Source organism: Microtus oregoni, unplaced genomic scaffold, assembly GCF_018167655.1.
Source record: "Microtus oregoni isolate MIOR12 unplaced genomic scaffold, Mior012 000000F_ref0000247, whole genome shotgun sequence".
Classification (NCBI taxonomy): domain Eukaryota; kingdom Metazoa; phylum Chordata; class Mammalia; order Rodentia; family Cricetidae; genus Microtus; species Microtus oregoni.
Window position 1 is genome coordinate 94340812 of NW_024543059.1, and position 144179 is coordinate 94484990.

The 144179-nt window shown below is 40.0% G+C and overlaps 3 protein-coding genes and 1 long non-coding RNA gene across 11 annotated transcripts; 2 read left to right on the forward strand and 2 right to left on the reverse strand.

Moving 5' to 3' along the window:
- Window positions 1–14355: 14355 nt before the first annotated feature.
- LOC121443768 (DNA damage-regulated autophagy modulator protein 2) lies at window positions 14356–35802 on the reverse strand. 5 transcript variants are annotated; one of them, XM_041645622.1, is made up of 12 exons: window positions 35667–35802; window positions 35025–35123; window positions 34648–34769; window positions 33804–33874; window positions 31444–31575; window positions 26398–26542; window positions 23236–23303; window positions 21558–21697; window positions 18774–18951; window positions 17930–18012; window positions 16674–16766; window positions 14356–16169 (listed from the first exon to the last, which is right to left on the reverse strand). In XM_041645622.1, the coding sequence occupies exons 6-12, from the start codon at window positions 26526–26528 to the stop codon at window positions 16062–16064; spliced, it is 801 nt and encodes a 266-aa protein (XP_041501556.1). In that variant the 5' UTR covers window positions 26529–26542; window positions 31444–31575; window positions 33804–33874; window positions 34648–34769; window positions 35025–35123; window positions 35667–35802; the 3' UTR covers window positions 14356–16061. The 5 variants fall into 5 exon arrangements, with proteins under 5 accessions (XP_041501556.1, XP_041501517.1, XP_041501626.1 ...); XM_041645583.1 differs by having other exon boundaries at window positions 34608–34769; XM_041645692.1 differs by lacking the exon at window positions 34648–34769.
- Window positions 35342–76646, forward strand: LOC121443507 (choline/ethanolaminephosphotransferase 1). Of its 4 annotated transcripts, none has more exons than XM_041645506.1 (9): window positions 35342–35533; window positions 43357–43763; window positions 49935–50082; window positions 52522–52663; window positions 66208–66292; window positions 73806–73937; window positions 74353–74511; window positions 75004–75129; window positions 75876–76646. In XM_041645506.1, the coding sequence occupies exons 2-9, from the start codon at window positions 43425–43427 to the stop codon at window positions 75993–75995; spliced, it is 1251 nt and encodes a 416-aa protein (XP_041501440.1). In that variant the 5' UTR covers window positions 35342–35533; window positions 43357–43424; the 3' UTR covers window positions 75996–76646. The 4 variants fall into 4 exon arrangements, with proteins under 4 accessions (XP_041501440.1, XP_041501316.1, XP_041501230.1 ...); XM_041645382.1 differs by lacking the exons at window positions 35342–35533; window positions 66208–66292 and adding exons at window positions 35798–35913; window positions 59462–59546; XM_041645296.1 differs by lacking the exon at window positions 35342–35533 and adding an exon at window positions 35798–35913.
- A 2223-nt stretch (window positions 76647–78869) lies between these two features.
- On the reverse strand, window positions 78870–97297 carry LOC121448768 (DENN domain-containing protein 2D). Its single transcript, XM_041652979.1, has 12 exons — window positions 97152–97297; window positions 92712–92887; window positions 91823–91935; window positions 91141–91210; window positions 89370–89447; window positions 88370–88510; window positions 86818–86966; window positions 84368–84545; window positions 81081–81122; window positions 80611–80695; window positions 79940–80179; window positions 78870–79351 (listed from the first exon to the last, which is right to left on the reverse strand). The coding sequence occupies exons 1-12, from the start codon at window positions 97207–97209 to the stop codon at window positions 79275–79277; spliced, it is 1407 nt and encodes a 468-aa protein (XP_041508913.1). The 5' UTR covers window positions 97210–97297; the 3' UTR covers window positions 78870–79274.
- Window positions 97298–97669: 372 nt separating this feature from the next.
- Window positions 97670–99012, forward strand: LOC121448778. The gene is made up of 2 exons (XR_005974391.1): window positions 97670–97741; window positions 98776–99012. It is a non-coding gene; the product is annotated as an uncharacterized LOC121448778 (long non-coding RNA).
- The last annotated feature ends 45167 nt before the right edge of the window (window positions 99013–144179 follow it).

Genomic DNA, 144179 nt, shown 5'->3' on the forward strand with positions numbered 1-144179 from the left:
TCTATGACAAACTAGTGTGACTACTGGGATTAAAGGTATGAGTCACCACTGTCTGGTCTGTAAGGCTGATCAGTGTAGCTGTTTTATTCTCTGAACTTCAGGCAAGTTTATTGATTAAAAAACAAATGAAATATCACTATATTTGGGCTTTTCACCAATTTGATTATATGGGAGGCCAGTTCAGGCATCCTCTCCACTATTGCTAGGAGTGTTAGCACAGGTTATTCTTACAGATTCTTTGGATTTTCCCTAGCACCAGGTTTTTCCTCTAATCCCATAGTGACTCTCTCCATCAAGATCTCTCTTTCAGAGCACGAGCAAAAAACTCAGGACTGCAAGGGGTGCACCCACACACTGAGAGAATGGGGATGTTCTATTGGGAACTCACCAAGGCCAGCTGGCCTGGGTCTGAAAAAGCATGGGATAAAACCAGACTCACTGAACATAGCGGACAATGAGGACTACTGAAAACTCAAGAAAATGGCAATGGGTTTTTGATCCTACTGCACATACTGGCTTTGTGGGAGCCTAGGCAGTTTGGATGCTCACCTTACTAGACCTGGATGGAGGTGGGTGGTCCTTGGACTTCCCACAGGGCAGGGACCCTGATTGATCTTTGGGCTGACGAGGGAGGTGGACTTGATTGGGGGAGGGGGAGGGAAATGGGAGGCGGTGGCGGGGAAGAGACAGACATCTTTAATAAATAAATAAATTAAAAAATCAGAAAAAATCTCTTTAATTGCTCTCCCACTACATTGATATCCCCCCTCTACCATCCCATTCTCTCATATTCTAATCTTCCATATCCTCCCCTTTACTGTCCCCCCTTGATCCTAGTTTACCTAGGATCTCATCTAATTCCCCTGCCCAGGGCAATACAAGTGTTGCTCTTTGGGTCTTCTTTGTTAAGTAGTTCTTTGGAGCTAAGGATTGCAGTCTGGTTTGCCTTTGCTTTACATCTAATTTCCATTTACAAGTGAGTACATACCATGTTTGTCTTTCTGAGTCTCAGTAACCTCACACATGGTAGTTTTTTTCTAGCTGCATCAATTTGCCTGAAAATTTTATGTCATTGTATGAAGTAATATGAGGTGGGACTGTGTCCCCAGGACCCCGGCTGCCTGCTCGGCCAGCTTATGCCCCGAAATAACAACACACAAACTGTATTCATTTAAACACTGCTTGGCCCATTCTCTTCTAGGCTAATTCTCACATATTAATTTAGCCCATTTCTAATCATCTGTGTGTAGCACCCCAAGGTGCGCTTACCAGGAAGATTCTAGCCTATGTCCATCCTGGGTCGGAGCTTCATCCCGGGAGCAGGGCATGGCGTCTCTCTCAGGCGTCTGCTCCCGAGAGAAGAGCTGCTGAGTCTGAGTTCACTTCCTCTTCCTCCCAGCGTTCTGTTCTGTTTACTCCTTCCACCTATCCTCTAACCAATAAAATGGGCCAAGGCAGTTCCTTTATTAGCCAATGACCTTCCTCCATCAATTGTATTTTTACAGCTGAGTAGTACTCCACTGTTTACATATACCACATTTTCCTTATCTATTCTTCAATTGAGGAGCATCTAGGTTATTTCCAGGTTATGGCTATTATGAATAATGCTGTTATGAACATTGAAGAGCAAGTGTTTTTGTGGTATGATTGAGGATACTTTGGGTATATGCCCAGAAGTGGTATCGCTAGGTCTTGAAGTGGATTGATTCTTAATTTTCTGAGAAACTGTAATACTGATTTCCAAAGTGGTTACACAAGCTTGCACTCCCACGACCAATGGAGGAGTGTTCCCCTGACTCTACATCCATTCCATCATAAGCTGTCCTCAGTATTTTTATCTTAGTCATTCTGACAGGTGTAAGATGGCATCTCAGAGTCATTTTGATTTGCATTTCTTTGACAATTAAAGATGTTGAGTAAACCCTTAAGTGTCTTTCAGCCATTTGAGATTCTTCTGTTGAGAATTCACTGTTTAGCTCTTTACCACATTTTTAATTGGATTATTTTGTATTTTGAAGTCTAGTTTCTTGAGTTTGTTAAATATTTTGGAGATTACCCCTCTGTCCGATGTGGGGTTTGTGAACTTTTCCCATTCTGTAGACTACCATTTTGTCTAATTTACCATGTCCTTTGTCTCAGAGAAAATTTGTTCCTCTCAGTGTCCCTTTGTCAGTGCTTTCAAGGCTACTTCCTACTTTCTCTTCTATCAGATTCAATGTAAGTAGATTTATGTTGAGTTTTGTGTATGGTGATAGATAAGGATCTATTTGCAATCTTCTACATGTTGACATCCAGTTATGCCAGCACTATTAGTTAAAGATGCTTTACTTTTTCCATTGTAAACATTTTGGAGACTTTGTTAAAAATCAGGTGTTCATAGGTGTGTGGATTAATGTCATGGTCTTGAATTGTATTCCATTGGTCAGCATTTCTGTTTTTATTCCAATACCAAGTTTTTTTTTTCTTCTGTAGCTCTAGAGTAGAGTTTAAAGTCAGGGATAGTGAGGCCTTTAGAAGTTTCTTTATTGTACAGGATTGTTTTAGCTATTCTGGGGGTTGTTTCATTTGTTTTTTTTTTTTTCCATATGAAGTTGAGTACTGTTCTTTCAAGGTCTGTGAAAAACTGTGTTAAAATTTTGATGGGGATTGTAGTGAATCTGTAGCTTACTTTTGGTAAGATTGCTATTTGTACTACGTTGATCCTACCTGTCCAAGAGTAGGGGAGATCTTTCCATTTTTTGATATCCTCTTCAATTTCTTTCTTTCTTTCTTTTTTTTTAGATGTGGCATAGTTATCTTTTTTTTATTAATTTTTCTTTTATTGAGAAAAGGAAAAAAAAAGTATCTGCCTCCTCCCAACCTCCAATTTCCCTCCCCCTCCTCCCACCCAGGTCAAAGGCACAGAAAATAATTTCAACAAAATCACAGAAAAAAAAAATGTTCCTAACCTAAAGAAGGTGTCCAGTAGGGTACAAGAAACATACAGGACACCAAATATCCTGAATCAGAAATGAAATTCTCCATGGCACATAAATCTATAGAAGGAAAATTAAAAGCTGCAAAGGAATAAGAGCAAATAGCATATAAAAAACAGACCATGTAGAATAAAGCCTCACTTTTCATTGAAGACTCCAAAAGCTGCAAGGGACTAGACAGATGTTCTACAAACTCTAAGATACCAGAGATGCCAGTCCAAGCTACTATAGCCAGCAAAATCTTCAATTATAATGGAGAAAGAATAACATTCCATAATAAAACCAAATTGAAGGGGCATCTATCTACAAGTGAGCCCTACAAAAGGCACTAGATGGAAAACTTCAGCCAGAAGAGGTTAACCATACCCAAGGAAATACAAGAAATAATATCAGACCAGTAAATTAAAAGGGGGACAACACCACAACAAAATAATGGAAATCAACAAACACTGCTGATTGGTTACTCTCAACATCAATGATCTCAATTACCCAATAAAAAGACCCAACAATACCACTTTTGGGTATATACCCAAAGGATTCTCAATTATACCACAAGGACATGTGCTCAACTATGTTCATAGTAGCCTTTTTGGTATAGCCAGAACCTGGAAACATCATTTTGAGTGAGGTAACCCAGACCCTTATCACATATACTCACTCATAAGTGGTTTTTTTTATTGCGAAAAGAAGAAAAGAAAAAAAAACATAAACAAAAAACAAGTTTCCACCTCCTCCCAGCCTCCCATTTCCCTTCCCCTCCTCCCACCCTTCTCCCCCTCCTCCCACCCTTCTCCCCCTCCTCCCACCCTTCTCCCCTCCCCCCACTCCTCTCCCCCTCCCTCTCCAGTCCACAGAGCAGTCCGAGTTCCCTGCCCTGTGTTAAGTCCTAGGTCCTCCCCCCTCCGTCCATATCTAGGAAGGTGAACATCCAAACTGGCTAGGCTCCCACAAAGCCAGCACATTAAGTAGGATCAAAACCCCCTGCCATTGTCCTTGGTGTCTCATCAGCCCTCATTGTTCGCCATGTTCAGAGAGTCCGGTTTTATCCCATGCTTTTTCGGTCACAGTCCAGCTGGCCTTGGTGAGCTCCCAGTAGATCAGCTCCACTGTCTCAGTGGGTGGATGCACGCCTCGTGGTCCCGAATTCTTTGCTCATGTTCTCCCTCCTTCTGCTCCTCCTTGGGACCTTGGGAGCTCAGTCCAGTGCTCCTGTGTGGGTCTCTGTCTCTATCTCTATCCATCACCAGATGAAGAATGACCCTATCATAAGTGGTTTTTAAACATAAAGCAAAGAAAACCAGCCTGCAAATCACAATCCCAGAGAACCTAGACAACAATGAGGACCCTAAGAGAGACTTACATAGATCTAATCATGGGAAGTAGAGAAAGACAAGATCTCCTGAGGAAATTGGGAGCATGGGAACCTTGGGAGAGGATTGAAGGGGAAGAGAGAGGAGGGAGGCGAGCAGAGAAAAATGTAGAGCACAATAAAGTAAAAAAAAAAAAAAGGAGAAAGCAAAAAAAAAATGAAGTTGAGCAATCCATGCTAAGCAAGATAGTAGGGAGCATCCCTCCATGGCCTCTGTATCAGGCCCTGCCTCCAGGTTCCTGCTGTGCTTGAGTTTCTGTTCAGATTTCCTTCAGTGACGAGCTATGATGTGGAAATATAAGACAAACTCTTTCCTTCCCAACTTGGTTTGGGTAATGGTGTTTATCATTATCATAACAATAGTAACCCTAACTAGGACACTATACTTGTCAAGTTATGTATTGGAATTTTGATAAAAATTGCATTGAATCTGTAGACTGTGTTTGGTAGGATAGTGATTTGTACTATATTCATCCTACTGATCACTAAGCATGAGAGATATTTCCATCTTCTGATATCTTCAATTTCTGTCTTCAGTATTTTAATGTGTTTGTCAAATTATGTAAGTCTTTCACTTGCTTTGTTAAGAGCTAACTCAAGATTATGTATTTTTTCATAGGCAATCATGAATGGTACAGTCCAAGATTTGTGATTTTTTTCTGTATTGATTTTGTATCCTGCTAATTTGCTGAAAGTGTTTATCATTTGTAGATTTCTAGAGAAATTTTTATGACACAAGTATACAATCATATCTGCAACTGACGATAGTTTGACTTTTTCCATTTCAATTTGTGCCCTTGATATCTTTGTCTTAATGCTCTAGTTAAGACATCCAGTACTGTGTTGAATAGATAATGAACAACCCTGTCATGTTCCTGATTTTTGTGGAAAAGCTTTGACATTATCAGCATTTTGGTTGATGTTTTCTTTGGGCTTATTGCTAAGTGTCACTCTTGTATTGAGCTATCTCCCCTGTATTACTAGTCTCCCCAATGCTTTTATCTTGAATGGGTGTTGGATTTTGTGAAATAGGGCTTTTCTGCATACAATGAGTTTATCACATGGTTTTTGTCTTTCAGTCTATTGACACGAAGTGTTATTTTTATCAATAAATACCTTGAACCATCCCTGCATCTCTGGGATAAAATCTACTTGATTATGATGGATTGTCATTGCTCTAGAGGTGATGGAACTTGCAAGCATGAAGCTGATAAACGAAGATGTAATAGCTAGCTTTATTCAGAGCCTCAAATAATTTATATTTTGAGAAATAAGAAAGGTCACATGAGTAAAATTCTCATGAGTTCAGGCTGTATACAATCACAAGGACAAGTCTCATGTGGCAAAAACATGTTTTTCATAGAAACAAATAAAGGATAATTCAAACATTTGATTGAATAATAACAGTGAGTAATGATGAGTTATCTGAGGTAAACTCACTCCTACCTGCTACACCTGGGAGGAGCACAAAACACATTCCAAGAACAATTAAGAATTTTGAAGGAAATTAGGTCACAAGACTCTTGTCTTCTAGGAGTCTTTTCATAAGCATTCAGAATTCTCCTCACATGACTCCATTTCTGGACTGTGTTCTGACAATGGAAGATCTTTTTTTTTAAATGTGTTCTTGTATTTGGCTTATAAGTATTTTATTGAGAAGAGTTGCATCTTATCCAGCTTTAATGAGTTGTGGTCAGACAGGACACAGGATGTTATTTCAATGTTCATTTATTTGTTAAGACTTGCTTTTTGTGCAAGCATATGTTTAAATTTGAAGAATGTCCATGAACTGCTGAGAAGGTATATTCTTTTGTCATTGGGAGAACTGTTCTATATTAGGTCCATTTGATTTATATCATTAAGCTCCAGCATTTCTGTTTAGTTTTTGTCTGGATGACATATCCTTGGAGTGCAGTATTTAAGTCAACACCTCACTATGTGAGGGCCAATGTGATTTAGCTGTAGTAGTGTTTATGAAGTAGATGCCTTTGTGCTTGGTCAACAGATGTTTAAATTTCCAATATCCCCAAAGTGGATATTTGCTTGGACGATTATGTTGTAACCTTTCCTATCTCTTCTGATTAGTTTTGGTTTGAAGTCTATTTTGTTACATATTGAAGTGGTTACAATGGCTTCCTTATTTGAAACATATTTTCCAACAGTTTTACCTTCAGGTGATGGCCATCCTTGGTTTCTTGGATACAACAGCAGGATTGGTTGTTTTTGAAACCATTTTGTTAGTCTGTGTCTTTTTATTGGGTAATTGAGATCATTGATGTTGAGAGTAACCAATCAGCAGTGTTTGTTGATTTCCATTATTTTGTTGTGGTGTTGTCCCCCTTTTAATTTACTGGTCTGATATTATTTCTTGTATTTCCTTGGGTATGGTTAACCTCTTCTGGCTGAAGTTTTCCATCTAGTGCCTTTTGTAGGGCTCACTTGTAGATAGATGCCCCTTCAATTTGGTTTTATTATGGAATGTTATTCTTTCTCCATTATAATTGAAGATTTTGCTGGCTATAGTAGCTTGGACTGGCATCTCTAGTATCTTAGAGTTTGTAGAACATCTGTCTAGTCCCTTGCAGCTTTTGGAGTCTTCAATGAAAAGTGAGGCTTTATTCTACATGGTCTGTTTTTATATGCTATTTGCTCTTATTCCTTTGCAGCTTTTAATTTTCCTTCTATAGATTTATGTGCCATGGAGAATTTCATTTCTGATTCAGGATATTTGGTGTCCTGTATGTTTCTTGTACCCTACTGGACACCTTCTTTAGGTTAGGAACATTTTTTTTTTCTGTGATTTTGTTGAAATTATTTTCTGTGCCTTTGACCTGGGTTTCTTTTCCTTCCTCTATTCCTACTATTGATAGGTTCGGTCTTTTTATAGTGTCCCAGATTTCATGGATGTTTTGTGCCTGGATACTTTTATATTTACATTTTCATTGATGATAGAATCCATTTCTTCTATCTTGTCTTCACTCCCTGAGATTCTCTCCTCCATTTCTTGTATTCTGTTGATGAGGATTGCCTCTGATGTTCCTGTTTGAGTTCCTGAATTTCTCATTTTCAGTTTTCCCTGACTTTGCATTTTCTTTATTGAATCAACTGCCACTTTTGTGCTTTGATCCATTGTGCAGGACAATTGTGTATTCTGTCAATTATGTTTTAAATAAAAGCTGATTGGAGATCAACCAGATAGGAAGTAGAGGTGGGGCAATGAGAACAGGAGTATTCTGGGAAGGATCAAGGAAGACCACCTGAGAAATCTCTGGTAGGAACAGATGGCCCAGATGTCTGAGTTCTACATCCACAACAGATTCAAGATGCTTCCTGAGATGATCAATTCTCACAGGATACTCCAGTTAGGACTCGATCATAATTCTAAATTTTCTTTAGGTCTCCATAAGATTATCAGTACCCCCAACCAGCAGGAAGTAGCCTGGAATACTATGCTCATATTTCCAAAAAATGGACTATGGATATTTTCCTTTGCTTAAAAAAAAGAGGGCGGAAATGGTACAGGACAATTTTATTCTGTAAATTATGTTTTAAATAAACACTGATTGGCCAGTAGCCAGGCAGGAAGTATAGGCAGGACAACCAGACAGGAAGTAGAGGAGGAAAATGAGAACAGGAGTATTCTAGGAAGAAGGAAGCTCCCTCTGCAGTCCTGTCTAGACACCAAAGAAGTAGGATATGACCTTCCCCACTGAAAAAGGTACCAAGCCATGTGGCTAACAGAGATAAGAATAATGGGTTAATATAAGTTATAAGAGCTAATACGAAGCCCGAGCTAATAGGCCAATCAGCGTTTATCTAAAGCATAACTGACAGAATACAATTGTCCCGCACCAATCCATTTTCTTCATTTCATTCCACTATTTGTGTTTTCATAGATTCGTTGGTGAATTTATTCATATCCTCTTTAAGCATCTCTAACATATCCATAAAGGCTATTTTCAAGTTCTAATCTTGTTCTTTAGCTATACTGCATTTCTCAGGGCCTACTGTTTGAAACATGTTGCACTGGTTGTTATTGTGTTGCTGTCTAAGCATCTGGGCTGTGAAGGATTGTATTTCCAGGTGCTAATATCTGTCTTGTGGGTTTTTTCTCTTCAGTGGGTATTCTGTTCTTTGACTTCTTTTGCCTTCTCTGGTTCTTAAGAGAGTTTGGTGGCTATGGGTTGCCTAGTAGAGCATGAGATCCTGCCAAGTGTGCCCATTGGTGGTCTAGTAGAATGTGTTTCTGGGTATTGGAAAATGACATTAATAATGGGGATGAGTTAGAAGGGGGGGGGTTGAGAAGGTTGACAGGATAGAGAAACATCTGGATATGCCATAGAATCTGTATAGACCCCTGGGAATAGAGTAGTGATGAAGGAGAGACCACATGTGGTCTGCTACAATGTTGTAAAACTGGGGAGAGCAAATACTGCCTTTCTGATTCCTTGGCTATAGTGGCCTGCATATTCTCAGGAGTGACTGTGAGAATTGGCAGTTAAGACAAATAGGTGGTGGGAGGGAGTGAGTCCTTGGCAGCCATGTCAAAGCTGTTTTGATTTACATTTCCTTCATTGCTAGAGAGGATGAACATTTTTTTGAGATATGTGTTGGGTATTCCTTTTCTTTTGAGAACTGTCTCATTAAGCCATTGGAAAACATTTTTATGGAATTGGTAGGCTCTTGGTCTTTCATATTGTTGGTATTTTTATTTTTTGTGATGAGATCTAAGAAAGTGAATTTTTTTTTTGTGTGGGCAAGTTGGGCCTAGAGGTTGGAAATGGCATGGGCAGAATGAAGGTAGGTAGATGGCAGGGATTGGCCTGGTGCTCAGGATATGCCTTCTGGTCGAATCCTGGAGTATGTGGGTGTATCTGGCTGGATGGAATGGTAGGGTGTAATATGGGAGGAGACTGTAGATTAGGGAATAGGTAAGGAGTTTTCTGGCAGCAGGCTGTGACATAAGGAGTGCAGACTTGGCTAGTGCAGATACTAGCTATGGGACCTGGGCTAGATATGGTATGTTGGGGAGCATGAGGGAGATTCATGGGGCTAGGCCATAAAGGATCATGTGAAACATTTAACTGAACAGAGGAGTTAGGTGTAGGGTAAAAAAGATCTGTGGGTAATAGCAGGTAGTGCAGGTCTTGGTAGATACCTACTTAGAGGTATGTGGTGCAGGCAGGTTATGGCAAGATTAGGTCAAGACATTATATGTAGGGACACCCAGGGTAGATCTGTTGGGCTGGGGAGAAGACATGGATGGGCAATGTCAGGAAAATTCACAGGGCTAAACCTTGAAGGAAGTGGGGGAAGGGTTAGTTAGGTGAAGAGGTCAGGAACAGTGCCTCATTTTAAAAGTCAGCAAATCCTTAAGATGTCAATAAAATGGCATAAATTTAGAAAAATTGAGAAAATGTTAAGTTTACACCTCAGGGGCTTATTATAAATAGTGCCTGATGTACAAGCATAAAGAGCCTTGGCACCCTTGTAAAAGCTGTTCATGGTCACTATAGTGCTGGAAGAGGGGTGGTCAGCATAGGATACACTGAGTTACAGGCAACACATAAACAACAAGATCCTGTCTCAAAACTACTAAATATAAAAACAAAAGTGAAAACAAATAGAAGTAGTCATGGTGGAGACACAACTGAAATCCTAGCTCTTTTTGCTGTTTTTGTTGGTAATTGTAATTTTTTTTTCCTATCAAGACAAGATCTTGCTACGTAGACCAGGCTGGCCTGGACCACAGTGAGATCTGTCTACCATTACCAACATAAATATTAAAGATATATGACATAAAGAAAGACAATATGGCTTTTGATTAAGCAAAGAAACAGAACAGAGAGTATAAATAGGTCCAGTCATTGAAGATAATTGTTTTGTTTGTTTGTTTTGTCTTGTTTTTCGAGACAGGGTTTCTCTGTGGCTTTGGAGCCTGTCCTGGAACTAACTCTTGTAGACCAAGTTGGCCTCAAACTCACAGAGATCTGCCTGCCTCTACCTCCTGAGTGCTGGGATTAAAGGTGTGCACCACCACTGTTTGGCATCATTGTAGATAATTGCAAATCTCAATAGAAAGAGTAAAATCCAAATACAAACCTCAGTCAGCATTCAACTGAAGAATAGATAGAGAAAAGTGTAACACATTTATACATTAAAGTACTACCCAACAGTATAAAACCAATGACATCTTGCATTTTGCAAGCAAACTGATGGAATTAGAAAACACTATCCTGAGTGAGGTAACCCAGACCCCCCAAATGAATATGGTATGTACTCATTCATAAGTGGATACTAACTATAAACAAAGGACATTGAGCTTGTATTTTATAATCCTAGAGAACCTAAGTAATAAGGTGAACCCAAAGAAAAACGTATACAGAATCACCTGGAAACTGGAAACAGACAAGATCACGTGACAAAATTGGGAGCATCAGGTGCGGGGTAGAAGGAAGGGTAGAAGAGGAAGAGTAGGGGAGAAAGAGAGGTGAAGAGAACTTGAAGGAATGGAAGAGTCAAGATGAAGGAAGGACAGATATGAGAGCAAAGAAAGAGATATCTTGATTGAGGGAGCCATTATAGGGTTAGCAAGAAATCTGGCTCTAGAAAAATTCCTAGGAATCCAAAAGGATGACCCCAGCTAAGACCCTAAGCAATAAAGGAGTGGGTGCCTGAAATGGCCTTGCCCTGTAGTCAGACTGATGATTATCTTAAATATCACCATAGAACCTTTATTCAAAAACAGATGGAAACAGAAGCAGAGACCCACACTGGAGCACTGGACTGAGCTCCCAACGTCCAGTTGAAGAGTGGAAGGAATGAGAATATGAGCAAAGCAGTCAAGACCATAAAGGGTTCATCCATTCAAACAGTTTACCTGAGCTAATGGGAGCTCACCAATTCCAGCTGGACCAGGAAGGAACAAGTATAGGACCACACTTGTCTTTCTCAATGTGGTTGACAGTTGTATGGCTGGGGCAGACTAAGGGACAACTGGCAGTGGCACTGGAATTTATCTCTACTGCATGTTCTGGCTTTTGGGGATCCAATTCTCTTTGGATGTATACCTTGCTCAGCCTAGATACGGTAGGGAGGGTCTTGGACCGGCCACAAAGCAAAGCACTTTACCCTCTCTTAGGATTAGATGGGGTGGAGTGGGAGGGAATTTGGAGGAAATGGGAGGGAAGAAAATGGGTATTTGGATTGGTATTTTTTTTTAAATCTAATAAATTAAAAAAATTACAACTGGGAAAAAATTAGGTAAAAGTAAATGGGATTTTACACTGCTTGGCAACTTTCTACAGGGTACATAATTATTTGAAAACAAAAGTTTAAAATAAAGGAAAACACAAAAGAATAAAATAAAAGCCACCTTTGCCTTTTAATTAGTAACTATTCTCATTTTTTAGGGATATATTCCAAGATCTCCACTGGATATCTGAAAATAATTCTGAACCTTATATATACTGTTATATAGTATGTACACAAATTTACAGCCTCGTCTACTTTTTACTTTAGCTACTGAAGTAAAAGCAAAACTAGCAAGATTTCTTTTACAATATTGTGACTAGACTTATTCCTACTAACCTCACCATATCATTTTTTCTTTCTGCATTAAGTCATGAACATTCATGTTGTTACATAAAGGACTTAATTTGTGGCTTTTCCTTAACATATCTAAATTGATATCACTACTGCACTTGTGGTTTTGAGCCACATCCAGTAAAGAAAGGGCACCTCAATCACAAGGTTTGCATTTGACAAACAGGACATCCACTAAAGGTAAAATATACAATATGATTCAGGAACAAGGGGATGATTTATATGCCAGGTGAGATGATACAAAACTTCATCAAGTGACTCATACTAGTAAAACAAAACTTACCAACTGTGGAATTCGGTTCTAGAACTGCACTTGAATTTTCCAAGTCTTTACTACAATTTTGAGTCTTCATATTTACTTCCCTCAACATTTTACCACAGTTATTAGTCTCTAATAGTTTGCTTCTACTCAGATTCCTCTTTAGATCAATGTTTTCTGTTCTTTTACGCCTTGCATTCTTTTTTAAACGTTGTGTCAGATATTTTCTACAAATGACAGAAGTATAAAAAAGACCAATTCCATTGTCAGGCTTCAATGTGTGGGATCAGAAGCAATCTGACTGCAGTTGCAGAGGAGTTGGCCTCCTGCTAGAGATGGACTCACCTTATTCCGTGATGACTACTATGGGCTTCTATGACTACCATTTTATTCCTATGGGCTCTCTTTGTGCACTGGGGAGACTCTGGAATCTTTGTGGTTTTCAGGTGACCTGTCAGTTTTCTAAACAAGAGATTTCTCTGTGCATTATATCATGACTGCAAAATTTAGGATACCTGGGGGGTTTTCTTTGTATTCCATTGGTGTCTTTAGCTTTAAGTACCTCAGGACATTTTTGTTTTCATTTTCTCTTTTCTTCTTAAGTCAATTAACAAGCCTTAGGTTTGAAACAGGTGCTTAAAAAACCTTAACAGACAAGCATGGTAGTACAAGCCAATAACCCTATCACTTGGGAGACTAAGGAAACCCTGGGTCTGAGTCTAGCCTAGGCTACACCATGAGTTAAGAACAAGCTGGAACACACACAGACTCTGTCTCAAAAAAGTCTCAGGTTTTTTTTCTTTGTTTTAGCTCTGCTCTATATTATGTCCTTCATAATAAACCAGGATATCCTGCAAAGTGGCAAAATGTACATGATAAAAGTTCCATGGTACTTTATAAGGCAATATTTCCTGACCTTTCAGTTTGCAGTAAGCCTGTACTGGTCACTGTAGAAGAGATAAGAAAAGTATCTATTTATACATTGATGAAATATCTATATGACACTATTCCAGAAATATACAAGGCCTTATTATAAATATTAATGTACTAAATATCAAGTTTGATCAAAAGGAAATTTGCTGAGAAAGGGAAAAATGGTCTTCCCTAGAGAAGAGCACATTTACTGGCTATCCAATACCAAATGGTCAGCCCTGAAAAGACACATAAAAATAATATTATACAAACAGAGCAAGTTATACTTACAGATTTATACCTATCCACACACACATACACATTTACAAGTGCACACACTCGGGCTTATAAAACAATGGGCAAAAGAGGTCATGAACTTGAAAGAAAGCATGGAAGGGTATATGGCATGGTCTGGAATGATGAAAGGGAAGGGAGAAATGATGCAATTACATAACATAAGAAAGTTTTTTAAAAAAGTAAAGCAGCTTAGGCTACTTCTACCTTTTGATTCTGTCATATTTTACAGTGTTCCCAACAATATTCAACAGACACAAAACACAAGGAAAGAGAATCCCAGATTTTTAAATTCTAAATATAAAATACATTAACATTTCTATAGTACAATCCCATGCCTACATAAAATTGAGGTAGCTACAGAATATAGTTTGTGTATCTAAGACAAAAAGGAAATAAGAGTTTTCACTCTCAATACCTGCCAAGTTTATTACTTTAAGATTTCCTAATTGGAAAGCTAAACACCTGAAATCCCCCACAAACAAAAAAAGGGGGGATAAAAGAAAAATACCTTTCTTATCTGTTAATCCATACTTGTATTTGGCAGTACTAGCAGGGATGATATACTGAGGAAGAGAGCCACTGCCTATCATCACTTCAGCCTTAAGGTTAGGGGACAATACCCCACATCTCTTGGTTCATAATTCCTTTTTTAAACCTATTCATGTTTTCAGTCTTTGTTACTTCAAAGGGTAAATGTTAACTAGTAGAATTTAAATACTATCAAACTAGTAACAATTCACCTTAGAACAATTTCTTTCTTGCCTGAACTGTCTCTCTAAGGGTAATGCTAACAAGCCTGTTTTTCTCTTTGCCTTCCCCACATTTACCACATTTACCCTCACGAATTTTCACTCCATCACTCTCCGGCTCAACATACCAAGGAAACTTCATAAACTGACTTGGTAGTAGAGAGATACCACAGGAAAAGACACTTTCCATGTGTGGTTACAGTATGGTTTTTTATTAATAGCTTTTCATGATTTGTGTGCAATTTGTTCTAGTAGTAGCAACGGTCAATCAATCAATGTTTACTGAAATGTCTCCCTTGTTCACTGTTGCATGGCACAGGCAAATACTCCATTTCTCCATTAGTCTAAGAAATTTCTTCAAAAATAGTTACTCATTTTTGTACTTAACAACTTATAATTGAAGTCTACAGTTCCACCACATAAACAGTTTCCTTGATACATTTAAAACTTTTCCTACAAGAGCTAGTTCCAGGACAGGAACCAAAAGCTACGGAGAAACCCTGTCTCGAAAAATCAAAAAAAAAAAAAAAAAAAAAAAAAAAACTTTTCCTCACCATCTTTTCTTCTGGTCTCAGTACCATCTCTTCTAAAAATATAAACCATGTGATTTTTTTACAAACCAGATAGACTACAAGCATTTTCTAGGTCAACTATTTTCTCCCTTTTAATCTTAATGGGGATCTAGAAACTGTCCTTTACCTATAGAGAAATCTAAGTAAAAACTTTACAATCATTTGCATGACAGGAGAAAAAAAGTTCGAATATTACTATTATTTTATAGTTAGGTTTTAATTTTGGAGTTTGGTCTCTTCTTCAGATCTATATTCTAAAAAGATCAAATTCCAGTAAAAAGGTTAATTATCTACTCAAAACTACTTTTACAAGTAATGAAATTTTCTATAAATAAAAAGCAAAGAAGCTCCTAACTGTAGTGTAGAGTAACTTTTATTTGTTATTAATCCTATCTACTTTTGTCTACAGACATTACAATCTTATTTAGGAACATCAATAATTTGTTATCTATTTTCACATTTATGTATTGTGCATGTGCATACACATATGGAGGTCAGAGAATAATTGGTAGGAGTCTTTTCTTTCCATTATGTGGGTCCCACATATAAAATTCAGGTTGTCATCAGTTGTTAACCTTTACTTTTATAAAGAACAAGATGGTAGCATACTTGTAACAAATATCTCTTTCACTATTAAAAGTATAATCTCAGAGACCAGATCTATGAAATTATTGCAAGCATGTATGATAGATCTGTTAGTACTCATGTATCCAGAATCAAATAAATATCCACTGATTTTTTTTTTGTGTGTGCAAAATTTAAGCCATCTTAGAACTCAGAAGAACTCAGGCCATCTCCTATTCCCAGGCGGGGATTCCACAACAATGATAACACATTTTTAAGCACTCTAAGAAATGTGTTAATAAATTAAATACAATCAGTTTCAAACCCTGATTCTAAATGTCTGCTAATCAATGCTGATTATTATGGGTCATAGAAAATGTCTCTCATAAAAGTGCTCCTAACAAAAGATGGTTTTAAAATGACTTACAAAATATTTAAGGCCAGTGATACAAACAAGTTGGTGTATTTCAATCTGTTTTTCTTCAATAAAGTAGCAAACACTACTATGGTATTATCCTTTGGTTTTATTTTCTGAGATTAAAAAGTCTAGGCATAAATATTTTTAGATAATCTAAATGACATCCTTTAAGAAAACTGATCAGTTGGCTCATTACACATCTCTTGATTATTATCGTTCATTAATGTCACTGTCAGCCTTGATTAACTGATTCAAATTTTCAGAGTATAATAAGCAACTTTTCTGCGTCTTTCTCAAATCCCTGAGAATCATAATTATCACAGAAGTATTTTACCCCTTCATTAAAAGTCTCTGGAAAGCAGTGGTGTTCTTTCATTGGTAACAGGACAAGGAGCAGTGTCATAGAGGGTTAATCCATGTAAATTGGCTTCCACCCGTAAAGTAATTTTCTGAAACAGAAAAAAAAAAATTATATAGAGAAGTTTGGTCCTTATCAGTATCATTTTGTGCTTCAAAGACTCCCTCATGCAGTGAGATAAAAACTAATCTAATGGGGAACAGAAATCACTGCCACAGGCATCATCATCCTGAGCACCAAGAGAAACGGGAAAATCACTTTCTGGCCTCAGTAAGTTTCTTGTTTTGCTTTCATAGTGTTTTGTAAAACTATGTGTTAGGCCTGGGCCTATGTGAATGCACACAGATTATAGAAGTCTATCAAAAATTTCTTCAGATATGCGTTGTAATTCCATTATCAAGGCTGAAATCTGCTTGCAATACACTACTTCCTCGAACCCAGAAATAATTTCACCACAAGTTACTCTTCATGTATCACTGTCTTTCAAGCCAAGTTTTAAACAGCTAATTTTCAAAAAGGACAGGGAATCTGCCAATGAAATATTCTGGCATTCCACATGAAGTCTTACTGAATGAAATTGAAACTATTTTCTTACCTGGAAATCACGAATGTAAGTCAGGAAAAATCCAAAGAAGGAAAATGACATAGACCATTCTGCTGCAGTGGTGACCATGTGAAGCACATAACCCTGAGTCAAAGGGGGAAAGCAGGGCAGTTCTGTGATGTTTCATTCAAAGACTCTATAGTATTTCTCAAATTAAGCAACATCAAATTCTTATAGCCCAATCTTCCGTCGATAATCAACCTTTGAGTTTTGAGAACTGCAGTACCTATTTGGAATACACCTCCTAAACCATGCTAGATGTCTGAGTTTCACTGAGAACAAATGTTAGTTTCCACTCAGTAACCAAGACAAAACAGAGTCCACACTGTACAACTGAGGAGTTACTTCTTTCCCTTGAGCCATAAGACTCATAAGTCAATATATGCAATCCTTACACTTAGGAGGCTAAAGGAAGATCACAAATTTATAGTCAGCCAGACCAGAGAGTGAAATTAAAATATATCCCTCAAAAACAAGAAAACAAGTTGTGCCTAGTTTGTACAAGACCCTTGTTTGACCTCCAACACTATAAATCCTTTAAAAGTATACATGGAGGGAGCCTGGGGAAATGCTCAGTTGGTAGTGCTTGTTGTGCCAACATGAGGATCTTCATTCTCTCTCCAGAACCACACAAAAAAGTCAGCGTAATGGTCCATGCTTCTGACCCTAGAACTGGGAGGTGGAACTAGGCAGCTTGCTGGAGCATGGTAGCCAAACAGCATGGCAACATCAGCAAACTCTAGGCCAGTGAGAGATTCTGTCCCAAAAAACAAGTTGGATAGCACCCGAGGAATGACACCCAAGATTATCCTCTCGCTTTCAGGAGTACGCGTCATACACACACAGGCACATTCAGAGTGTGCAGGAGTATACATGAGTGTACCTGTATCTTTATAAAACTCATAAACTCACACTAGGAAAATTTCAAGAATACTTACTATAAACTTTCGTAAGATCTTATTTTAGAGTTTGTACACTAACTTTAACATATATGATATAGTGTTGAGAGGGCTCAACAGTTAAGAGTGCTTGCTGCTCTTCCAGAGGAACCAAGTTTGGTTCCCAGCTCCCATGTTGGGCAGTTCATATTTGCATGAAATATAGCTCCAAGGAATCCAATGCAGGCATCCATGCATACATGACATACAGATACACATAAATATAAATTTAAAATTAATCCTTAAAAAAAATTACACACACACACTTTCTATATTATTTTATATTAACATTTTATATTAAGCTCTTACTTTGTCCTCAGGGTTCCAGTGTAGTTTCTGTACTATATCAGCACCAAAATCACTACTGTACAAAATTGATGAGCAAGTCAGCACTATAAAAAAGTCAAGGAAGAATCTCAGAGGGCCGAAGGTTTAAATTTGTAAATCCTAACCATAAACAGAACAAAACAAAAACCACATTAAAGGCTAGCTGACACATTTGTTGCTATGGTCTAATCCTATTTCTTTAAAGATTTAGTGTCACATGGCAGTATTAAAAATAAAGATCTACTCACTGGGCCCTCAGAAAATAGTTTACATCATCATAGCCTTTCCTTTCTGATCAAAAACTAGCAGCTCCACCATAAATTTTCACTGAATAATTTTCTGTAGTGAGCATACTAACTCTTCCTTGATTTCTCTCAAGTATGACTATACCAAACAATATTTTTGTTCCTGGTCAATTACTTAATTTCAGTCTGAATTTCATGTACAACTGCACAACATTCTTTAGCTTAGAGTGACTTTAAATGGACGGGGTGGAGGTGCCGGAGTAAGTACTGTCTCACCAGTTAAAAGCACATGTTGCTCTTGCAGAGGACCAAGATTTGACTCCCAGCACCCACATTAGTATGTCGCAAACATCCATCCATATGTTCAACTCCACAGTATCTGACACGCTCTTCTGATACTAGAGACTACTAGGTATGCACATGGTGCGCATGCATATATGAAGGCAAAACACCCATCCACATAAAATAATCTAAAAATATTAAAATTAACAAACTTGTACTTACATTGTACCTATCTTACTCCCTTGTTCTGTCCTCCTATTCTCTTTGAACAGTAAACCACACTTTATAACAAAGGATACTGCTTAGTGCACTTACTCCACACCAGATAACCAACAGGAGTCTGATCCAGAAGACTTGTTTGCTGTGGATTTTAGGTTGCATTTGGTAGGAAAGGATGGTTTGAACAAACATGTACAATGAACCCATACTAAAGGCAAGCACAGCTCCACATACATGTACAACAAATAGTGTTGATTTCTGAGAAGCAGAAAAAAATTCGTCAGTCAACCAGAGGAACTCAGACACATCAACAATATATCCTTTTAAAGCACAAGCCAGATAATTCAATAGAGCGTTCACTGGGTGGAGAAGCTCTGCGGATTCCAAAATCACTTCCCCGAAGTACTGGAAGATTATAGTGAAACCTGATGACTTTACTTACCAACAATGAAAATGGCAACAAGTATCCATGTTTTCTTTTTATAACTTATTTAACATTTTTATTAGGTTCTATTAAGTGTCAAATATTTTTAAAAGTCATTAATATGACCGGTGAGGCTGTAGGGATTTTAAGATACCACTCCATTTTCATGTTAGACACAATGGAGCTGAGCCATTTGACATAATTTGTATGAAAATCCTTTAAACTCTGACTGCCTAGAGATTAAAGGGACACAGAATGGACATAATACATACTAAATACAAATATAATCCATACGTTTCCACTCTTCACAGCAACCTTAGCAATCTATACAGGCAGTTGATTAGTAACAGAAGAGTGGATTTTTTTTCTGGGTCATATGTGTATGTGTGTTTCAAAATAAATGTATTTTACCTTAATTAAGAATTAAATATACACAATTTATTCTAAAAAAAAAAGTCATTAATATGTAAATGAATGAAAAAGACACTCAGCCCTCCCAGTTTATTCTATTCTAGTGAAGGTACACAAAAATAAACTTCAGAAATAAAGGCATTCCACAGTAAGGTATAAAATGGTAATAATAGAAAAAAGCAAATAGGTTAAAAGCAAAGAGCTAGGGATATCAGGCTAAGAGAGTTTAAATTCAAATGTAATTTAAGGCCTTCATGGCACGAGTTTGTTACTGATTATGCCACAGGGATTATTATTAGTTTGTACTGATTATTCCATAGGGATTATTATAAATTATAATGTCTTCCCCTTATTTACTTACATTCAATTTCTAACATCGTATTTTCCATCTGTTTAAAAGTGACAATTGTCAATATCAAATTTCTACAATCAAATTTTAAATCAAATTTTGGTTGAATCACTGTTTTTTGGGTTTTTTAGTTGGCTGTGCTTGTACTTCCTTTGGTAGAAAAGGCACAGAGGGAGCATAATGACTAAGAAAACAGGAGGGACAGGGTTCAGCTGAATATTATATACACCCTGTTCAAAGGCATTCAATTTATATGAAATTGTATTTTCAAATACAACATTCTAATAATTATTGGGCTTCCCCTTGAATACAAGCTATCAAATGATAAAAGATCTTTCCCCCAACCTTTTTAGTACCTTCAGGGTTTCTCAAAAAGTTCCAAAATAATTAAAGAGAGCTGGCATGCACGAAGCAGTGTGCTAGGTGCTGGAGTCAGATGGGGCGCGAAAACCACTGCACTAATAATTAAAGAGAAATATACTAGCAAATAAATAGGGAACTATTTCAACTGCCAATGAAAAAGAAATTAGACCCCAGTAAGAAGTTTAAAGGATGAGCTTTCCAAGACTAGAGGATACAAAGAGAAAACCCAGAATATTTGCAGTAGGATCCAACAAAACGACTTCCTAGGAAAGTGGGATCCACACTGAGGCCTAGACTTACTTAGGTCAAATACTTATGTAAAGGAGTTAAATAAACCTGCTTTATTCAAGGAACAACAAAATGGGATAGCATGATATACAGTGGCAACGTTAAGAACACAGCGATACAAAAATGAGGCTAGAGAACCTGATTAGAGTGGACCTTGGATCAGATTAAATATCTGAGTTTATTAAATTATTTTTTCTTAATGTAAATTCTTTGGAGCTTTAAGCAAGACAACAGAAAACTTTTTTTTTTTAAATGGAGATTGAGTAATGTAAGAGTGAATACAGATGAGCAATTCTTTCAAAGGGAACTGGCAGGAAAGGAAGGAAAAATGAAAATAACGAGAAGCAGGAGCATTTAAAAAATATTTAGAGGGAAATCAGTAAGTCATCATTCAAAATAACGCTAAACTCTCCTCCAAGCACCCCCTTCCTAAAAGAAATTATAAGGGTGATAAAAGGTGGGTGATAATGTTCACCACTTTAAGTGGCAAACCTTACATCAGGAAGAAGAGGAACATGGGGATATTTGGGTGATGCTAGGTCTGTGGATAAAGGGGTCAGAAAGGAAGCCAGGAGTAAAAGTCAGAATGTTCAAGGTGTCTCTAGTTGAAGGAGGAGGTATAAGCAAAAGAGAGTAATCTGATTCAAAATGACGAAGCCAAGAGGACTGGCACGGGGACCTGAATGAGAGTGAACGCAGAAAACAAAACACCAAGTTTAGATCTGCAATACATAAGGCCCATCAGTTCCGTCTGATCTTGAGGTGACCTCCTGCGAAGTATAACGATGTCTGTCTCGTAACTATCATGATTGTACTGACGAACAGTTCTAAGAATTTGTTTGTCTAGATTACTAAATGTGGATTCCTCTAATACTGAAAGTAGCTGCTTCTAAAACAGCTTAATTCTGTTAGGCGAAGAGGCAGGAGCAGCATGCGAGTAAAGAGCTCAGCCTTTCATTTTACCAAAGACACCCAAGCATTCTGGGAAAACACCCAAATTTTTTTTTGGTTTTGTTAAAAAAAACATACCTGGAAATTTGCCACAAGACAGAGTCCTAAACAACTCAGTATCCCAAGTACAAGGCCAACTTTGTTGAATTTGATGATAAGGTTCTCTTCAGGATTAAGTGCATAAACTTGTTTGTAACGAACATACATGGTAGCAAGACCTGGGAATTTGAAAAACAATGAAGTAATGAGTAACCAGGGTAAGAAAACGCCAGAGAAGAGTTCACAAAGCTGAACTGCTATCCAGAATCACAGATTGTGCTTTGGACATTAACTTGAAAGAAGGACACAAAAACAGCTGTAGATTTTAAAGAACTTCTATAGACACAGTATAGAACGACTTGAATCTCTGGGTGCCTGAACAAGCCTTTTGCCTTCCCTGGGCCTCATGCCTAAAATTACTTAGTATAAAACTTAGATAATAAGTGTGATGTATTCTGGAAAAATTCCCTCATGATATTCTTATTATATTAAACCCATAATATTTTTGGGATCAGCATCAAAGTCAACAGCAGAATGCAGATGGGACGTGCATAGGTAGAACAAAGGGCTTTCCTCCTCATTCCAGCCATCAATTACACAAGAAAACAGAGCCTGCTTTGCATGCTCATGATTCAAGAAAGGGCCAAATCAAACTTTCCACTGCAGAGTTATTACCAAACAACTCAGGAGTATAATAAACATGGCAGATACATGCTTTGTAGATACGTTTCTGAAAAGTATGAAGAGAAAAGATATATTTTTTCTAACTTCTATTTTTTCAATATTCTTTTACTTTCATTTACTTATTTAATGTGTATGTGTGTGTAATCACTAGACAGCCTTTGAGAGCTGTTCTTTCCACCCACCCAGTAGGTTCTGGAGATCAAACTCGAAGTCGTCATGTTCAGCAGCAAATACCTTTATCTCCTGAGCCATCTTGCCAGTGCTAATTTCTTTTCTTATACAAACAAATATGTATTGAATTGACAGATGAAATTATTTTAAACGACAATATTGATTATAAAATATTTTACTAAATTAACAAAAATCTGGCTCACAAAAGAGCCTGAATATAATTCACTACAGTGGCATTAGAATATTAATCAAAAGTGAAAACATAATTCCATCTCTACTCTTAAACTTTTAAACTGTTTTTCACAAAAGAATTTAGTTGTGCTCAGTTTTACCCACAGTTCTTGATTTAACATGAGATGTTCAAGAAATCTTCACTGGCTGCTGGTGGTGCACGCCTTTAATCCCAGCACTTGAGAGGCAGAGACAGGTGGATCTCAGGGAGTTCAAGTCCGGTCTGGTCTACAAAGCGAGCTCCAGAAGAGTCAGAACTGTTACACAGAGAAACTCTGTCTCAAAAAAAATCATAAAAAAATAAAAAAAAAGGCCCTGAGGGATGTTTCGCTGTGTTTGGAACCTCTGTTTAGATAAGAAGTCAAATAACCATATAAATATTTCTTCAAAGTGTATTTCTATAATTAGGCTTTTCTACCTGTGATTTTTTTTTCTTGTTAGGCAGCAAGGTTTACTACTATATAACCAAAAGTTTTCTTTCTTTTTTAGGAACATAGATATAATCGATAATTTAGTAGTAACACATTCTCAAGTATAATGAGAGAATAAGCAGTGATACAATTTTAAAGAAGAAAACAACAATTTGACTATTCATTTGAGTGTTAAAACCACTCCTACTTCCATTACTTACCTAAAACGGCAGCAATATTTAGCATTACTCCAAAGAGGCATCTTTCTGGAGGTACTGTACCAGTATCACTGAAAGACAAAGTATGAAGGCTTCATACACTAATATCCTACCATATGTAACAAGGGCTATTTCAAAACGTTGTATCCTTTAAAAGCTCCTGAACTTGACTCATATATTTATGAGGAGAACATAATTTCAGTTTATAAATATTTGCCTTCCCTTTTTCTATCATTTCAGATTTTTTTCATTTCCATATAGATGTATATTTCCATGTAGAAACCATTTTTTTAAAAAAAAAAAAGCTTATCTTTCCATATGCTAAATGTACATTCTACAATTATCCAAAATTAGGAACATAAATATATCAATTTATCAGCTTCACCGAAATGTTCTGTAAGCAGCACTGGCCCTTTCATAGCTCTTGTCTCTTTGTATCTGCTGTTGATTGCCTGTACTTCAATTAATACCTGTTTATTAACCGATCATTAAAAATACTAATTAAACACCATTCGTCAGTTATTGTCTTATAGTTGGGGCTTTTACTGCTGTGAAGAGACACAATGACCATGACAACTCTTAAAAAGGAAACGATTTAATTGGAGCTGGCTTACAGGTTCAGAGATTCAGTGTATTATCATCATGGCGGGAAGCATAAGAACTTGACCATTTTAATGGCTCAAATGAACCTTCTTGTTTATAATTTTTTTAAAGTTTGCTGTTTTCTGTGTTAGAAAGATTATCTATCAGAAATAAATGAGGAAATGAAAACAATTGCAACAAACACAGGATAAAAAGTACTATTCAGACAAAGGTTAAAAAAAAGCAATTGATTCAAAGTCTCTAAGATATGTTTCAAAGGCTTCAGCTGGATTCCAGGTGGAATCATTTAGATAAAAACACAAGAGCCAGCTGAGCTGTACTTAGGGATGATATTTTCACCACCCCAACCCCATTTAATCCTTCAGCTCTTCCTCTCTCCCTATTTAATGCACCTTTTTCGTATAAAAATATTTTTAAACTTTAGTATCTTAGAAACACTCATAATTACTATTTTTCTCACAATCTCTTTGTGCATGCATAAACATGTCTAGTTATATCAGTCTTTTTACTTTCTCATCTATCCAGCAATACCACACATTTTATACAGTATGTAAAGTTATGCAATGGGGTCTTTAGTGTCAGCTTATTTCTAAAAGCCAGAGGGGGCATGTTAACATCTTAATACTTTTAAAAGTGAAAAATACAGAGAAAAACAATATCAACAAAAAAAACAAAAGCAAAACAACAACAACAAAAAAAATCGAAACAAAAACATATTACCAGTAAAAAAAAGGAAAAGAAGAAAAGGGAGAAAGAATTTTTTTTTATTTTTTATTTATTAATTTTTTTGGTTTTTTGTGACAGGCTTTCTCAGTAGCTTTGGAGCCTGTCCTGGAATTCGCTCTGTAGATCAGGTTGGCCTCAAACTCACAGAGATCCACCTGCCTCTGCCTCTGCCTCTCTGCCTCTCTGCCTCTGCCTCTGCCTCTGAGTGATGGGTTTAAAGGTGTGCGCCACCACTGCCTGGCTGAAAGAATTTTTTTAAAACATGAACAATAAAACAAACTCTGGAAGGCAAGCTACCAAGGCAAGTGGGGACTCCTGGAGTGAAGAAGGAACTTCCACTTCAGTTTTCAAAAAATTTCTCATTTTGAATTTATTTTTATGTGTGTGTGTGTGCCTGTATGGGCCAGAAGAAGGCATCAAGTCCCCTGAAACTGGAGTGGCAGGCAGCTGAGAGCTATTCTATGTGGGCACTGGGAACCAAACGTGGGTCCTCTGTAACTGCAAGCATTTTTAATGATTGAGTTAGCCAGCCGTAGAGACTTCCTGCTTATAGCAACATCATCTTGTTAAATCTGCTGCGATAACTGCTTGCTGCTTCTCTATTTTAAAAAGATGGGTGAGGGTGCTAAAAGGCAGCACAGCTGTTAACTGGCTGCTCTGACAAAGAACCTGGCTCAGTCTCCAGCACTCACATGGCTGCTTACCACCCTCTGTAACTCCAGTTCCAAGGGCTTTGGAGCACTTACCTGGCTGGCACCAAGTATGTATGTGGTACACACACATTTCAGAATAAACACTCTTAAGAATAAAATTTAAAAGTGGTTATGAAGAGTACATGCGACACCCATAATTAAATTGTTAGTAGTTTTGAAATGTCAAAAATATAACATTGATAACCTATTGTTTCAGAAATATCTCACCAGCAGGTTTTGAAGAGTAAGAACACAGTCCCTGGAGTAAAACCACAGGTACGAGTCTTGGTTCCATCACTGAATTGAGTTGTATATCATTGAGCAAATACATACTTTCCAGGAACTTTGCTTCTCTGATATATCAGCTATTAAATATGCTCAACGTTTAGTCTCCAGGGAAGCATTATGAGTAGCTGGTGGGCCCTTTAAGACGTAAGGCCCAGTAAGAGGTCTTTAGGTCACGGGATGAACACACTTAAAGGGAATCACAAAGCTCTGACCTCCTTCCTGCTTGCTTTTGCTTTTGTTCCCTATGTACTATTGCCATGACATTTGCCTTGCCCAGGCAACTGGGAGACAAAGCAACCCTTTTCTCCTTAAACTGTTTTTCTCATATATATATTACAGTAACAGAGGATGACTACAGAGCCTCTCTTCTTAAATGAGGATAAATTTCTCTACGTCACATGGATGGATGGTATAAGAATTTGACTCCCTAAGGCATGAAGAGTACTCAGAACATTACCTTGTCCCACAACGAATCAATAAATACTTGCCAGTACTACTTTATTTTCCCAATATTACTATGTTTGCAACATCTTTTAACTTTTAAGAGGAAAGTAATTATAATTCTAGTTTCTGAGGCAAGTTCAAGCACATATTTAAAAGACAACTTGCTGAGAGATTAGAATTTATTAATTGACTCACCCTACTGTTCCCGTATTTCTCCATTGCATGGAGAGAACCAAATGCAAGTTCTATTTTATGTTCCCCTTTGCTACAATGGCAGCATAAAAATTTGAATTTTCAAATGAAACTTGAAAGGCAAGATTCAATGTAGACTACGAAAGCAGCATGGTGCTGGGGCACTTACCTAGACTGTGTTCCAATCCCAGTCCTGAAGGATGGCCAGGGTTCCACCTACCTGATGTAAGGCAATGCAGGATCAACATGGTGGAGTGTTATCGCAGTGATGTATGAGAAGATAAAGGTAGCAAATGTCCAAATTACAAGTGCTGACGGCAGGAAACTGAGGCCTTGCTGAAACCACCACATTTCAAAGAGGTTGTCTGCAGCAAAAGAGACAAATGAGAAACAGTAACGGATGAGCTTTTCTATTCGCTGTTAGCCACGCCCTCCCCACACCTGGACTCTTGCCCTACAAGTCTCCCCTCATGCCACTTCAGTGTCAATCCTGATTCTTCAATTATTTCTTCGCAGTCTACCTTCTCTCTCCATCGTCACTGCTACAACTCTACATAAACCACTATCATCTTTCACCAGATTCCTAGAGTAATTTTCTAACTGGACCCTGTGATGCTGTTAAGTATAAAGCTACCCTTCTGCATCATCAGTACCTCACTGATACCAAACTACAAAAATGCTCAAGTCCTTCATCTAAAACACAGAGGATTTGCCTACAGCCTACATATACCCTATACACTTTAGGGCATGTCTATATTATAATAATGTATATTGATAAGATAGTTGTTACAATGTATTATTCACATAATAAAAATATCCTTACATCTATAATACAGCTGGGCTCCCACCCCGGTCCCCCGCTCCTTATATTCTCAATCTACAATTGGTCAAATCAGTGAATGTGATCTTTTGTTTCCTAGGGAAAAGAAAGTTACTGAAATCTCTGTAATCTCTAGACTGGCAAATGTCTTATATACTGATGAGTTGGCTGGGCAGTGTAGCCTCTAGCCAACCTTAGAAGGAAAGACTGAGGCATGATGAGAGGATTAGGATTCTCATACATTAATCAATCATGCCTCTGTAATGCAGTTCCAGTTCAAATTCCAAAAGAGACAAATCAGGTGAACAGAAGTGACGGAGGATGCCTGTAATCCACAGCATAAATGCAGGACAGAAGACACCTAGATGGGGAGAGAGGCTCTTGAGCTACAGTGGACAGATGGGGATTGCCAGTTTGTGGTACATTCTGCAGCAGACCCATAGTTTCCCTGGTTAGGTTTTCTGGACCTCATCCCTCTCATCCAGGCCCTCATTGTAAACAAGAAATGTGGTGTTTGGAGCCAAACATGTTTTTTTTTTCTTTTGTCATCCAAGTTGAAACTAAATCTTTGAAATCTAGAGGTCAGTGACTCTCCGACATCTGTCTCAGCCGACCTGCCTACATATGTGTCGGTGTGCCTCTCTCTCTCTCTCTGACACAGGTCTCAAGCATTCCAGGCTGGCTACCTCATTATTGGGATTCTAAGTGTATACCACACCACATCTGGGTGACGAGGTCCTAAGGACTAAACCCGGGGCTTCAGGTATACTAGATGAGTCATCTATCAACTGAGCCATATCAGCTTCTCAAGAAGATAGTCTAGAGTTTGACCTGTGACTATGGATAGTAGAGAGAAGACAAACAGCAAAGGATGTAGGGCTTCACAATGCAAAAATGCAGGAATTCCAGGGTGACAAGACCAGCATAGGGCTACCCCTGATCACAGTTCAGGTTTCCTTTATCAAGACCAATGAGTGGAGCATGGCAGCCAGAAACAGAATGACAAGGAAGGCATGCTGCTGGTAAATCTGGCAAGCACCAGGGCTTCCACTGTGATCTACAGTAGCCTGGACTGGGAAGTTGATAGGGAGAAAGCTTGCAAAAGGCTAAGTTGATGGTAAAGGGGAAGTGGAGGAATATTTGCATGACAGCAGAGTTCCCACCATGACTGAGATACAGCTGCTCTGCTATTTCAAGAAACCTTTCTTTACTTCCTCACCCAGAGAGAACTACTTGCTGGACCTGCCTGTGAGTAATATGTCCATGGATGGCACAAAAATGAGCCACCTGGGCCCCAGGGTGCTCAGTGACCTGGCATGTCAGCAGAATACAACCATAGAAAGCCTGGGCTCAGCGCCTGCAGGCACACCACAGAGGAGCACACTGCCTACCTGAGGCTATCATCACTCCCACACCTCTTCTACACATTTTTATTATTTATTATTCTATGTTTGAGTCTTCTGTCTGCAGATATGTCTGTGTATGTTGGATTCCCTGGAGCTGGGGTTACAGTTAGATGGTTGTAAGCTGCTATATGGGTGCTGGGAATTGAAACTAAACCCTCTTCTCTGGAAGAGAAGCCAGTGCTCTGAATTGCTTAGTCATCTCTCCAGCTCTAACCTCTACACGTTTTTCAAGTCTAGCTTCAACTCAAAGTCCTTGCTGTTTCCAGCAGCAGCCTGTACCAACAAGGACATGGATCACACTAAACACTAACATTTTGTTTGCTTTTTCTCAGTTAATTTCAGTTTTAGGAGAACAAGAAACAGTTTTAGACACTATTATATTTCCAGTTCCTATACGAAGGGTTTAAAAAATTACTTAAATACATACTACATGCCATTTTCTTTTTAAACTCTAGACTGAAGATCTTTTGCAAAAGCAAGTCAAGAATGTAAATTATATCTTCATTTACTTAAATTTTTAGAAATTTGTTAAAAGTTAAATACATTAAAATTAAAAGTAATTGTTCTTAGTATTTCCCATCAACTTTGTAAATACCAACTCAATTTCCTTAAGTTTGAATAAGGGTCCACAATCTTCTACTTCCTTGTCTCAGACTGACTTTCCCAATAATGAAATCTCAGACACTTGCCACTTGTCATCTGCTTCAATCATATGACTAGTTGCAAAATAAGTATATTTACATTGCTAAGCAAGTTTCTTTTCCTTTATTCCAAAAAGCTACCAGTATAAACTTGATTCAAGTGATTTCCTTTCTAAACTGACATAATCTCAAAGATAGTTTCCCTTTCCTGGCAGTCCTTAATGTTCTATCAATATTGTCATTTATCTATTAATTTTTCTTAGCATTTCCCTGCTAACATCCTATGTGTGCATTTTCCACAGTAGGTTTGTGAGAGAATGACTCTGATGGGTACATTTACTTAGTCAGCTCTTACTTGCTACTTTAATTCCTGTTTCCAATAGTTTTTCTCTCAAGTCTGTAGGAATCCAGTTCTATTATTTGTTAGTTTTATCAAGTCTTACAGGTGCTTTTCTTAAGAGTTTGATCTTTTAGAAACCAATGTGACAGCATATCATCTCCAATAATTTTTTTGAAATAGTTATTTGTCTTTCTTTGTCTCTCTTTCTCCCACCTCCCCTTCCCGGGCTCTCTCTCTTTTGTTAGACAAAGTCAACTAATCTTTATTTAGTAAATGATAAAAGGCAATATAATCAAGCAAAGGCTATCATGTACACAAAAGGTACTGGACAAACCTATGTATGAAATAATAAACCATACACTATACTTCTTCAAATCAATAACTAAAAATTGATCATAGACCTCCCTATAAAACGAGAAAGCAATATTAACTATAAAACTCCAAAAGGAGAAAGACCTGCTTTTTTTTTTTTTTTTTTTTTTTTTTTTTTTATCCTAGACTGGCTAAGAACTCCCTATGTAGTCAAGAAGGCTTATGAACCCATGATCATCTTGTCTCCATCACTTAGGTGCCAGAATTATAGGCATGTGCCATCACGCAGTACCCAGAATCTAACCCAGGGTTCCCTGCATGTTGGGTGCTCTACAAACTGAAGTACCCTGCAAGATCCCTTTCATGTGTTTTATGGCTTCCAACCATGACCTTGTATTTGTGTGATCTTAAATCTGAAAGCATTCTAAACTCTAGATCCTTAAACTACGCATCATGAAAACTCTGGTAACAGGAAAAGGTTATCTGAACAAACAACAATCGAGCAGTAATCCAAATTCAGCAGGGTAACGAACCCAGAAATACCTGGGTTTTTGCCTGGGCTTGCATTGCACAAGTTCCACGCAGCTTCAGCTCTGATCCCACGAGGTACAGATTGCTCTGATTCAAAGCTACTGTGCGCTAGTGATCAGGGTTTACTATAAGTACAAAGTTTTCTGTTCTTTAAAAAGCATAATGGTTTAATTACAGAAAACAAATACTTTCATACTTTTCTGTCATTCCTCAGTGTGTAGCATCTGGTTAGTACATCTTGATTGAAATGTGTTAGAATATTTGATTTTAAAAATTTCAGATTAACAGATCTGAGCCAAAACAAACAAACCAAAAGTCATTAAATGATTTCAGTTTGGGACTAGGAAAAAATTGCTAGCGAATGAAACGGCCCTAAGTGGACTTCTGCCACCCTGTAATACCTAAACAAGTGTAAGTAGGATAAAATCAAATCTACCCGTTCCCACAAACACAGAGGGTGTCCTCTGCCCTAGAGCAGTGCTTCTCACCCTTCCTCATGCTTCAGCTCTTTCATACAGTTCCTCATTTTGGGGCGATCCCCAACCATAAAATTATTTTTGTTGCTACTTCTTCACTGTAATTTCGCTGCTGTTATGAATCATAATGCAAATATCTGAGTTTTCTGATGTTCTTAGGCCGCCCCTGTGAAACGGCTGTTTGACACCACAGAGGGTGAGACTCACAAGTTGAGAAACACAGCACTAGAGTGTCAACTATTTCGTACAAATATTTAATGTAAAACTAAACAAGTTAATTTGTCACATTAGCATTTGAATGGTAAAACTATATGTATACCAAAGGACTGTTTGAAAATAAATTTCTTTATGACTTTATTATTAATGTTTGATTTGCTTACCTAGCTCATGTATCTATATACCCAACAGAATGTAAAAATTTCCCTGATGAGAAAGAGTTATGAGTGGAAAATGTTTTTAAAGACCAGTTCTAAGGAATTTAATGTTGAGTTTGAGTCCCAGAATGCATGTGGCAGAAGGAGAGAACTGTTATAAGTTTTTCTTTGACCTTCAAATATGCACCATGATATAGCAGAACAGGAAGGAACATGCATGTGTACACACACACACACACACAGAGAGAGAGAGAGAGAGAGAGAGAGAGAGAGAGAGAGAGGGGGGGGGGGGAAGATAAATTAATAATGGAGTATTCACGGAGAGTTTGTCCTTGAGTTTGCTAAGCACTTGGACTTGTTACTAACCTGGGCCAACTTTGAGTTAATGCCTTGGCTTCTAGTTTTTCAGACCATGTAGACTGTGGGCTGGAACCTGGAATGAATGATGGTAGGCGTCACACAGTTTCCACTTCTCAGATGGTATCTTTATTCCTCTGCCTAGACGTGTGGAGAAAACAGACAAACTTCAGTGGTCTCTCTCTGCCGAGAGGGAGAGATTTTTCTGGCCTTCCATTCAGAGTGTGTGGAGAGAGATCCTGGCTGAACTTGAGAGGAGGCAGTTCCGAGGACGTGAGTCATGTAATTAAGAGGAAATATTTGCACTCTATCTTACGAAAATATTACTCACTGATCTCAATACCATTTCATAAACTGTAAAGATGCTGTGAGGATTGTGTCACCAGGAGATCCAACTGGGAATCCTCCATTCCTGTCCCAGTAGGAAACAGAATTTTATTCCCTGCCCTTCACTGTTCTTTTTCTGTTAGAAGTCAAATGCTTCCAAAGAAGGTAACAGCTAGTTTATCTCTCTTGCTTTGGTTCTTGTTTGATTTTTCAGCCTGGAGGATTTCCCTTTTCTTGATTTGGGAAGTGTGGTTGGTTAACATAATGTTTTGGCATTTAGTTCTGGCTGGCCTTGAGTACACTACTGTCTAAGGTACTTTGAACTTAAAGCCCTCCTGCTGTCTTATCTCCAAGTTCTGGCTGGTGATGCCTGGTTGAAGAATTCCGTTTTCTTTCATAGAAAATGTGCTTTGCATTTAAAAAAAATATAATTTATTCAGACTTTAGATGTTTGGGTAAAAGGTATGCTCAAAACAGTTTGCTCATCCCACTATTAGTAGAATAGCTTCCTTCCTATTCTACTGTTGTTTTTTTTCTTCTTTTAGAACCTTCTTAATATTCAAAACACAGCAGAGGGCTGGAAAGACAGTTCAGTTTAAGCCAAAACCCATGTAAATAAAAGCCAGGTGGGGCATAGCTTAGAGGAGGAAAAGACAGGATTCCTGGGGCTCACTAGTCAGCCTAACCTACAAGGCACATTCCAGGCCAGTGAGACATTTTCTCTTTAAAAAGGTGTATGACAGCTGAGATTGTCCTCTGTCCTCAACAACCACATGCATGCATGTGCACCAGCACACACAGAAACATGTACACACACAGCAGAAAAGCTGTCTTCTAAACACAACCTGTGCCAATCTCTCTGCGTGACAAGTAAGCACCTAACTTGCGCTTCTCTAGTTCTTTACTTCTATAGTATAAAGGTTTAGGAAGGTACCTGAAGTGAATGAGCGATTCACTTCACCAATTGCAAGAACAGGGATCATCCATCATCACTTAATACTGCCTGAATGAACAAAAAACGAACATCAAATCATCTTAACTCTAGTAGCTGGTCTTGTATTTTTTATATCAATAAGCAGCATTATCATTTCTTAGATTCTTAGGACTTCACAGTCACTCATGCAGAGAAGGCTCTCTTCAAAATCCTCACGTTATCCCTAAATAATGACAATTCTATTCTGTAAGTCACTTATGCCTTCTTCCATCCTTCTGCTCACTGTCCAGTGTACCCACTCTTGTTTAGATTCTCCATTTCTGGTTGAACTGCTCCCCTCCACCACAAACCATTCAATCTGCATTTCCAAATTAACTATTCCCCTATATAACACCTTTTAAAAAGTAAAACTATATGATATTGGGCAAGCCCCAAAACTCATCTGAGGCAGCTTCTCCTGTGACAAGTGGAGGTATTTTGAGCACAGAATGCACTATGCATGCAGTACTAGAAAAGGACATGTACCTATTTAAACTAATATGTAATAAAATTGCAAATTTCAGTTCCTCTGTTGCATTCATCACAATCCAAATGCTCAGAGCCAGTCTAGTGGCTGGCAACAAGACAATAAAAGTACAGAACGTTTCCTTATCATGGAAAAGTTTCAGCAGACGATGCTAGATAGTTATTGTAAAAGTTACTGTGACAAGGGAAGGAACTAACACAATGGTGGTGCAATGAGTAGTCGCTTTTAAGTAGTCAAATACTTTAAAGCTACATTTATGTATCGGTGTGTGTGTGTGTGTGTGTGTGTGTGTGTAAGGGGGTACATGCCAAGTGGCCAGAGAATAAATTTCAGGACTGTTTAGGAATGTTTTCTCCTTCTATTACGTGTGTCAAAGGGATTGAACTCAGGTCTTCAGACTTGCTGGCGATTATCTTACATGCTGAGCCATCCTGAAGTGCCAGTATTATTTGTTAAGCAGTCTAAAAGAACAGCTGTTTCAGTGAGGTTTGCTAAAATACTAAGTCAGATAACAGATGTTAGGAACTACTATAAGTGGTCAGTCAATACTTGTTCCTTTTTACAATGTGAAAGATAAATTACCTATTTTATGAGTTCCCAAATTTTCTGTCTTCAGAATGGCACAAGCTTGTTTCTTTCGCAAATCTTGAAATCTATGTACAAAGGAAATATGTTATTATTTCAACCACATGGTTTTAAGTAGCACAGTTCTTAGTCAATAAGCAGTATCTGGGGCCTGAACATTAGAATGCAGCATTATGAACAAAATGCTTTCTTTATGGAGCTGATGCTTGAAATCTTTAATCTCACTCACATAATTAAGAAAATGTTTTAATTGCAGGAAGTCAATTTTCTTATTGTTTATATTTCCCTAACCCCTAAACACACTGTGGTTTTTTTTTTTTTTCCCCACAATTATGACTTTCCAGTTACTGGATTTCAGGCAATTTAACTTAATTTCTGGATACAGTATTCTCATTTGAAATATGAGTATAAAATACCATAATGATTTATAAATTTGGTAGTGGTAACTACCAGTACATGGCTGGGCATAAATTTCTTCGAGGTATGATGTATTTGTAGGCTTTTAAGATTCTAGCAGCTTAAATAGACAGTTTAGAGGCAAGGCAGGGCTTAACATACTGTAACAGTCTGCCAGAGACAACTGAGAAACTAAAACGCACAGGATGGGTGAGGAAGACTACTATTGCCCATGGCCTTCACCCCCATAAGCTAAAGTCTGAGAGCAATTTCAGACCAAGCAGATTAGAATTATAGAGGTTAAACATTTTAAGAAACAGTCAAGAATCCCTTTAAAGACACGCAAAGCAAACAAGAGGTCTTAAGTTCAATTTCCAATACCAAAAAAGAAAGTTTTAAAATTACTTGAAGTTAAAATGTTAACGAAGCATTTTGCATCTCTCACCCATCTTCTCTGCTTTCTTTGAAGATCCATGAATCAGAAATGCTGTTAAATTATTTTTCACATTAAAGAGTCATTGGTAATAAGATGAACTTCTTTATGTTGTCCCATCTAAGTGGCGACAGCTAAAGAATATAAAAAAGGCAAACTCTGGATGTTCCAAGTGAACAAACAGGGGGCCCGGGCTCGTTTTCAGAGATACACAGGACCATCAAGTCCCAAACAAAGCATAACTTTCCTGAACTCTAATATGGCCTCTTGACAAATGTAATATTTTCTAATGGCTAATCCTAAAGCCTCCAGTTACACGGCCAAGGAATGAGACTTTGAATTTGTCGCACTTGGGTACTTCTTTATAAATGAAAATTGGGAAAACTTACTCCTGTTTCGCTGTTGTTCAAAGGATGGCGACTGCCGGGATTCCTGGGACTAGTAATTTCCTTTCAGATGGGGGCCACTCCCTGAATCACAATCAAGGGCTGCAGACAGAGCTCCGTGTAAACCCAAGGTCAAGTTTCGAACTTCCCCAGCCCCCACCAGCTAGAAATAAGGGCTCAGGGATGACAAAAGGCACTCAAAGGTTTCGTTAGCTGCTTGAACAAAAGCAGAGTGTTGTTAATACTTTTTTTTATTTCTCCCTCTTATACTCCCCCCCCCCCCCCCCAAGTCTGGTAGTACAAGAGCTGAGCTGTGCCTGGGACAAGGCAAATAAAAGCGACACGAAGCTTGACACGAAGCACCACTTGGGGGCACGCTGGTGGTAGAGGTTCCAAAGAGAGAAAAAGTGGGGCGCGGAGGCCTCAGCCTGGTCGTCCTCCACCGCGACCTGTGGGTTCCCGGAGCTGGCCCGAGAAGGGTCCCGTGCACCGTGAAGCTCTCACGGGGCCAGGTGAGGCGCGCGCCCCGCGCGGCGATGGGGGCTCGCGCGGCGCCCTCGCCTGAACCTTGAGAGTCATCTTTCGACACAGCCACCAGCTAGACACCCCGGCTCGGGGCTAGGCCAGCCATTCTCCCCCACCCACCTCTAGGTCTTCCTTTCCTGTCCGGGACCCGCCAGCTCCAGCCTCAGGATGCAGACCCAGGCCGCTACGGGAGTCAGGGCGGAGCCCCGGGGCGCGCTCCCGAGCAGCTCGGAGACGCGCAGCAGCCCTCGCCGAGCCACCGCTTTACGGCAATCGTGAAAGTGTCGTGAACGTGCTGCCGCCTATCCGTCACTCAGTTGCCTGGGCTCGGAGTTTCTATTTCTAGGCTTGTGCTTGTTGGGTCGGGGTAAGGCTGCGGGGGCCCGGCCTGGGCAAGTGGCGGGGATGTCGCGGACGGGGTGGGGTGCGTTTCTCCCGGGAGGAGTGGAGCAAGCGCAGGAGGCTCTGGGCTGCACATAACTGGGTGGCTGCGGACGGACTAGTTGAGGCGACCGCCGTCCTTGCTGGCGCCCGGTGGCCTCGCGCGCGGGGTTGTGGGGAGGGCGAGGGGCGACGCTGGCGGTGCTGAGGGCTCTGGAGTCGGAGGTGGAGGGGCGCCTGCGCGCTGTGCGAGCCGCGGGTCGCGGGAGTCAGCACCCCAGGGTGGCCCATGACGAGCAAAGGGCTGGGGCGCTGGCCGCGCGGAACCGACCTTGCCTGGCAAGTCCACACCCTCCTGGCCCGGTGCTACCGAGTCCACGAACCGTGTAGCATCCTGTGCGGTCTTTACCTTCCCTTTGGAAGGCGGCGGTGAATGTTTCCTGGCTTGGGTCACGTTTCTTGTTCAGCCAACTTTTCTAGAAATTTCAGCCCATGTTGACAAGCTCAGAGATTGCCAGCTAGAGTTTATTTCAGTCGCGTTCTTAGAAGGAGATTGCCTGGGTTTGCCTGTGTTCCCAGGAACGCCTGGCTGAACCTCAAGTCTTAACATCTTAACCGAGTTTGACTTTTGCTATTCGGTGCTTGGCATATTGTTGCCAGTTTTTGCCATGTTGTATCATTGCTAAAGAATATATGGTTTTGCTAAAACTCTTCAGGCACTAGGTAACAGTCCATACTTGCTTTTCAAGAAGTATAAGGGCTTTATCCGTGAGTAGTTAGAATAGTTCCTTCCTACTTTAGGACTGTCAGTGATGTGTTCAAATACGTGTGTTGAACTGACTGAGTCAAACTCAAGGTAAACGGTATACGACATTTGGAACGTAACCAGTTTAAGACTATTGGTGTTGGAAGCATTCCAGAAGTCTGAAGTTACAAATCATTTTGCTGTGTATTAATCTATGCTGAGAAATTCTAAGTTCCTTGAACAGCTCAACTGGTTTTCCTTTGTAAGAATCTTTAGGTAAATCTGCCTCAGATTACCAGCAAGTGCATTTTATTGCGTAGCACTTCCTTTTCTAGGCTACATAACTTGCTCTTTAAACTGGCTAGAAATGGTGCTGGTGTTCATTTTGAGGGTTATGCTTTACTCTTTTTTAAAGAACAGAAAAATGAATAAGACTTCAGACTCCCCAACCCCTTATGAAAGTTCTTTCCCTTCTTAAGAAACACAAGATTTCACTTCAGCAAAGCACCAGCTATAAGCTGTGTTACACGGTATTGTTGGCTTCCAAGTGTACAGAAAAAGCTTCCCCCCAAACTTGTTTTATGTATCATTCGTTAAATGTTAAACATAATAATTTTATGATACATAAAAATTAGATACAGAACAAATAAATCATTTGTTAAATAATGCTGAGCTTCATCTTGTGATCTTATTAATTTTCTTTTCTTGCTCCTGTTTTTCTTTCTCTTTCCTTTGCTCTTTGTTCTAGGGTCCCTTTCTTAATAGTTCTGCTCTTAGTATTTTACTGTAGTAGTGGCAGAGGTGGGCAGGCTATATCCTACTGGATTCCCCTGACAAGATTGCAAACATACTGCTGAATCAATGCAGAGAAAAACTTGGCACCCTTAAGCATGGTGGGGGGAGGAAGAAAAGTTCTAGAATTTCACACAAGTTGGATATTGCGTAAGTTTATCTTACGATCTGCTCAACAGTTGAGTTTTCTGTTTCTGCTTTTGTTGTTTTAAGCGTGATATTTATCAGATGCATAGATCTCATCCACGACAGGAATAAAGTGGGTGGGATGCTGTTATATATGTTCTTACATGAATGACTTGAAAACTTACAAATTGACTGATTTTTAAGTAAATGTGTTCATTAAATATTATTTCTTTGTTGAACATATATATATATATGTATATGTATATGTATATCTATGCCTACAGAAGGAAAATGCTTTGTTAGGTAACATCCCCTTTATGCTCCAAAAAGCTTGTTGCCTCGCATATGATATAATTTAGTTGAGGACAAAACCCACTCAGCCCCCACTCACACAGCCTTTGCATTTCTTGAGAGTGTAGGCATGTCTTTCTAGGCCTACAACAACCAAATGCTCATTAAATACTAGAAGAATGATATTCAGTAAGTATTGATTTTTGTTCTAATGTCAAATACGGTATAAGATTATGGGGGAAATAATGTTAAGACAGGAATGATCCCATGGTCATGGAACTTGGAGAGCACTGTGGGGGGAGGGGGTAAAGAAAAATCAAGCTCTACAAACAGAAAATTTTCAAAGTAAGATAAGGGCTACGTGAAAGCAGGGCACTTGAGCCAGGTTGTCACAGGAGGGAGGGTGTTTACTGAGTACAAGGGGAAAGGTTGTGGTAGCTGTTAATATTATAAACTGAATTTCCACAAGCAACCTTTTTTTTTTCATTTAAAATTACTTTCATAATTATGAAAACCTGTTCTCACTTAACAGGCTGTACTCTGAAATTGTAGGTTTTGTTACAAGTTCCTTGGCAGTTTTCCGCTAAATCAAAATAAAATCTAGTACTTCACCATAGCTTATGAACCTCTGCAGTCACTGATGCTTCAGACTTCATTTCCTGTCTGATTTACTTTTGTTTTGCCTTTGTGGTCTCTCAGGTACCTGAACAAGGTACACTTTACTTCCTCATTCTCCATTTCTTGGACTATTCTTTATCCTACTCTTAAAATACCTAGTTCCTTCTTTTCTTCTGAGCTGGTCATAAAAGCTTCTTTGCTGACTTCCACCACTATTTAAAATGTATACTTCCAACTCTTCTCTGCCTCAACACTTGATTTTCTGTATGTCTGTTATACTTTGTAGGGCTACTGCTTGCTTCTCAGGTTTTAATATTTGTTGGGTGTGGGAGCTTAGACCATGTGTGTCTTGTTCACTATACCCACATAGTAGACACATTTGGAACTTAGAACTTTTCTCTTGTAAGCGCTACTTTGGTGTCTAGGCTAATCAACAGTAACTTTTACTTTGCTGGAGCTTTTGGTGTTGTTGTTGTTGTGATTTTAATTTCTTATGTAGTAAGAAAGATGTTTTCTATATACCTTTTTGGACATAGGACTGACTCCACACAAAATTTTCAAGCAATTCAGATACCTTTTGGTAATATTTGTAATGTCATTCCAATTTCCATTATTGTGCTCTTTGATCTTCCTCTTCTAAGCTTCCTTTTGCTGCTGTCTGATTCTTTGACATAATTAGCTTTTAGTTGGATAAAATTCAGAAACTCATGGTTTGTTGTTTTCCCATTGGCAGTAGCCCTTCTCCCCTGGGATTATGGAAGGAAAGGTGGAAATGACCTGGAGCCCTGTCAGCCACCTCTCTGGCAATTGGCATGAGTTGAAAGTAGAGTAGCCATCAGTAGTGAGTGGCTGCTTGTGCCTGAATTCACAGTTACAGTGCTGTTACTAGTAGCTTTACAGAGACTATGTTGCCAAATCGAAAGGTTCAAAAACTCATTGCCTTTTTAAAATTTATGACTTACATAATGGCTAGGTAAGAAACAATTTGTCAAAAATGTGTATTTTTAAAATGAATAATAAAAGGTTAAAAGAAATTAGGCCACGAGGGGAAAATTCAGAAGAAAAGTATCAGTTTGTCAGCTAGTCCTGCCAAATGCTTAAACTTAAAACCATTAGGATCAATTGCTTGTAGCTATTCAGTGCTAAAATAGGCTAGTAGTCTCTGTGTACTGCCTTTAAAAGACAGTAAACAGAAGACAAATGAGAACCAATCAAACTGGGCCAACAAAATAAAAATTGACCCAACTAAATTTTTATTTCTCTTTCAAGTGCAGTTCCCTAAGAGCTGATTATAAATTGCTGAATATAAAAAAAAGGTATTATCCTGTTTACTATACAAAAATTGGCTACTGTAGCCAAACATGATTACAGGTGCCTATAATACTAACTCCCAGGAGGCCGAGACTTGAGGATTCAAAGTTCCAGGTCAGCTTGGACTACCTAGCAAATTCTAGGCCAGCCTGAGCATGCAGAATGATATCCCATCTCAAAATATGAAAGGAGGGAGGAGAGACTAAAGAAGTAAATTTAACTACTCTAAAGTAGGTGTTTGATGATCATATTTCAATCAAAGTGATAAACAATAGCATATTTTTTTAACATTTTTTAAATATTGCTATTGTACACCACCTCAGTTGCTTAAATTGCATCTCTTTTTATTCTCTAGAGGTTTTTCCTCTTTTTTTTGGAAATTTGCTTAACTTTTTTTCTGAAACAAAAAATTAGAGATACATGATTGATGAGTGACAGAGGATTTAGACACATAAGTAACATTAAAGTTTTGGGAAGTAGTATGTATAGGGATATAGAAGAGAGGTCCTGGTCTGTATGTGACAATAACATTGTATCCAGTGCAAGAGTGTTTTTCCAGTCTATGCTACTATCTGCTTCAACTTTTTCCACCTTTTCCCCTGTCTCTTTCTCTAACCTATTATAAAGCAGCCCCTACTGCTTTCAACCAAGGCAGAATAAACTGGATCCTGCACTGTTAAGATACCTGAGATCCCACAGTGCACTGTTTCTGGGAACTTCACATTGCTTCCTGGATAGGTTTCAACCAGAAGATCACAGTATCCCTCTTGGTAGGCCCAGTTGGTTTTTTGCCACTGCTGTTTTAGTTCAAGAGTATCAAGAGTATACTTTCTTTGTTTTGTTGTTAATTTTCTTGTGTTCTGCTCCTTTTATTCAGTAATGCTGGGTTCCTCACAAGATTCTTTCTTCTTCTTTTTTTCTCTCCATGTTTAATCCCTTCAAGAACTTTCAGTTTTCTAGTTTTCAGACTTTGACTCTAAGTGAAATTGCATCTTCAGCTGAAGTAGTCTTTTGATTTCACTCAAAACATCTCAAACAAAAAGCTCTGTGTATCATCTAGGCATAATGGCATGCACCTGTGGTCTCAGCTACTTTGGAATCTGAGGTAAGAAAGCATAAGTACAGATATTCAGGGCCAACCAATCTAGGTAAACATAACAAAATACTTTTTGTTGAAAAGCATTATTTTTGTACAGTCTATTTGATCACACTTTTCTCATCCCTTTCCTGACTTCTTCAGAGCCTCCTTAAATCCACCCAATTCCAGACCCTTTCTTTCCCTTTTTAAAAAAACAAACAAAAACTCAAGAAACTCACACTAAATAAATAAATAAGTCCTACAAAAACATGAAATCAAGCAGACCAATATGAAAGAAAATGCCCAACAAAGCAAAATGAGACAAAAAAAGAAATTCTACAAAAATACCATTCATTTTGTGTTGGCCAGTTATTCCTGGGCCTACTCTGAAGTCTGGTTAATATACCCAGGAAGACTCCATTGGAGAAAACCAATTTTTCCTTTGCAGATAACTTCTTGGTTAGGCATGGGACTCCAAGTCCACTTACCCCTCTCGTTGCTGGGACCCCATCTGGTTGAATCTGTTCAGGCCCTGTATGTGCCGCCATAGTCACAGAATTCATATGTGTATCAGTTCTGTTGTACCTTTGAAAGACATTGTTTTCTCTGTGCTCATCCAGTGAAATCCTCTGGCTCTTACAAGTTTTCTGCCTCTTCTTCCACATAGACCCCTGAGCTAAGGGGAAGGGTTTGATGAAGACATCCCATTTAGGACTCAGTGCTGCAAAGTCTCATTCTACACACATTGTTCAATTGTCAGTCTCTGTGTTAGTTCTCATCTCCTGTAAGAATCTTTGATGAGTGAGCAAGACACTGATCTGTGAATATAGCAGAATGTTATTAGGGGTCATGTTATTGATATGTTCCTTTACCAGAACAATAGTATTTTCTTTTTCCTTGTGCTGGTCTATCTAATCTCTGGATCTTTCACCCCAGTAGTGTCAAGCCTAAGTTCCATCTCATGGAATATACCTTAAATCCAACCAGAGAATGGTTGCTTACTGCTACAACATTCATGCTACTCTTACACCAGGAAATTAAAAAGGGCTAGAGTATGGAGTATACTCTGAGCAGTGGAAGGGTTGCTTATCAAGTAGAAGGCTCTGGGTTTAATACCTAGGACTTCGAAAAGGAAGGTTGCATGTGTTCCTTCCTTCGCTGCCATCGTTACCAGTTCCCCTTTCACCCATCACTCCAAAAGATGACAAGTTAGAAACTTTACAGCTACCCCGTTAGACGTCAGTGGCGTGAATCTCTAGCTGCTGACTTTTTCTTATACCTCTCTTACTGAATCCTTAAGAGCTTTCTGATGATTGTTCTTTCTATATAGAAATTGCTGGTAGACTTAGCTACCATTTGTACTAACCTTTTTATCTCCCTACTATAATCTGTCACTAATCATGTGCTAATTTTCAATTTTTTTTCTGTTTTGTTCTTTAGGATTAATATAGCTATCCTATCAATCTTGAAAAGATTCCTAAAATTATTTTCTTATAAGCTTAATTACAATAATTATATTATCTCTAGTCTTTTCTAATTCAGGTGCAGCCCTCCAGGGCATAAATACTCAAAGGTCCTTATGGCTGTCACTTAGTGCACTTACCTTTGTTTTCTTACTGCTTCACTTCCTCAGATCACCCTGCTGATACCCTGTGTATTGTGCTGTTTGCAGAACTTTTGTTTGTTTCCAGTATCACCTGTAATACAATCTGTATCCCCTTCTATCAGTAAAAGTTATCTTTTGATTTATATTTAATGGAAGCCTTGTATTTGTTTGACCATCACTTAATAGCTATGTGAACATGTTAATTAGTCTCTCTCTATTAGTTTCTTTTTCCTGTAAAAGTTAGGATAATTAGCACACACATTTTCCACTCTCCCAGATTGTTATGGGGATGAAATTAATTTATTTCTACAGTATTCTTAGTTGGTATAGATGCTTAATAAATATTATCTATTATCATTAAATGAAAGTGTAATTTAAGAAGGTACTGTTGTAACAAACTGGTAGTACTTTCTTAGCATGTGCAAGGCCCTGTCTAATCTGTTCAACATCACAAACATGCATGTGTAAAAGATCGCCTTAGTTAAGTTATTCATCTAATGATAATACTAATTTGCTAGTTTAGCACCTCATTTTCCATCCACACATGTATCTGTATGTACATCTGTGTATAAAGTGATTAGGCTTTTTCTAACGTCTCATTCTATTGTTAACTGAAGCAGTGAAAGATGGTCTGTGATCTGTAGAATCAGATAAGCTGTAAGGTATGAAAGTGCATGGCTATTAATGTCCCATAATTTCACTTAAAGGAAGTTTATATACTTCTTAGTGAGAGTTAGAACTAAAATTAGATCCCTGTGGACTTCCTATTTGGTGTTAGCTCTGTTATGTTAACTTTTTTCTCTTTAATGTACTGGAAATATGTAGGTAGCAATTGACAAATTTATCTCCCTTTGCTCCTCAGATAAATAGCTACAGAAGACCACAAAACAAGGTAAATCATTATCTCCAAGTAAAAGAAAACCAAGATCCATGAGTGGGCATCGGTCAACAAGGAAACGATGTGGAGATTCCCACCCAGAGTCCCCTGTGGGCTTTGGGCATATGAGTACTACAGGGTGTATATTAAATAAATTGTTTCAGTTACCAACACCACCACTGACAAGACACCAATTAAAGCGGCTGGAAGAACATAGGTATCAGAGTGCTGGACGGTCCCTGCTCGAACCCTTAATGCAAGGATACTGGGAATGGCTAGTTAGAAGAGTACCCTCATGGATTGCCCCAAATCTCATCACCATCATTGGACTATTGATAAATATCTGTACAACTATTTTGTTAGTCTTCTACTGCCCTACAGCTACAGAGCAGGTAAGAGTGATGCCTTAACAACGGTGACATTTGTTGTAGCTCAGGAACGTTGTAATTGGGAATCTAGGTCACTTCATATAAAGGCAGAATGTTCTCACAGCTATTTGTTAACTGTCTTTATCCTATCACACTTTAATGAATTAAATAAGTCCTTCCTATTTGTACGACTGTTACTTATCAGAAACTTGAAGAAAGGGGATTCGAGATGGCATGACTAAAAGCACAAGGAGTGGTACCTGATACCTGTGACCGGCAAAGGAGGCTGAGACAGAAAGGTCTTGAGTTGGAAGCGAGTGTCACTTCATAGCAAGTTTAAGGCAAGGCTGACCGGGCCATTTTTCCCACATGTGTCTCTTTTTTCTTTTAATTTCTGCTTTATTATACAAACATGGTTCTTACAGAGTGTGAATATATTTCTTGTTTCTTATTTTTTTAAAGACAGTCTTTTACTCTAAAACTGACACTGGAGGCTGGCTTCAGACTCCATAACTTCCTATTCTATGCTGAGATTATAAGAACATGCCATTATACCTGGCTCATTTTCACAAATAGCTTGCTGTATATCAGTCAGGATACTTTGAGAGCAAAAACCAATACAGTTGTATAATGACATCACATTTCCTTTGAACTGTTTCACGTGGGGGTACCTGGACTATTAATTCCAAAGGATTTTGGTCTAGATTTTGGATCCTTAATAGAAACAGCAAGTAGGTTGTTGATTGCAATGGAAGGATTCTAATAATCCTAAACCTGCTCTAGAAAGAAGATCAGGGTGTAAGAGAAGGTTTAAGAGTGACTCAGACATTAATCATTTATTGAATACCACAGAATGTACTAGGTAACCATGGTTCCCTATGTGATACTTTTCTTGTACAGTTTTCTTAAGTGATTTAGATTTACTTGAGACAGAATAGGAAATACAGAAGCACTCTTTCTGTGTTTTGCATGGCACAGTAATGTCCTGAAAAGCTGCATGGTAGAAATACTTGTTAGGCTCAGCCCAAGATACTGAAATAGGTGATGGCTGTTCTGTGGTAGATCTGTCATCTCTGAGATTGTCAGTAAGATACAAAAAGTCTCTAACCCTTCATCTGTCTAAATCTGATTTGTAGTATTGTGAGAATTAATGTATTCAGTATGTCCAACATACAGTGTTCAGGAGATAGAAACTGAGTATTGTTTCGTTTGGGCAAAGAGATTAAGTATATTACTGTCTTTCTTATAACCCCCTCCCGTTCCTGATTTCTTCTATGATGCATAATAAGTAGAATAAACAATCAAGTCCCTATTGAGTTCTTTGTGTTTTGTTTATTCATATTTTAAAATTAAAAGCTCTGTAAATTTAGCACTCAAAAAAGTTTCAGTTCTTTGTATTTGATTCTTTTGGATCTTTCACCAGTAGTGATGGCAAAGTTTTGTGGGCATGGGTTATGAATATTCTGTTCATTTTTATGCTCAAGAATTTTTAAAACTTTTTGCTTTTAAATGTTTTATCTTTTTAGATTATAGCATAATTGCAATATTTCTCTCTTTGCTTGCCTTCAAACCCTCTGCATGTAAATACCAATATTTCTAAGAGAAATGAGGTTCATTTTTTCAGTGGCTTCAGCTGGATTTGTTTTTATTAGATAAAGGAAACTTCCGGTCAATGAGTAAAGAAAGTAAGTTAATCTTTTCCAAATTCTTCAGGTAGAAATGGTAACCTTTTTTGTAAATGGGATACAAAAATATCCCTTTGATCTGTTTGTTACTAAAATATTAAATTTTATCAGCTTAGTAGCTTAGATTTTTGTTTCTTTTGTTGATGGGTTTGTTCTTGTTTTTGTTTTTTTGTGACAGAATCTTCTATGATTACAAGCATGTGCTACCTATCATACCTACTAGGATTTTGTTTTACTACTGTTTTTTAATTTTACATTTTTGGCTAGACAGGTAACTCAGTGGTTAAGATACATTATTGCTTCAGTTAGGTTCTTAGCACCCAAATCTGGCAGCTTACAACCATCTGTAACTCTAGCCCCAGGGGACCCAACATTGTATTAGTAGAAGTTAGTATTATCTGTTTTACTCATATAGACACACATATATACACATAATTTAAAATAATAAAATTATTATTATTATTTTTTTTTTGGTATTTCGAGTCAGGGTTTCTGTGTAGCTTTGGAGCCTGAACTAGCTCTGTAGACCAGGCTGGGCTCGAACTCAGAGATCCACCTGCCTCTGCCTCCCAAGTGCTGAGATTAAAGGCATGTGCCACCACTGCCCGGCTCGAAATAAATGTTTTTTTTTTTAAACAACATTTTGTTGTTGTTGTTTTTGAGACAGCACCCCACTTTGTTGCTCCTTGGTGTGTAGACCAGGTTGGCCTTGAGCACTCTCAGTCCCCATGCCCATGCCTCTGAAGTGCTGGGATTGTAGGTGCATACCTCCAAGCCTGGCTTTAGCTTAGGTTTTAGGACCATAAACTAACGTTGGGTTTAGTCTTGCAGCTTTATGTATGTAGTATGTTAGAGTTACTTTTGCCATGTAAGACAGATAAAGGAAGTTAGTATTACCTGTTTTTTGCACATGAAAATCATAATCGATCTGTCCTATTGCTGTTGAGTTTTACTGAGTTGCCAGCAGTGCTGTAAGAGCAGGAAGAGGAGAAGGAATAATGATCAGACCTCTGGTCTGTGTATGGTGGCGCTTATAATCCCAGCTAAGCCAGGAGGGTCTCCATTTCTAGCCCATCCTGAACTGTGCAGTTAAAGACTTTTGTTGAATTTGAATACATTTTTTTTGTCATATAAACACGAGGTTTTTCTTTTGTTCATTTGTTTTTGTTGCTGTTTTGTACTTTTGATTTAACTCACTACAATATCTTAATCAATTTTTAGCATAGAAAAATGAAAACTAAAATATCCCATTCACAATATCTCTGTAGCGGACAATGAGGAATACTGAGAATTCAAGAACAATTGCAGTGGGTTTTTGATCCTACTGCACGTACTGGCTTTGTGGGAGCCTAGGCAGTTTGGATGCTCACCTTACTAGACCTGGATGGAGGTGGGTGGTCCTTGGAACCCTGATTGCTCTTCGGGCTGATGAGGGAGGGGAACTTGATGGGGGAGGGGGAGGGAAATGGGAAGCGGTTGCGGGGACGAGGCAGAAATCCTTAATAAATAAATAAATTTAAATAAAAAAATAAAAATAAAAAAAAATTTCTATTGCCATTCAAAAGAGAAGAGAAAGTAGTATATAAAGAAATTCAACAAAAAAAGATATAAAAGGAAAAGTAAAAGTCTGCCTTCATATTACTGTATTAGTTACTTTTCCTAGTGGTGTGACAACATGTCTAACCAATACAGCCAGTAGGGTTTCTTTTGGCTCATAGTCTGGGGGAAAAGTCTAACGTGGCAGGGAAGGCGGTGGTGGCAGCAACACGAGGCAGCCGGTCACATGCAGTGCAGCCAGGAAGCAGGATGCTGTTGCTCACCTATCTTCCTTCATTCTCTTTCTCAGTCTGGGACCCCAGTGCATGGGGTGGTGTCACGCATATCCAGGATAGATCTGGTCTACCCTCAGTTAACCATTTTGGGAAAGTCTTATAGATACACCAGGGATATGTTTCAGGATGAGTCTAAATCCAGTCATTTGACAGTGAAGATTTAACCATTACACCTACCTTTCCTTACTATCCTTGCCTTTGTGTCAGATTTTGCCAGTCGGCTTTCTTATCTACATATCTGAGTAATGATTCTTGACTGACTCATGTCTTCCTTTCTTCACCTGGCTTTTAAATTAGCTGAGACCACACCTGGAATAGGAGACTTTCTTTAAAAATAAAAATACCCCATAGCTGTAAAATAATGGAAATGAGGGAAAAGTGATTAAATATTAGGTATTTTTACAAATTTACAGAAAGGAAAAAATAAAACCAGGAAAACTAGTGTGCCTTTTTTTTTTTTGTATGTAATTGTTATTTTGCTGTTTGCTGACATTGTATGCACACTAATAGTTGAAGTCCTCTCTGTTTTCATGGTAATACTGTAGCTTATTAAAATCCTATGTAGGCTGCAAGGAAGGTCCTATGTTTTTAGTTCTCCAAAGCAGAGCTATTCAGTAGCATTTCTGTGGTTGTTGGAGTGTTCTTTGTGTGGCTAAGATGGTAGTAAGCCTCTTGACTACTGAGCATTTGAAAGAATAACTATAAAGCTGATTTTTTTTGTCTAATTATACTTAATTCAAACCAAAATATGTGCACATTGCTAATGGCTACTGTGTTGGGACAATGGGACTTAGAGGATGCTGAGTCTTGGAGGTAAAAGGACAGTAGACCTGAGCCCAGAAGAGGGGGTCCTTAGTCACAAAGGGTTCCTTGGCCATTTCAATGTATTTGCATGACTGTATACTGCCTCAGGGTTTGTGCCTCTGGTTTCAGAGAGGTATGTCTTATATGGTCCTTATAATAGCCTCAGTTCTAAAAGTGTGGAGTACCAAGAAGATGCTTTAAACAAGATCATTATTGTTTCATACAAAGTTATAAACAAATCTTTAGCAGAGAAAAACCCTTTTCAGTATAGAATATACTGATATCTTACAGCTCTTGAATATTAATATAGTGTAACTTGACAACTGTTATGTAAGAAAATACTGTGATAATAGTAAATTTTTCATAGCCTAGACACAAAAAAATGCAATGTTTAAATCACCATCGTTTTCAAAAAAAACAATAGCAAAGTATTCTTTATGAATGTGATTATAAATATATGAAAATAGTTTCAGGCTTTCACAAACCAGAGCATCTTTGCCATAGTGTTGTTCTATGAACCTTTGTAAACGCATGTTAAAAACAAGTTGCTTGATACAGAAAATGTGAAAATATTTGTATTGTTGACCATTCTCGAACATTCTCAGTATGCATCACCACACTGGGAGCAAGAAGTCCTTCAGGGAGAAGTGAGGAATGTGCTTAGCACTGTGGACCCAGTGTCTCCCTGGTAAAGTGAGGGATGCTGTGCTAGTTCCCTTCTTTAGGCAGCATTTCCAGGTATGGTAACAAACACATTCTTGAATCCTAGATCTTGGAAGGGAGGTAGAGGCAGAAATTCTAGACTAGCCTCAGCTACCTAGAGATTTGAGTCCAGTCAGACCCTTCCTCATAAAATAAGAAAAATTTTGATCAACATGGTGCTACAAGCCTATAATCCCAGAACTTGGAAGGTAGAAGCAGAGAAAGAATTCAAGGCCTAAACAAACTTGGCTATACAAAGAGTTTGGGAATAGACTGGGCTGTATAATTCCCTATTTCAGAACAACAGAAATGAAAACAGGGTGTCAAGAAGTCCAGGCTGGCCGTCAACTATCTGGATAGCCAGGGTTGACCTTGAGTGGCTGATTTCCTGCTTTCACCTCCCAAATGCTAGAATTACAGGCAGGTTCCCATGTAAGGAATTATATTGATTAAATAATAGGGGGATTTAGAGAAGACAATGCAGCCTCTTGAGAGTTCTGTAAAATTCCTGCAAAGTACAGTTATCCTTTGAGAATTGTAAAGGATTGATTCCACACAGAAATCAAAGTCTGTAGATGCTTAAGTACCTTCCCTAAAATTGTCTTAAATGCACATATAATCCATATGTACCCTTCCATATTCTGAAAACAATCTCTAGACTACTGGTAATAGACGCTCTTAAGTAGCTATGTGTAGTATCATTTAAGAAAATAAGAAATATTGGTATAGATGCAGGTTTTTATACTTTAGAACTTTGGCTGGTTGAATCCCTTGGTTACAGAACCCAGACACACGGGGGATCTGTTGTTGTTAATGGAGACATTCTTGAGCACTCTTAAAGACAGGGAGTTTGATTCTAACAATCCTAGTTACTTCAAGCTTCAATAAGTTCTTTATTATTTAGTTCTTGCATCATCTCCCACATCTTTCAACCAGAAGTACTTCTGTAGGGAATGAAGAGAAGTTGGGCTGGCAAGATGGGCTTAACGGATAAACTCTGACCTCCACATGATTTCCCTCCCTCCCCCCCTCTCTTGTGCGCACGTGCACGCACACACACTAAATAATGTGATTGAAATGTGATTAAATATCTGCTGTTAAACATTTTAGCCAAATCGAGGTAATGAAAATATCTGAGTATTTTTGGTTTTTTATTTTTATTTATTTCACAGGCACCTCTCTGGGCATACATTGCTTGTGCATGTGGCCTTTTCATCTACCAGTCTTTGGATGCTATAGATGGGAAACAAGCAAGAAGAACCAATAGTAGCTCTCCTTTGGGAGAACTTTTTGATCATGGCTGTGACTCACTATCAACAGGTATTGTTGCTTTTTAATACTGAGAATTATTAACTGAAAGAAACAATGTGATAAGTGTTGGAATAAATTTAGTTAGTTCCCAAGCAGATGATTTTATATTAAATTTTAGTGTGTTTTGAAACTTGTGATTCTGGTTAATGCTTGTTCATTGTTGGCAGTATGGGAAAATTTGGAACCTAAACTTACTTGTATTTATTTTTAACCCTAAGTTTTGGTTTTGGCTGTTTTTGTTTTGCTTTGTTTTTGTTTTTATTTGTTCTTTTCCTAGTGCTTGGGTTCAAACCAGGGCTTTACATATGCTAGGCTAGTCAAGCCTGATGTGGGATGTCCTACTGTATATGTGTTGCTTTTATTGGTGAATGAATAAAGCTGTTTGGGCCAATGACTTAGCAGAGTAAAGCCAGGTGGGAAATCAGGACAGAGATGCAGAGAGAGTAGGCAGAGTCAGGAAGACACCATCTAGCTGCTGAAGAAGACAGATGCCCAGCCTCGTGGTGATACATAGATTAATAGAAATGGCTTAATTTAAGATATAAGAGTTAGGTAGAAATATGCCTGAGTCATCGGCCATCCAGTGTTGTAATTAATATAGTTTCTGTGTGAGTATTTGGGTCTAGGCAGCTGGAAAACGGATGAACAGTCTCCATTTACACAAGCTTTCTTCTACAGTCTCCAGCTGAGGACATTGTCTTTTTAAAATATTAGTATAATTGTCATTATTACATGTCTCATGGTTTTAGATAAAAGTACAGTAATGGGTAACTGGTAGTTCGTGACCTTGTATTTGAATAAATTCTAATTGCGGATAGAGTATATTATACGTTTGAATTATAAATATGCAATAATATAAGGATCAAAAGACTGATGTGATCAAGTTTAGAGATATAACATACAGCATGAGGATTATAATTAATGATATTGTATTGTATATTGATAATTTACTAAGAGCAGAATTTTGATCTTTCCACCACAGAGGTAGTAATGGCGAGGTTAATTTTAGTGACCCTTTCATAATGTGTACACATATCAAAACACTGTTAGGTAATTTTTTTTTAAAGGATAGAAGGAAAAGTGCTGGCAGTGGGTTGTGCCAGCGTAGGTGAACTATAGATGATGATGTCTGTATTTTTAGTATGTTGCAAGTTTTTCAAATAATACTTGAGTACATTTTTACTTAAAAACTTAAAAATGAAATTGAAGTGGGCATTGTGGTGTACACCTAACACCACCTGAGAGGCTCCAGCAGGAAGAGCGTAAGCATAAGGATAGCATGAGCTATGGACTACATAACAAGATCCTTTCTCAAAATAACAGTCAAAACAATATATTCATTTCTAACCAGTCTTTCTAATAGGGGTGCTTTCCCTCCTTATTTTAATTTAAGTCTTTGGTTCTATCATTTTCATGGTTTTTAATTATTTTTAAAAGTCTTGATAGTTTTATATCTGAATCCAGCTTTGCCTATCAAAATCATTACTTCTTTGTGTCCTGATGGTAGCCTGTTTGTTAAGAACAGCTAAGTAAATCAGATGAAGGAAAACTCAAACTTTCCACTGAACGAAAACTAGCTGGGTAACTTGAAAGACTGTTAGAATTAATGAGGAAACATAGAATGCGAATTGCTTTGTTTTTATAATTTAAATAAGTCGTGTTATATTATAGTTTGTTTCAGACTTATAGGAAATCTTTTTCCTATATATGATTCATAATGATAGCTGTGAAATAAGAAAGGACAGTTTTTTAGTCTGAACAAGTAGGTCCCTTTGGTTGTTGAAGCTCTCTGGGTTCATTGGTTGCTGTTTGTTTGTTTGCTTTTGGTTTTGACTCTGTGCTTAAACAGTTTGTGCTTTTTTGTGGTATTTGTGTTGGTTTTTAAATTGGGGGTGTACATGTATGTGGGAGCCCCAACACAGCTCCCTTCAGAAGCCAGAAGAGAAAATCAGACCCTTCAGCTAGGTTGTGAATCACCAAAATCGGTGTTGTAACCAATTTCAGGTCCTCTGCAAGAGCAGTATGTGTGCTTGACCCCTGAGCTTTCCATCCAGTCTCTCTCTTTATTGTTTTAAGACAGAATATTTCATTGTAGCTAAGGCTGTCTTTGAACTCCATCCTCCTGCCTTAGCTTCCCTAGTGCTGAGATAGACATTTGTTTGGTAGCATGTTCAGCAGCCTGAAACGTTTTACTACTCATTTAGTACTACTACTAAGTATGGAGACTTCAGTAGGCTGAAGTGTTTTAGTTTCTTTGAGAATTTTGCCCTAGCTGAGTGATTTAGTAAAAAAAAAAAAAGAGAGAGAGAAAGACATTAAAATTATGTTGTAAAACATGTAAATATCACTTAACTGAAAATAGATTATCTTTAGCTCATCTAAAATGATTTTCAACCCAATTGATGCTATAGATGCCATTCAGTTTTCATTTTCATTTTTCTTCTGCAGTTTTTGTGGTTCTTGGAACTTGTATTGCAGTGCAGCTTGGTACAAATCCTGACTGGATGTTTTTTTGCTGTTTTGCTGGGACATTTATGTTCTATTGTGCACACTGGCAAACATATGTTTCTGGAACATTGCGATTTGGAATGTAAGTAATACTTAATGGTAATTCTGTCTTTGCTTTCAAATATGGAGAATGTTGCTTATAGAGATTAAGTATCAAAAATTGATCAAGTAAACTATTTAAAACCATTTTCTCTTTGTCATATATCTCTCTGTATGCCTTTGGGAAAGAAGTACCAGAATCACCCAGTAGTATTGTTAAAGTAGGACGAAAAGCTCCTGACTCATCATCACGGGTGGTTCCAGATTCACTTTTTTATCCTATGTTTTATTTTGACATATAGAAATTATTATTTTCAGACAAGGTTTCTCTGTAGCTTTGGTGTCTGTCCCAGAACTAGCTAGCTCTTAAACCAGAGCTGGCCTCGAAATCACAGAGATCTGCCTGCCTCTGCTTCCCAAGTGCTGGGATTAAAGGTGTGCGCCACCACCGCCTTATTTTTAAGAGCGAGTTTCTGAGCTGGGGAGATGGCCCAGTGGTTAGAGCATGCACTGCTTTTGTAGATGTGACCTGTGTTTAGTTCCTAGCACCATGTCAGGTGGTCCATAACCACTGTAACTTCAGTCCCATTGGATCTGACACCTTCTTCTTGCAGATATCCACATATTGTCACATAATTAAAGCTAAATATTTTTTGAAGAAAAGGATGAGTTTTTAAGAGCAAAGAACGGGTCTTTAAGTGTCATAGTTTAATTAGTTACAGTATTTTATACTGATTTACTTACAAATCTACAAAAATAATTCAGTTGATAGCACACTATTTAGCTTCTCTTTTTTTTTGCTGCCAACAAAATGTCTGAGAATTTAAAAATGAAATACATATAAACATGAACGAAAAGTTCCTACCTGTTGATCAGTATTTGCCATAATGATTAACGAGTAAATCTTGGGTAGTCTTGGATTGTGATTAAGGATGGCATTCATCATCTAGGTTTTTGTATGTTTGTTTGTTTTGTTGGTGGTGTTAGATTTATTTATTTTTATTTGATCTGTATGGATGTTTTGCCTGTATATATATCTGTGTGCCACATGTATTCAGGTCCCTTGAAACTGCAGTTAGAAATGGTTGTGAGACACTTCTGGGTGCTGAGAATCCATCCCAGGTCCTCTGGAAGAGTAGTGCTTTTAACCACTGAACCATCTCTCCAGCCCCCACCATCTGATTTTTAAATTAATTTATTATGAATCCTGTTTATTCTTTCTTTTTGGTTTGGGATAAATAAAAAAATTGAGAAATGGCTATATTTATGAACTATCAAAATAAAAATAGCCTTATGGCTACAAAATATTTTAACCTAGTCTCTGAATTTCTGATGGCTTTATGTATTTACTTACTTACTTATTTACTTGCTTACTTATTTAGATCCCCAGTAGGATTAGTTTAACAAGCATTAAAAAGCCTAGATAGGTTCCCTAGAAATTCAGTTGCTCACCACAAACTCAGTTCGTGCAATTTTTGTTGAATTTTTAAAATAAAACTTAGGAACCATTGAAAATGACTAAATAGATAAATGCACAAACACATTATAACAGAAAATTTTAATGCAATTTTTAAATAGAACTTAATAAAATACTAATATTTTGGTGCTAATTTTTTAGAAGAGGTTTCTAATAATTTTAAAACCGAGATTTAGAAAATATTTTTGAGGTCTTAACCAAAGGTGGCATGAATGTTCATATGAAAATTTTTATATGCATTTATCAATTATTTATGAAATGGTCTAGGCTCAGAAAATTCTGAAGAATTATAATTTAAAGATAATAGTAATTGAATGTGTACTGTTGCTTTGTTTTCATTGTCTTTGCCTTAAAATAATATTTTCATACTCTTTTTCTGCTTGAGGTAAAAATCACAAATGTTTTTAAAAATTCTAAGATCTTTGGATTTTTTTTCTTAATTCAATTGCAAGTTTTAGTGATGCTGGTGTTTTCTGAAATGCCATGACTGTGTTATCTAGATTTCACATCATTCATGTTTTCATTGCTTATTGTCTCAGGGTTCTGGTGTTGTTTGGACCTTCAGATTAAGGGGGAGGGGTTAATTTGTGTACTGAATCTCAGTTGAATTTAACTTTAACCTTATTTAACAACCAGTCCCTTTCCATTTTCTCTTTCTCTTTCAAGTAATGCAACACCAGCTATGTGGTGTGGGAACTGGAAGGGGGGGGGGGAGGGAGAATTATGGAAGTGGTAAAAAAAATTACATAGACAGTAGTAGTCTTAGGAACAGTTTGATATTGTGGCTTTATATCTTGCAGTCTTAAACTCTTCTGTGATAAAGTATCTATGCAGTCCCATGACTATAAGGGAGTAACAGAGATAAGACTGACAAAGATGCAGAAATTCTTTTTGTCTTTTCTGCTTTGCCAAGAAATGTGGCTTTTATCCGGATCTGCGGGGAACTTTTGCAAGACCTAAAGCTGGGAAATGACAGAGTACCTTTAGAAAAGTCAGTCTGGCAATGTGATGGAGAGTGCACTAGGATTGAGTGTGACAAAAGCAAAAGATCCCTAGTAATAATCAGCATAGTTATAATTAATATGAGGTGCTGTAAAGCTTACATTAACACAAAGGCAATGTTTTTGTAGGGAGGGGGTAGGATGGAGAAAGACTTCAGAAGCAGGTACTGCAGAATATAGTTTCTCACTAGGTACAGGGAATAAATAAAAGGACAGATACTATGATGACTTACCCACAGTTTCGCTAGGTTGGGAGGCTGTATGTAAAGTGGAGAAAGACACATTAGAAAAAGAAATCTATTAAGTAGCAAATTCTACCCAGAAAATGTATGCTAGGGATTCTGTACATCTGAATAGAATAGGTATGACAGAACATTTAGGGAGTGGGCTTGGAAAGAAGGCTGTGAAAATAGTTGAATAGTCAAATTGGGAGGATTTTTATTGAAATAAAGTCAGGAGACAGATGAATTTCAGGAAAGAAGGACGTTTAATGTTTCCAGGACTCAAAATGAGGTCAGAAAAGTAAATACTGAATTTGGCAATCTGAGCTGTCCATAACAGTTTCTGAGTAGTAATTTAGGGGCTAGATTGTGGAGAGATAAGTTAGTTAACTTCTAGTTACACTCTCCAGGTAATCTCTGAAATACATGACTCATAGAAGGCAGAAAGGAGAGGACAGAGGACACACACACAAATTAAGCATGCAGAAGAAATCACTAGAACACAGATTGAAATTACTGAGAAATAGAGAAAATAATAATGATTTGTAGAGCAAAATAGCTCAAGATGCAAGACTCAAGTTTTCTAGGATAGACATGTAGCTGAGTGGTAGAAAGTTTGCCTAACATACTTGAAGTTTTGAGTTTAACTCCCTAATACTGCCCAAAATTAATTTAGTAAAATACCTGGTAGTATTGTGGCCAATGTAAATATAATGCCTAAATTAAATCAAGTGTCATAAAGGAAATTGTACAACTACATTGAAGCAATACTGAATTTCCTTTATAAAGTAAAAATGAGTATAGCATTCATGGAAAAATGCCGATAGTACTTTACATGTAAGGAACTACTCATCAAAAAACCAGTACACTAGAGGCTAGAGAACACATAAAGCCTCCCAAATACTGTTAGCATTCACAAGTTTTTCTCATGACCAAGTAAATAAGTGTGGTTAGATTAAGTTCAGTCAATTTTGTATTCATAAAAGATAATTTTTTTGTTTCACAATGAACAAGGCCAATTCTCAGCTGTAGTTTAAGTAAAGAAATTTTTAGATATAACTTCTTTTTATTTTTTCTTAGGGAAATGAAAGCAACCTCGACATTAGAAATACTACTTTTGAATTCTTTTATTTGAATTGTTTTAGTGTCATTTATGCATGGGTGAAAGATCCTGAACATTTCCTTTTTACATGTAATAAATTCAGATCTTCATGCTTTCAATAACCTTATCAAATAAAATGTTTTCCAAATAAATTTGTAGATGGACATAATGGTGCATGCCAGAACTTGGGTAGCTGAGGGAAGACGATTGGAAGATCAGAGCCAGCATGGGCCACATAGAATCTATCTTAAAAAAATTAAGCAAAAAATAAAAAGACATTTTTGTTTTTCTTAGTCTCTTTCATGCTGATGCTTTTAGTTCCAATTTTAAATTCATAATGTCTTGAACAACTGTAAGCAAAACATTTTAGTTCATCAGAGATAGAGAGATGGCTCAATGGTTAAAAGTGTGTACTGTTTTTTCAGGGGACAGATTTTAGTTCCCAGCACACCTACCTGGTATTCATCTCTAAGGGATCTGACACCATCTGGCCTCTGAATCTAATAAATATTTTTTAAAGGATTTTAACTTATCTGTGACTAAATACTTTTTATTTAAAATATAGCATTGTGAGGAAAAAACAGGCTTTGAACACATATTTTCAAAGTGTGTGAGTACATCTTTTAGCCCTGTGCTGTGGTTACAGCTAATATCTGCCTTCCACAGAAAATGGTAGTGACTATACCATCTAGACAGACCCTTGTCTCACGGTCCTCTCAGACTAAGTCGGTGCTATTTACTCACACTCATCAAAGCCTAGCCTAGCCCTTTACATTTTTATTTGCCTTGATCTGAAGAATTGGCGAAGGAAATGAAGTCAGGGAGCTCAATAGGAGAGTTTGGCTGGTGAGAGAGGGGACGTGTTGAGTTGACATAGAAGAAGGGACATACTAAGCCCCTGCAGGTGGATGGGGTTAGCTGCTGCCAGATGCTACAGGAGTGTTGGAAGTGAATAGTTTTCTTTCTGTATCTTGAGACAAAGAAGTATTGCGTGCTGTGAAAAATATTGTATTCCTTTTCCATTTACCACAGCAGTTGTATTTTAGCTCATTGTGATCATCTTTAAATGATGATAGTTTAGATTATATGAAAGTTCTTATTTGTAGTCTTAAGTCTTAGACTTCCTATATCTGGGTGTTTGTAGATTAATACCCTACAGATGTGTGTATAGAATTAAATTTATTCATTTAATTCTATGGCTCTAACCATATGGCCCTGGCTGCACTGGCTAGCCTGGAACTATAGGCTACAACCAGGCTGGACTCAAAATACAGAGATTCACCTGTTTCACTTCCTGAGTACTGGGAGTAAAGGCGTGTGCTACCATGCCACAAAAATCATTTTTAATGAAATATGCTTACAAATCATGTGAGCTACCTTAATCTTTTAATAGAAATTGTATTTATGCAAAACATTGGCCTTAAAAAAATCCCCCAAACTCTAAAGGCTGAACTCTTTGGGAATGTTTGTTTGTTTGAAATAGGGTCTTACTCTAGCCCGGCTGTTCTAGAATGCATAAATGAATTTAATGTTAAGTGATCTCTGACATCTCGTTACATATACAGTCTGAAAATGTATTAATTTTATAGCATTATTTCTAGTGTACTTACAATTTGGTGGAATATTGGCTTCCACAATACTTTTATTTCATTTTTCAGCCTGTACTATTAAGATTTTATATTTATTTTAACTACAAATGATACCATAGAAATTATTTCTATTAAATAAACTTACACCTTCCCCTCCATAGTTATATGAAAAATGTTAAACTATATATTCTACTTTTAGTCTGAAAACTCTATTTTCTTGTTCAGGTAATAATTTCTTAAAAATAATTTATTGAAGACTTAAAAGACTTGTTGAAACTGGTAATGTGGCTAAATGGTAGTACACTTACCAGCTGTGTGCATGGACTAGGTTTGGTATCCAGTATTACTAAAAATATTTAAAGAACAGAGTAAGTAAATCTTTTTAAAGACTTCTTTATTTTTATGATTGTGTGTGTGTGTGTGTGTGTATGTGTGTGCAAATGCCTATATGTGTGTTTGTACACCACTTTCATGCAGTGTCTACAGAAACCAGAAGAGGGTGTCAGATCCCTGGAACTGGAGTTAATTATAGAGGATTGTGAGCTGCCTTGGTGGGTACTAGAAACTGAATCTTAGCCTATTACAAAAGCAGCCGGTGCTTTTAACCACAGAGCCACTCTGTAGTCCTATATTTAATTTCTTAATGTTAATGTCTAACCCATTTTCTGTTGAAGAATCAGGATGCTGACAGGTAGAGATTTAGAGGCCAGCTGGGCTAGGAACCCTGATTTTCTTTTTCTTTTTCTTTTTTTTTTAAGTGTTTATCATGGTGTCACAGGTCTAGAATTGCAACACTAGGTAAGCCAAAATAGGTGAAACAAGGCCAGGGACCAAAGATGCCTTAGTAGCTCCATGGTAGGTTGCTTAGTAACATGCACAAGGTCCTTGGTTTGATCCCAAAACTGGAGATAATACGTGATCCTGTGGAAAGAAGAGTAACTCATATCACAAAATTTATTTAAATCACTTTGTATCTCCTTAAATAATGTACTAGATTGAAATTAAATGCATTTGTTAGCTGTCTTGCTCAACTCAGAAATAAAAATGAAACTTGCAGATAATTGGGGGCCAGGAATGTAGTTGTCTATAAGAAGGTCTGCTGGTTTTTATTATTGGAGGGACTTGTGACTTAGTGAAATTACATAACAAATAACATTTGCCACTCTTCAGTAATTGACTATATTTTTAGTACTAATATTTCTAAGTGTCTACTTACAAGTCATTTTAGTGTGTTATATTTCAACTTCTTAAACTACTAATGTGATTTGAATAAGAAATATTTATGTATGCACAAGAGTAGCTTAATAGCACATGAATTGTGTCATTTTGTCTGAAGTCTTTATAAAGGTAATGCTTCCTTTGAAATCTAGTTTTGCTACCTGTTTTAATAGGGATCATGAGAAAAATATCTGAGTAAAGTTATTTTGAAATGTTTGTTTTCTTATGCATAGATTCGATGTTACAGAGTCCCAGATCATAATTATATTATTCCAGCTTCTCTCAGGAACCCTGGGGCCTTGGTTCTGGAACTTCACGGTAACTGCTAGAATATTCATGCAGTCTAATGAACAATGGCGTGAATTCAATAAAGACAGCACCTTTGTCATGCACAGAATGTTTGAAGAAATGAAAATTCAAATGTTTCTGGTGATATTTTAGAGATAAATGTTACTAGAAAAATGAATTATTTTAAAATATAATAGGGCAATAAAAATCTACCCTTTACATATATATACATATATAAAACAAAACTTTTCAAAAGCGGTATCTCTGGTTTGATGCCGGTGACAATTCTGTCTCCCATTTACCTATAGTACTTAATATTGTTTACAATCCATGTGATATTTTTAAAGCACCTTTCCACCATTATTTTTATCTTTTTCTTTCATGCATATGAAAGAAATATATTTATATAAATATTAATTGTTTATATATGCACATTTAAAAACAAAAAACAAGCAGAGTTTTGTTTTTCAAATAAGTTGAAAAAACTCCATATTCATATAGGAAACATTCTGCTTATTTTCATAACTTCTTATGCATGTCCTTTAACTATTCTTTCTAGTTCTGCTTGGATTAGTAATAATCTTAGTGTTAACAAAAACAAAAGAAACAGTAATTTCACAAATTTACGCTAGAAGCTAGTCTCATCTAGTCCCATTTCTGTTTCTTTCTAATGTTTTCTTCTCTTTTTTGTGCTTTTGAGACTACCCTTCGCTCTCTTGTTTCTATAGCCGTCCTTTGAATGCCTTCCCTTTTCACCCTTTTTTTCTCTAGTAGATGTATGTTTCCCTGATGAAGTGCTAACTGTTAATATATGGGGTTTTCCTTCTCGTGTTAGAAGTATACTTTTGACCCTATGACTTTTAGGAAATGTTTCCCTAGTCAGGTAATCTTTCAACTACAATAGGGAAGTTTATTTACAAGCAGGAGTAGCTTACTCTCGTCTTATTTTACCATTTAAGAAATGTTGGGAAGTATTTTCCGTATGAAAACGTGACAAATCATTCTGACTATGCAAGCCTGCATTACTTCTCTTCCACCTTAGCAGAGAACTCTCTGAGAGGCACATTACAGCATTCTAAACTCAGATCTCAGTGACAGAATAATAGTGCTGGAGACAAGAACTTTGGGGTGTGGAGAATACTGAGAAATTCACCAGTAGGTACCATAGCCATATTCATTGGACCTCACTTTGCCCTTCTTCATTCTTCTCTCTCACAAGGCCTCTCATTGCTCACTGTAATTGTCTGGATACGTTGTTTGTGATAGCTCAGTGTTTGTTACTAATAATTGGGGCTAACCACATTTTTACCTGTAATATCAATGAAAGTATCAGTCAGAATGAAGGCAGTGTTATTTACTTTCATATTGTTTGTTTATAAAAATCAAAATAACAGATATTTTGGTCCAGGAGGTAACTTGGTGGTTGAGTGTTTGCCTAGCATATTCAAAGCCATGACTTTGATCCCCAGCATCAACGAAAGGAATTTTTTAAAAAGTACCCTAAATTTATGGAGCCCTTTGTGCTGTGCTAAAATATTTTTGGAGACTGATACATTTGAATGTGACAAAAAAGTTTTATTTTCAAAATATGCTGTTGTCTCCAGATATGCTGTTTTTCGTTTCATTGGGTACTAATGTTCAGAGATTTTCTTTTGTTCCTTGTATTTATTGCTTTGTCTTATATGATCATTCTTTCAATGATCAATGATTTTAACTGAAATTAAATCATCAGATCTATGAAATTTTATTCAAAGTTGGAGGAAAAAAGCTTTAGAAAAAGTTGTTTTTACTAATTCGTTTCTAAATGAATTTATTAGCCTTTAAATTTCCTCTATTGTCTATTCCAGTCTAGCAATTTTTGGTGAAATTGTATTATAATACAGAAACATCACCCTGAAATGATAATAAAAAGTGAAAACTTAAGACAAATGATTATCTCAACTGATAGATTAAAAATTAATAAAGAATTTTGCGATTGCATTAAGAACAATACTCCCCTTACTTGTTCAAGGTTCTTATTTTCCCTGTAACTTTGGAAAAGTCACTTAACCCTTCGGAGTTTCCTCAAATATAAAATGGTAATACTGTTTCTACCTCTTAGTGTAGCTGTAAGGATAGGAAGTATTAAAAACACATACTGCATATAGTGAATCTTCTTTATCTTTATATTTTAAAGCCTTAACAACTTCCAGATTCCTTCTAGAACTGACTGATAGAGAAGCAAAGCAAGACAGTAATTCTTTAACTGTATACTGACTTGATGCTAAATGGGCGAAAAAGACGCTGAGTTTTTCTGTTTGAAAAGTTGCGATTTAAATCTGTATCTACCCCCTAGTTCCTCGGCTTCAGAGGACTTTGGCTATATTTGTCTTTATTTAAAGTTCTCAGCGGGATTTCTCTTTTTAATTTTCTCAGAAAATCTGAGGATCTGTACTCATGTACAATAGGTAGATTGTACCTAAAATAGGTAATACTATTTTATAATAATTCAACTTATTTAAAAAATAAACAGATTTGTTTTTTCTCTGTATGTAGTATTTGAATTAAAAATACTTGGAGATATTGTTGAGCTATATTGTTAACATTAGTTAGTATTAATCAAAGCTTGTCATGCATCATTTGCTTCTTATGAAGGGTAGGAAGTAAAATATCTTGGCTGATCTTCATTACAGTCTTCTAACACCGTACCTCATCCATAACATTTGACATCCATATCCATTTACAAACAAATCTGTAGTTAATAATAATCCTAATCATTGAATATGATTCCCAAGTCCTTCAAATTGATGATTTTTAAGGGAAATACTTGGTTTTTATTTTCATTTTTAAACATAAGTTCAGGAGTCAGAATATAAACTAGGGAATTTTGCTTGTTTGTTTTGCTTTTCTATTCTGAATTTATCTTTACTTCATATGCTACGTTAACCATGCTGATAGTAAGCCCAAGTTACAAAACATTTACTATTTATAATAGAAATAGTTAACTTACAAATTAGCTGCAAGTGTTATTTTTATGTGCTTATGACACATGTAAAAGAAAAGACTAGATTATTTCCTCATCTTGGGAAACCATATTAAGTTCTGGCAACAGATGATGAGTATGGTTGTCAGCTCTCATGGATCCCTTTGTATACATGGGTACAAACTGAATTAGAACTCAAACCAGGTGCATCCATGCATTTACTATCTTTCTGAAAGATGAGATAAAAATGAAACTTAGCAAATAGTCAGAGGCTAAGGTGTAATTAGTGATGGAGAGCTTGCCTCCCCTGTATTAGACCCTGGATGTATTCCCAGCTCTGTAGTAAGAGAAGTCAGAAAATTGCCTCATAGTTAGCAAACTTACATAGCTTGGGGTTATTTCACACTTTTCTTATTTTTAAAGACCATTTTCTATCTCTGATACAATAACTGCCCTGATAGGAAGTGTTCTAAGCTGCCAACCTGTAATGTTGGAAGGCTCATGAGATTTTTCAGTCAGCTAAAGAATTCATTGTTCCCTTGTTCAGGGGGTTAAAATGACTCACATTTGTTTAAGGACATTGTATTTTTCTTTATATCAGGGTCTGACTTTGTACCCCAGACTTGAACTGTAGTTCTCATGCTTAGCCTTACCAAGTACTGGAATAACAGGCCAGTGCCACCATGCCTCGTTTATTTTCCTTGTGTCTCCGTATCTAACTATACCTGTCGAATAGTGCTTGCGGAAACGATTTACTGAGGCTGGAGAGCTGGCTCGGCAGTTCAGAGCACTGGCTGTTCTTCCGTATGATCCTGGTTCAATTCCCAGCACCCACATTGCAGCTCATAGCTGTCTGTAACTCCAGTTTCAGGGGATCCGGCGCACATGGTGCACAAAAATGTGTGCAGGCAAAACACCCATACATAAAATGTAAAGTAATGACAGAATTTTAAAAAATTATTTTGATCCACAGGCTTAGTGTGTACTTGGACCCTTATTTTGACCTTGGAACTGCCACCCCACAGTCACCCTATTCAGAGACTAGGAAACCTTAGACTCTACAATCTATAGCTCCTCTCTCCCAATCCTCCTTTTGTGATAACCATCTGAACAGTATTTGTCTCTGGCTTGTAGTAGTTTATATATGCTCTGACAAGAGATTACATTTCATGTTGTTCAAAGTCCCTGGGAAAATTTTTGTCCTTTCACAGTGTATTAAAATTAAGTAGAAAAGGTAAATTATTTTAAATCAATACCAATAAAGTATTAATTGTAATAAGATATTAATAAAGATCTCAAAACACCTTCCAAGAGTAAAGAAAATTATTTTCTCCCTCTAGAGCTTTAGACTGTAGAAAACTAATGTTACAGGAAATATATATATATATATATAAATCTTTGTTTTGGGTGCTCTTATGCTACAGAGTTCCCCTCCCCCAGGGATTTTTTTTTTTTCTCGTGGGATGATTATTGTCCTTTGGAAGATAGTCACTGAATTGGGGAACATTAGTAGCTCTTGGTCTCCATTCTAAAAACAGTGAAATAAATTGAGCTGAAGAGGTGGCTAAGTAGTTAAGAGTACTTGCTACTCAGTCATAGTTACGAGTTTGGATCTCAGCACCCATGTGCCAAGTCACGCATCAGAAAAAGGCCTGTGATTCCGTATCTAACAGAATCTGAAGTCCTCTCTGACCTCGGAGCAATGTTAGGCAGTTCTCATGAAGGGAGTTTAGACATTTGTTCTAAATCCTATAAACAAATAGGGAAAAGAACACTTAATTCCCTGCCAACTGTTAAGTTTTCCTTGACTCTGTCTCCCACATACAGAGTCAATATCTGAATAGTTTAGAAAATCTTCCGAAACTTTTCCTAGAAACCTTACCTTAAGCCTATAGAGATCTTTTTTGTTTCCTTTTCTCTCTTAAACTCATCCATAGTTCAAAGATTAATTGTGTGAGGTTTCTCCATTTTAATTTTGTAATTCTATACTTCTGGCCCTTCCCCTTCCAAAAGGCTACTTCATATTTCCAGCAAAATGTTGTAAGATGTCTACCCTCCACCCAAGACAGAGTCGATCATCTTTGACACACCTACCTGCTTAGTCTCCTGAGTCTGCTACTGAGTGTAAATACCACTCTTCAGGTCAGCTCTACAGAGTCTTTTTAGCTACTTCAGTGCAGTTTTTTTTTTCAGTAAATGTGTATATTAAAATGATTACATTACTGCTTGCAGCTAAATATGCATTTATTTAAAACATTAATGCAGCAAATAAAGATCAGTAGTTTTTATTTTGAAGAGACTGGTTTCAAGCCAATTACTTCTGAGTGTTAGAGCTTACATATCCTAAGCTCATGTGGATTGCCTGCTTAAGAATCAATTGTAGAAGTGGGGATCTGTTCTGTAGAAACTAAACCTCCTTCCTGTTGATAATTGGCTTTTCTTAGGTTTTTATATTTAATAGTTATCCACCTTGTTGGAAAAACTAACAGCATAAAAAGTATAGAGTGAAAAAGCTTGTCCTTACTTCCCAGCTGCCTAGCAGTCCCCACATTGTCTTCCCCAAATAGATGGTAGTTTTCTTTGTTTCCAATGTATGCGTCCAGAAGTGTATTGCACAATTGCTGGTAAAAATAAAAGGGAAGTATTATTTGTCTTATTCTTTACAAAAAATATAGCCTGTACACATCCTGCAACTTATTTTTCTCTTAACATTTGATACTTTCTCATTTCAACACTTAGGTTGCTGCTGTGCCAGTTCAGAAATGCTGCTAACTGTTCCATTATGTGGAACTTATTTAACCACAAGTTCATTAAGGGGTTTAAAAAATTCCTGTCGTTACTAATTCTGTAATGAATAACCCTGTTTAAAAAAAAAAAAAACAAAGAAAAACAAAACAAAAAACAGTGTTCCTGTAGAAGAAAATCTTTTCGTTAGAGTGTTTGGCTTCCATGACCCAAGGATGTCAATCTCAAGCGTATGTGAAGTGCTAAGCTGCAGAAGGGAAGGAACCCACACAGGCATTGCTCCTCAATCTTTTTGCCCATGTTCTTCCCCCCACCCCACCCCGACTTTCAGGCTCTGACTTCTGCATCCCCCCTCACCACCCTTTGCACTGTTTGTCTCTTCTCGACCATAGGTCATTTTCAGTAATCTCAAAACTCATGCTCAGCTGCTTTCAATTATCTCTCCATAGTATGAGGGTAGTCACCCTGGTGAGAATGAGAACCTATGTAAGAATTGGTTCATTTTCTTCTCACACCTGTGGCATAGCAGGCATATAACTAAATGAATATATCTAAGGGTCAATACACTTATTTTTGTCAAGGTCTCGGTGATTTATTTTCTCTCTGTTAAAGTTAACCATTTCAGTTGCTACTGCAGAGCTTACTTCAAGATTTCATACCACATATTGTAATTCTCTGCTTGATACTCAAATTTTAATACATATACTTTTTCATTTTGGTGAGAAAGGCTAAGCTATAGAAAATTTGCTTTGGAGAAGGGGGTTTTTATTGCTCTGAACTTTGTAAAATTGAATTTAAAAGGCTCTGGGTTTTATGTGATTTTATTCATAACAAATTTTTGATACCTCCTTTCCCCCCTTTGCTCCATATTTGAAATTTTTCTTCCATTGTGCATGATAGAGGAATGCTGCTTTGCTTGCAAGAAATTAACTTGGAATTGTGTTTTGAGTAATTCTGCTTTTTTGGCTTTTTGTACCTAATCAGAATTGATGTGACAGAAGTGCAAATCTTCATAATAATCATGCATTTGCTGGCAGTGATTGGAGGACCACCTTTTTGGCAATCTATGGTAATTTTGTTCACATCATGTATCCTATGTAATGCATGTTATCTTCTGCTTGTGTTTCTAATATAGGATAATCAAGTTAAAGGGTAATGTTTAAAGTATTTTTACTTGTTTTTGAGCATGAAAGTTACAGCAGACAAAAGCAAGTTTCTTGCTAGAGCATGAAAATTGTATTCTTTGGAGTTCTGTGTACATTAGTATGCTTTGAAGGCCACTGAAAATCTGAGTCCTTATTGTTAACCCATTTTACATTCAAGGGAACAACAGGTAACGTGACAAGTAAGTTAACTGTGACACATTTAAATTACTTTCCCCGTTTCTGCAGTGTGTGACTTTACTAGGTCTCCTGTCATATGCTTGATGCTGAATAACAAATTTAGGATTTGAGACTGTAAATTAACACCAGCACAGAAAAAGAAACAATATAAATACTGCTGAATTTTATCAGTCTATGGGATTATTTTCAACACTGTGACTTTTTCTTCCTGCCCTGAAATATACTATAAACCCCAATCCTCACTCCCCATGATCCTCTTGAGAGAATATATTCTAATTTGTGTCTGTTAGGTAACTATCCAGTTTACTTTGCTCTGGCACGCATTGCACAGACAGGTTAATAAGTGCATTGCACTGCCTGCCCGATAAGAAGCTTTCGGTGAAAGGTGGTGCTCCGTGTGTGATTGTTTCCTGTTCTGTTTGGGGCTTTGTTTTGCTTTGCTTTGTTTTACTTTGGGAGGTGGGATCAGGCAGCCTTTAAAGAAATTATCCTTGTGCCTTAGTCCCCCCTTGGCATAAAAGGGAGCCCTGTTACTTTACAGTTTGTTCCAGTATTGTTCAGATTGGGCAGGGAAGTTAGCGCTCCCTAGTTACCCATTAGCTGCTGGTATTGCTGTCCCTTCAATAGTTATTTGATGTGATTGTATTAAAAAAATTAGTAAGCCAAAGGACTGTAATTCTTAAAAGTCAGACTAATTTCAAAATACAAGAAATTGGCTGACTCAGACTTTCCCTTACTTCATTCCCTTCCTAATGGTAAATTAGGTACTTCCCTGGCAAAGCTAATTCCTTGTGCTCAGGGGATGGACTTAAAAGATAGAAGAGATAAAGGGATGAAAATAATTTGCAGTCAGCCAGGAAAATTCTGAATCAAGTCTTTGAGTGCACAATGCCATTTGTGTGCCGTTGATGTCACTGTGGACACCTTTTGTTTTTGTGACTGAAGTATAGAGATAATTTTATTACCTTTGCCCTTTAATAGATGAACTGGTTTTGTTCAGGCTTTTTAAAGAAGTTTAGCCTTGACAGGAAGGAATAGATTTGTTTTCCTAAAACTACATCATAAAACCTAAATTTTGCTCAACTTTCACTTAGACTATAGATTATTAATTTTATAGACTTTGTGATTTATGTAAAAATTCTCTCCAAAATACTGTCTTAAATATCTTAAACATATATAAAATGCCTAAGGTTTTTTAAAAAGTATTTTAATATCTGTAAAATGAGATATGACTTGATACTTTGAAAATAATTTAAACATCTGGTTTGTAGAACCTATTCTTAAATATGGCATTGTATCACACATACTTTAAATATTTGTATTTGTGCTATACCCATGTTTTATTTCTTCGGGGTACCTGGTAGTAAGTTGATTCAGATATATTTTTACCTTTCTCAATAGAATTTGTGGAAGTTATATAACTAACTTTTTAAAAGGTTAACTAATCCTAGCACTTGGGAGGTAGAGACAGTTAGAACAGGAGTTGAAAGTCGTCCTCAGCTAGACAGTGAACCTTTTTAGCCTAGGCTGCGTAGCACAGCCTTACAACAGCAACAAAAGGTCAAATGTTGACTCTGTCCTTACTTGGAACTAAGATAATATAGTCATGTTTTTATTGTGGACGAAGGTGGCTTTTTCCTTATTCTTTTCATATTACCACCTGTTTTATTTAAGGCAAGTTCTTACTATTTCTATAGCCCTTGTCTCCATCTACCAAAGTCTGGAATTAGATCAGCTACTCCCATGCATGACTTTATCAAGACATTTCCTAAACTATTTGTGAAACTGACTTAATATATTTTGAAATTCGACTCCTAGGCCGAGCAGTCCAAATTCAGTATTAATGTGATTACTATGATTAGAGATTAGAATGTCTTGAGAAAACAGATGTCCTGCCTTTGACCTATTGTGTTTTGTGATATTTTGTGATGTTTGCATCACTAAACTAAAAGGAAGGACCTGCCTTCTTGTAACAGTTGGAGACTTAGTGAAATTATTTGTGCTGTTTGATCTCAGACTGCTATGCAGGTTACTATCCCTTATCCTAAAAGATTGGGATCAGAAGTGTTTCAAATTGCAGGTCATTTTGGGTGTCGGAATATTTGTCAGAATATACTTGTTCCTAATCTGAAATCAGAAATGCTCCAAAATCTGAATTTGGGTCAGAAATGTCCACCTCAATTTGTTTACTACTAAATGTGTGTGTGTGTGTGTGTGTGTGTGTGTATGTATATATATATATATATAGTTGCATTGTATTTGACTCAGAAACTAACAACATTTAGTGAACCCATCATTTATATCAAAATGGAGAAAAGATTTTTTATTTAGGGCTCACATGGGGAATTTTAAAAAACCTCAGGCTATAAAATCGCTGGTATTTTCCAAATTCTTGTTAAATTATAAAATTTTTAACATGACTTAAGCAATCACATTTATAGTAAAAGAAACAAACATAAATATTATAAATGTCTTCATAAGTTTGATTCTATTTTGCAGAGGTGAGTGACTGACAGCTACTGCATTTGGATTACTCATTCTTGGCCACCTTTTTTTCCCAAAGAGATGAGCTTTACTAAAAATTATAATAGATATTATTGCTATTTCCTGGGTTTTTGTTTTGATGTGAAAGTGTTGGGTTTCTTTTGTTGTTCTTGTTGTTTGGTTGTTGGTGGTGTGGGGTTTTTTGTTCTGTTTTTTTACTCTTTACTCTTTTGGGGGACTGCCACCCAGCTCCCAAATAAATCACACATGGAAACTTATTCTTTATAATGAATGTCCAGCCTTAGTTTGGCTTGTGTCTAGCCAGCTTTTCTTAACTTAAATTTTCCCATCTACTTTTTGCCTCTGGACGTTTGGCTTTTACCTTTCTCTCTTTCTGTATATCTTTTATTCTGTGTCTGACTGTGTGATTGGGTGACTGGTCCCTTTTTTTCTCACTCCTCAATCCTTCTCTCCCAAGATTTCTCCTATTTATTCTCGCCTGGCAGTCTTGCCTAGCCTATCTTTTGCCTTGTTATTGGCCATTCAGCTCTTTATTAGACCAATCAGGTGTTTTAGACAGGCAAAGTAACACAGCTTCATGAGTTAAACAAATGCAGCATAAAAGAATGCAACACGTATTTGCATCATTAAACAAATGTTCCGGAGCATAAACAAATGTAATGCATCTTTCACTAATATTCTACAAGAGGAAAGGAATACTTTTAGTTGCAAAAGTTAATACATTTCAAGAAACAAGAAATACATTTTTGTGTATGTTTCTTCCTAAAATGTATTGCCTTTGGGACTCTCTTAGCAGCAGTGGGTGTATGAATGTGAATATGTGAATAAATTAATCACTGTTCACTTGTGGTTATTTACATTTGATTCTCTTTTTGTTTTGTTTTGTTTTTCCCTAGACAATGTTTCTCTGTGTAACAGAGCCTAGGCTCACTTTGCTTACAAGGCTGGCCTCTACCTCACAGAAATCCTCCAGCCTCTGCTTCCCAAATGCTGGGATGAAAGGCATGTGCCACCGTGCTTGACCTACATTTGATTCTTTTAAGTGCTGTCTTTGATTAAATAGGTCTTAAATCTTTTAGAATTCAACAGCAGCTAGATAAATAGTACTACAGCGAAATTGTTTGGGATTATTTGGAGGACTGACTACATCATGTATTAACATCTGTTTGTCTTTCTTGAACTAAAAGGCTTTTTTCCAGTGCTGGGGATTAAGTTCTTCAGGTTTGCTAGACAAGCACTTACCAGTGAGCTGCATCCCCAACCATTGAACTGGAACACTTCAAAAAAAATGCCCTTATACTTAAATAATTTGGATACAGTGATTTTCCTTAAAGTCTTATTGGATGATATAATTATGTTAACATTTTTAGTATTTTCATGGAATTTACTTAAAATAATTTACATAAGTCTAGAGAAATAGCTTAATTAAAACCATGTGCTGGGGGGCTGGAGAGACGGCTCAGAGGTTAAGAGCACTGCCTGCTCTTCCAAAGGTCCTGAGTTCAATTCCCAGCAACCACATGGTGGCTCACAACCATGTGTAATGGGGTCTTGTGCCCTCTTCTGGCCTGCAGGCATACACACAGACAGAATATTGTATACATAATAAATAAATAAATAAAAAGAAAAAAAAAACATGTGCTGGTCTTGTAGAGGACCCAAATTCAGTTCCCAGCACCCACAGCAGGTGGCCGATAACCCCCCCCTATAATTCCAACTTTAGTGGATCTGACAGACTCTTCTGCCCCTCACAGGCACTGAATTCACATGTACAAATACACATGTACATGTTGTTAAAGAAAATAAATAGAAGTCTTTACTATGATTTACAGACAAATATTTCTATGTTCTTTGCAATAAAATATATAATCTTAAATTTTTATTTTTAGTTCCACAAAACCTACTAAATTACTAGGTATCTTCAAAATCTAACCAAAACCTATAGATTGTGTCTGATAGAGGTGCTGAGAATTTAAAACTTTTCTCATTCTACTCTTTTAAAAATCAATTGTAATGCATTGGTATTACTTGGGTGTATACACTTCCTGTCACAAAGCCAGGTCTTTCCCCCTGACCATGGAAAAGACATTAGAACTTCATGGAATTCTTAATCTGCCCAAGTTTGGAAGATTACTGAAATTGTAAGGCAAGCCTGAGACAGTTGTTTTCAGACAGCACCTTAGCTAATTCTGTAGCATAAACACAGACTGAGTAGCAATAATGATGAGTGAGATTATAGTACGAAAAAGGATTCGAAAAAACAAAATTTGCACACCTTCCTTGATTCTGAGTGTGGGGTAAAAGTGGTAAAATGCAGTGTTTTTTTTTTTTATAAGTAGTTCATTGGTGCCAATTTGCAGGGGATCACCTGTGAGAATTCCTTGTACTTGGCCTCACATTATCCTGGCGCACTGCCTTTTACATTATAAAGTGGAAGGAAAATAGTTCTGCATTGTCTCAAAAAACAGGAATTTGGTACACACAGGGAAAGGAACAAAATCTGAATCTTCATTCAGAAATACATACTGATCACCTATGGTAGTCAGGGCCCCAAAAAGAATACAGAATTTATTCAGGAGTGAGAGAGATGGCTCGGACAGTAGGGACACTTGCCACTAAAGCCTGATGACCTAGTTCAGATATTGGGATCCATATGATAGAAGGAAAACAACTTCAACAAGTTATCCTTTGATTTCCACCTGACCACTGCCTAACCTCAATAAATATTCATAATTTTAAAATTCAATTCAAATTAAACCTACATTTAAACTTACGTTTTGATGTTATAGCTAACATGACAGAATTGATGAGCACCCTGGGATGTTTAGGATACTTCAGAGTTGCTGGCTTACTTTGTGATCCAGGCTTTGTATTAATTTAGTATTTGTGTTTATTCTTTCTTCCAAAGGGCAAAGGTTTCATGATATTAAAGCAGTTTTCCCAAATTGTAAATACAAGTAGTGATGCTTGATCAGGTTAGTTGTAGCACGAGTGACTGTGGTATACAGTTGTCTCATTCGGGGTACTGATACCCTGGTTATAATATGGGTAGTCCCTGTAATGGTGCAATACTCTAATCAGGCAAGTGTCATATTTCTGCCTTTGCCATAAACACCATTGTCTCTGTAGAGGGGATTGTAGGGGGAATGACAGGAGACTGGGAATTGGAAAGGAACAGAGTGTCAGCCAGGTGCATCAGATTTTGGTAGTAAATCTGAAAAACCACAACAGTTACAAGTCTCATTGTAATTTCTTATCTCCTCTCTTAAAAATCGTAAACTTGGGCTGTAGGGTAGGACATTAGGCAAGGAAGAAGACAATTTGGGGTCTTGTACAAATTTCTGAACATTAAGTGGAAATATTTCATTTAGGAGATTAAATCCTGCTTAGTGTGACTGAGATTCAAGTAGTTGCTTCCACTTTCTTTGTAGAGCTGCAGTTTTGCAAGAGATAGGAGAGTTGTGTAAACAAAGTGAGTTCTTGAGAGTTTTGAAAAAATGGAACATTCAGAAGTTTTGGATTTGTTTTGCCAATTTTATTCGAGTTTATATTACAAAGAGAAATGTCTTATATCCATTTGATTTTAAAATATAAGCACATAAGTCTTGAATAGTATAAATTGCCCTGTTTTAAATGTTTTTATTGTAAGAACTCATTACCTATAAAAAGCTGTGGGCTTTTATGCCCTTGTTCCTATAATTACTTCAATATAGCCTTACTAATCTTACCTTTGGGCAAATTTTGAAACCAGAAAAGAAAAAAAGAATGGATATAAAAAAGAAGAAACTCTTTGGGGACCTCAAATATTTAGTATGTCTCTCATTTTAAATGATGGATATTATGCTTGCAAGATTAAATGTATATTATCAATCCACTCATCTCAACCCCTCATCTTACTTTAGGTAATTCATATTTTTAGGGTACAGTCATATAGCAATACGTTATTTACTGAAAAGTAAGCTTTGTATATTACATTGGGGTGTGGTTATAGAGCTGCACCACTTTAGATGTCTTTGACCTTTTTTTAAAGTGTAAATGCCACTTTAATTACCCTCAGCTTTCACTAGCTGGCTATATTCCAACCGTTCTCATTTTGGAATTCTTATACATAGAACTTTTCTCTGCACTATGCTGATTTCAGAATTAATTTGCAAATATATTTATTACTTTTGCTATATATTGTTTAGCAACTAGAAAGCACTACATATTTAGAGGTAGATTTTAGAAAGTACACAAAGAAATAGAAAGGCACCCGTTTTTATTTAGAAAACCTTAAATGCATTCACAGAACTTTCATGAGCTATGATGCAAATTAAAAACACTGTATTTTCTTTTTTAAAATGATTCCTGTTGAACTCTTTAAGATTTATTTTATGAATGGGTGCCCTATCTGCATGTGTGCCTGTGCGCCAGAAGAGGGCGTCAGATGGTTGTGATAATAGATGGTTGTGAGCCTACTGGTGCTAGGAATTGAACTCAGGAACTCTGAAAAAACAGTCAGTGCTCTTCACCTCTGAGCTATCTTTCCATCTCATATACTGTATTTTCATGTCCGAAGTGACTTTCATCTTTTGAGACTTGTTATATTGTTTATAATTCAAGGAGAAGGAAATTTCCATTTCATTAGTATTAGCTATAAGGAGTGGAGAGTTTTTAAGGATATGAATAACTGTAATATTTTCTTATTTGAATGTGTATATATTTTTAATTTCCCTTTCTCTCTACCCATTAAAGATTCCAGTGCTGAATATTCAAATGAAAATTTTTCCTGCACTTTGTACTGTGGCAGGGACCATATTTTCCTGTACAAATTACTTCCGTGTAATCTTCACAGGTGGTGTTGGCAAAAATGGATCAACCATAGCAGTGAGTATACTTTGAGATTTTCAGAGAGTTGCAAACTAAGACTTGTTCTATTACTTTACTTTGGTTTTCATTTAAATGATATATAATCATTTGTCAACTTGGAACTTTTAAGCCTTTGAAATAAATATTTATACATACTTCTGTATCCTGATAAGCGTTCATGTATCTGGACACAGCACCCATGGTTTTGGAAAATATGACATGCTGTATAAAAAGAAGTGACACCCACCAAGCACAGTGCTGTTTGAGCTTTACCACACCTCATGCAGCGGCTTCTCACTAGTCCTGAGTCCAACTTATTGTGGTTGTTAGCGGGCAGATACCGGGAGGTTCTGGGAAGGTTGGGTTAAAGTGTTTGTGGTAGGTCCATGAAGCATCTGACAGCATTAAATGTTTGTAACTCCGCTCTGTACAGGGAACAAGTGTCCTTTCTCCTTTTCTCCATATTGGATCGGTGATCACCTTAGCTGTTATGATCTACAAGAAGTCAGCAGTTCAGCTCTTTGAAAAGCACCCATGTCTTTATATACTGACATTTGGTTTTGTGTCAGCTAAAATCACTAATAAGCTTGTGGTAAGCACCTCAGTTTTTACTGTTTTAATGTTCATGTTATTTTGGTTTTGTGGGCCTGTATTTCATTTTGTGGCTTCCTGAGTAGTTTTAAGAGTTTGCAGTAAAAATCACTTTACATCAAAGAATAGCTGTGTTCACTCTCCTGACTACATTTTGAGTTTGCCTGACGTTCTTTAAAGTTCTATATCCTTTCACTATCTTGTCCAGTTTTTAATTTGGTCAGCCGGTTTGTGTGCATTCTTCAGTGTCATCCTGGACACACATTGAGACCCCTTTGCCTTTTGTACAAGTGTTTTCCTCCAGCATGGTTGGCATTGCTTTTCCCTTTCTCATACAACTTTAATGTTGTTGGGATTTTCTTTTTGTAGTTTTACAAGCTCAACATTCTTGAATATCATTCTTGAAACTTCGTCTTTGAGCACTATACTGATTTCCTGTGTTGCTGACAATTCCGAAATGAAAGTGCCTATGTCATTGACTTTGTTTTCCCAGGTTGCACACATGACGAAAAGTGAGATGCATCTGCACGACACAGCATTCATAGGTCCAGCACTTTTGTTTCTGGACCAGTATTTTAACAGCTTCATTGATGAATATATTGTACTTTGGATTGCCCTGGTAGGTATTATATGGTCTTATTTTGTGGCTTGAAGCTACTTGTTTTCTTGTTTGAGTGAGCCAGTCCTTTGTAATGTGTTAAGAGTTCTTTATGACTTCAATGTTAGCCTGCATGTTTGTTAGGCTTACTATTCCTGCCTATGTGAAGACTCAACAATTCCAAACTTCTGATTGTTTGTATACCAGAAGTTTAGACTATATTCAGGCATAGCGACTCGTTTATAAATTGTTTGTGCCTGCTTTCATTCTATACTGGCAGAGTTGAGCAATTGTGAGAGAGAGTACAACTCAGAAAATGTGAAATAATTTTGTTGAGTATATAGCTTAGGGGTCAAGTTCTTGCCTAGCATGCATGAAGCCTTGCATTTGCCCCCCAGCACCATATTTAAAAAATCAGGCATGGTGGCATTGCCTGTGAGCCCAGCACTTGGGAATTGGAAGCCAGAGGATTGGAAGCTGAAGATCTTTTTTAGCTACATACTTAGTTTGAGGCTAGCCTAGGCTGTGGGAGCTTCTGTCTCAAAAAATAAATAATACAAAGTTTAACATATTTACCATCTCTCTAAGGAAAGATTTGTTAATCCTTAGTTCTAAAGGACACCAAGAGGCAACTATTACTCAACTGTATGAATTCGAAGATGAATTTGGGGAGAAGAGAGTCAGAAGCCACCCTTCTATCCTCTCAGGAAGTTAGGGAGGTCTGTGCACATGTTGAGAGTCTAATCAAATATCTCTTCTCTTTTTAGGTCTTCTCTTTCTTTGATTTGATTCGTTACTGTGTCAGTGTTTGCAATCAGATTGCATCTCACCTGCATATACATGTCTTCAGAATTAAAGCCTCTGCAGCTCACACTAATCATCACTAACGATGTGACTGGGGTTCTGTTAAGCTCATGTTTTCTGCAGGAAAGAATCCGAACATGTTAAGGAGAATGGGGGTGGATAAGAAGAACAAATGTAATTTATAATAATCAATGTTATATAACTTTCATTCTTTGTCACTGGTAACACTCCCTAACTGTCCTGTTAAGAATGGGAATGTCAGGTCCCATCCTGTAAAGTCAACATGTTGTCAGACAGGGTTTGGCTCCAGAAAGCATGCAGGGAAAATGCCATGTGCTGTGATTTTCCTGACTTCAGACTATCAGTCGGAGGAGCGTATTCCCAGTGGTGGTGATTCTAATGTAAAATTTTTACAGGCCAAACGATGGTTGCTTTATAATTTTAACAAATCGTCATCTTTTAGTAACATCTTGTTTATTGTCTTCTCAGACTTTCTTTTGTAAGGAACTCGGCTTGTGACATTTACAACCTACTAGCTTGTGAGGTGAGAGCAGTCATAAAGACCTTAAATTTGGATGGCAAGGGTTCCTGTCTGTATATTGTTGAGGAAGTGATTTTATTATTGATCAAGAAATGGTGTTTCTCACGGGCTTGGGAAATCTTGGCTAGCATGCATATAATGTGGTAACTTTGTCAATCCATTTTATTTTTTTAAATAAATATATGATCTCAGAGCCAGCCTGTTTTCTCATTTTTATTCAGGAGAAAGGTAAACTAAATATTAAATGTCATTTTTTTTAATTGAGACAAATTTTATTTCTGTTCTTAACAATTAAGGCAATATGGTCGGCTGTGTTGTCATGATGTGCTTTTGACCATTCTATTGTAGAAACTGTTAAATCTTTTATAAAGGAAACATATTTTGTTCATTTTCTCTCCTGTAGGTTCTTTCTATTGCAGTCATTACTCCCACGTTTCAGTCATTGCCCAGAAATGGGGTGGTGGTGGACTTTGCCTTTTCCTTTTTGGTATTTAGACTACTGTTTGAATGTTCTATGTGAATCACATTTGTTTTTGTTGTATCCAGATGTTTCTTTACTATAAAGAAGTACAAAGGGTAGTGAATCCCAGCATTCAGAGGTGGAAGCGGGAGGATCAGAAATTCAAGTTGTCCTTTACTATGGAGTTTTAGGACAGTCTGAGCTACACAAGATGTGGAAAATCAGGGTGGAGGGAGGACTGGGATGTAAAGATAATCTAAGAAGGCGGGGGGGGGGAAGGCAGGCAATCCTCCATTAGTACAGTTGCATCTCGTTTTATTTGACTATTTCAGCAGACATTCAACAATTGTTTATACCTAGTGAAAATTAAGCCCTGGAAAGACTAAAGGAAATACCAGTTATCACACATTATTGCTGTACTCCAGATGGAATCTGGGCTGTCTTCTGAATTCTAACTAGCGTTACCAAAGCTATAAACAGAGGTACTTAAGGATAATTGAAATAAATACATGTATTAATTTTTTTTTTCCTCGCCATGGAGAGAATCTGAAAAGCAGTCATGTTTATGTTTCCTTTGGCCCTAGATAACATCAGCAACATCAGCCAATGATTGGTTTGTACAGAGCCTCACCCAACCCGGGTTGTTGTGTTCATTTACCTACTAGAGTATGAGAATCATTCAACAATGTGGATGCTTTTAGAAAACATATTCCCAGGACTTTTGGGGGAGTGGGTTTTCGATAAAGTCCCTCAGTAACTCGAGCTGGTCTTGAACTCTCAGTTCTCCTTGCTTAGCTTCCTGAATGCTGGGATTATAGGCTGTGCCACTTTACCGCAGTCCAGGTCCAATCACTATAGAGAATTTGGTAGACTTATATTGGAGCCTTAGTATTTTCACAGCCTTAACAGCATTCTGGTTCTTGGGTTTTGAAACTTTTCAAGATCTAACTAGGTTTAGCAACCACTTCTATATATCTGTAAAGATATAATGATTCCTAGAAACTGCAAAACTACAGTTAGGTATGGCACGTGGACATCTGCCACCGGCAGCAGGAGTTGTGTTCATCAAATCAGAGTGTATCCTTTCAACTTCCATTTTGTCCCTCTGCTTCTTGTTACACCCCCACCTCATTTGCATTCTTTGTATGGAATTCAGAAATTTCTAAAGGCTACAATAAGAAAATACAGAGTGAAACATTTCAAAGAATTCTAGAAGACAAGATGTTTCTCTTGTAGGTTTAAACAGAAACTTGAGTGGAGGTATAGAAAAAGAAGGGCCCAGATAACTTGTCAATACTTTGGATTGCAAAGGGGGGAATGCCAATGCAGAGATCTTTTCACCTTGAGCTGGAGAATGGAACTGGAACCTTAATAAGTGGTTGAGGTGAGATGCCTAAGATTGAAGGTAAAGGACTAACCCTAACCCTAAGATTGAAGGTAAAGGACTAACCCTAACCCTAAGATTGAAGGTAAAGGACTAACCCTAACCCTAAGATTGAAGGTAAAGGACTAACCCTAACCCTAAGATTGAAGGGAAAGGACTAACCCTAACCCTAAGATTGAAGGGAAAGGACTAACCCTAACCCTAAGATTGAAGGGAAAGGACTAACCCTAAACCCTAAGATTGAAGGTAAAGGACTAACCCTAACTGGGCTATGGGCAGGCTGGCCTTGTTAGCAAAGTCATGAGACAGCTTTGAAGGGCTTCTGTCAACTGAGGCCAAAGCTGCCTTCTTCCTGCTACCCGTTTCTGCCCAAGATACTGGGAAGCACACCAGACTAGTACCAAAGACTACTATGCTGTGGCCACTCTGATCAAGATTTCTTTCTCTTCTTACTAGAAGTAGAGCTGCTGACCCCTGATTTTTGTGATTCCAAATAGCCTAGTGTGACCAGGTCCTCCTCCACGTCTAGTTCAGTTTGTTCTCCGATGCGGTGCCTCCTAGATGGACAAACAACAAGGTTTTTATCTTTATTCTCATCCTCACGTCACGACAATTTTGTACATGTGTCGTTGGGCCACAACAGTGTTCTCCGCTGAGGATTTTATAACGGTGGTTCCCAGAAGATGGCATTGGTGGCGACTTCTAGTCAAACACCTGCAGCTGTACTGCTGTTTCCTACTGTGTCCATTCTGCTAAAGGTGCAGCTTTGAGTACAGTTCAATGAGTTCAGATGGGATGAGAGCTCTCAAAGTTCTGAGGAATTCTGACACCAAGGATTCCAAACTCAGACACCACTTTGAAGCAAGACTGGGTTACCAGTTGGAAGGAGGCCGTGGATTCCAGGGCTGATCCTGTCACACCAGAAGGGCCAAAGTCCAAATTGGCCTGTAGCTCTAGACACTTGCTCACCACAGCTTTTACTTCACAGTCTTTTCTTTTGCTTTCTTCTGCTTCTTCTGTTCCTCGTATTCAAGTATTTTCTTTTGGAAATAGCCTGTGAGTTCAAACAGGTGTTAGTTAGGCAAACTGATGAGCTCAGGAGTAAGTACTCTCAACGGGCCTGAAGTCTGATCTGTGGAATTACATGTCTACAATCCTAGCTATTGGGAAACTGAGGCTACATAATGAGACTGTGACTCAAAAAAACAGAAAGACCCCACATTCTCCCCTACCCATAAGCTGCCAGAATCTCTAGGCACTCACCACATTTAATCTGACCCGAAGGGGAATCCACAAATAGTAGTTAGCTCCAGTATAAAACGAAAGAGGGCTCAGGCTGCTGAGTGATGAACAGACATCTCTGTACAAACTGCCTGCCCCTGAAGCAGTTTCTCTGGTAACTTCCATTGAGCCCATTGACCCCCACTGCTCTGCCTGCCACTGAAGAGATGCCTCTGTCTGTTTTTTGGTTTCTTTTCTGAGACAGGATTTTTCTGTAGGTTTGGAGCTTTCCTGGCAGTCACTTGAACTCAACAGAGATTCACCCATCTCTGTCTCACGACTGCTGGGATTAAAGGTATGTGCCAATAAAGGTACTCCTTAAGGGAGACACTTCTAGAGAAGTTGGTGTAGCTGTGTATACCTGCAGGAGGGTTCCTGCTCTTCTCTGCTTCCTGGATGAACAGGGAAAAAAGCTGTGTCTTCACAAACTTCTTCACAAATCGGCGCTTGGTCTTGGAGGTGATGGCTTTACAGAAGGATCGTTCTTGGAAGTGGCCTTGCCCACTGGCTTCCCGTTTGATATAGGACGCATAGTGGCCCACAGTCTTGACAAAGAACTGCACAAAAGGGCCTGAAACATGCTCATTGATTTGTTCTGAAGCTGCAGGAGACAGAAAGACCCATTATAGAGCAACAGAAGATTAAATTACCCAAATTCACCTCTAATTATGGTTTCTATTGTTGGCCAGAAGTTCCCAGGGGAAGCAACTGAGTAAATGAAAGGAAGCCTGAGATGTGAATGGCTTACAGCTACAATACCAACTTCCAGAAGTCTAGGACAGGAGGATTGCCATAAGTTTGAGACCATGTCTCACAAGACAAAAAAATAAATAAATAAAAATAAAAAAAAATGAAACTAGGAACTGGATATAGATTCTCTACCATTTCCTATGAAAAGAAGCAAAGTTTCATATTCAGAGTCTAGTCCCCTGACACAAGCTAGTAAATGGGTTTATTTTAGTAGACAAATTGGGAATCCTTCCCTCAAGCTCCCTGGGAAAGCCTAAAGTAAAAGAAGAGCCGGGAACTTACTCTTGAACTCATTTATCCCCTGACCAAGGGAGCCCAAGATGTCTTCTTGCAGTTTTGGCGGTAGGATGTCTTTTTCATCACCAACCTAGAAGGGAACAGAGCTAGGTCAAGGTCAAGGACTCTGGTCAGGAGATCAGGAAGGGGTCCAGGAGAATGTGAGGCGTGCCCTGAGTTCTTGCTCTACTCCACCCCAAACCACAGCTCCACAGAGAGGAACAGAAGTCATTTTGTTGCCTCCCGTTTGAATTCAAGCATGAGCAAGGTTCCCCACAAGTGTATATTGCTTGTTCAAAAGACACTGGCATATTGCATCAGTCAGTAAGGCATCTGGGTCCTTGCCTGTGGCCTTACGAGGGGAAGATAGCACAAGTTCATTCTCAGTGTGTCTGTTGATCAGTGGGACATCATGAGACTCAAAAGATGTTGGTGGCAAGTCTGTGCCAGCAGGTGCCATCAGCACAAACACTTACCGACAATAAGAAGGTTCCTTCACAAAGATTCACCAACAGGACCTGAAGTAAACACAGAATGGCTTTATCTCTTCACAAACCTCAACTGTCAACTCCCTTTCTTCCCATAACTATAGCAGCAACATCAACATTTGTAATTCTCATTTGACTGTCTCTGCCTGACATTCTCATTCCTTTTTGTGTGTCTAGAAATCTCATTCCCCAGGTAGGAAACTGTTTATAGGAACTGCTTTCTTAATGCAGAGCCATGTGCATGGCACACACACAATAATCATTTTGCATATTTGCATATTTTATTTAATTCTAGCAGTAGTTCTGTGAAGCAGGTGCTATCTCATTTTGTGAATGAGATAAACATAAATAAGTTTGTGTCAGAACCAAAGGAACTCCAAACTCCAATAGGCAGTTCAAATATCCAGACACAAGTTCAACCTGGCGTATAAGAGGATTTCTGGTTGTTAGCTATAAGCCAGCATTCTTTAGGAAATAGTGAAACTCATTCCCACCTCCCAAAAGGAGTCATTTCCCTTCCCTCTGAGAAAGGACTCCGCTAGCTACTCATCCATAATCCTGCTATTCTCTGCTCTCTTTTTTCCTCTCTCCCTCCTCTCCTCTCCTGTATCTGTCTCTCATTATTCTTTCTCGCTATGCTCTACTCTGCTCTGCATCTCTTGCCATCTCCCTCCCTCCACTATTCTCTCCTCCTCCCTAGCCCTGCCCACGTCCTATGTGCTGACACTGGTCAGTCTACTTCTTTCTGCTCTGGAGTCTTCTAGATGCCTCTCGCAGTTATCTCGTATCTGCAGTAAAAGTATTGACCATATTATGGAGCCATCATGTCAGCGGTTTCTTCAGTGCGCCTCCTTGCCTACAGTTCCCAGAGGTCATGGTGCTGAGACCTAAATTGTGGTCTTTGAGATCACATTCCTCTTCTCTCCCACCCTCCTTCAGCATCTTGTCCTCTGGTGCACTCAACAGAGGACTGGACAGAGGCAGCCATGTTTTGAGCTTTTCACATTTGCAGTCTTAGGTACAATTGCCTAGAGTTCTTAGAAGCTCCCTCAGATTGGCTGGAAGTGGAGGTCAGTGGTAGCGCGCATGTTTAGCATACTGTTGGACTGGATTCAGTTCATTAAAGGCTTAATAACAGCCTTGAGCCTTCCAGCAGGAAACTCAGCAAGGGGAGGACATGAGCTCAGGGTCAACAGGAAGAAGAAAGGAAAATAAGCAAAGGGGCCAATGCATGTACTGGCTACATATGAGGCAAGCGCAGCCTGAAAATCCTACAATTTAGAGCACAACACGAAACAGTCATGCTGCTGATTCCTTAGAGTATGGTTAGGTAATTGGACCACTTCTAATATTCAAATTAAAATATTTTAAATGATCACATTTTGACACCTGAAAACTCATGGACTCTGACATTATCCTTGGTTTTGCTTTAAGATAGGATCTTATGTCGTCTAGGGTGGTCTTGAACTCTGATCCTCTTACTTTCACTTCCTACTAGCAAGAAATAGCACAACCAACCTGTACTATATTTAAAACTAACATTCAAAACCAGCAACAATGACAGTATCAAACTGCTACCATTAGATGGGGATTTGATCACCAATGAACAATAGTTCTCCGGATCCTGTGCTGGCATTTAAGGACTATTTGGGGTCCTATGTTCAGTTTCCTACCTGGGTCTTGACAATAGAATGAAGGATCCCTATGTGTTCCCTACTTTCAAATATAAGGAAAGAGAAACTGGAAAATTTGCCAAAGCACGGCCTGCACTGTAATTATCCAACATCAGAGGAGAAACCCTGAACTAGTCCAGGCCTGAAACAACATGTATAAATAAAGTTTGAATGCCTTCATACAAGGAGGGCTGTTCATCTGGGAATGAAGAGAAGGGTAGGCATGAATATCTTTTTTGAGGTTGTTCCCAAAAATCTTTTCAGAATTTCATACTGTCTATGGAGTAATTCCTTTCAGAGAGCTTCTGTGGAGAATCAGAGAAACTTGCACTGTGCCCAAAGAGTACTTGTGCGTGCACTCCATATGACTTCCTCCCTTATCCTTCTTGCCCATTTTTCAGAGCAGCTGCAAAGGGATAAATTGAGCAAAAGCTCTTGACTAGCAAGATCCAGAGCTCTACTGGCCTTCGTTTGTCTTCCTGCCTGACTGTTGGGAGGAGCCTCAGTTTCAGAGGAGGGAAGTTACGTAACTTCTGGGGTTGAGACATTTTAGGTTTTATTGCTAAAGTGGGGCTGATACCCTGCTCCAGTTACTCATAAGGCTAAGGGTTGTTCACAGGGCATGTGTACTCAGCACAAGAGCTGGAGAAACAAAAGGCAACAGCCTACTTCTCTCCCTCCCAGGAGTACCTTCTAAAGCAGGGCTTTGGCCTTTCTTTGAGTTCCACTGCCGCCCCATCTGCACAGTAGACTTGCTGGATTCACCAACCTCTTATGCAAAGGGGAAATCCTCCCACTAGGACTACCTCCGGGCCTCTTTAGTGCTTGCATCAGGATGCTTCAAAAGGTAACTCTGCCTCTGCACAGTGAGTTAATGGTTAATCTGGGCTGACATTCCCAAGCAGTCCTGTATTCAGCTATAGCGATGATACTACAGTCTTTAGATCAAAGCACATGTTTCAAGTTGTTTGTCCGCCTTTGGGGGTAGATGTATGTGATCATCTTACTTTTGTCCACTTACACAGTTGAACTCTCTTCTGTGTCAGGGTCATTACCAAGAAACAAACTCAAGGCGGATTTGATTCTATATCATCGTTACCCACTGAGCTCTGGGCTACTCATAAAGATGGTACTTGTTCACATCTCTTCATCTTCAAGACTTAACAGTTTACAAAAGGGCTTGTTTCCAAGGAATTTGAATTCCAGAGGGGGTGTGCTTTGCACAAGCCAGCTGTGATCATTCATTTCACTGAGAGATCACTCACATGACTGCTCAGTATGGAGAATGAGCTAATAGGATCGTCCCATGAGCTCAGAATAAGCAGCATCTTGCTTCCTAAATCCAAAAAGGAGTCACTCAAACGAAGAGAACCAACATTCACTGGACATGGGCTGAGTATTAGGTGCCCAGCTAGTAGTATAGCCATGTCATTTTCCTCAGTCTCTAGCAACTGAAGACAGCCATCCCCAGTTTGCTGATAAATTCAGGTTTAAAGGGGTTAAGTGATAGGTCCCAAATCACACAGTTGTTGGCAGCAGACTTAGGATACAAATCAAAGCCTGCCAGGCTATAAACCGTGCGCTCTCTTCAATGCAGCTTACCTCTTCCATGGGACTGTCCATAACCTCCTGTAGGAAGCGCATCTGTACCCCAACCATGAAGGGGGTGGGGCAGCAGACAGTGGCCAGAAGGCTCTCGGGGACCACAGGGATGTACGTGTGTGCCCAACTAAAGGGGTAGAGCAGAGCCGCTGCAGCATGGATACACTGAGACAGGGTACTGGAACACAGAAGAAAGAATGGGTCAGCGAGGCTTCTCTGTTCCTATGCACTGACTCAGAGCCCCACGCCTACAGAAGCTACTGGAAATATTCCTACGCTGGGTAAAAAAAAAAAAAAAAAAAATCAAGTCTGGAAGCCATGGAGATCATAGAGCTTGTAGCTACTTGTTGCTAAGAGAAGGGTAGAAATCAGGAGAGGCGAGGCCCTACTACCAGGGCGGGGCCCCCTTTAATCTCTATTCCCAGCTAGTTCTTCCAAGTCTTTACTGACTAAAAATAAGAGTGGCTCAGAAGACATGTCTTCATTTAAGCAGGCTATGAGCGAGCCTCTACTCTGCAATGGACAGGGATAACTAGAAGAATAGCACTTGCCCTTCTTTGAAGAACTCACAGCACAGTGAAGAAACAAGCCAGCTGACACCAGGCTTTGGTGAAGAGGCAGAAGTATCATCCACAGCCATGTACCCCTAAGGCTCCCTGTAGCCATCTGAGGTTACTGAAAGCTCTCAGGTTGGTGCCCGAGTTAGTTTGGGAAATTCCTGGGTTCCAGGAACCACTACTCAGAAATTCCGGAAAGTCCCACAGAGGTGACTCTTGGAGACTTTGCTACACGGATTCCTAATGGCATGACTCTCCAAGTCACAACTCGACCTCTTTCCTTGCCCTCACCATACACAGCCCATCTCTGGATTCCCTATTCTCCACTAGCTCTCATGGCTTTTCCTTTCTCCAGCCAAATCGCCCCACATCTAAGGCCAATAAAAACACAGATGCGGAAACCTTGGTATCAAGCTAGCACTTCCTGAGTTTGAAAGACCAAGTCTCTGAGTGCCTAGCTAAAAAAACTTGGCGAGCTGGAAGTCCCCTCCCTGCACCAGCCTCCAGTTACTGAAAATTCCATGTGGAAAGAAAGTAGGAAGTGTTAACATTTCCTGGAGAAAGTTCATTCTTGAGAGGTATATGAGCAGCCTCTTCACACCCCAAACACTTATCAATAGAGAAAGAACTTAGTTGGAGCCTGAGCCCCAGCTGCCACAAAAACTTCTTCCACACTGGACTGGAGCAGCAGAGCCTCCTCTGAAACAAAAATCATGACCCTTTCCACAAGAATTAGCCTATGATATTTTCCTTTTTCACTATTGTTGACGTTACTATGTTCAACACACAGACCCCCTGACACCTGCCAAGATTCCTTTTTTCTTGAACTCGTGACATCCCTTGATCCTCTCTAGTGTCCTCAACTTCTTTTCCTTCTTCCCCAACGGATAGTACCAAAATTATAGATAGATCAAAGGACAGATCAAAATTATTGCTTCTTGCTGTGATGACACACACCTTGAATCCCAGCACTCAGTAGGTAGAGACAGGCAGATCTCTGTAAGTTCCAAGACAGCTAGGGCTACAGAGTAATCCCTACTCTTTTTATGAGTTTTTTTCCCTCTGCCTGACCCAGGTGTTCCTACATCCTTTTCAGATTGAATTCCCTCAAAGGTGGTAGCTTCCTGCTTCTACATACAGGTTTATACTCAACTGTGAACTGACTGAGCGTAGCAGGTCGTCCTCACCAATCTGCATCTGCCGGTGCCCTGGGTGTCTACAACTGTGCATCATCACCTTTAATCCTCCTCATCACAACCATATAAAGCAAATCCAATCAATTTCATCCTACAGATAAGCAGATTTTTACTTCAAGAAGTAAGAAGCTGACCTAAGCAGAACTATAGCTAAAAGTGGAAGAACAAGATTTGAAAGTCATTCTGCTGGTTTCAATACCTATGCTTAAAGCCAATACATAACCCCTCATCTCCTTCAGAGCAAACACAGAGTCTTCTTGCTATCTCCCCAATGCCTGGCATCTGGCAAACAGCTGACATGCAATAAATATTTGTTCAGTGAGTTCATAAGTGTGGAGATGAGCTTATCCGCCATGCCATTATACAGCTTCCTGTCCTCTTCCCCACCCTCTTCCCTCCCTCAGCCTGGCCTTGCATAAGTGCAGAATCATGTCTGCATTCACCCTAGCTGGCCCCACCTGTACTGTACCAGGAACACTCCATGTCCTTCTTAGATTCTAGTCAGGCGGCAATCAGGTTTGGAGATGACCAGACAAGTCGCACTACCTGTTTCTCTAGGCCTAAAATGCAGATCCAGGAACTCAAAGCTGGAAGGTGCACACATGGGCTCTATAGTCAGACTGCCTTTAAGAAGCCCCAGTAATGTCCCTTGAATCGGGGGTGCAGATTAGTGTGGCCAGCCAGCGGCTGAGCTTACCTGAGACCTTCTGCCAGGAAGATGATTTTTCTTTCCAGGACTGCAGAGGCAAAGATCTGAATAATCTGCTCAAACTGCAGACAGTTCAACAGAGCACTAAAGTCCACATGCTCTAGGTGGGAGTCCAGGGGCCGTGTCAGTGAGATGAACTGTGGGACGACCAGAGAGAGAGGCCTCAGCAATACAAAACCACAGACCTAAACAGGCCTATCCCATTCCTCCTACAGGACAGATCTGATCCTGGCTCACCCAGCAGTGGCTTCCTTCTGCCCTGAGGACAGCTAGGTGGAATCTTCAGTATGGCCCATGAGGTCCAGCCTGGGATACATCCCCATCTCCACATGCCTCATTGTGTGGATGGCTCATGGGGTCCAGCCTGGTACACATCCCCATCTTCACATGCCTCACCGTGTGCATGGCCCATGAGGTCCAGCCTGGGACACATGCCCATCTCCACAATCCTTACCATGTGAATGGCCCATGAGGTCCAGCCTGGGACACATGCCCATCTCCACATGCCTCACCGTATGCATGGCCCATGAGGTCCAGCCTGGGACACATCCCCATCTCCACAATCCTTACCATGTGAATGGCCCATGAGGTCCAGCCTGGGATACATCCCCATCACCACATGCCTCACCATGTGGATGGCTCATGGGGTCCAGCCTGGGATACATCCCCATCTCCACAATCCTCATGTTCTGGGGCAGAGCTCCTCTCCTGCCTAAGCCTGGCATGGGTCAGGCCTCCCATATACTGATCTCCTCGCTTCATTCTTGGTCATCTTAAGACCTCCTCACCTTTTTCTCATGCTACACACTGCTTTCTCTTTCAGTGTGATTGCCTAATCTTCCTCTGGTTCTCTTGGCTCTCACGTTCTCTGGAATGTGTACACACCATTCACTCATTTACACATTGACTTATGTGCCTTCTCCATGAGACTTAGCTCCGCGAGGTCAGGAGCCTCATTCCTTTCACTCAGCATCCAGAAAATGCACATTTAGAAACAGAACACCTCAGTTCTTGTTTCCCCTTCAATACTTATTCTTCCTAGTGACTCCCCGATTCTTCTGTAAGAATGACCAGGTTCAGAGGTACACGTGGAATTTCCATAGTCCCCGCGATCCTGACTGGAATTCCAGTTGGGCCTCTAGTTCTTTAGTGACTCGGAACAACTGTACCTCATGACATGGGTGTGGACGTACGGGTGGGGATGAGTGATAAGAAGTAAAACAGATGGAGACTGTAGGGTAGAGATACAGGACACGCACACGGAGAGAATAGGAGTAAGGCGTAAGAGCAACTGGGAGTTTGGAGACTACAGACAAACTAAGCCCCATACATGATCACAGACAAAACTCAATAGGCTAAGTAACTGCTGGTGGACATCAGGTTAGAAGGTGCAGCACATTGGGCTGACATTTTAGCTCTGCCAAAAATCATAATGCCAGGCTCAGCTTCCCTATACGTTAGCCAGGTGAATGAAATAAGAGCGTTGGGCAGTCCCACAGATGTCCACCCTCTCCAGCCAGTCACACACTTGTCAGCCTACCTCTGTGCCTGAGTCAGGGATGAAACTCTTAAGGGTGACAGTCTTTCCGGGTGCGGGGAAGGCTGCCTCTCGGAGACCTTGCATGAATGGGTAGATGACAGCCATGGAGATCTGGTGTCTCTTCTCTACTTCATCTAGTATCTGCAGGGAAAGGACCACAGGAAGCAAGGCTTAAAGGGATTCTACTGAATGCCCTAAGGCTCTCACACTGCTTCTGCTTCTACTCTGGTATTTTCTAGACCCCTCCACCAACTGGCTTCCATCTCATGGACAAAACCTACACCCCCAAGATTTCTTTTGATTTCATATTCCTTTCTTCTCCTAGCACCGACGTGAAAGTACCAAGCCTAGCAAGTCATCTTCCATGTTAGCACTGGCTGGAGTAGCAGTCTAGAAGCCTAACCTTCTGGGCCTCACTGTCCCATTTCCTCTGGACTGTCATCAGGGTGAAGCTGCCACCAGCCTTCAGTGTGATTCACAGAAGATCCACCCAAGCAGAATACCATTAAGTTCCTCTCCCACAGCCAGTCCTTCTGGCCACCAAGACAGTCCATGGACAGAATCAGTTCTGCCTTGATTCTGTCCCCAGCAACACAAGTCCTTAATTTCTCTTCCAGCTTCATCAAAGTCAGGGTAAATCTAGAGATCCTCACTGTGTTTTTGCCTTTAGACTTTCGTGGTACCCTCCTTTTTATTTATTTTTTTTATTTTTTTGATGGATTTTCTCATGTTATACCTCATCTGAGCCTCATACCCACCAGGAAGACAGAATAACAGACAACAGTTCTCTCTGCAGGGGAAACCGTCTCCTAGATTTCCTTTAAATAGGGTTAAGCTCCGGTCCCTCCTGTCTCAGTTTTACCCAATATTCTTGATACTGGCTGGGCTATCAGGAAGACATTCTACTAAGGGCTCAAGTTGCAAGGCAAGCAGCCAGGCAGAGCCAGAAAGCCGAACAGGCCTGCCTAACAGGCTCCAAGGAATCTTGTCCTAACCTTACCTTGGAGAACAGGCCGAAGCAGCCGATGCAACTGATGATGCAGTATACTTTGGGAAGGCGAGGGCCAGGACCGGCAGGCTGGGGAGGAACAAGAGTTTCCTTCAGGGCTACAGTTTCCACAAGGGTTTCCCCCACATGGGACTGATGGGGCAAAAGGTGGAGTGCTGTGGATGGGGGCCAGTGGTTAGATGGAGAAGAGCCTGTGCAGAGGTTCTCTTCATGGAACAGACCCAGGGTCAAAATAGTCACCAAAGTCAAAAGATGATGATTGCTATTTACAAAGCCACATTATGCAACCAGCCTAAGTGCCTCTCAACAAATGAAAAGGTAACAATAATGTGTCATATAAACAACGTGGAGTATTAGTCATATAATAAGAAAAACAAAATTATGACTTTTTGAGGAAAATGGATGTAGCTGGCAATTATTCTCTAAAGCCAAAGAAACCAGGCACAGAAAGACAAATACATGCTTTCTATTTCATATGCAAGATTTGGATTTTAGAAAAAGAAGACATAAATAAAAGACATGAGGAGCTACAGATGTATCTCAGTGGTTAAAGAGCACACAGTAGTCTTCCAGAAGATCCAAACTCAATACCCAGCACTGACTCCAAATTCAATGCCCAGCACTGACAGCGGATGGCTCACAGCCACCTTTGACTCCAGCTCAGGGGATGCCCCTTCATCTTCTGGCCTCATAAGACACCCATACACATTTGTGCATAGCTCACACACAGACATGTACATATGCACACATCCCACGTAGGCATACACATACACACACACACACACACACACACACACACACACACATATATATATGTATATATATATATATTCTTTTAAAAAGAGAGAGACAGGAGAGCCAAAGAGACAGATCCATGATTAAAAGAGTTTGGTGCTCTTGCAGATGACCTAGGTTTGGTTCCCAGCTACATGGTAGCTCACAACCATTTGTAACTCCAGAGGACCTAGCTCCCTCTTCAGTCCTTCAGGAGCAGCAGGCAAGCACACAGTGCACTTATGTGCATCCAGTCAAACACTCACACACTTAAATAAAAATAAAGAAAAAGGATGAAGATCATAAAATTAGAAATGAGATTATTTGGAAAGAGCAGGGGAACTGGTGTGATGGGCATAGCAAGTATGTATAGTTCAAGTACATGGATTATACATAAGAAAATACCATAATATCTGTTCTTTTATATATAACGGCTACATGCTAATAAGAGAAGAGAAGGAAGAAAAGGAGGAAGGAGGTGTGAGTGGCAGCCTTTGGGGGCCAGAAACCCAAAGGTAAACACTACTGACTCATGACTAACATGAGCTGAAGGTCAGTGAGAACAAAAACTAGTGTGTCTTAGCCATGAGGAAATGTCTAGAGAGGAAAGCATTGGAAAGCTGTCTAGCGAATCCTTGCTCTGAAAGCCAAGAATTAAACCTTGTTCAAATCTCAGACTGTCAGGGAGGCTCCAGGGAACAAGGCAAGCAGGCCTGCATAGAAAAGACTATAAGAGGGTTCTGCTGGAGCATCTCACTGAGCCAGGAGAGCCCAGACGGTAGCCTAGTGGCAGAGGAGGGGAGGGACAGTGTGTCCTTGTTCTTGTGGGGTTACTAACATGGCAGCATGTGCAGAGATGTACTCTCCCTAGAACCACCACTGCCACTGCGCCTGAGCCTTTGTAGGAGCGGCTTTGGCAAGCCCTGCTGTGGAGCTAAACAGTCTGCAGAGAGGAAGGAGCGGTTCTGAGGTTCTGAATAGCACCGACCAGGAGGCGCCTGCAGTATCCAATCTTCCTGCTTCCATCCACGTTGGTCAGGACAAATGAGAAGGTCTCCCTAAGAGAGAGCAAACCAATGTTGTGCATTTGCTCATGAGATTTCTAAAACAAGATTAAAGTCAGCATCAGAGAAGTGAAGAGGAGGACCAAGGGGCGTTGCTGATTAATCACGAGGGTGATCACCTCAGTCACTTATTAAGCACGCAGTGGTGCCAAGCCCAAATGATCACCTCATTTGAGACTCAAATAACCTTTCTGAAGGAGGTTCGATTAGTATTACCACTTTAAAGACAAAGTAAGCAAGACTCAGAGAAGGCATTTTTTAGCTAAAATTTGAAGTCATCGTGGACTTCCAGTGTTCATGATGTAAGAAGCTTCTTGATATTGTCTTGTTAGAGTCCAAAAGCTTTCTTTCTTGTCTACCTTCTGCCAGTGGCAGAGTCAAAAAAAAAAAAAAAAGAGTGACTGTTTCTTGAAGGACAGGATAGAGGCTCTCAAGCATCTTTGGATAGAGGTCAAGTCACAGCTAAGATCTTTGGCCTAAAGGACCTTAGGCAAAAATTTCCATGGTAAAAACTCAGCACACTCTCAGTGATGGGGGGAACACAAGGGCCACACATTTGACCTCCCATCCATATCTGATACCCTTGTCCCCAGGCTGAGTGGTTACCTGGGATAGTCTGTGAGGGGTGCCCACTCATTCCCATCGGGGAAGCAGAATAAAGGAATGGCTTTGAGCAGCCGTTCTTCCTCCTCCTGTTGACCCCGGAGCAGGTTCTCCCTCTGGAAGGAAAAGGCAAGGAAAGTTAGGCAGGGAGGCAGGGGCCAGAAGGCTATTAGCCTTCTTTCCTGTTAGTATGGAGTACAAAGGTGCCTTTGACATAGTCTGCATTCTAGTTCTAGCTGGAATGACCCCTAAGAGAAAATTTGTTCTAGGCCACATCAATATAACCTGGGATTAGAATTCACTATCCTGAGGAATTTTACATATTCAAAAAGGAGGTTAGACAGGTCATCTGAACCCTGAGAGGATGACATCAGAGAGATACCACATCAAAGAAAAGAAACAACCTCTCCAGAGCTGCTAACAAGAGGGGGTCGAAGAGAATGCTGCACTGCCCTCACCCAGTGCACCACCACACAAGGGGGGCTCTAAGCTCCGGGAGTCTGATCTTAGCCTGTGTTTGTGTCTTGGGTCTGCCTGATTCTCCACCACACAGCAGGAAGGGCATGCCTCCTTAGGCATCCCTGCTGAAGCCGAGCTTTTCTGTCAGAAAAGGTGACTGAGGTGGAATTCGGAAAAACGAGGCGATTCCCAGAGGGTGAGAGCACGGGGCTCATTTCCCTGCTCCAGAAGTTTAGTCAGTCAGTCACTGCAGACAGACCTAGATTCTCGGGGTGATACCAGAAAGCTAGGGCTGGGCCACAAAGGAAATGAGAGCAGTGAGCTCAGAGCTCCAAAGCTGGCAGGGTGGTAGGGAGCAGAACTTCACCACCTTTTAAACACCCTTCTCTTTCCCTACCTCTGCCCTCAGGCCCCACCTCTCCTCCGTCCTTACCTTGGGAAACTGGTAGGTGATCGTGGGTTCATAGTCATCCCCTGAACGCTTTTTCTTTAAAGAAACAACAAGAAGGTATTCAAAGAAGTGCTGGCCTCCAGCAAAGTTGGACAGGGAATGTTCCTGGGTCCTCTCTGGTTCTGTGGCAGCTTCCCCAGTATTGTTCTGAGAAGGTCCTAAAACGGAAATGCAGGGGCCCCCTGAGTATTCCATTCCTCCATTCTGTACAGTGTGTGAGAACCTGGGCAACCTGCATGCCTCAAGGCCACGTTGCCAGTGCTGATACCCAAGCCTGACCAGGCACCACCAGTCCCTGGGTGGGACCAGAGCCAAGTGGGCAGTTTCCACACCTGTCCTGGAAAACCTGAAACTGTGGAGTGACACTGGGAGGCAAAGAAAACACTGCTGTAGAAACTGAGGAGCCATGTTGTGTAGGTTCTTGGAGGCCTGATGACTGAAACTGTACTTCTGCCTACCATAGCAGCTCTGGTAGCATTTCAAACACCCTGGGGAAATTTGTTCTAAATAATCAGATGAGCCCCTAGGGCATTTTCTTTTGGCCATACCAAGAGCTGCACAGGAGACATGACTAGCTCTGCAAACTGATAAGGTAATCCTCTTGGTCCGATCACATGGGGGCCATGTGGATTTTGGCATGCAAAGGGAAAAGAAGGAGGAGCACTCCAGGAGGAAACAGCCCATAAGAGGATCACCCCAAAAAGGAAGTAGGCAATCCAGTTCTGACCTGCTCGAAGTCGTGGCAAGCGATTTCGGAGCAGCCTGAGGGTTCGGCCTACCCCTTGTCCTTCCATCGCTCTGGGCTTGGAGGGCATGGAAGTTCTTTCTCCTGCAGGCTGGCCACAGGGAGCCTGAGAAAGAGCCTTCTGCTTTGTTCTCCAATTACAGCTTTACTAAGCCGAACCATGCGCTGTCTCCCAAAGGCAGAGAGCAGTTTCCATCCTGTGTACTCCGTAGTTGAGCAAGAAGGATGTGAAAGGACCCACGATGCAGCTTAACATGGGCACTGACAGAGGCAGCATCCTGGCACTACAGCTCAGCTCTTGGCTCCTCCCAGGAGCCCCAGGGTGTGGTAAGAGAAAAGGTCATGAGCAAACATCTCAAGGCACAGCTGCTTCTGGACTAAGAGCTTTAAATTCCGGTGCCGCAGACCATGTGGTGAGTCTTTACTACCTTAGGCAGTGAGGGATGCCTGGAAAAACCAGATCATGGACTCCAGCCCCTCTTTGATCTCAGCATAGGTACTTTACATCCCATATCTTTGGTTATTCTCTCAAATTGCTTTCTCAAGTTGCTCATCAGAAACTGCAAAGTCCCACCAAGCCAACTGACGAATTCTGAAACAGGCCTTCAGGATCTCAACCAAGAACACAGGACTGAACACTTCCTGCAACCAAGATGCCACTGCCTTACCCTGAATCAGATAAGTAATCTTATCCAGATCTCTAAAAGTAATTTCTAGCAAGAGAGCGAGTCTCTCAACAGACCCCATGGATTCGCTCCTGACGGCGAAGGAAAGAACAAAGCCCACCTCTGAGAAGTTCCTGATATTGACGGAATAACTACAAAGGTAAGCCCCTAACTCCCTGTAACATGTTCTAGTCTAAGACAGGGAACTTTTTCATTGGGACTATTCCAAGACTCTAGCAGATTCCTTCTTTCTCAAGGAAGCACTGACTCAGGACATTGTCCCTAGCCTAGAGCAGGGGACTGGTTTCATCAGCAACAATGTGGATATAAGTGCATCCTCACCCCTCCTGGACTCCTGCTCAGTCTTTCCCCTGACTGGGCCAGGTCAACATCCTAAACTGCAGACCCAGTGTTGTGTCTAAAGGCTGAGGAAGGGGGAAAGGAGCTATTGATAACCCAGGTTTCTCACAGAAAGTCCTGAACAAGGAAATGCATGGGATAAGAGGAAAGAGCCCCTGCCAGGAAGTTGCTTAATGGGGAGGGAGGAAGCAAAGTGATCTGGTGCCTATGTCTGCCACTCCTGCAAAGAATTAGCAATCCTCTGGGAGGGAGTGGGTTGCTGTGGTAGGAAGGCTGTCCCTCTGCTCCTAAGAGCTCTAAAACTGGTCTTTCATGGCACCAGGAAAAGTGGGGACTCGGAGGTCCAAAGTTGACTTGTTGGAGAAGCCCCAATCATTGTAAATAGGATGAGAGCTGGAACAGTGTGAGGGATAAACCAGGACACCCCAGGCAGTCACGTGTCTTTCCTGTACTCTGTATAGACATGTTACATAATCTTTACAGGGTGTCTGAAGGAACAAGCACCTGCCTGAACCAGAAGGGAAAACTGAGGAATTAAGTAACTTGGGTAATTTAAAATGAACAGGATCTGTAGAAGATGAGAATTACAAGGGTTCCAAATCCAAGCTCAGGCCTTCTGGTGTATTACACAGTCAACCTCACATGGTGTGTGTGTGTGTGTGTGTGTGTGTGTGTGTGTGTGTGTGTGTGTGTGTTGGAAGGGGAGCAGTAATCAAATGATGGCTTGGACAGCCAGAATCATCTTCCTGATCATCCCAGAACCTCAGGAAGTAAGTCTTTTCCTAAGTCCTTGGGGCAGCATTTTCACGCCATTTCCTCCTGCTTTATCAGGAGAAAGTAGGCAACAGCAAAGGCAGAGATCCTAGACCAAAGAAAAGTAACTAGACTTTTTAGGCTGAGGCTCAAGAGAGTCGATAAAAGAGTGTTTTCTCCTTCTCCCTCTTTCAAAAGCGTTTGTCACAGAAAAGCATGAGAAGAACTAATTTGCATCAAACTCCTGCATAATATAACGCATCTCACTTAATCCCTCATGCGCCGGAATGAATTCTTATCCTCATTTTTAATTGAGAAAGGAGCCACCCTCTAAGGAAGTCAAGAGTCGGGTTACACTAGTTCCTCCACCAGAAAGCCCCTCCCACAACCACCTGAAGGAAAGGGGACTTTGGGGAACCTTGATCTGAAAGGCTGTTGTTTGTTCTTTGGCGAGCTGCTAGCTGCTAGCAACCCAGAACCACCACAGCAGTCTTCCCCACTATTGTTTTACGCAGGCACGCACGCACTCACGCACTCAAGCACGCAGGCACCCACCCACAGACAGCCCTCTGAGAAACAACTGCTTGAGCCAGAAGGGGAAATCCCCCAGGAAGTAGAAGGATAACAAGAAAGTTGAAAAAGTCACACCCATATGATCTGACAGGTGCTAAACTTGTGAACAGGCACATATAGATGGGCCTGTCTTCCTGTTCTTCAACCACAAGCCCCCCCCCCCCCCCACCACCACCACCACTGCTACCTTTATGCTGCTGTAAGGGTCGGGTGGCAGAAGATTACCCGGGTCTAGGAAGCCCAAGAAAACCAAGCCAGAACTCCGCAGGAAAATTTAAAAAAAAAAAAAAAGTCACATTTTTTCCCCCAATACTGCTCCAGCAATTGCAGACCCCTCCCCTGCATGCAGAGAAGAGAGGCATGTGCCAAAACAACCACAGCTGGAGCAGATGTGAGGGTGGCAGAAGTGAGAAAGGACAAAGAGCAGATCAGTCACAAGTCACTGCAGATCCGAGAAGGAAGTACTGACCTCAAGTACCGGGGCCTATTACGAAAGGGGTCCACAGACCACTTGCAAATACTGGAAGGGGTGAACTCTCGGGATGACCCCTACAAATCCTTCAGGCCTCTATTCAGAACCACGGGCTCTGAACCAACTCAGGGGTGGCAGCTCAAGGATAGCACTGGCCAGCCATAAACAACAGATGCTTGTTGAATGAATGGATACATTAATGAATCCTAATTGCCCTTCTTCCAAACCCCAAGGCACCAGATACGTAGAAAGGAAACGTGACAAGATCTTGTCATTTCATCCCTTCCATACACCCTGAACAGGGAAACGCTTCCCACCTCACTGGTCAGAACTCAAGGTCAGGGTTGAGAAAACAGCTGGGCTGACAGTACCTATTCTCTACCTCCCTCCACCTCCCCCAGACCCCGCGCCTTGGCCAGTCCTAAGGTCTTGAAGAGCCAGTTTTTGTGGCGCAGTTATCAGCAAGGACAAGCTGGCTCCCAGGAACTGAACAACCGCCAATCCAGTCCTAGGCAGCTAGCTAAGAAGGGAAGCTAAGCGTCTCCTGGAGGGCTTGGCAGCCCAAACTCTAGCCATAAAGCTCTACAAGCTTCCTGGATGGAAGGACACGTGGCCAGCAACCCAGAGCCCCACAACCCTTGCAGGTTCCTAGTCACCCGCTCCCCCTCAGCCCAACAGGTCTGTCCACTCGCTGATCTCTACCTGCTCTCTTGAGTTCACCTGCCTCCTGCCCAGCCCTCCCAGATCCCGCCCAAACTGCTCCTCGATCTTGTCCCCCGGTGCCGCACTGAGTATACAGTCCTGGCGCCCAGGTCCCCACGCCCTCTTCCCCTCGCGCTGTGACCCGCACTAACCCCCGCGGCCGCGCTTCAGTCTCAGGCTGGCTCGGAGGCGGCGGCCGAGCCCATCCATGGCCCCTCCAGTGCCCGGCGCCGGCTCCCACGTCCGCACCGGCCCCGCCCCCCAATCCTTGACCTGCGCTGGGGCCCCCTGGAACTTTCACTTTCACGCGGGAGGCGCGGGGAGGGGGGGCACTGGGGCGGGGCAGCGCACCTTCCGGGCTCCTGCCCAGCGCCTGGTGCACCTGGCCTGGCCGCGCTTCCCTGGTCCCCACCCTACCCCACTGCGCGTCAAGGTCTGGGGTGACAGAGGGCGCTAGACAGCGAGTCCGGGAGGGGCGGTGCCACCACACTGCAACCCTCTGTGAAACTCCACTTTCAAAAACACAATGAGAGGTGTCTGAAGAGACCCCTACCTCCAGTGCAAGGACTGGGAGATGCACCTCCCAGTTGTTTCCAAACTAACCAGAGAAGGTAAAGAACTCTCAGACCTTACTCCCTTCCAGCTAAATGTCTGTCTTTGCAAATCTTGTAGGAGCTGGCTACCTCCAGTTCTCTTTCTTTGTCATCTCTTCCTAGAGAAGGGACTGGAGAGGTGGATTAAGGTAAGGACTCCACCTTCCATTCGACCATTCGACGTTGCTCGTCCACAGATCAGAGGTGGGTGGTCCTTGGACTTCTCACAGGGCAGGGAACCCTGATCGCTCTTTGGGCTGACGATGGAGGGGGACTTGGTTAGGGGAGGGGGAGGGAAATTGGAGGCGGTGGCAGGGAAGAGACAGAAATCTTTAATAAATAAAGAAACGGAAAAAAAAGAAGCACAAAAAAAAAAAGGAGGATACTGGGAGCCTCGTTGCCGTGTGAAGATCAGATCTTGACTGTCTAGGATTAGGAAACCTTTAGAAAACTGTTCTGTGATACAAATGTAAAGGATGCCTATTGTCAACATTGTAACTATTTCCACTACTCTTCTGAGGCCAACACAGCTGCAGCCCTGCCTTTCTTTCTCTCCTCACCTCCGATGACTTCTAGATAGGCCCAGACTTAACCAGGTTCCTGTGATAAGCACCCCCTGTGGTTTCAGAGGTGCATCCTCTCTCCTTCCAGGATAGTACAGGTATCTGTAAGAGAGGGACAGGCAGAGTCAGCTTGAACTCTCTGTGTCCACCATGGTCTTTCTAACCTTGATTTCAGGAATAAAGGGCAAAAGGAAATGAAGATCAAAAAAAAAAAAAAAGAAAAAAAGAAAAAAAAAGTCTGGGGTCCACAGTCCTCTTCAGTCTCTCCATTTCTTGACCCCGGGTGACTCCACATTCCTCAGCTCTTTAGTTCAGAAGGAACTGGACAGCCAGCCTTGGCATTAAATTGACTACTCTGGGCAGAGGGTCTTTGAGTTGCCTTTATTCTGGGAGCAAGCAACTTGCACTTAATTCTAGAGTTTATTTCTGTTTCCTATCCCTCGGATCCTTCCATGAGAAAACATGAAAGGACATGGCTGTCCCCAAATTCCTTCTCTTATGAGACCCACAGCTTAAAAAATCTCTCACAAAAAAGGAGCTGCTTATGAAAACCTTGTACAATTTATTGACGTTATTCTGTCTTAACTGGGCCAAACGGTGTTTTCTTCCTTTATAAGCAGACGATTAAGAATATATGTGCACCAAGAAGACATGGACAAGAAGATTAATGGGAACTGTATTTGCTCGGAGAATGTGAGGAAGTAAAATCTACATTTGAAGCAGCCAGAACATAATGTGGAAACAACCTCAAACGTTCATTAACAACAACAAAAAAAAAAAAATGGGCGAATCACAGCAAAAGTATACAATTGTGTCTTATGCAGCATTAAAAGCAAATAAGCCCCTGTTGCATGCAATATAATGCCCATACTGTGCAAATATGATTTTTTAGCAAGAGTTACCAGACCCAGAATAGATATGCTTCAATTTACATAAAATTCAAAACTAACCTATAGCATGGGCAGTCAGGATGATGCCTCCTTTAGGGAAAAAGTAGGAAAAAATGGCTGGGGGATACCACACAACCTCTGGGGGATACCACACGACCTCTGGTGGGGGATGGAAACAGTTGACCAGTGCACTCCTACTGTGATGATAAAGCCATTTACTAGGTGCTTTGTACTAAAGATTTAGGGTTTTTATTTTATTTCTTTATTTGTTTGTTTGTTTTGAGAGAGAGAGTTTCTTTATATAGCCTTGGCTGTCCTGGAACACTGTAGCCCAGGCTGGCCCCGAATTCAGAGATCTGCCTGCCTCTGTCCTGAGTGCTGAGATTAAAGGCATGGACCGCCACTGCCTGAGGATTTAGAAAGCTTTAATAGGCTTTCACTTAGACCAGTGTCAGAAAGGTTGTTAATGGTTGTAGGGAAATGGAGGTGGAAACGGACCAAGAATTAATTTAGAAATTAGTGGAATGTGAAGAAGTAAGATCTACATCTCTGGGAAGGATGAACAACAGCGGGGGAAGGGGGAGTTAGTTCAGTGGCCTCTAATTGAAGGGATATTTGTGTTTAGCGTGGTGGATTCTATGAGAAAGACAAGAAAGCATTTGTTCTTGGCAAAGAGATAGGAAAGGGGAAAAAATTAAAGGTTTATAACTCAAGAAAGAATGAATGGAAGAAACAAAGTCTGAGAGGAAAAGAAGGTGGGTAAAACAAGCTTTAGTGGAATTTGGGCTTAATTGTGTTTTACTAGGAATATATATTATTTTATAAACATGAGTTTCATTTTGACATTTTCCAACATATACAAACTCTATCTCTTGTCTCCCTCTCCATTGTAACAGCTCCCACTTTCCCCCTACTTTACTGTTTCTACTTTCATGTTTCGTTTTAAGCTAGATTTTGTATGTGGGAGAAATATGCAGTACTTGTTTTTCTAAGTCTAGTTACTTTACTTAATATAGTTATCTCCAGGTCATTCATTTTTCTGCAAAGGTCATAATTCATTCTTCTTCATAGCTGAATAATACTCCGATGTGTATATATGCCACATTTTCATCCATTCATACTTTAATGTGTACCTAGACTGATGGCATAACCTGGCTATCTTGTGCAGTCAAGCAACGGGCATTGGTATGTAGGCATCCCCAAGGTTTCATGTCATTAAAGCCATAAAAATGAAACCTGTCAACTGGAAACTTGGTGCAAGCTTTTGCCAGTCGAAATGCAGGAATTCTAGCACAATTATCAACTGCCTAAGGCCATCTCCTCCCCATCCATAATCCTGTGGATTTTCTAGGAGTCTCACCTGAAAGCCTACTGCAGGGAAGTTACATGGTACACTGCCCCTCTTTCAGCCCTAGTGAGTTCTGGTTTTTTGTTTTGTTTTGTTTTTTTGTAGCACATCTCTGGAGCCACCTCTCTTTTATCAAAGGAGGAAATAATGGAGGAGATCTTAATAACCTTTTGAGATGTAGCTCCAGTCACTAGTGGTGTGTGTGTGTGTGTGTGTGTGTGTGTGTGTGTGTAAGACAATTGCTCATTGCTCCCTTGAGGAGAATACACTCAGGAGCATCTTACTTTCCACTCTTTTTTGTGGGAAGTGCACACCAGATCTGGGCATGCATCATTTCTTATGAGCACATCTCCTTCTCACAGCCATAGTGCTTAAGCCTATATTAAAACTATCACTGGACAAGTTTTGGCTCTGCTTCACTATCTATTCTGGCTAGTCTTGAAATTCTCTTCTGTGTCAAAACCACGATTTGGCCCAAGTTGAGGTTCTTAAAAGTCTAGGAGAACACCTTGAGCTGGTGAGGGTGGCTCTGTGGAGCTGCCACCACTGACACCCTTTTATATACTAACTTCTACTCCTTCAAGTATATACCGATGAGTGGTTTAAGAAGATCATGATAATTCTAGTTTGTTTCCTGAGGACCCTCCATGATGAGTTCCATAGTGACTGTGCTAGTTTACATTTCTGTCAGAATATGTGGTTTTCTTTCTCCTACGTTCTTCTCCCACCCCAACTCTTGTCTTCTTGATGATGGTTCTGATTGAAATGAGACATCGCAGCACAGTTTTTATTTGAATTTCCTTTATGACTAAGAATGTTCGAACATTTAAAAAAATCTGTTCTTTGACCACTTATATGTCTTCCTGTGAGAACGATCTGAGGTAGGTGTGGTAATCAATGCTGGTGATAATCTCAACACTTGCGAGGCAGAGGACCAGAATGTCAAAGTCATAGCTTTACATGGAATGGAAGTCAGTCTCAAAAACAAAACAAAACAAGAAAGCACCAACAAAAGCTAGACCATCACCATACCTGAACTACACATCTGTAGAGACTCACCCTTAAAGACCACTTCTAGTAACTAAAGGTTGGAGATCAGCTGTTCAGACACAAGAACCTGTGAAGAAAATTCTGGACTCAAACCATAGCACTTTGCCCTGATCCTCAGAAGCTAACAACAGTCTCATAATGCAAAACTGATTCAGTCCTTACTGCCCCTGCCCAGAGAGCCAGAGCGATAGGCAAGGGTGTTTTCTACCTTCTCTAGGTAGCCTTTCTGCTTCTCCATGCTTTTCAGAGGCCCTATGCTCCTCTCTTTCTTCATGATATGGTCTGTGAAAGTCATACAGAGGAAGCTTCTAATCAGCCATATTACCCCAAAGTCAAGAGCCTTCCTTTAATATGGAAGGAAATTTAACTGAAGGGGGGAAAGAAATGAATATAGACACTGTAAGTTTATAGATAAGAAAGTGAAAGCACTTGAGACCTCAGTTTCTGTTAAGATGAAGGCTTCCTCTGACCCTTAGAGTTATCCTTTTATTCTCCCACTCAGTCCAGTCTGGCTGTTAAGTGGAAGAAAAGCCTTCCTTTTTTTTTCCAAGGGCAGGGGGCAGGGAGAGTGGGAGAATATTGCAAGCAAACACACACACACACACACACACACACACACACACACTTCACTAAGGGATGCAGTGGGACATGACAGAATGAACTTAGGCCTCTGAGATTCACACACATGGACTTCAGCCCGACTCATTCCACTCACGCTGCATTCTTGGGTGAGGCATGACCAGAGCCTCATTTTCCTGAGGTAATAAAACCACCTGGCAAGGGTTGTTGTGAAGATTAGAAGGAACACATTTGAATGTATCTGCAATCTCGGTTCCTTTCTTTACTCGTCTCTTAGCCCTCAGTTCATTGCAGTCTCCGAGTTTAAAGACAGGAGGTACCATAGGTTCCTATCTCTGGATAGTTCTCAGAAACGCCAAGAAGCACCAAACTCCCATTCTGATGGCTGACGTTAGAGTCTATAGACACCAAAACTATTTTTTCCTGCAATTAGGCATATTTCTTTTCTTGAGATAGACTGCTACATGTCCCCTCTGTGCCACTTCGTTTAACTTGGTCATTGGCCTTGCCTTCAATTCTACACGAGGATATTGAGCATGGCAATGAGGTTTATGTAGCATTTGCTGAGGAATTCAGACTGTTTTGTGATAAGAGAAGCTGCTGGGAAGTTGATCTTTAAAGAGGAAGTACTGCAGCTGTTGGAGGGGGCACAGATATTCCCCTTCTAGATGCTTCTCTGCTTATCCCTTGACCTGTGTGCACATGGCAGTCATCCGCTGACTTGCTCTAGTGGAAATGCCCTTGAGTATAGCCTGCCTCAGTGTCTCATATTCCAGAATGAGTCACAGGAGTGTTTGCTGAGTTGATCATAAGATCACACACACACACACACACACACACACACACACACACACGTATATGTATATATGAACTTTCCCCAGTAATGGACCTGTGAGAGCTTAGTAATACCATCAAATAGTCTTGAACTGTTCCCCTTCCTCTTGAGATAAGCTGAGTGTCCTTCAAGCCACCTAAATTCTTGGCTTCTAATCTGTGACAAGTAATGTGAACAATACTTTACCTATCTGCCAGGAACATGTAATGACATTTAAAATCAGGAAAAGAGCACCTAAACACTAGAAACAAAGACAACCTTTTATGCTGTGACCGAGAACACCTGAAGCCAGCTTTGCAAACTGTTGTCCCAGCCAAAGGTGTCTGCCCCATGTGTGACAATGAACAATCTGCTGGGGTGTTCCTTCCTGTCTTTGGAGAGATCTTTTCTTGACTGAAGAGCCCATGTGATTTGTTTGTTCTGTGTTTATTCTCCTGTTTGGTCTCATTCTGGGGCACTTTGCCCCTACTGCAGCATTTTTCATACGTCCCTCTGTCTCAAGTCTTTCTTATTTTCTTTTCTCACTCCCTTCCTTTCATTTTGCTTTGCTTATTTAGTGTCTCTCTCTTTCTCCTTCCTTTCTCTCTCTCTCCTTCCTTTCTCTCTCTCTCTCTCTCTCTCTCTCTCTCTCTCTCTCTCTCTTTTAGAAAGGGTATCGTGTAGCTCAAAGCTGATTTCAAACACAATATATAACCAAGGCCAGTCTTGGACTCATGATCGACCTACTTCTGCCTTTAGAGCACTGGAATTACAACATGTAGGAACATGTGAGACTTTATTTGCTTACCATACATTGTTTAAATGATTCTTTTTTTCTGAGAAGACTTTTTTTTTGGACCTTCCTCCACATTTAAATAAGAGCTTCTTGTAAGAATGCCAAATCACACCATTTCCTTTGCTTTCTCAATACTATCTCAATTATTACACTTCTCTCTCTGTATATTTCTGAGGTTGCTTATTCAACCACTCTCTGCTTTTCTAGGGTTACTTTCAGAGGCAGAGGACTGTGTTCCTTTCTCTCACTTCTAAGTCCCTAATGTTTAGCACACTGCCAGGCACATACTGGGTAATCAGCAAATGCCTGCTGAGTGGATAAATGGATGGATGGATAGATGGATGGATGGCTAGTCTGCCTAAAGACTGTTCAAGAAGAGACAAGAGTAACTAGATCATTTTTCTCTTCTGTTCAGAGCAAACACTTTAGTACCTGACGTCCATTCTCTTATCCTGCTGGTGGTCTGTTCAACGCTGACCTGGCCAGTGGAATGCGGTCATGGCAGTCAAGGTCTCCTTTTTCCAAAACTTTTCACTGGGTATGTGATTCTACTCTGGCCAGCAAGTGGTAAGGGAGAAATTCATCTTAGTAAGGGACCAAGAAGATCCGCTGAAGACTTCGGGTTGGGTTTTTCCGAACGCATGGTGTTTTCTGTTTCTGCTTACCACTGGATTTTGTATATATTATGGAAACTGCTGGAACGAGGCCAGTGTAATGTAACCTAGCAGGGCCAGCATGCTTCTAGGGAAATATCAGGGCTGGCCAGCAGCCTTGGAGCCGCCCCATTTATGTACTTCTTGTTACCTGAGATTAAAAACCACAATGACTTGGCCATGAGGTCTCCAAACACTTGGCTTCAGATGTTGTTTCTTTGTTGTTATTTCTTTCTTTCTATTTATTTAATTTTTAAAAAAACTATCTTTTCTTATTTTACATACCAATCCCAGTTCCCACTCCCTCCCCTCTTCCCATTCCCTCCACCTTCCCCCTCCCACCTCCATCCACTCCTCAGAGAGGGTAAGACTTCCCATGGGGAGTCAGCAAAGTCTAGTGCATTGATTTGATGCAGGACCAAGGCCCTTCCCCACTATATCAGTCTAGATATAGAGACTGAGCAAGGTTTCCCTCCAGAGAGAATGGGTTCCAAAAAGCCAGTACAAGCAGAAGGGATAAATCCTGGTCTCACTGCCAGTGGCCCCACTGTCTCCCCTACTCATACAAATGTCATCCACATTTAGAAGGACTAGTTTGGTCCTGTGCTGGTTCCCTCATTGTCAGGCCAGAGTTGGTGAGCTCCCATTAGCTCAGGTAAGCTGTTTCAGTGGGTGTCCCCATCATGGTGTTGACCTCTTTGCTCATATTCTCACTCCTTCCTCACTTTGAGTAGACTTTGGGGGCTCATCCTAGTGGTCTGCTGTGGATCTCTGCCTCTACTTCCATCCAGTTACTGGATGAAGGTTCTATGGTGACATTTAAGATAGTCATCAATCTAACTACAGGGCAAGGCCAGATCAGGTCCCCTCTCCACTATTGCTTAGGGTCTTGGCTGGGGTCATCCTTATGGATTTCTGTAGTGTCAGGTTTCTTGCTGGCCCCATAATGACTTCCTCAATCAAGATATCTTTTTTTCTTTCTCTCAATATCTGTCCTTCCTCTATCTCCACTATTTCCTTTCCTCAAGTTCTCCTCCCCCTCCCCTTCTTTCCTTCTCCTCCCCTTCTTTCCTCCCTTCTCTACCTACCTCCATGCTCCCAATTTCCTCAGGAGATCTTGTCTATTTCCCCTTCCCAGGGGGATCTATGTATGTTTCTCTTAGGGTTCACATTGTTCCTTAGCTTCTCTAGGGTCATGGACTATAGGCTCCTTACCCTTTGCTTTACAGCTAGTATCCACTTATGAGTGAGCACATAGCATGCTCATCTTTCTGGGTCTAGGTTTCCTCACTCAGGATGATTTTTTCCTAGTTCCATCAACTTGCATGTAAATTTCAAGATGTCATTGTTTTTAACTGCTGAGTAGTACTCCATTGTGTAAATGTACCACATTTTCTTTATCCATTTTTTCAGTTGAGGGGCACCTAGGTTGTTTCCAGGTTCTGGCTATTACAGATAATGCTGCTATGAACATAGTTGAACAAATGTTCTTGTAGTATTATTGAGCAGCCTTTGAGTATATGCCCAAGAGTGGTATTGCTGGGTCTTGAGATAGGTTGACTCCCAATTTCCTGAGAGACTGCCACACTGATTTCCAAAGTGATTGTACAAGTTTGCTGTTGTCTCTAAGAGAGATTTCCTGTAGGCCAGGTTGCCCTCAGGCCCATCATGTTTACCTTCCTGCTCTGCCTCCCAAGTGCTGAGATTGCTAGGATGAGCTATGATGTCTGGCTTCTAAATATATTTTACACAGCATTCTAACATAAGCACACATGCAATATTCAGTAATGGAAGTTTCACAGTGCAGTTCCTCTGCCACTCTTAATGAACACTAGTTCCTAAGGTGCCACGAAGAAATAAAATGCCCGAAATAGCCTAAAATGCCTTTTTTGTGTTTCACGGTTTGTTTGCTTTCTTGCTTGCTTTTCTGAGACGGGACTCACTATATAGCTAGGCTGGCCTCAAACCTCATGCCAGTGCCCCTGCCTCAGCCTCCAGAGTCTAGGGACTATAGTGTGCCCAACCATGCCCTTTTCCATAGAGTGTCTTCACCACCCCAAACATGTGTTGTAACCTGAAGTTTGAAAATTCTGAGAAGACCAAAGAGCAAATGTAAGAGCATTTGCTGCTTTTCCGGAGGAGAGGGGATCAAGTCCCAGCACCCACATGGGGCAGCTTACAACCATCTTCACTACTGTTTCAGGGCCTCCAATGTCACCTCTGAGAACAACTGCAATCAGATGCACACTCTCCTCCACATACACACAATTAAAAATAAAATAAGTCCTTAGCGATCAGGGAAATGCAAATCAAGACAACTTTAAGATACCATCTTACACCTGTCAGAATGGCTAAAATAAAAAACACCAATGATAGCCTTTGCTGGAGAGGTTGTGGAGAAAGGGGTACACTCACCCATTGCTGGTGGGAATGCAATCTTGTGCAACCACTCTGGAAAGCAGTGTTTCGGTTTCTCAGGAAATTCTGGATCAACCTACCCCTGGATCCAGCAATACCACTCTTGGGAATATACCCAAGAGAGGCCCTATCATACAACAAAAGTATATGCTCAACTATGTTCATGGCAGCCTTGTTTGTAATAGCCAGAACCTGGAAACAACCTAGATGCCCTTCAACGGAAGAATGGATGAAGAAAGTATGGAATATATACATATTAGAGTATTACTCAGCAGTAAAAAACAAGGACTTCTTGAATTTTGCATACAAATGGATGGAAATAGAAAACACTATCCTGAGTGAGGTAAGCCAGACCCAAAAAGAGGAACATGGGATGTACTCACTCATATTTGGTTTCTAGCCATAAATAAAGGACATTGAGCTTATAATTCATGTTCCTAGAGAAGCTAAATAAGAAGGTGAATCCAAAGACAAACACATAGGCATCCTCATGAATATTAACCTTCATCAGGCGATGAAAGGAGACAGAGACCCACATGGGAGCACCGGACAGAAATCTCAAGGTCCAAATCAGGAGCAGAAGGAGACGGAGCATGAGCAAGGAACTCAGGACCTCGAGGGGTGCACCCACACACTGAGACAATGGGGATGTTCTATCGGGAACTCACCAAAGCCAGCTGTCCTAGGTCTGAAAAAGCATGGGATAAATCCGGACTAGCTGAACATAGCGGACAATGAGGAATACTGAGAACTCAAGAACAATCTCAGTGGGTGTTTGATCCTACTGCACGTACTGGCTTTGGGGGAGCCTAGGCAGTTTGGATGCTCACCTTATGAGACCTGGATAGAGGTGGGCGGTCCTTGGGCTTCCCACAGGTCAGGGAACCCTGATTGCTCTTCGAGCAGATGAGGGAGGGGGACTTGATCGGGGGAGGGGGAGGGAAATGGGAAGCGGTTGCGGGGAGGAGGCAGAAATCCTTAATAAATAAATAAATTTAAAAAAAAACCCAAAAAAATAAAATAAGTCTAAGATACTCTTGAGACAGCTAGTAACTTTTCTGCAGGCTCTGGAGTCACACGGCCTTAACTTGTATCCCAGCTCTACCAGCTATTATTTTGTTACATTCAACAAGTTTTTTAGTTTTGATCTGATTAAATTTCTTCATATCTCATGATGATAATATTGGTACCTAATTTCACAGTTTTTTATATCATTAAGTAACCCAATATATAAATCATGTTCCAAATATATTGATCATGTTAAATTAAAATTTTTAATTTTTAATTAAGCCTTTACTGTACAAGAGACATTTCATTATGAAAATATCAGAATATTATTGAGCTTTGCTGATATTTATCTCTCCCTTCCATTTCCTAAACCTCTTACCCACAAAAGCTTGCTGTTTCCTTTCTCCTCCCAAATAGTGTTCTTTAGCTTACATATCTTATAAATAGTATACACAGTTAAATCTTGATTCTACATATGAGAAAAAGTGTGCAGTATTTGAGGGCTGGAGAGATAGTTCAATGAATGAGTACAGTTCTTGCGAAGGATCAAGGTTCAATTCCCCACCCACAATGGACTGCTTATAACTACTTGTAACTCCAACTCCAAGGGGTCTATGTTCTTTTGTGGCCCTGCTAGGTATCAACCCACATATGAACACACACACAGACACTCACACACACACACACCCTGAACACATAATACATACACATAAATAAAAATAAAATAATCTTTCAGGTAAAGTAATATTTTGCCTTTCTTTCCTTCTACTGTCATTTGTCTCTCCATTCTGAACGTTCTCATAGATTCACTTACGCTTTCATGTCGTACGTATGGCTTTATATATATATATGTGTGTGTGTGTGTGTGTGCACATGCACATATGTGCATATTCAAGTATGTCTGTGTAATTGTATATTTTTGTATATATTAAATAAAGATTTTTGAATATGAGAGAAACTATGATATTTGCCTTTTTGAGTCTGTTTTTATTTCACCCACCATTATGACATCTAGTTCTATCCATTTTCAAGCAGTTGACATAGCTTCCTTCTTCTTGGTGGCTGAATAAAACTCCTCTGTGTATATGCCAGATTTTCTTTTTAAATGAGATCTTACTGTGTGGCTCTGGCCAGCCGAGAATTCACTGTATTGACCAAGATGACTTTAAATTTATAATGATTCCTCTGATTCTGCTTCCTAAGTGCTAGAACTGCAGGTTCAGACCACCACATATAGCTTTTGGTTTATCTGACACCAAGCTTTATGTAGAACAAGCTACTGTTGAACTTGACATGCAATAGAACTCCTGATTCTATTGTTCATACCTCTGAAACACTTGGATTGCTAGTACCATACCTCATAGATTTGTGTCTCCCCCGCCTCCTCCCAGGCTTACTGAAAATAATGCAACATGGATATACAGCATGTTTGAAAATTCATCCCGCCTAGTAGGCTACATGTCTGACAGGTTGGAGAGAGTGCTGAAATCCAAAATCTTCAGCATTTCCTCAAAGGGTCTACCTTAATAATTGGATCCAAGACTGTGGCCCCAGAAACATAAGTATCCTTTCTTTTTCTCCCCATTGTGGCATAATGGAGCCAGGAGCACATAGTGAGACCTTATTTGAATGAGGCATATGACATACAGGGCCTCTCTGTGCTTGAGTGGACGTGTGATACTCCTGCTATCTTGCTGTGGATGTGTGGCAAACACGCAATGTTTCTGTGGATGTGTAACACTCATGTAATATCACTGTGGATGTGTGACAAACATATAATATTGCAGTGGATGTGTAACACGCCTGCTATCTTGCTGTGGAGATGTGACACACCTGATATCTTGCTGTGTAGTTTCTTGCTGAAAACAATTGTGGTCTCTTCACACATGCACATAAGCATGCCCAGACTGCATAGCACTTCCTAGTGATGATACAGGCCGCTTTCTTCACAGTTTTGGTGTGAACACAGACCACGTTGAGGGGATTCTGATAAAGCCCTACCATATTATCCGTTTCTGTTCATTTATTGATAGATACATAGATTGGCTTCATATCCTGGTTATTGTGAATAGTGTCACAATAAACATGGATGAGCAAATACCTCTGTGATACCCTTAGATCCCTGTGGATATATACCAAAGAATGGTATAACTGTATACTGTAATAGATTTTGAAGAACACAGTAGATACATTAATTTATTACCAGCGGTGTATAAATTTTTCTCTTTATGTAGATTTTTGTCAACATTTGGTGTTGTTTGTTTTGCGATGTTAGTCATTGTGATTAGAGTGAGAACATTTGTAATATGAAAGTCATAGGGAGATATAAACAGAAGACTAAAGTAATCCTGCATAAATGAACAAGGAAGCAATCAGGCATGGTAGCACACATCTGTAATCCCAATACTAGGGCCGAGGGAGGAGGATTTATACAAGTTTAAGGCCAGTCTGGGTTAATTTGTGACTTTTAAGTCACCCCGCACTTCAAACTGAGATTCTGTCTCAAAGCAAAATAAGGAGGCAGAGATAGAAGAAAAGAGGAAGGACAAGGAAAAGAAAGAGAAGGAGTAGAAGGAGAAAGAAGTGTCTTATTCTTGGAGAGTTGACATTCTGTAGGAATGAGGTACTTGGAATACAATGAGCTTACTTTTGTGTGGTATGTTGGTTAACGATGATGGGCTAATATTTAGTAAAGTCCTTACGTGAGGGTTAACTCTCTGTCAGTACAGTCTACAGATTTTGACAAATGTATGATGGATATGCTCCTGGTTACAGTGTCATAAAGAATATTTTCACTGCCCTAAAACCCTCCTCACTCCTGCTTTTCATTCCTCCCTATCCCAATCACTGATCTTTGCCTTGTCAACACGTTTAACTTTTCAAACTGTCATGGAGTCAGAATCATCACATCTAGCATTTTCAGACTGGCTCCTTCCACTTTGCAGTATCTACTTATCTTTAAAAATCTCTCTGGATACAGAATAAATTCATAAGGAAAGGGATGGAGATGCATTTAGGGTTTTTGAGCAATCTGTAGGCATAAACAAGTTCCTCTACAAGTGACAGCATTGTAAATATTTGTTGAAGAAATAAGTGAAGCCAGGACCATGAGAACAACAGTCGCCAATGATCAGTGCCCACTGTTGAACTAAACTGTAGTCCTGCTGTCTCCATTACACTGAAGGAATTAGTGAGTCTCCTTGAACAGTCACTTAGGAAGAGATAACACATGAAGGATTTAATCACTTCATGTGCTCTGAGGATCATGCGCAGTATTTTACAAGCATTATCTCAAATCATTGTTGCTAAGAATCCTTTGAGACTCATTTCCTACTTTTTTAAAATCCAGATGGGGGGAAAACATATTCAGAAATGTTGAGGAACTTGCCCAAATTTTTCTACCATGTGAAATGAACTTGAAATTCACATCCAGTCTGAGCATCATGGTTCACTTCTGGAGTCCCAGTACTCAGGAGGTTAAGACAAGAAGAGTGTTGAGAGTTCAGGGTCAGTCCAAGATATATAGTGATTTGTGGGTCCACCTGGACTGCAGAATAAGGCCTTCTTTGAAAAGTAAGACTCAATAATGATCAGATAGAAGCCTTATCTCCAGTTTCTTGGAGCACTCTGGTGAATTAGCATGGCTTGCTGATGAATGGAGCTGTCATCCATACTGTCCGGTCATCCTCATACTGACATCCTGTGTCAGGCTGCAGGCAAGTGTCATTGGCTTGCCCATCTCTATTTCCACACCGAGTAATTCCTCCAGAATGGCCGAGGTTGTTTTATTCTTCATGACAGGTGTCACGACTCCAGAAAGTCTCAGAGATGAAGGAACACTCCACACACGAGGCAGATATCGAGTTCTTTTCTGTTTCCTTCTTTCCTTTCTTTTGGGCAGGGTCTTGCTATTCACAACAAGCTGGTCTGGAAGTCCCAGCAATTCTCCACTTCAGCCTCCTGAGTGCTATTATTAAAGACATGCTTAACGCCTGCCAGAAAACCAGGCAGGCGGCTCACAGAACTCCCGTCTCCTATCTGTCTGTTTCCCCATAACCAATGCACACTCTCCTCCCTAGTGCTGCAACAGAAGACCAGTTACAGCCTTCCCTCCCCCCTGCCCACATCCTCTGTGGATCACACAAACCATCTTTACCTAACTTCCCTAGCCCCAGTTGCTGCTGTACCTCAGACCCCAACTTCAGCATGCATTCCTGGGCTGGTGGTCCTGGGTTTTATAAGAAAGCAGGCTGAGCAAGCCATGTGGAGCAAGTCAGTTAACACCACCCTTCCATGGCCTCTACATCAGCTTTGACTTCCAGGTTCCTGCACTGTTTGAGTTTCTGTACTGACTTCCTTCAGTGATGAATAGTGATATTAATATAGCCCAAGGTGATACTGCCACTACCTAGGGGACTCAGACTGACAGTTTCAGGAGGGGGAAACATCTCTGTAAAATTCTTCCATCAGTCCTGGCCTTCTTACTGGGCAAGATTCTTGCTCCATAGCCAGCCAGATCGAAGATGCCAAGACCTAAGCCCAGCAGATCTCTCTCTATAAGCTCCTGTCATGAATAAAAGAAAAGGGGCTGATGGGTAACTCCCTTTTACTCCCTCCCCCCTTTTCATATTGAAAAATTAGACAACATTGAATAGCGAAGCCTCAATTCAGCTTTAGAACACAGAAATTAGTATGCTCGTGTTATTTAATTCACATTTAACCCCAGCATCTCTGGGTTCATTCTTAAGGCAAAACTCAAGAAGGTATTAAACCTGAGTCCCTGTGGCTTTCTTTTTCTTACCTCCTGGCCCCTGCCCAGTCCTAGACGTATCTGTACAAACATCTACATCATACATAAAAGCTGGTGCTAAGTGAGCACAGCATGCAGAGGAAGCCAAGGAAATGATGAAAGACCCTGAAATGTAACCACAGGAAGGAGGGAAGGTCACTGAGGGCAGGTAGTTGGGGTGAAGGACAAGGGCAGGACTGGATGTAGCTGTCATCCATTCGGGCCTCAGAAACCGTTCTCTCGTCCTTCCTCTTTGGCTGCTGCTTACAGGATTATTTAATTCCAAGTCCTATAATTTATAAAGACGAACATGATCATACACAGTGTGTGCGTGTGTGTGTTTGATTTAACTATGTGTGCTAAGTGACTAATACACTGTACTCAACAGGCACATGAAAAACAAGAGGTGAGTTACAGTTGGCTGGAGTCTGGTTCAGTGACAGAGCTGTGTTTCTGTAGGTTGTAATGTAACCACTCTAACAGTAAACATACAAAGCAGTTGTCTGGGGCCAACAAGAAGATTATTAATTATCTCCTGATTAATTATAATGGTATCTTCATAACATTAACACTGAAAAATCATCAGCCATTATGCATCTGACACTGTGATATGTCTGGAAACACTAAGTAAGGACAGAAAAGGAGAGAAAACCCTGTTCTGAGAAAAATCTCAACCCATGTTTGGAATTTTACACCTTGCCCTCTCAAAACTCATGCATAATCCTCCCGTATACTAAAACTGGTTAATAAAACACACCATGCAAATCCTAGCAGCACATGTCTCTCTTAACAGCTGCGCTCAGTTCTAGTTCACGGAGTGTGCACTTTTCTTTGCATAATAAACTGCAGCTTTGTTTCATACTGACTTGTCCTGAATTCTTTTCTGCAAGTAAGTCCAGTCCGCTGGCTGCAGTGGGTGTGGTGGCTCACACTTGTAATCCCAGTAGTTTGGGGCTGAGACAGAAGGATTTCCGTTGACAGAGGTTTCTGTCCCACTCGGTCCTGCAGTGGTTCAGTCCAAAGAAACACACGGAGGCCTACATTAGTTATAAACTGCTTGGCTTATTAGCTCAGGCATCTTATTTAACTCTTATAACTTATATTAGCCCATAATTCTTGTCTGTGTTAGCCGCGTGGCTTGGTACCTTTTGCGCCGAGGCAGTCACATCTTGGTTCCTCTCTGTCTGGATGATGACTGCAGACTGAAACTCTCTTCTTCCCAGAATTCTCCTGTTCTCATTGCCCCGCATCTGCTTCCTGCCATGTAGACCCCCCATAGTTCCTGCCTGGCTACTGGCCAATCAGCATTTTGTTAAACAAGCACAAGAAACATCTTTACAGGATAAAACCATTGTCCTACAGCAGATTTCTGAGTTTGAGGTTACCCTGGTCTTTTTTGTTTGCTTTTTTTTTTCCCCAAGAGAGGGTCTTTCTGTGTAGCCTGGCTGTCCTGTCCTAGAACTTTCTTTGTAGACCAGACTGGCCTCAAACTCACAGAATCTTCTACCTGCCTCTGCCTTCTGGGTACTGTGATGAAAGGTGTGTGCCACCATTGCCTGGCTTAGCATGGTCTTGATAGTGAGTTCCAGGGAAACCTGGTTTATAAAGTGAGACCCTTTTCTTGAAAAACAAGAAATAGGAGTTGGAGAGTTTGCTCAGTTGTTAAGAAGAGGTCTTAGTTTCAGTTTCAAGCGCCCACATTGGGCACCTTGCAACCACTTGTAGTGCCTTCACGTGCATAAGCCCCAACACAGACACACCTAAACACATAACATTAAAAAACAAACAAGAAATAGCTGGGTATGGGGGCACATGCAGCACTTGGAAGGTGGAGAGAGGAGTTCAAATGCCACTCTCCTCTATACAGTGAGTTTGAGATCAGCCTGTGCTCTCCTCAGGATGCAAAGCTAGCAATGTGGAGTTGCTTTGCCCACTGGCAGAGACACCAATACCTCTCCCCAAATTGAATTTCCAAGCCAGGGACCTGTTTCTATAGCTAAAAAGTCCTAGCTGCACAAACATGACAACTTGAATTTGATCCCTAGAACCGATGCGACAGAAAATGTTAGGTGCAGAGCTTGTATGGCAAGACAGAGACAATGGCCAGCTAGTCTGCAGCGTAGAGTGCAGGAGCAGGCACAATTTGAAAGGCCCACAACAAGATGGAAGTAAGTACGACTCCCAAAAGATGTCCTCTGTCCTACACACACACACACACACACACACACACACACACTCCATGAGAGCACACAAGCGCATGTGTGAATTCATACAAAATACAAATGCAACACAAAGTAAAAAAAAAAAAAAAAACTAGGGCCACTCTGAGTGTCCTCAAGGAGCCTGCACTCTTGGAATTACACATACTGATAAGGGTATGAAAGACAGTCTCAGCCTTAAAGGATGTTTTTATTGGACTTAAAAGAGTGAACATTTTTGGTTTTGAAAATTTATTTTTGTATGTTAAATTAGCAAACAAAATATTATATGCCACTTTAACATTCTCAAACAAAGTGTATTTTAGTAGATTCTTCTCCCTTATCTGTTCCTCCCTTTGCTACCCCTAACCTCCTTTTGTAGCCCTTACTCACAAACTTTAAACAATTTTTTAAAAATACCTTTTCTTTTCGTGCGTGGGTATGGATGAACGTGCACCAGCGCATGTGTGGAGGTCAGAGGACAATTTGCAGGAGTTGTTTGCTTCCTCCCACCAAGCAGGACTTGGGGATTGAACTCATATTGTCAAGTTTGGCAAACATACCTTTACCTATTGGGTCATCTCCCCAGTCCCAGACCTTTCTAAAAATAACCTTCCTCATCTTCTCTGTTCTTTACTCATGGGATAATTAATAATCTTCTTGGTTAGATATGTTGGCCCAGACAACTGCTTTGTATGTTTACTGTTATGATGGTTACATTATGACCTACTGAAACACAGCTCTGTCACTGCACCAGACTCCAGCCAACATGTAGTTCGCCTCTTGTTTTTCATATGCCTATTGAGCCTAGTGTATTAGTCACTTACCACAAATAGTAACATTGAACACACATATGCACACAGATGCACACACACAGGGCATGCTCATGTCCTTCTTTTGAAATTACAAGACTTAGAATTAAACAATCCTCTAAGCAGCAGGCAAAAGGGAAGGAAGAGAGAACAATTTCTGAGGTCCAAATGGGTGACATAGCTGTAATCCAGTCCTGCCCTAGGCCTTCGCCCCAACTACCTGCCACTGTTATTTCCTGTGTGTTGTGCTGTTGGGTGCTGGGGACCGAACCACATGAACCTGATCTCAGTCCCCTCAAAAGTTTCCATATTCAACATGACTCTCCCAGAAATTGCTGACACAAAGGGAAATTTTCGATAAGAATGTGGCTCAAATAAGAGTATTGGAGCTCATATTATTGCCGAATACTCCAAATACTCAAGTGTCCTTAGACAGGGGAGGAAGCAGAATATATCGTAATCAGCAGCTGATGGACCACACGAGACATGTGAGGTCTGAGGAGCAATCAGTTTGCAGGCAATGTGAGAAAACGTGAACACCAAGTTCCCAGGGTGGACGTGAACGTGCATTTATTACAAAAAGGCACGGGTAGTGGGCGTGTGGTGTTGGTTTGTGCTCAAAGGAAACCAAATGCAAATTAGTGCTGTTCTATGGGTCCTAGTTACCAGTTTTCTTTTTATCAAGAAGCTAGAGACTTGTTGCAGGAGGCAGGGCACTAAGTGGGGCCAAGGTTGTTTAGCAGCTTGCTTTAGAGGAGGAATGTTCACCACAACATTAACCAGAGGAAGCTGTCTGCTCCTCAGGGTCTTTGTGAGACTTCCTGTCTTTGTATCTGATGGAACAGTTTGCGAGAGAGTTCTCTCTTGAGTCTTTCTGAAGACAGAGATGGGGAGAAGGGAGAGAGCATGAGTAAACAAGTGACTGCCTCCCTTAGTGTGCTCAAACTGTGTGCTGACTAGGGGTGCAGGGGAGGGCAAGCTGCAGCGGAAGTAAGAAAGATCACCAAGCACTATGTCAAGAATTCTTTTTTAAAATTTATTTATTTATTAAAGATTTCTGCCTCCTCCCCGCCACCGCCTCCCATTTCCCTCCCCCTCCCCCGATCAAGTTCCCCTCCCTCATCAGCCCGAAAAGCAATCAGGGTTCCCTGCCCTGTGGGAAGTCCAAGGACCACCCACCTCCATCCAGGTCTAGTAAGGTGAGCATCCAAACTGCCTAGGCTCCCACAAAGCCAGTACGTGCAGTAGGATCAAGTTCCCAGGGAAATTCCAGTTCTTTGGGTTCTGTTGTTTCAATAATGTGATAACCAAAGCGAAGCACACACATGTGTCTTTACATGGACGTCCAACTTTTTTACATTGCCACATGATATTGTAATCTACAAATGTGGTGTGCCACATTCATAGCTGTCCTGGGATGTATGCAGCCCTTGGGTGGCAAGTTGGGCAGGCCTGATTCAAAGTATCAGTACAGTTACAACGATGTCGCTATGCAAACAGCCTACCAACATATCTGTGAACCTGTGGTGAGGAGGAGATACTTTGTAACAGACACATAAAGGTAACCAATGGGCAAAAATGTTTATTACTCTTCATGCTATGATACTATCTGCTTGACCTTGCATTTTTGGTCTTGTGTACGCTGGCTCAATTGCTGGGAACTCGTATAAGCAGCAGCCTTGTTGTAGCTGGAAAACACGAATTCCTTGTTGTTCACTGCCTCTAGCTCTTACAGTCTTGCCAACCACAGCCTCAGTGCCTTCTGACTACCATTTACCATTGATCACTATATCTGGCCTACAATCACAGAGCCTGCAGGAATCTGTGCTAGGTCTTCTGCAAATATGCTATGGTTATTTATCTTCAGGATTTTTTTTGAGATTCCAAACAGTAGGAGTAGGGAGGTGGGGGCATCTCTGACACTCTGGCCTGCTCTTTGGGGCACTTTTCCTCCTACTGGGTTGCCTTGTTCAGTTGTAATATGAGGGTTTGGGACTAGTCTTATTGTATCATGTCGTGCCCTGTTTGCTTGATATCCTTGGGAGGCCTGCTCTTTTCTGGAGGAGCAGAGGATCTGGGGGAGAGGGAAGGTGTGTGTGGGACACTGGGAAGAGTGGAGGGAGGGGAGGATGTGGTCGTGATGTATTGTTGTGCTGTATGAGGGAAGAATAAATGAAAAGGAACAAAAGAATGTGCAGTTGAGCCCAACAAACGTAGAGCTTCTTGGAGCTCTAACGCTAAGAATGATATAAATGCCTGACTCTGATAAGAGAGATTCTCCCAAGTTTTAACTCATCCTCTCTGTGACTCCTCTGACATACTTCTGTAAATAAATGGATTCATGACTTTGTTTTGTTCTGTGATTATAACAGTTTGCATAATCTCTTCCACAAAAGAACATTGGCCTTTATGGTAATTCCTGGACCATGATCACTCTTATTGGCTCAGAATAGTACTATTATTTCCCTTAATGCATGGCTGATATTTTATATGAATAGGTCCTAATTGGCTTTATTTTCAGTTCTAGAATCCGGAAGTAATTCATTTTATTAAATAGAAAGGACCAAGTAGAAAAGGTTGCTTTTATAGTCAGATGTGTAAGAAAGCAGAAACAGAACAAAAAGGGAGTTGGCCATTTCGGAGCTACTTTTCTTATAAGATAAACAAGCAATATAACTGATTGTGTCACTGTTAGTGATGTCTGTTGCCTTTTCTTATAAGGATTAAGGAAGAGGGACTTCAGTACCATGCAAATGGAAGCTGACATGTTTGAGGATTTGCACCATCATGCCTTTCTCTCCTGATTTCTTAGAGAGTCAGGAAAAAGATTTAAGTTTCCTTTGGAATTTTCTTATGAGAGATTTAATTTTGTTTGTTAGACTGCTTTATTGGGATCTATGTAGTTTAGTATGAATCAAAGGAATATTATACTTTTAAGATTTTATTTATTTGTTTGTTTGTTTGTTTGTTTGTTTTGAGACAGAATCTCACCATCTATCCTTGGCTGGGCTGGAACTCATTATGTAGACCAGGCTGGCCTTGAACTCACAGAGATCCACCTGCCTCTGACTCTCAAGTGCTGGGATTAAAGGTGTGTGCCACCTCATTCTTACTGGAATACTGTAATTTTTTTAACCAAACAAGTTACTGTATTTCTTCTAAGTTTGGCAGTGTGATGTCATGGGGACTTCACTGGCTATGGCTTCCAGGAAACTTTTTGTGTCCTGGGTAGAAAGGAACACATTTAACTGCCCGACCCCTTTTGTCCCTTCGTTGTTTCTGCTGTCCTGGGATATCAACATTACACCTGGAAGTACAGTAGCAAACTTGAAACCAGAAGGCACAAGACAAAAAGGGGAAAGAAATGGTTTGTGAAAGTTATGAGCTGGTTTGAACATTCATAGCCTCAGGGGCTTATGTGATACTCAGTGATGATGCTGTTTTGGGATGCCGTGGAACCTTTTAGACAAGAGGCCACCTCTGCTTCCACTCTGAGTCTCTCTGTCCTGATCTGCTGAAATGTACATGTCAAGCCACAAGCTCCAACCACCAGTGAGGACACCGCGTATGCCAGGCACCCTCTCCGTGAAACATGAGTGAAATAAATCCTTCATCCTGAAGATGCTCTTTATGAGATATTTACTTGAAGGGATGAGGAAAAGTAAGCTAACAGAACAGTTTAGCAGAAAGAGATCAACAGCCTGATAAAGTGACGGTAACTGTGAGGAACTGACCAGCCGTGGTCTAACCAAATATGTGAGACAGTTGGAAATTTTGCTGTGTATAAAATTCTGTGATAACTCTCACATAGGTTTTGGCCTCAAGAAGTGGCTGAAAGAGCTGTGTATGAACATAGGCAGCACTCTTAGTTCTAAATCTAATGCATAAACATCATCTGTCCATTTTACCATCTGAGATTTTATTCACTGCTCACTGCGTCACCGCTACTAACCTAGTCTAAGCCACCATATCTCCCACTCACAATGACGCTGTGTTCTCTTCTTTATTTTGTTGAATCTCATACTGGAATCACAGCACTTGGGATGAAGTTCAAGGCCAATCCTTTTTCCATACTGAGTTTCAGGATAACCTGACCTACATGACAGCCTACCTCAATAAGGTCTCCAAGAAAAAAAAATAGCCAATGCAACCCTAAACAGGCCTTTGAATCTCCCTTTTGGTATTAGTCCTTCTCTCCAGACTTCTCACCCTCTTCAGACTTGAATCCTTGTCTTTGCTGTTCTCTGGGATGCCTAAGCTCTTCACAGCTACTCTAACATTTTGTTGTACTTTGGACAATGACTTTAACAGTGAGCTGGGGTAGCAGTAGGTCTTGTCTCCTTTGTTATCCTCTTCTCGGGGACGGTAGTCCTGTATCTGTACTACAAGGCACCTCGTGCTGGAAAACCATGGTGTCATGTGTCTATCTTGTTCCCCGGTTTTAGAGTGTAAAGGTTCTTTAGTTATGACTGCAGATGACCACGGACTCTTATCAGACATGCTCAACCTTCAGCCTCTGTGCTGGTTACCTGGGTCAAAGTACACCAACACGAGGTTGTCAGCGAAAACACAGTTCTTGCTTCATAGAGAATAAAAAGTGTTTACTTTGAGCAAATATAAGAGACCGTGGGCCAGAAATGTGGACTCAATCAAGTTTTTCTTTTCTAAAATAAGCCTGTAAGTGGTCACATGAATTTGTTAGTCACAGAACAAATAAAAATCAGAAGTCAGAAACCAATGCACATACATACCAAATACATTGTTAGGGACATTAGGTAAGCAGGTTGCAGCAAAGTGGAGGAAATCTGTGTTGCTTTAGATCCTATCTGACGCCTTCCTTAGCTTTTGGGTTGGTGGATATTGTTTCCTGTTGAGAGCATATTTCAAAGGCTTTTCTTGATAGTCACGGGATTTCCTAGGTAAGACAGAGATGTGGGTGATAAAAGGGTATTAAAAGGACCAAAGGTAGCTCAAGATGATTCTGGCTCTACAACATTCCAGTTATCCCCAGTAAATTCTAATCAATTCATCAGCGTTAAGGACCTTCAATACAGGGAAAGCTTTTGGAACTCAGTCAGGGAACTGAAGGCTGTTTCCACAGCGGGGTGTAGACTGTAAATGTACTGAAGGCTGTTTCCACAGCGGGGTGTAGACTGTAGGTGTACTGAAGGCTGTTTCCACAGCGGCATAGATTGTAGGTGTTTTACATCAAAGGCTGTTCTTCCCAGTCATGCCACTCCATCCCTTCTCCAGCTCGGCTGCTGTGAGTCTCCACCTTCTCAAACACCTCTTCAGTTCCTGTCCTATAGCATGTCTTCATGTTCTGGCCCAGCAAGGCTCCCTCTAACACCTCCCCAGACATCTGCAATGCTAACTGAGAGAGGCCTTTCAGAACCATGTTCAAAGACCCCTCAGAAGCGCTGAGACCTCTTTGTTCCACTGTGTAGCAATGCTGTGAGCTTTCTGACTGTCTCTACTCATATGTCTGATTGCCTAAGGCCCCCTCATCAACAGTCAACGAGAGACTCTTGTCTGAGAAAGCATGCTCTGATCTGTGGCCAGCATCATTTAAGCAAATGAGATTCTTCCACAAAGATCTTCAGAAAGACTAACCACCTGCCTCTGCATGTCTGACCCCGACAAGAGGTTGAAGTTCACCAATGCAGACATCTCTTCTTAGGAGCAGTCTTTCAGGGAATAGCTATCAAGAGAAAGGCTGCAGTTAGCAGCATCTTCTATTGCCAGAGTTTTCAGAGCTGTCACGGGAGCAGATAAAACCTTTGCCCAAGGCCGTATCTTCACCATGGAAGTTCATTTCTAATGACTGAATGCAGGATATAAAGCCTCAGGCTTTCCTCTGGGGTAAGATAACTCAGGTGGCTATCAGTTCTTCTGCTGCCCTGCTCCAATCTTTCCTTGTCCAGGTAACCTACTTGTAACTCTAGCTTGTGCCTTGATCTTATTTGCCTTTGAGGACAGGAAGCCAATATTTGTTTTGTTTGTTTTTTTGAGATAAGGGTTCATATAGCCCAGGATGGCCCATAATTAGTTATGTGGCAGAGACTTATTTTGAACTCCCGATTCCATTTCTTCTACTTCTTAAGTGCTGAGTTGTAAGCTACCATGCTTGGCTATATATGTTCATTTTTGTTTTGTTTTGTTTTTTTCAAGACAGGGTTTCTCTGTGGTTTTGGAGCCTGTCCTGGAACTAGCTCTTGTAGACCAGGCTGGTCTCGAACTCACAGAGATCCGCCTGCCTCTGCCTCCCGAGTGCTGGGATTAAAGGCGTGCGCCACCACCGCCCGGCTTGGCTATATATGTTGACCAGAAATCCCTCTTCATGTTAGCTAGATCAAATTAGAGTCTCATAGGCTGCCAGAACGACTGCTCTAATTTCTAATTTCATTATAATACCACATGTCTGCTAAATAACATCTACTCCCCACTGTAATGGAAGTAGACAGTTGACATAATAATGTTTGGAAAGAACCATAAAAGGAATGAAGAGAGAATGAGGTCTAATTCCTGGAAAATATCCACCCATTCCTAGAAAAGACAGGAATAGCGCCAGGCATGAGAGTTATGCCTATAATCCCAGCACTGTGAAAATGGGGGTAGGGGAATCAGAAGGTCAAGATTAATCTCAGCTACACAGCAGTTGACAGCCACCCTGAGGTCCTGTCCAACTCTACTGCCATCCCCCACCAAAGGAGAATACTCTTCTCCCCTGTCACCACATCCTCCCACTCCATTTTTTTATGTGATCACCTCCCACCCCACAAAGAGTGCTGAGGTTGACTTGTGAGTTTTCCCCCCACTTCTGTTCCTGGACAAGAGTAAATGTGTCCTTCACTGCTCAGCTGGCCTTGGCATTGGTTCCACAATTTTACATAGGGAAAGATTAACCTTGGGAGCAAAATTAGTAAAGCTTGCACCCGGCAGGCTGAACCTTCTCAAGGCTACATCAGAACCCAGCCTCCTGTCCAGTTTCTGTGCTTCCTTCATAAGTGACAATGTCTGATAAACAGCTGGGGCCCACAAAGACTGTATCTGCTTCCGTAGAACACAGCCTGTGTCACAGAACAAGGTTCCTGTCTGGGCTGTGGCAGCTCTAGACCAGTCTAGGTTTCCTCAGTCTAGGGAAAAGGGAAGGACAGGCAAAAGACCATGACTCCCTAAATGGTAAGTCTTAATAATACAGGATTCAACTCCTTAGAACACATGTACCACCATTCTGTTTTCTTTCTAACATTTGAGACAAGACCTCATATAACCTAGACTAGCCTTGAACTTACTATGTAGCCAAGGGTGAGTGACCAGGAATTCCTGATCCTTGTGCTTCCAACTCCAGAGGGCCCTGGAATTACAGGTTTGACTCACTACACCCGACTTTCCCATCTTTTCAATGTGGTAGAAAATATAGAAGAACATTCAGAAAATATTTGGAAGACAATATACACTTATTGAAGGCATGGTTTGAGCTGAGCAATATGCTAGGTATTTTTCATACATTGTTACATTTTATCCTTGCAAGTAGTCCCGTGGGGGAGGTTCTTATTGTGCACAATTCATCAAGACCTTGATATCCTCTGTCTTGCAAAGACGTTTGGGCATGGTGAATGAAACATGATCATCTCTGGTCTCTTCAGTGACCAGTCCAGCCCGTCTTCTACAGCATGAGTCCCCAAGAGAGCTTTTGTCTCATGACTACTGGCTGGTGCTGACATCCTCCTCTTTCACTTTCTCCGTTAAGTCTCAACTTTGAAGATCTCACAGCCCCTCCCTGATCAAGATTCACAAGCAGATCAAAGACACATTCAGTGCCAAACCTCCACCCTAAGAAGCAGAAGAGAAGAAGATCTCAGCCCACATCCTGTGTTTAAACAAAGTTCCCACAGGTGAGTCAACCCAGGCAAATGTTTATGAACATTCTTCAGCTCATCACCAACCGCTATACCTTGGCTTCCAATAAACCATCCATTTGTTCGTCGGTAGTACACTGTCAGTAGCTGAGCTACTGTGTATAGAGCCAGTGAAAAGTGAACAAATGACCGTTCAGTTGTTCTTGTAGCTGTCCATTTAATGACTTAACTGAGATCTTTTTCTTCTTCCTTTTTAGACCTTTTTTAGGTAGGCCATTGCTTAGGTTGCCTGGACAAGCCTGGAGCGCTCCATCTTCCTGCCTTTGCTCCTGGGAACTAGGTCTACAGGTGTGCCCTACTTGGTATGCTAGATTCTGGTGTTTTATTTGAAGCATGTGTTCTGAAGATACTGGGCTGAGGGGAGCAAGAAATGGTCTTGGCTTCACATTCCACTTAATGAGGGGGAGGAGATTAAATTCTGTTATTACACAACATTTTAGCTGTTCAGTCATGCACACTATACAAGAGATTTTAGTTCAGATTTGGCAATCCTTCTCATGCAGAAAGAGTCCGTGGACAAGGTGAGTGTAGGGGGAGAAGGCCCAGAAGTTCATTCTTTAACTTCCTGTTATTCCCTAGGTCTGTTTTTTTTTCCCCAGGTTCTCTGGGTATGGCACAGGCTCACAGGTCTCACCTGTCTTCAAATGCCTTCTTCAAACCCTGCTGTCCTTGTACTGACCCTAAGGACTCTTGGCCTCTCTAAACCCCACTCCTGTCTGCTTTGTAGGTGATCCTCTTAGCAGGGCTCCTAAGTGCCCCTGTAGGGATATGCTAAAAGGGCCATCTATTCCTTGGCTTAGCACACTGTTAGAAAAGCCCCAGTTTTTTTGCACCAAAATTAGGCCTCTCTGATGCAGGCTTCAGATAACAACGCAAGAGATACATAGTTTCAGGAAAGAGCCTGTTAGCAGAAACTAGGAAAGATCACTTTGCCCTGTTAAAAACAGACCACCCACACTCTTGAGATTAGTCGGTGTTTCCTTTCTGGTTATTGGTTTTTGGTGCATCTGCATTTCATGGTTATGATACTCTTTTTCTCCGATGTGTTCTCCCAATTTCCCCAAGATAACCCCTGCCAAAAAAGAAATTTGAGAAATGATTACAGGACAGTAGCCAACATTGAACTTTCTGTCAATCACCGCAAGATGGTGCTGTTTCCATAGTGTTTGTGCATCCACCAACATTGTAAGGCATCAGGTCAGAAAAGTGGGGAAATCAAGGATGACTTTCTTTAGTTCACTGTGGTTGGGCCTGGTCAACTGGCTAGAGTAACAAGATAGAGGTGCTCAGAAACACATTTCCAAGTGTGTGCTTGCAAGTGTGCACTCACAGTGCACATGTGTGATACACTAGAGTTACCTTTCTCAGCAAGGTAGGAAATAACCACCAAAAAGATAAGAAAACTTCAGTTCAAGCTAGCAAAGAATACCAAGCTGAAATCAAGATATAGGGAGTTTAAACTCTAGGTTCTAATCTCAATTGTAGGTGGGGTCTTGGATCTGTAATTAAACATTTCTGGTCAGTTTTCTCCCTAGTAAAGGTGAAGGAAATAAAACTAGTCATTTCTAAAGCTTTGTTGTTGCAAACATTTCAAAGTTCTTTATTTAAATGAGAATGTATATATTCAATGTATAGACTGACTGAGGATACCTCAAAACATCTCTTCCCAGAAGACTGTACTTGATGTTGATGGGAATCTGGGGGAACCCCAGACTATTGCAGGAGCTCCTTCCGCTCCTTCAGCCAATAGCCACTGAGATGCCAGCCCACTGGGACATGGTCTCTCTCCTTTAAAAAAAGCGGCCACTTCCCTCTGCTCTCGCTCTGGTTTCTGGTTCCTCTTCCGGCGATGGCTCCATTCCTGATTGCACAGAGGGCTGTTGTCTGGGACGGTGATCTGTAAGTTTTTCCCCCTTAAAATAAATAACCTCTCTAATAAACTAATTCCAAACTGGTGTGGGATTGTTTGTGACTTACGCCTTCACCAGACTTCAATAAGCTCATTGTAAAACTTTTGGACAGGATCGTCCTTGGAGTTTCTGTCAGGTATTCTAACTAAATTAATTGCTAGCAGTTGTTACAAATTCTGGTATCACACTATATTTTATGTTGTGTAAATCACAGAATCATTAAGATGTCAATATCCTTTATAAAATGTTACATTTCATACTTTTATCTGTGACAAAAAAACCTTTTATAAGTATTGATATCTCTCAATATGCATTGAGTGTTACGGCCAAACCTCGCTGTCAGATTCACAGGTCTGGATGCAATATTTGTTTCATCCAGGATCTATGGACCTGTTTCTAAAAGGGGCAGACCTGGCCCAACTCCATTATTTGAAGACCGTAGAAAATGTTGGTGGCATCTACAAAGCCATCCCTTGCATCCTCTGTACTTGATGCAACTGTATGAAATTAAAAATAAGTAAATATAATCTATGAGCTAGGATGAGCTATGTTGGATGGAACAGGAAGAGGCCATATGGGGAAGTTTTGGCGTGACAGTGAGGTTCCATTTTTGCACCATGTCCCTGTGTACTTTGTCAGTCTTGTCATTTTGACTGATACACTTTTAAGTATGTGCAATACATTAGTAAAAGAATTTGTAAAACTCTGACTTAGGTGTGCTAGTTCAAATCTGTGATCCCAGCATTTAGGATATGAAGGCAAAAAAATCAAAAGTTTGAGGCCAGCCTAGTTTACATAAAATTGGTGGACAGGACCATATAAGACCTTATATAGAATAATAACCGACAGTTCTAGTAAAATGAACACCCCTTATTCAACATTCAGGGATATCATATACGTAACCCCTGTGCTGAATGGTTTTATGACAACTTGACATAAGCTAAAGTCACCTGGGAAGAGGAAATTTCTCTGTCAGATCAGGTTGTAGGCAAGCATACAAGGTATTTTAATTAGGGAGTGATGGGAGAAGGACCAGCCCATTGTGGGTCATACTACCCCTGGGCTAGTGGTTCTGGGTTCTATAAGAAAGCAAACTGAGCAAGGCATGAGGAGCAAACAAGTAAGCAGCACCCCTCCATGACCTCTGTATCAGTTCCTGCCTCCAGGTGCCTGCCTGGTTTCAGTTCCTGTGCTGACTTCCTTCAGTGATGAACATTGATATGGAGTCAGTGCAGTGCCTTCCTGAGAATGGTCTAGGCTCGTCACTCGTCCTAGAAATGCCCTCATCCTAGTCAATGTACCAAATATGTGAACATTTCCTATTCACAGTCTCAGAAGTCATGAAAATGGGCCCAGTCCTACAGAAGATGCTAAGGTTGCTGGCTCCACCATTTCTGCACACACTCTCTTCTGTTTCACTCCCTTCATGCACAGCTGTTACTTATACATTGGGAAAGGTTTCCACAGAGATTGCAGAAACCAAAGGCACTCATGTTCTCCCCACTGATTTTATTTTAGATCTTTAGGTAGAAGCAAGATGGCTTTTGCCAGGAATAAGAGACTGTTGAGAGCCCTGAGGACAGGTCACACATCAGCTCTAGGTATAGCAATTACAAGCTGGTGTTCAAAAAACATTTCCCTGGCTTTTCTGTCAATAAGTGACTCCATTCAGGCACTGGGAGGCACTTCTATTATTTACCCTGGGGATGGCTCAGAAGTTAAGAGCATTGCCTGTTCTTCCCAAGATCAGTTCAATTCCCAGCAACCACATGGTGGCTCACAACCATCTGTAATGAGATCTGGTGCCCTCTTGAGGAAGAGACCTGGTCAGTCGTCCTCATCAACTTATTCCAAAGCGTGTCCTTATAAGAAAACAGATTAAGAATCATTATGTTATATCTACTTTATAATATTTTTTCTTCCTAGAATTATCCACATATAATTTTTACATTTGGTGCCTAAGAACTTTCCTTCTTCAGGGGCATTTTCTCAGCATCCTGTCAATAATTCTTTGGAACAATCTTTAAAAAAAATATTATTATTCTTTTAAAAAGGAAAGGGCTGGAGAGATGGCTCAGAGGTTAAGAGCATTGCCTGCTCTTCCAAGGGTCCTGAGTTCAATTCCCAGCAACCACATGGTGACTCACAACCATCTGTAATGCACTCTTCTGGCCTGCAGGCATACACACAGACAGAATATTGTATACATAATAAATAAATATTTAATAAAAGGAAAACGAACTATCTTTTTTCATTTTACATACCAATCCCAGTTCCCACTCCTTTCCCTCCTCCCATTCCCTCCACTTATCCCCCCTTCCCATCCCCTCCACTCCTCAGAGAGGGTAAGGCAAATTGCTTTGGGGAAGGTTCAAGGGCCTCTCTACTATATCTATGCTGAACAATGTATCCATCTAGAGAGAATGGGTTTCCAAAAACTCAGTACAAGCAATAGGGATAAATCCTGGTGCTACTGCCAGTGGTCTGGCAGTCTGCCCCAGCCATACAACTGTCACCCACATTCAGAGGGACTAATTTGGACCTATGCTGTTTCCTTTACTGTCTGGCTGGAGTTGGTGAGCTCCCTTTTAGCTCAGGGAAACTGTTTCAGTGGGTATCCCCATCATGGTCTTGACCTCTTTGCTCATATTCTCACTCCTCCCACTCTTCAACTGGATTTTGGGAGCTCAGTCCAGTGCTCTGATGTGGGTCTCTGCCTCTGTTTCCATCACTTGCTGGATGAAGGTTCTATGGTGGTATTTAAGATATTCATCAGTCTGACTACAGGGCAAGGCCAGATCAGGCCACCTCTCCTCTATTGGTTAGGGTCACCCTTGTGGATGGAATGATGTTAAATTATGGTTTTACTGTAATTTCATCTAAGAATATATTTATCTGTCCAAACTTTTCTTCTCAGGCTTCAAAGAACCCTCTAACATTTCATAATATAAATTAATACCAAGGAGATGCTAAAAAGTCTTCTAGTTGTGAATACATAAAGATTCTGACAATATAGAGATGTTTCTTTTATTAGAGTTATTCATGATTTGATCATTTCTAGAATTCTGTATTTGAAATTGGTTTCTTATATTCTCTCCAGGACTGGAGAGATGGCTCAGAGGTTAAGAGCATTGCCTGCTCTTCCAAAGGTCCTGAGTTCAATTCCCAGCAACCACATGGTGGCTCACAACCATCTGTAATGAGATCTGGTGCCCTCTTCTGGCTTGCAGGCATACATACAGACAGAATATTGTATACATAATAAATAAATACATATTTTTTTAAAAAAACAAGCCTCTTATATTCTCTCCAAACACCACCAAGTATCATTATTTTATAGCCTTCTTTAGTCAAAACCAAGTTTTTGTTGTCCTCTAACTTTGCATGTCTTACTTTGCATGTCTTGCCTCAAGATTTACAATTATTCTGTAAAATGTACATAATACTAAACTGCTTCTAAAGTTCTTATCTTTATATTAAAAGAGTACTGCAATTCTCCATCATCAACAGAGAAGCTTCTTTTAGCAACAGATGGTGATAAATACAAAGACACCCCCCCACACCTGGGCATCATGTATAACAGAAAAGACTGTGGAGTTCTTGAGCATCTGAATCATACTCATCTTCCAACACTCAGAGATTTTGTAGAAGAGGGGCCAGAGAGATCATTAGAGTAAGAATTAGCAGGTATCTGTAGTGAACAAACACGTGCGAGACACGGCAGCATGGCTGCACCATCAGTGATCTAAATAAGATCAAAGCAGCCCAAAATCCCAGGGTTATTAGCAGTTGATGGATCTGGGGTAGTAAACTCCATTTTCTTTAAGGATGCTGCCCCTGAAAAGTTGTATGAATTCACTCCAATACATGATCCTACAGCCACATACACGAGGCAACATTAAGTACAAACGAGGTTTTTATTTTATTTTATTTTTTAAAAGGCATGAAGTTGGGAGAGGAAATGGCAGAAAAGATAGGAAAGAAATTTTTTAAAAAATGTTTTCTTTATTATTTATTATGTATACAGTATTCTGCTTGCATGTACACCTGCAGGCCAGAAGAAGGTATCAGATCTCATTACACGTGGTTGTTGGGAATTGAACTCAGGACCTTTGGAAGAGCAGTCAGTGATCTTTACCTCTGAGCCATCTCTCCAGCCTGAGAGAAATTTTTTTAGACACAGGGTATTTGATGTAGTTCTGTCTGTCCTGGTACTTACATTTTAGTGCACATTAGTTTTAAACTCATGACAAATCTTCTGCTTTCTGGATTGCAATCATACAGTAGGGTCTTTGAGTGATATTCTTAAAGAGCTTTAGTTTTGCAGAAGATAAATCACATATAAAAATACTATATAATATTTTTGTGGTGTATATTATACTCTTTATTGTTCACAAAATTTTATTTAATATGTAAAAGTGTCCTGCAAAGCAAGCACTTGAATGTTCATTTTACAGATTCAAAACCTGAGGCTAAGGAATGATTCCAATAACAATTTCTCTGTCATTTCTCCTTCTGTAAATAACCTTTCATGCATATTCCTGTAAGTAACCTCAATAAAACACATTGGTTCACCGTGTTGGACTTTGGTGATTCCTGTATTTTTGTCTGTTATCTGTTCCCTTATCTAGGATTGGAAGGCACTTGTTCATGTCTCCCAGGAGTAATGACACACAACTTAATACAAAGAATGTGAGCTGATGTTTCAGACTTGGATATCCTCTGTGTTAAAAGTTTGGGACAATTAAAGACAAAACAAACAAAAAAAAACTAATGCTGGAAACAACCAAATGGTATATCGAAAATAAGTTCTGGCCCTCTTCCAGCTTCTAGCCTGATAGGTATAGTTATTTGTCCCTTGTTAAGAAAACTTTTCTTTGAAACAGATCTGGTCCACTACAGAAAACCACAACCAATCAAAATGCATAGGTGTGGATCCCAGTGCCACTTGATAAATGTACAAAACATTCCAGCCCATAAGGCTTAGGCAACATTGCAGTAAAAGGGGACAGAAAGATTGTAAGTGCCAGGGGATTAGAAAGATCAGTTTGCTTTGAGATTGTGTCTTCAAGTGAACAAGGATAATGCTAAGCAATGTACCAGTCTGGATGGGGGAAAAGCCCGTGAGGCCTCAGTCTGACACAAAGAACTATTGGCAAATGAGAAAAGTTGGGAGTGGAAGAGGTAGTCTTCCCCAGTGAAGAGCACAATAACTGCTTGTCCAGTGCCAAATGGGGTCAGCCCTGAACACATCCATACAAATGACATTATATGGGTTGAATAGGTTATATTTAGAAATATATATGTATATGCAAATATATATGTAGCAACAACTACTGTAAAAACTGGTCACAAATTTGAAGGAGGGGGATGGGTATATAAAAGGTCTTGGAGGGAGGAAAAGGATGGGAGAAATATGATTAAGTTATAATCTAAAAATGCTTTAAAAATACTGTCCAATCATTATGAGCCATGCCTTAAATTGTAACACTTGTAAGGTGGAAGCAGGATCACCAGAAATTTAAGGACATGCCTGGTTACATAGCTAATTTGAATCTAGCCTTGGAAGCATGAGACCCTACCTCAAAATATATATAAATAATAATAATAATAGCCAATGCTAACAAGAGTTAATGGAATAGTGAGGTATCAGCATGATCCCTTCTGCTCTGTGAAAGTATGTTCAAATATATCATTTTATTGAGTCTGGAAAAATAAGTCTTCTCTGGGAGGTGACAGAAGAGACATTACTGCCTATACTTTTGATCAGCTAGCCCAAAGAAGGATGAACATACACATCACAGGTACCAAAAGGACTTGGAATTATTGACCTCACTCTTTTTGTGTCTGTTTCCAAACAACCAGAACAAGAAAAGCAATAGCACTAACCTAATAGGGTTTCAGTGAAGATTAATGAGCAAATGAATGTAAATTCTCAGAAAAATGCTTAGTACTTAGGTGTCAATGAGCATTAATAAACACTAGTACTTTGTGTGGACAAAGGGCTCAAACACAGAAATCAGGGTTCACCAGCTTTGATTTTAACCAGTTAGTAGCAATGGTTTCCAAAGTTCTTTGCTTCTCTCTCAGAGGGATAGATTACTTCTAAAAATATGTTCATGACTGATATGTCTACTAATTATTAATTCACTCTAATATACAAGGTTCTCGTGTTAATCTCCCTCCCTTTGAAACTTCACCAGGGAATCTGTAATTTACTGAGAAATCTATAATTCCCTGGGAAACTTTCTTTGTAAGAGCTGTTCTCCCTCTTTTGTGTAGTGGGCTAAGCATACAAGCTAATGCGCTCAGTTTTGGCCAGGCTGGAGGCCTTCTATCCTGTGCTCACCTGATCAAAGTCTTTTTTCAACCTCATAACAAGATCTTGACTGAGCAATAAATTGTTCATCATTGGATATTAAGTATATGGACATACTATACTTTCTGAAAAACTACTAGAAACTACTGTTCTGTGGCTTCAATATCCCTATGCCTGGAAATTCAGTGCATACTTACTGTGAATTACAGCATAGGCTGAACAGTATTCATAATGGTCTGACAAATGTAAAAATTTTCCATTGGCTAATTAATCATGATTTTTCCATAAGATAAATAGGTAGGATGCCCTCAAAGTTCTTGCTTAAGCTGTGTTAGGAGAAACATTCTGGAACAAATGAATGAAAAATTACATTGGATCATAGTAGTAGAGAACCGTGACTTTTGAACAAATTTACAGATAAGTCAATTTAAAGACATAGAATTCCTTGAATGAAAAGGATGCTGGGTACTATTGAGGAAGACCATCACAACACTGAAAGAGTTTACGAGTACTTCTTCTTTCTTCAGTCATCCCCTAGTGAGACTTATGGCCCCCTACTAGAATAATGACACATTTTGGAACCTACTAAATACTGATTTGAACTGATAATGATTCAGAGCAATTCCCCAGTGCCCTGTGGTCCTCAATTTAAAGTAGAGGCTTGAGGAAGACAAGTTATCAATAAACAGCTGAAGTCTGTCTCACTGCTAATCCAGTAGATCTCTGAATTTATTCTGTGGTTATTTTCCCAATCTCAGAATTCACAATTGGGATAGCTACTTGTAGAAGTTTCATAGTTCCCACATTGAGACCATGGCCCGTGGAATGAAGGGTTTTATAGTTGTAAGAGCTAAGGAAAAAACATATTAGTTTCCTATATCCAGTGAAACAGTGAATGAAAACCTGTATTGTATCCACAGAGGGATTATATATTATTATCATCAAGAGTTAAAAGATGCAGAGTGATAGTTACACTATATCTCTCCTTAAACTCTCCTACTTGCCTTAATATGTGTCTCCTGGACTTTTCTAGAAATAACCATGTTACATACAGAATAACGAAATTGTACTCATTCCACATACCGTATGCTAAGTGGGTTAGCAGTATCAGGGAAGGAAAATTCTATGAGTGTGGTGTGGAGAATTTTTTGTATGAAATCAAAAGCACCAGTAACAAATGTAAAAAAGGAATGTGAGATTTAATTCTAACTAAGGTTTCTCCAGGAAAGGATTTGGGTCCAGTGTTCCAAGCAGGTACCACAAAACAATTCCACTCATTGTCTATCGAGACGCCACCCTATCTACCACACTGCTACACACCATGTGAATTCTAACCTGGAACTCCAGAATCCCTCAGACTCATTCCACCTCCATCTACCTATAAGTCACTCTACTCACCATACCCATCTATCTATCTATCTATCTATCTATCTATCATCTATCTATTATCTGTTTATCAATCTATTTATATATCTATCAGCTCTCTCTCTCTCTCTCTATATATATATATATATATGTATAGGAATATATCCATCTATCCATATATACACATATATCCCATTGTATATAAGTCATTTAAAATTATATAAGCTACTCCATATCAGAGGTTACTAGTATGCTTTTTGAGCTCTAGTCCAATATTTTCTTTTAGTAAACATGAAATTAAGGTAGTATTGTTTCCCTGTTGATAAGGGAGTGTCAGATAACATTTTTGAACACTGGCAAGTTTTGTATTTTATATGTAATCCTGGTGAAGGAAAATTTGATAAGACAAGATAGAAAAGGGGGGTATGAACAGTATGCTGGGGAGAGAGTCTAAGAGGTACATGGTTAAATTGTTCCTTCTTCCTAGTGAATAACTAACTCAGCTCTGTGCCCATGAACCATTGCTTACCTACATGTTTTCCTGTTCCATTTAAATTTACTTTCAAATTCATCTTCAGTGGACTGACATTATCTGCTTTTGGCCACAGCGTGGAGACAAAATTTCATTCCTGGTGATGAATATTACAGCGTCTTAGAGTCTGCTCCTTTCACCGGATCTCAATAGAACTGTGGGAAAAAAAAACTATAATAGACTAGGCTTCTAGAAGAGTCCCTAGGGTTTTGTCAACTTTGGTATGTTTGGAGTATACAGAGGCTATTTATAGGGATGAAACACTGACAATTGCTATTGCTAAAACAATGTTAGTCACTTGTCACAAATGCTGCTTTGCCACAAGGTGTCTACATCCAGGTCAACATTTTCCTTGTAGTTGCCACCTGTAGTTGGTTCTTTCACTGGCTCCAGGGACTGGTATGACTTTTTGGGACAGATGTCCGGATTGTTCCTTTTTCAATTATTCATGATTTGAAGCTTAACATGGTTCTCTACATTTGTGCTTCAAACAAGGAATTTTAATTACTATCCTTTTAGAGTAGCTAGTATTTCAATTTAGAGGACTGAGAACATTGCCACTCAAATACAAACTAACAAATAAATAGAAAGAAAGAAACTGACAACAGTCTTTTAAAAAGTCATTGAAATGATTCCTAATAATATTCTGCTATACTCATATACTGTAGCCTAGTCCAATAATCAGAGAGACTTGGTTCAGCAACTGACGGCAGAAGATATAGAGACCCACAGCCAAACACTACGTGGAGCTCAGGGAATCCTGGGAAATATGGAGAGGATATGTAGGAATCAGAGGGGTCAAAAACACTACAAGAACATGACCCACAGAATCAACTTGCCAGGGCTCATAGGAGCTCACAGACATCGAGGTGACTATCAGGAAGCCTGTATGGTTTTGAGCTACGTCTTTTGCATGTATGTTATGACTGTGTAGTTTGGTGTTCTTTTGGAACGCCTAACAGTAGGAGTGGGAGTTGTCTATAACTCTTTTACCTGTGCTTCAGGTACTTTCCCTCCTACTGGGTTATTCTAGCCTTGATATGAAGGTATGTAGTTAATCTTACTGTAACTTGTTATGCCATGTTCAGTTTATATCTTTGGGAGGTCTACTCTTTTCTGAATGGAAACAGAGGAGGAGGAGATCTGGGGGAGAGATGGAGATGAGGAGGAGGGACTGGGAAGAGTGGGTGGAGGGGAAACTGAAGTTTGTATGTAATATATGAATGAAGAATAAGTAAATGAAATGTTAAGTTAAGTATAGTGGCACATGGTTGTTATCTCAGTGCTTGAAATTTAGAGGCAGGGCAATCAGGACACTAAGTTTATCCTCAGCTACATACTGAGTTTAAGAGTACATAAGACCCTGTTTCAAAAAAACAAATTCTAACAATAAGAAATGACAAGTAAGTATGCATGCCTGTGATCTGTACAAGCAGCTTTGAACCTGTCATCTCACTAAACCTGGAAAACATTTCCATCATTGAGTGATGACAGAGAGGCAACTTATGACCAGCTAGTCGGTGCAAAAATAAGACATACAACACATCCCATGTGACACATTTCTACTTCCTGACTGGTTTTCCCACCTATACTTCCTGCCTGGCCAATCAGCGTTTATTTAAAACATGATTGACAGAAAATAGAAAATTCTCCTGCACCACTTCCCCCTCTTTTTTAAAAAAAAAAACAAAGGAAAATATCCATAGTCCATTTTTGGGAATGTGGGTGTAGTATTCCAGGCTACTTCCAGCTGGTTGGGGGCGCTGATAATCTTATGGGGACCTAAAGAAAATTTAGAGTTATTATCAAGTCCTGTGAGTCTTGATCAACTCAGGCAACAGTCTTGAACCTGTTCTGGATGAAGAACTCAGACATCTGGGCCATCTGTTCCTGCCAGAGATTTTTCAGGTGGTCTTTCTTTCTTTCTTTTTTCTTTATTTTTTTTTTATTGAGAAAAGGAGAAAAAAAAAACAAGTTTCCACCTCCTCCCAGCCTCCCATTTCCCTCCCCTTCCTCCCACCCTTCTCCCCCTTCTTCCACCCTTCTCCCCCTCCCCCCACTCCTTTCCCCCTCCCTCTCCAGTCCAAAGAGCAGTCAGGGTTCCCTGCCCTGTGGTAAGTCCTAGGTCCTCCCCCCTCCGTCCATATCTAGGAAGGTAAACATCCAAACTGGCTAGGCTCCCACAAAGCCAGCACATTAAGTAGGATCAAAACCCTGTGCCATTGTCCTTGGCGTCTCATCAGCTCTCATTGTTTGCCATGTTGAGAGAGTCCAGTTTTATCCCATGCTTTTTCAGTCACAGTCCAGCCCGCCTTGGTGAGCTCCCAGTAGATCAGCTCCACTGTCTCAGTGGGTGGGTGCACACCTCGTGGTCCCGACTTCTTTGCTCATGTTCTCCCTCCTTCTGGTCCTCATTGGGACCTTGGGAGCTCAGTCCAGTGCTCCAGTGTGGGTCTCTGTCTCTATCTCCATCCATCACCAGATGAAGGTTCTATGATGATATGCAAGATATTCATCAGTATTGCTCTAGGATAGGATCATTTCAGGTTCCCTATCCTCATCTGCCCAAGGAACTAACTGGGGACCTCAGCTTGGGCACCTGGGAGCCCCTCTAGGGTCAAGTCTCTTGCCCACCCTAAAGTGGCTCCCTTATCTAAGAATTGTGGTTCCGTGTTCCCCTGTCCAACCTTCCTTTATCCCAATCCTCCTGTTTCCCCAAGTCCCCCCCCCTCCTTCCCTTCTACCTTTTCTCTCCCCACCTCATCTTACCCCCATCCCACCCCACCCCCAAGATCCCAATTTTCTCCCCAGCAATTTTGTCTACTTCCCTTAGCCAAGAGGATAACTATATGTTTTTCCTTGGGTTCATCTTCTTACTTAGCTTCTTTAGGTTCACCTATTGTAGACTCCGGGACCGTTATTTATGGCTAGAAACCAATTATGAGTGAGTACATCCCATGTTCATCTTTTTGGGTCTGGGTTACCGCACTCAGGATAGTGTTTTCTATTTCCATCCATTTGCATGCAAAATTCGAGAAGTCATTGTTTTTTACGGCAGCGTAGTACTCTAATGTGTATATATTCCATGCTTTCTTCATCCATTCTTCCATTGAAGGGCATCTAGGTTGTTTCCAGGTTCTGGCTATTACAAATTATACTGCTATGAACATAGTTGAACAAATGCTTTTGTCATATGATAGGGCATCTCTTGGGTATATTCCCAAGAGTGGTATTGCTGGGTCCAGGGGTAGGTTGATCCCGAATTTCCTGAGAAACCAAAACACTGACTTCCACAGTGGTTGCACAAGATTGCATTCCCAACAGCAATGGATGAGGGTACCCCTTCCTCCACAGCCTCTCCAGCAAAGGCTATCATTGGAGTTTTTTCTTTTAGCCATTCTGACAGGTGTAAGATGATATCTCAAAGTTGTTTTGATTTGCATTTCCCTGATTGCTAAGGAAGTTGAGCATGACCTTAAGTGTCTTTTGGCCATTTGAACTTCTTCTGTTGAGAATTCTCTGTTCAGTTCAGTGCCCCATTTTTTAATTGGGTTAATTAGCATTATAAGTCTAGTTTCTTGAGTTCTCTATATATTTTGAAGATCAGACCTTTGTCTGTTGTGGGGTTGGTGAAGATCTTCTCCCAGTCAGTAGGTTTCCTTTGTGTCTTAGTGACAGTGTCCTTTGCTTTACAGAAGCTTCTCAGTTTTAGTAGGTCCCATTTATTCAATGTTGCCCTTAATGTCTGTGCTTCTGGGGTTATACATAGGAAGCGATCTTCTGTGCCCATCTGTTGTAGGGTATTTCCCATTATCTCTTCTATCAGGTTCAGTGTGTTCGAGCTGATATTGAGGTCTTTAATCCATTTGGACTTGAGTTTTGTGCACGGTGATAGATATGAGTCTATTTTCATTCTTCTCCAGGTTGACATCCAGTTGTGCCAGCACCATTTGTTGAAGATGCTTTCTTTCTTCCATTGTATACTTTTAGCTCCTTTATCAAAAATGAGGTGCTCATAGGTTTGTGGGATTAAATTTGGGTCTTCTATATGATTCCATTGGTCGACTTCTCTGTTTTTATGCCAGTACCACACTGTTTTCATCACTACAGCTCTGTAATAGAGTTTGAAGTCAGGGATGGTAATGCCTCCAGAAGATCCTTTATTGTATAGGATTGTTTTGGCTATCCTGGTTTTTCGTTTTTCCATATAAAGTTGATTATTGTTCTCTCAAGGTCTGTGAAGAATTTTGATGGGATCTTGATGGGGATTGCATTGAATCTATAAATTGCCGTTGGTAGAATTGCCATTTTTACTATGTTGATCCTCCCAATCCAAGAGCAAGGGAGGTCCATCCATTTTTTGGTATCCTCTTCAATTTCTTTCTTCAATGCCTTCTTGACAAATAGATCTTTCACTTCCTTGGTTAGATTTACCCCAAGATATTTTATGCTGTTTGTGGCTATTGTGAATGGTGAAGCCTCTCTGATTTCCCTCTCTGTTTCCATTCCCTTTGTGTATAAGAGGGCAACTGATTTTTTGGAGTTGATCTTGTATCCTGCCACATTACTAAAGCTGTTTATCAGCTGTAAAAGTTCTTTGGTGGAGTTTTTGGGGTCGCTTATGTACACTATCATATCATCTGCAAATAACGAAAGTTTAACTTCTTCCTTTCCAATTCGAATCCTCTTGATCCCATTATGTTGTCTTATTGCTATTGCTAGAACTTCAAGCACCATATTGAAGAGGTATGGCGAGAGTGGACAGCCTTGTCGTGTTCCTGAGTTAAGCGGGATGGCTTTGAGTTTCTCTTCGTTTAATTTGATGTTAGCTGTCGGCTTGCTGTATATAGCTTTTATTATATTTAGGTATGACCCTTGTATCCCTAATCTCTCCAAGACTTTTAACATAAATGGATGTTGAATTTTGTCAAAAGCTTTTTCAGCATCTAATGAAATGATCATATGGTTTTTTTCTTTCAGTTTATTTATATGCTGGATTACATTGATAGATTTTCGAATGTTGAACCAGCCCTGCATCTCAGGAATGAAGGCTACTTGATCATAATGGATATTTTTTCGGATGTGTTCTTGGATTCGGTTTGCCAGTATTTTGTTGAGGATTTTTGCGTCGATATTCATGAGTGAGATTGGCCTGTAATTCTCTTTCCTGGTGGAGTCTTTGTGTGGTTTTGGTATCCGAGAATCAGTAGCTTCATAAAAGGAATTTGGTAATGACTCTTCTGTTTCTATATTGTGAAATACATTAAGGAGTATAGGTATTAGTGCTTCTTGGAAGTTCTGGTAGAATTCTGGATTGAAACCATCTGGTCCTGGGCTTTTTTTGGTAGGGAGGTTTTTGAAAACAGCTTCTAATTCTTCGCAACTAACTGGTCTGTTTAGATTGTTCACCTGGTCCTGGTTTAATTTTGGTAAATGGTATTTATCAAAAAAAAGTGTCCATTTCTTTTACATTTTCCAGTTTTGTGGCATACAGGCTTTTGTAGTAAGATCTAATGACTCTCTGAATTTCCTCTGTGTCTGTGATTATGTCCCCCTTTTCATTTCTGATCTTATTAATTTGCGTATTCTCTCTCTGCCATTTGATTAGTTTGGATAGGGGTTTATCAATCTTGTTGATTTTCTCCAGGAACCAGCTTTTTGCTTCATTGATTCTTTGGATTGTTTTCTGTGTTTCTATTTTGTGGATTTCAGCCCTCAGTTTGATTATTTCCAGTCTTCTACTCCTCCTAGGTGAGTCTGCCTCTTTTTTTTCTAGAGCTTTCAGGTGGGCTGTTAAGTCTCCAATATGTGCTTCCTCTGTTTTCTTTAAATGGGCACTTAGTGCTATGAACTTTCCTCTTAGGACTGCTTTCATAGTGTCCCATAAGTTTGAGTATGTTGTTTCTTTATTTTCATTGAATTCAAGGAAGACTTTAATTTCTTTCTTTATGTCTTCCTTAATCCAGGTATGGTTCAGTATTTGACTGTTCAGTTTCCGTGAGTTTGTAGGCTTTCTGGGGGTAGCATTGTTGTTGAATTCTAACTTTAATCCATGGTGATCTGATAAGACACAGGTGGTTACTAATATTTTTTTGTCACTGTGTAAGTTAGCTTTGTTGCCGAGTATGTGGTCAATTTTTGAGAAGGTTCCATGAGCTGCAGAGAAGAAGGTATATTCTTTCCTCTTTGGGTGGAATAATCTATAGATGTCTGTTAAGTCCATTTGCTTCATTACCTCCATCAATTCTCTAATTTCTCTGTTAGGTTTCTGTCTGATTGACCTGTCCATTGGTGAGAGAGGAATGTTGTAGTCTCCTACTATTAGTGTGTGCGGTTTGATGGCTGCCTTGAGTTTTAGTAATGTTTCTTTTAGGTACGTGGGTGCTTTTATATTAGGGGCATAGATATTCAGGATTGAGACATCATCCTGATGAATTGTTCCTGTTATGAGTATAAAATGTCCCTCTCCATCTCTTCTGATTGATTTAAGTTTGAAGTCAACTTTGTTAGAAATTAGTATGGCCACACCTGCTTGTTTCTTAGGTCCATTTGCTTGATAAGCCTTTTCCCAGCCCTTTACTCTGAGTAGGTGCCTGTCTTTGTGGTTGAGGTGTGTTTCTTGTAAACAGCAGAATGTTGGATCCTGTTTTCGTGTCCAATTTTTTAGCCTGTGCCTTTTTATAGGTGAATTGAGCCCATTGACATTAAATGTTATTAATGACCAGTGGTTGTTAACTCCGGTCACTTTTTTAGTAGTAGGGTTTTTTTGTTTCCCTTCTTTGAGTTGCGCTGGTGAAGGGTCTCTAGGTGTCTGAGTTATTGTGGTCATTGTTGGACTCCTTGGTTTGTGATTTTCCTTCTATTACTTTCTGTAAGGCTGGATTTGTGGCTACGTATTGTTTAAATTTGTTTTTATCCTGGAAAATTTTGTTTTCTCCATTTATAGTGAACGAAAGCTTGGCTGGATATAGTAGTCTGGGCTTGCATCCATGGTCTCATAGTTTTTGCAGTACATCTATCCAGGACCTTCTGGCTTTCATGGTTTCCATTGAGAAGTCAGGTGTAAGTCTGATAGGTTTACCTTTATAAGTAACTTGGCCTTTTTCCTTTGCAACTCTTAATATTCTTTCTTTATTCTGTATATTTTGTGTTTTGATTATTATAAGGCGAGGGGATGTTTTTTTGATCCAGTCTATTTGCTGTTCTGTATGCTTCTTGAACTTTCATAGGTACATCTTTCTTCAGGTTGGGAAAATTTTCTTCTATAATTTTATTGAGTATATTTTTCTGGACCGTTGAGCTGCACTTCTCCTTCTTCTACTCCAATTATTCTTAGGTTTGGTCTTTTCATATTTCCTGAATGTTTTGTGATGAGAGTTTGTTGGACTTGCCGTTTTCTTTGATCAGTGCGCTTATTTTCTCTATGTTATTCTCAGAAGCTGAGATTTTTTCTTTTATCTCTTGTATTCTGTTGGTTATGCTTGTTTCTGTAGTCTCTATTCGTTTACCTAGCTTTTCCATGTCCAGCCGGCCCTCTGTTTGTGTTTTCTTCTTTGCCTCCATTTCAGTTTTCAAGTCATGAACTGTTTCCATTATCTTCTTGATTGTTTTTCCTTGGTTTCCTAGGGTATCATTCACTGATTTACTCAATTCCTCAAACTTTCTGTTATACTTCTCATCCATTTCTATAAGGGCGTTTTTTATATGCTGTTTAAGGGTGTCAATCACTGTCATGAAGTCAATTTTTTCTACTTCTTCTTGATTAAGGTGTTCATGTCCTCCTGTTGTGAGGTCGCTGGCTTCTGGTGGTTTCATGTTGTTTTTCAGAATGTTGGGTGAATTCTTGCATTGGCATCTGCCCATCTCTTCCTTCCAATACTCCCCTATGGATCTTCTTTTACAGTATCAGGTCTTCTTGCCCACTGATGTACCTTCCCAGTGATGTCACTCCCCAGTGATGTTTCTCCTGGTGTCCAGATCGGATCTCCGTGCTGCTTGGTTAGCTCGCAAACAAAGGGCCCACCCTGCTTGCTGCAGGCATGCTATGGAGACAAAGGAGCTACTGCCCTCCCCTTTGCTCTCCGCTTTGTGTTCGGTCCCAGCGCCCAAGCAGGCTGAGCTGGGTGGTGCTATGCCACCAAAGAAGGGAGCGAGGGAGGGAGACAGAGGTTGGGGGGATCTGGATGTAAGCTGGATGGGATAGGAAGAGAGAGGAGGTATTGGGCAGTATAGCTTCTGTAGGATGACCAGGAAGTGTAGGCAGGCTGAGGAACGTCTGAGTTCCCTGTTCCCGGCTGCCACAGCACTCACTCACCACAGTGATGTTTCACCTGGTGCTCAGATCGAAACTCTGTGCTGCTTGTGTAGCTGGCAAACAAAGGGCCCACCCTGCTTGCTGCAGGCAGGCTATGGAGACAAAGGAGCTACCGCCCTCCCCTTTGCCCTCCTGATTCGGGTTCGGTCCCAGCGCCCGAGCAGGCTGAGTAGGGAGGTGTTGTGCCGCCAAAGAAGGGAGGGAGGGAGGAAGAGAGGGGGTGGGGGGGATCTGGATGTATGCTGGATGGGATAGGAAGAGAGAGGAGGTATCGGGCAGTATAGCCCCTGTAGCATGACCAGGAAGTGTAGGAGGGATAAGGAACGTCTGAGTTCCCTGTTTCCGGCTGCCGCAGCACTCACTCACCACAATGATATTTCTCCCGGTGCCCAGATCGAAACTCCGTGCTGCTTGTGTAGCTGGCAAACAAAGGGCCTCAGGTGGTCTTTCTTGATCAAAGCTGATTTTTCTTAACTCTGAATAAATACACAGCCTCTAATTTTCTGTGAAAACAAAAGCGAAATCTCTTCTCCAAAGTAACATACCTTTTGACTTCAATTTTGAAGTCAAGTTATTTTCAAAATACCTATCATGGATTAATTCTGAAGCATTTATAAGCAAATATCTTTTTGCAGCTGTTGCTCCTTTCTCAGCATTCAAACAATTTAAAGAGAGCACAATAGCATACAGTATCAAGATTCTCTGTGTATTTTCCATCTTTACGTGGCTTTATTTTAACCTCTATTTCTTTTATTTTTACTTTTACTTTTTGAGACAGATTCTCTGTATATTTTTGTCCTGGAATAACTCTGTAGACCAGGCTGTCCTTCAACTCACAGAGATCCATCTGTCTCTGCCTCCCAGGCAAATCTTACCTGCATGTGCCACAACCAGCTACTCTTTTTTTTTTACTCTCAGAACTTTAACCTTTAGCCTGTATATATTTTTAACACACTGTAAACCATTTAGAGGTTTTCTTCCTCCTTGAATCTCTCTTTACTGTATATCTCTCTTTTTTTTTTTTGGCCACATGAGCCTTTAATTCACTAAGCAATCATGGCTGAGGTACTAGCCGGAGCCATGTTTATTGCCACAACTCTATGGCGTTTCAAGATCCTTGCCAGGAAGCAAGCTGCAACAGTGTGTCCATAGCTACATAGTCAGGACCGCCTGCTTGAAAGAGTCAGAGTTTTCCCTGGCAGGACAGCCCAGAAAGCTGACATTTTAAAACAGCACAGCTTTTTTCCTGCTGCGCTGAAAACCAAAATGCTTTACTTTAGTCTTTCCCAAGCTTTCTCAGGCTTTCTGTCTATGCATTTATCCATGTGGGCACCATTTATAACATGAACGTGGGTGCCATTTGTAACATGAGGAGGCTGGAGTACTATAATTGATAATTGCTCTGCCTATGACCTGGGGCTATCTGGCCCAATAGAAGTGGTGCTTCCACAATTATCAATCATAGTATATAATTATAGTATAGTAGTATAGGCAGAGCAATTATCAATGATAGTATTTCATATTTTATCCTTAAAATGGTTTGATAATTATGTCAAATAGGAAAACTTGACTAGTAAGATACAAACTGCAGAAAGACTTGCTATTGTTAAGATGCAAGCTTTAGAAAGGCTTGCTACTGATAAGATACAAACCTCAGAAAGACTTACTAATGAAACTAAGAAAAATATTCAGAAAGATACAGAGGGATTTAGAGCAGAACCTACTACACCTACTACAATTCATTATGAATTTGAAGAGGACTTGCTCAAGGTTATTAGAAAGCCAACTTTAGTTTATTTTCCATACAGAATGATCACCAGATGATAGGAATCCCCAGGGACATGAAGAAGTTGATTGGAATTCTATAGGCGTTTTAGATTTGAAGAGTTTTAAAGAAGCCATAATTTCATATGTGAAGCAAATGTTAAATTCATAGGCAACTAAAAACTGAATTACTCCAAAAGACTAGAAATATTTAGTTACAGTAGTATTGGAAGCTGACCTGAACTTACAATGGAAAACATGGTGAAATGAGGAAGCTAGGGTCATAGAGCAATGAGGTATAGAAATTTAAACAAGACTAGCCTTTTGGTGAAGATCAGTATGCTGATTTACAAAGACAATCTAGATTTGATGATAACAATGCAAAATGCTGATTAGGCCTTTAAAGTCAAGTTCAGTCATAATAGATTAATGGATTAGAAATATGGCTGATATTGGGTGCCATATTTGTGTTGCTTTGATACAAGAAATAAATTTTAGAAATTTTAATAAAAATCAAAATATTAGATGTTTTATTTGTGGTAA

What these genes read in the sequence shown, in the direction of transcription:
- LOC121443507 (XM_041645506.1), top strand. Translation starts at nt 43,425, where the DNA reads ATGAGTGGGCATCGGTCAACAAGGAAACGATGTGGAGATTCCCACCCA. An exon ending in AAATCACTAATAAGCTTGTG is followed by an intron (nt 74,512 to 75,003) that starts GTAAGCACCTCA and finishes TTGTTTTCCCAG; the next exon opens with GTTGCACACATGACGAAAAG. An exon ending in TTGTACTTTGGATTGCCCTG is followed by an intron (nt 75,130 to 75,875) that starts GTAGGTATTATA and finishes TTCTCTTTTTAG; the next exon opens with GTCTTCTCTTTCTTTGATTT.
- LOC121448768 (XM_041652979.1), bottom strand. Translation starts at nt 97,209, where the DNA reads ATGGATGGGCTCGGCCGCCGCCTCCGAGCCAGCCTGAGACTGAAGCGC. An exon ending in GCTTCGGCCTGTTCTCCAAG is followed by an intron (nt 88,511 to 89,369) that starts GTAAGGTTAGGA and finishes CTTTCCCTGCAG; the next exon opens with ATACTAGATGAAGTAGAGAA. An exon ending in AAGGAACCTTCTTATTGTCG is followed by an intron (nt 80,696 to 81,080) that starts GTAAGTGTTTGT and finishes GTTCCCTTCTAG; the next exon opens with GTTGGTGATGAAAAAGACAT.
- LOC121443768 (XM_041645692.1), bottom strand. Translation starts at nt 26,528, where the DNA reads ATGTGGTGGTTTCAGCAAGGCCTCAGTTTCCTGCCGTCAGCACTTGTA. An exon ending in AAATATTGCTGCCGTTTTAG is followed by an intron (nt 21,698 to 23,235) that starts GTAAGTAATGGA and finishes TCAAATTCCCAG; the next exon opens with GTCTTGCTACCATGTATGTT. An exon ending in ACTGGAACCCTGAGGACAAA is followed by an intron (nt 16,767 to 17,929) that starts GTAAGAGCTTAA and finishes CCTTTGACTCAG; the next exon opens with GGTTATGTGCTTCACATGGT.